The sequence below is a fragment of the Canis lupus genome, chromosome 21, assembly GCF_011100685.1.
Source record: "Canis lupus familiaris isolate Mischka breed German Shepherd chromosome 21, alternate assembly UU_Cfam_GSD_1.0, whole genome shotgun sequence".
NCBI classification, from domain to species: Eukaryota; Metazoa; Chordata; class Mammalia; order Carnivora; family Canidae; genus Canis; species Canis lupus.
Window position 1 is genome coordinate 22,247,825 of NC_049242.1, and position 143,792 is coordinate 22,391,616.

The following is a 143,792-nucleotide window of genomic DNA, read 5'->3' on the forward strand; positions in this document are numbered from 1 at the left end:
TCAACCACACCAGAGATGGGGTTGGGGTGTTATGCTAAGTGTAATGAGAAGTCAGCAGGTGTTTGGTTGATACTTAACCCAAAAGGTATTTACAAAGTTTAGAACTGCTTTTTAGCAGCAACTGAATGGAGATATAATTCATCAACCACAAAATTCATCTACTTAAAGTGTAAAACTAAATTGCTTTCATAATTTCACATATATTCAGATTAGGCAAGCATCCCCACAATCAATTTTACAACATTTGCATCACATGGAGAGAGAGAGAGAGAGAGAGAGAGAGAGAAATACCTCCATACCCATTAGCAGTCATTCCTTCCCAGCCCTAACCCCAAGCCCTAGGCAACCACTAATCTACTTTCCATATGGATTTGCCTATTCTGGACATTTCACATAAATGAAATTTTACATCTTTTTCTTTCGTTTAGCATAATGTTTTCTGTTTGGTGTTGGGATTTTTTTTTTTTTATCTTTCTTAGTGTGAAAGTTTTTACTTATTTTCCTATGTATTCGATTAATAAGAAAGGAATGGTGAAGACTCTGGGCATAATTGTGAATTTGTCTATTTCTCCTTGTAATTCTGTTTTCTCTAATACGGTTGGAAATTCTGTTATTAGGTGCATATGCTTTTAGGATTATGTCCTCTAGATGAATTGACCCATTCATCATGAACTGGTGTCCTTTATCTCTGACAGTATTTTTTGCTCTGAAATCTACTTCATCTGATATTACTATAGTCGATTCAACTTTTTTGGTATTCTTTCTTTCCTTGTATATATTTTTCAATCCATTTACTTTTAACCTATTTTTTACTTTACTTTTAAAATGTGTTTCTTGGAGGTGACATAGTTGGACATCTTGATTTTATATTTAATGATTTATGCCTTTTAATTGGGCATAAATTATTTACATGTATTATTTATCTGGTTAGGTTTAAACCTATCATCTTGCTATTTGACCTCTCTCTTCCTTGTTCCCATGTACACTCACTCAGCTTCCCTTAATAAAATCCTACAAAACCAGTGTATTGTCAAAATCAGCTTTATTTTTATTTTATTTTATTTTTTTATTTTTTTTTAGCTTTATTTTTAAAACTTATTTTCAGTGGGTACAGAATTATAGTTGAGAGTTATTTTCAGTACGTTAAAGGTGCTGTTCACTCTCTTCTTGCTTAAATTGTTTCCTGAAAAAAAAGTTATTATCCTTATTTTTGTTCCATTGTATTGTAATGTGTCTTTTCCCTCTGGTGCTTTTAAGATTTTCTCTTTATCACTGGTTTTGAGCAATTGACTGTGAAGTTTCTTGATATACTCTGTCATGTTTCTTGTACTTGGAGTTCTTTGAGCTTCTTGCATAAATGGATTTATAGTTTTTATCAAATCTGGGGAAATGTTGGCCACTGTTTTCAGGTGTTTTTTTGTTTTTTTGTTTTTTGTTTTTTTTTTTTGATCTTCCTTTTATTTCTCCAGGATACCAAATTATGCATGTTAGATCACTTGAAGTTGTCTCACTGTTACCTGATGCTCTGCTCATTTTTAAAATGTTTCTTCATACTGTTTCATTTTGAATTATTTCTATTACTATCATTAAGTATATCATCCTTCTTCTGAAATGCCTAATCTGCTGATAATCCCATTCGTTATGTATATATAGTGATATATATGATGACACATATATCAGATATTGTAATTTTCATCTCTAGAAGTCTGATTTGGATTTTTTTTTATATCTTCTATAGCTCCATTTAACATTTGAACACATATATGCAGTTATAATAACTTTTTAAATGTCCTCGTCTGCTAGTTTTTACATCTGTGGTGATCCTGGGCTGTCTTAATTGCTTGATTTTTCTCATTGTAGGTTGTATTTTCCTGCTTCTTTGCATTTCTGATCATTTTTACTTGATGCTAGTAATAGTGAATATTACCTTGTGGAGTGCTGGATATTTATAAATATTTCACAAACTTTGTTCTGAGATGCAGTTATATTAGAAACAGTTCGATCTTTGGGGTTATTTCTTTTAAGATGTGTGGGGCAGGATTAGAGCAGCATTTAGCCCAGGGCTTATTATTCCTAACTACTGAGGTGAGACTTTTCTGAGTGCTCTACCTGAAGCCTTGTGAAATACAAAGTTTTTCAGACTGGCTGGTCAACATTATTCCTGTCCCTGTCCTGCATATTTGATCTACCTCTTAGTTCAGTCTTCTTGACTCAAGGAGTCCATCAGGCTCTGCCTGGGTTCTCCTCCCTTGCTGCGACCTGGAAACTCTCTTGTGTTTGTTTCCCACCTTTCAAGAATCTAGACTATCTTTGATGCTTAATGTCTTGAAAACCGTTGTTTCATGTATTTTGATTGTTGTTGTTTCAGGCAGAAAAGAAAAATCCAGTCTCTGTTACTCCATATTGGTCAGAAATAAGAAGAACATGGCCTCAGGGGTTTATACTGAGGCATGTTTACAGATTGGAATGATCCAGGAGAGAGAAACAGAAAGGGAGAGAAGATGCTGCTGCAGAGAAAAGGGATAATTTCAGGAGAGAAATCCTTAAGATAAGAAGGAGGGATGTATCTAGGTCCCTGGTAGTGTGTACCTTATTAAGGAACGGGAATACTTTCTGCATTTTTACTACAGGAGAGTCAGGTATGCAGGTCCAGATGTAAATTAATCAGTCGGAAGAGTGGTTAAAAGAAGTGTCTTATTGGGATTTCAGGGTCCCAGCAGACCCTGAAATGAGGGTGTCCATCAGTCACTAAAGAGAGGATCCCAGGGAACACTTACAGGGGTGGAGAAGCAAGGCAGGGAGAGGAAGACAGCAGATAAAGGCAACATGATCAAGCAAGTTTCCACTATGGGTAATTGGGGCTTAATGTGAGTGGAGAAAGTGCCTCTGAGTGATCCTGAATTAAGAGAGCTGGCTTATTTCTACATCCATTCCTATCGATCTTTGGCTGACTGAGAGGCACGAGTTCTCCAGCACTCCAGTGCCTGCATGGGGCAGAGCAGGCCCCATGGCCAGAGAAAGCCCTAAGGCAGAGAGGCTCAGTGCTGGTAGGGGGAGTTGGCCAGTCTGCCCTGAAATGAAAAGACTCAAAGGGGCAATGAGTGGGGGCACGGACAGCATTCTCAGCACGTACTACACAGATGGTCACTAGGATTCCAACAATTAGCCCACAGAATGCAAGACAAGGTCATCATGTGGAGATGGAGATTTGAGGGGAGGGGAAATGTCATTCTTGGTCCCGGTGTCCTGAGACTGCATGGGTCCCATGTGCTACAGCTGTTGATCAACCTTTTGTTTTAATACTGGCACACGTGTGCATACACATGCACTATTTTCCCCACAGCATTCCCACGGTGCTGAGTCCAGGGCTGGGAATGGCGCACAGCATAGATGTGGTGGCAGCAAGAAGTAGTGAAAAGAGCACTAAACCTGGGAGCCATCACGATCCCTGGTTCTGTCAATTATTGAGCTGTGCAATGTCAGAAAATTGGTTTCCTAGCTGGTAAAATGCTGTTAACTTACCTCTCAGGACTACTTTGAGAATGTGAAGAGAAACAGAGAACCTGAGACCACTCTATAAACTTCAGAGCACTGAGCATATGGAGGAATTATTACCACCAGATGCCACCTGGTACTTGTAAGCTGCCCCAGAGTCACTAAAGATAAGCTTCCCAATAAAACCCACTGAAGGTCACAAGAAAATCTCTGGGAGGTCAAATAAAGACTTGATACTGAAAATGTGGTCTGCGGTTCAGCAGCACTGGCATTGCCTGAAATCTTGTTTAAAATGCAGAACTCAGATTCCGGCTAGAACTGAATCCAATCTACTGAATGGGAATCTGCATTTCAACTTCAGGTGGTGGTTCAAATGCACACTGAAGCAGCAGATTCTCTGGTCCTGTCATTGAGGTCAAGCCCTGCTTCTTTTCCCTCACTTAGCCCTCTGGTTTTTAGGGCAGCTCAGCTGCCTCCACCTTAAGATTTTGGACTCTGGTCTGCGTCTGCTCTAGGGAGAGACTGAGCCCTCCTCTTACTCCTTTAGCAAGGCTCTGTATTCTTGTAGCTGAGATGGAAAATTATAACTATGCTCATGATAATGATCCTGAAGAAACTGGAGTGGGTAGGATCATGTTCAGAAAAGTCTGATAATGCATTTCTGAAATTTACCGTCTAAAATGGTTAAAATTAACAACAACAACAATAATGTCCTGTTGCTTAATTTATTTGAACTGTGGCAATCCGGAAAAGTCGTCAGTACAAAATGACTCATTCCCTGAGGGTTCTGAATAAGATTCTAAAATCACCACCCATGGTTTTCCTGCACTTTGAAGTGACAGAACAAATGACAACAGAGATGGGCACTGTCCTCTGGGTCCAGAGTGGCTGATACACAAACATTTCACAACAATAACATCCTCATCCCAAAACAACCTGCAATAGGGATGTTATTTCTGGATTTGCTTGTGCATTTTAGTTAATGAGCATTTGTGCACCTGCGAGCAGAACCCCAGAGCCAGTCTGGGAGTTTTCTACACAGCCAATCAACAAACTTGTTGGTGCCTCCTTCACACCAGGTACTTTTTCCTAAGGCCACAAAGATAAATCCAACTCTCAGAGCAAAACTTTCCTGGAGCAAAAATTAGGAGCTATAGAGATGTAGAACAGCCATAAAGGAGATACAGATGAGGAGGCAAAGAGGGAGAGAGTCAGGGGGAGCATCCCAGGTGACCCTGGAATTGCAGAGTGAGAAGGGGTCTGGTCAATAATCAGTGCATTGCGTGTGAGGAGGGAACAGCCTATGCAAGGCAGAGTGTGCAAGGACTTGTCAGGGCTCTTCTTCCAGCAGGACAACAATCTAATGCTAAGGAAGAAAAACAATATAAATAGCCCTTTAGGGATCCCTGGGTGGCGCAGCGGTTTGGCGCCTGCCTTTGGCCCAGGGAGTGATCCTGGAGTCCCGGGATCGAGTCCCACATCGGGCTCTCAGTGCATGGAGCCTGCTTCTCCCTCTGCCTATGTCTCTGCCTCTCTCTCTCTCTCTCTCTGTGTGACTATCAGAGATAAATAAAAATTAAAAAAAGAAAATAGGGATCCCTGGGTGGCGCAGCGGTTTGGCGCCTGCCTTTGGCCCGGAGCGCGATCCTGGAGACCCGGGATCGAATCCCATGTCGGGCTCCCGGTGCATGGAGCCTGCTTCTCCCTCTGCCTGTGTCTCTGCCTCTCTCTCTCTCTCTGTGTGACTATCGTAGATAAATAAAAATAAAATAATAATAATAATAAAAATTAAAAAAAATAGCCCTTTAAGTCATCTTAACAGCCTCCAGCTGACTGCTCTGAATTTACTGCCATCTAGTCACCAGGCACCCCATCTTAGGGTGCTCTGCTTTGTTCATTCTTTTACCCCCCTGCCCATGAATAAGGCCAACCTTCCTCCAGCCTCAGCTCTGGGGTGTTTTGTTAAGGCCTCCACCCCAAGCCAAAACCTGACCTTTCCTCTTCTCAGCATGGAGTGGGATGCCATGGACAGGTAGTAACACAGCAGGAAGCATGAATCAGGAGGGAGTTGACCATCATTTGGGACAACCTGAAGCTGAAGTACTTGTAGGAAATCCAGCCAGGGATGTTTCAAGGCAGTGGGCTTAGGCTCAGGGAAGAAGTAACAATTGCAGATAGGAATTTGGGACTTATTAGAAAATTGAGGCAGATGTAGCTACCCGCCTACCCACTTCTGTCCCTGCATATTTTCTTTCTTTTCTGTTATAATGGATGAACCCAACACCTTCCCAAATCTCTACTTCAAGGGATTCTAGAAGAGTACACCGGCAATTGGGCTCTCTTCTGCATTATAAACTTTTCCCTCTCCACTGGATCAATCTCATCAGAATCTCATTTCCTTAAATTAAAACACAACAAACCTCTTGACCCCATTTGCCTTTCCAGCAACTGCTCCGTATCACTGCTCTTTACAGGAACTCATTGAATTATCTGTATTCTCAGTCTCTAATTCCCTCTTCACATCCTATTCTAGCTTTTGTCCCCAGCTCCACCAAAACTGTTCTTTCCTAGGTCACCTATGACTTCACATGGCTCACTCCACTAGTCCTCATCTTACTTCATTTAGCAGCTTTATCTGTTTCTAAGATAAACACATTATCTGTTTCCAAAATACTAGAACCTCAATTTCCAGCTTTACCTCCAGTCCTTTTGGCCACTCCTTCTCAGTCTCTTTTTCTGGTTCTATTTCATCTTCCTGACCTCGGTGTGCTGGACCACCCAGGGATCAGCCCTTGGAGCTCTTTTGTTTTCTACCTACCTACTTGACATCTAATAGGTGTCTTGAATTTAATTTATCCCCAATTGAACCCCTGATATTCTCCTTCTCCTTCAAGATTAGATCCTCCCACAATCTTTCCTAGCTCAGTAAATGGCTAGACTACTCTTCCAAGTGGCACAGAACAAAACCATAGTGTTGAGAGTGCTGTCAGCAAAACAGCAGAGTAGATAGCTCCAAGCTCCAATCCTATCTACAGCAACTGAAACACAAGCATAAACTACCAGAACCAATCTTGTTAGAACTCTGGAAAATAGTCAAAGTTTTATATAGCAATAACCAAATGCTAAATCAAGAAAAAGGCAACTTTTGGAAGTATAGGGTAGTTAGTAAGGGCTGGGGGAAGCAGGAAGGGGAATTATTATATAATGACTACAAAGTTTCATTTTGGGATGATGAAAAAGTTCTGAAAATGGGCTGTGGTAATGGTTGCAAAACAACATGATGTACACACCACCACTGAACTGTATGTTTAAAAATGGTGAAAATGGCAAGTTTTATGCATACTTTACCACACACAAAAAAAGACAAACAAAACAATAGGAAAGCTTTGTAGCATTTCTACTAGTCTTGACCCTATCCTCTCCCTAGTTTAGCAATGATCTTAAAAATGCCCATGTTGCCAGAGTGGGGCCCTGGTCCCTGCTTTTGAAGGAACAGAGCAGACTTTATTTGCAAATTATTGTGTACATTTATTCTAACCTGCCTCAGGACTGCTTGAGGGACTGAAGCAAGACAGTCATTTCTGTTTCACCTAACCCAGAATTCAGCCATGCTGGAAATGCAGAATACATTGTTTGAAAACACTGTAAGGCTGACAATCTGCAGACAGCTAAGGCAAAAGATTATGGTTGAGACACAAAAGACCATCCAAGGCCTGGAAGGAAAAGCCAAGGAGAGTTTCTTTAAGAAATTAAGGCATTCAAAAGCACTTGTATATAAGAATTTAGAAAGCCACATATAGGCTTAGAAAAGAAATGACAAGACCTCAAGGTTTCACCTCAGGCTGGTCCCTAGGCTCAGTGGACATCTGGATAAGTGTTGAGGAGGGACCACAGCATAAGGCCAATCTGCAAAGACCAAGAGGTGTGAGTGTGTGTGTGTGTGTGTGTTTGCTTAGCCCTGGGGTTCAAGGAGATCTCTGTCAAACCACCAACTCAATACATGCTGAGGAACAGAGACTTCAGTGACCACACAAGAAAAGAATACATTCTCTGGGGGGTAAATAGAAGATGTCAGTAAACAAATGAACCACTACAGCCTTTAGCAATAAAAAAAAAATAAATAAAAATAAAAAATAAAAACCCTGGGGGAAAGGGGAAATCTGATTTTAGTTACCACACCATAATACTCAAATGTACACTTTTCAACCAAAAAAAGAAAAAAAAATCACAAAGTATACACATAAACAGAAAACCTATTCAAAGGAAATTGACATAGTCCCCAAGAAAGCCCAGAGTTGGACTTGCTACACAAAGACTTTAAAGTAACTGTCTTATATGTGCTCAAATAGCCAAAGGATAACATGGATGAAGAACTAAAGGAAATACAGAAAGTGATTTGAGAACAAAATGAGAATATCAATAAAAGAAATTATAAAAGGAACCAAATGGAAATTCTGGATGTGAAATGTACGATACTGAAATGAAAACTTCATGGAAAACAGTACAGGTGTTTCTCAAAAAAATTAAGAACTACCCATGTGATCCAAAAATCCTACTTCTGGATACATATACACTGGAAATGAAATCAGTATCTCAGAGAGCTATCTGCACTCCCATGTTCACTGCAGCATTATTCACAATAGCCAAGATATAGAAACAACCTAAGTGTCCCATCAATGGATGATTGAATAAAGAAAATATGGTGTGTGTGTGTGTGTGTGTGTGTGTGTTAGAGAAGACAAACAGTGCAGAATCTCATTTATATATGAAATTTTAAAAGTCAAACTCACAGAAAAGAGTAGAATGGTGATTGCCAGGGGCTGGAGAAATGAGGAGATGCTGGTAAATAAATTTTAAAAAACTTTATTAGAGGGGTTCACAGAAAATTTGAGCATGAAGAAGGCAGAATCAGTGAACTTGAAGACAGGACAACTGAAATTATACAGGAACAGAAAGGAAAAAGGGGGAAGAGAAATAAACAGAACTTATTGGGGCCTGTGGGACACTATCAAAAGGGTCAATATATGTATTATGGGAATACCAGGAGGAAAAGAGAGAAGGGGGCAGAAAGAATATTTGAAGAAACAATAACTGAAAACTCTCCAAGTTAGATGAAAGATATGAGTCTACACATTCAAGAAGTTCAATGAACTCCAAGTAGGATAAACTTAAAGACAGAGCCACACTAAGACACATTATAGTCAAACTGTCAAAAGACAAAATCTATAAAGAGGGCAGCAACTCTCAGGTACAAGGCCTCCTCAATAATATAAACAGCCAATTTCTCACTAGAAACCATGAAGCCTAGAAGGCAATGAGATGACATATTTAAAGTGCCAAAAGGAGGGAGGGGGGAAACCCTGTCAATCAAGAATTCAATATCCAGCAATCTGTCACTCAAAAACTAGGGAAAAATTAAGACATTTCCAGATAAACAAAAGCTCAAGGAGTTCAATACCACTGTATCTTCCCATAACGAAATACTACAAAGAATCCTTCAAAGGTGCCTGGGTGGTTCAGTTGGTTAAGCATCTGACTTTTGATCTCAGCTGAGGTCTTGATCTCAGGGTTCTGAGTTCAAGCCTCATGTTGAGCTCCATGCTCAACATAGAGGCTACTTTAAAAAATAAGTAAATAAAATGAGTCCTTCAGATCAAAACAAAAGGCCACCTGACAATAAGTTGAAGTCATATGAAGAAATAAAGACCTCCAGTAAATGTACCTACATTGGAAAATATAAGAGCCAATAATATTATTGTAGTTTTGGTTTGTAACTTCACTTTTTATTTCCTACATAATTGAAAAGACAAATGCATAAAAGTAATTATAAACCTGTTATTGGACACAGAGTGTATAGAGATGTAATTTATGATGACAACAACATAAAGGGGGGATAAAGCTATATGGGGCAAAGTTTTCTATGCTATTGAAGTTAAATGGTATCAATTCAAACTAGATATCAATTCAGGATGCTAAAAGTAATCCCCATGGTAATCACAAAGGAAATATCTATATATCTAAAATATGTACACAAAGGAAATGAGAAGGAAATAAAAACATTTCAATACAAAAAAAAGCCAATTAAACACAAAAGAGGGCCATAATAGAGGAAAGGAGGAATTTTAAAAAGTATTAGACATGGAAACAAATATCAAATGGCTTCCTTATTACTAATTACATTAAAAGTAAATGGATTAAACTCTCCAATCAAAAGCTGAGACTGGCAGAATGGATTAGAAAATGATCCAATATGCTATCTGTAAGATTCATTTTAGATGCAAAGACATAAATAGGTTGTAAGTTAAAGGATGGAAGTATATATTCCATGCAAATGGTAACCAAAAACGAGCCGAGGTGACTATACTGATATCAGACAGAATAGACTTTAAGTCAAAAACTGTTACAAGACACAAAGGACTATATAATGATAAAAGGGTTCATTAAGAAATAACAATTAAGAAATAACAATTATAAATATACTTGAATCAGAGCTCTAAAATATGAGTCAAATATTAATAGAACTGAAGAGAGAAGTAGACAGTGCACAATAATGGAGACTTTTGGAGACTTTAGTACACCACTTTCAATCATAGATAGAACATCCACAATGGAATGAAGATGAAAAACTGGACATTGCACAAATAAGTGGAAATTAATCAAACTCTTAAACAATGATTGAAGAAATTATAAAAGAAATTAGAAAATACCTTGAGATGAGTGAAAAAAAAAAAAAAACCCCACAACATACCAAAACTTATAGACTACAACAAAAGTGGTACTCAGAAATTTACAGCTGTAAATGCCTACATCAAAAAATGAAGGAAGATGTCAAGTCAATAACTTAACTTTGCACCTTGAGGAACTAGAAAAAGGAAAAAGAAGAAAAGCAAAACTAAGCCCAAAGCTAGTAAAAGGAAGAAAATAATAAAATAATGGAGATAAATGAAATGGAGACTAGAAAAACAAGAGGTAATCAAATGAAACCAAGTCAGTTGTTAGGAAAGATCCTCAAATTGACAACCTTTTAGGTAGTGATGAAGAAAAAAGAAAGACAATGCAAATAACTAAAATTAGAAATGCAAATGGGGACATTACTGCTGTCTTTGTGGAAATATGAGAATTAAAAGAATATTTTGATCATACACCAACAAATAAGATTACTTAAATGAAATGGGACAAATTCTTAGAAACACACAAGTTACCTAAACTGACTTAAGAAGAAATAGAAAAATCTCAACAGATCTATATAACAAGAAATTGAATCAATCATCAAAAACTTCTCAACAAAGAAGAGTCAAGGATTAGATGGCTTCACTGGTAAGTTCTATCAAACATTTAAAGAATTAAAACCAATCTTTCTCAAACTCTTCCAAAACATAAGAGGGAACACTTCTTAACTCATTTTATGAGGCATTACCCTAATACAAAAGGCAGCTAAAACATCACAAGAAAATTACAGACCAATATTCCTCATGAATATAGATACAAGAATCCTTAACAAATACTAGCAAACTGAATGCAATAGCACATTAAAAGATTATTTACCATAACCAAGTGGAACTTATAAAAGGAATGAGTGGTTCAACATAAGAAAGTCAATCAATTTACATATTTATAGGACAAAGGGAAACACCCAATCTCAACTGATGCATAAAAAGCATTTCATAAAATCCAACACTCTTTCATAATAAACACTCAGAAAAGTAGGAATAGCTTCCAGTTCTTTCTCTGACTTTATATCCTACTACTTCCTTCTTTCCCATTCACTCTGACCCTATCTCACTATTTTCTTTACTGTTCTTTGAATATCCCAGGCACGGATCTCAGGGCCTTTGTACTTGCTGTCCCTTCCACCTTGAACACATCAGCCTGACGGACTCCCTCACATCCTGCAGGTTTTCTCTAATTCACCTTCTCAGAAATTCCTTGTCTATTCCATCTAAGATTTAACACCCACAGACCCTAGAATTTCATATTCTCCTTTCCCACTTTTCTTAATTACCATAGGATACTATTTAATTTATATTTATTTAGAATGTAAGATACATAGCACAGGTTGTTTTATTTTTCCACTGTTTTATTCACTGCTATATCCCTATTGGCTAGAACAGTGCCTGGGTCATAATAACTGCTCAATATTTATTCAATGATTTAATCCATATATGGATTAGAGGTCAAAGTGATAGTATAGATGATAAACCCTGGTGAACTAGATCTAGCATGCAAGGAAATAGCAGTTAATCCTGCGGAGAACCAAATAGGATGCTACTGACTTGAATATGAGAGTGGATCCTATCAAGATTATCAATGATCTCACTAAACTCTTTCTAACAAACTTGAATATGAAGCCTTGATATTCAAGCGCATAAATGAAAAAAATCCAGAAAGCTCAGCACCTCTTACTTTAGGCTGAAAGAATTTAGAATGACTCCTTAGGCTACTGCATTCCCAGAAGCACACTGTGAGAAATTGCAAATAATTCACAGTAGATAAACAGTGGTAAGTGCTAAGTAAACATGTGTTTCTCCCCAAATGCTAGAGGAACCCAGCAGTGTGGTGGAATAAGCTCTCCTTGGACACATCTGGGCATTCTTGGTGAAGAATGTGGTTTTCAAGTTGAGCTTTGAGGAACGAGTGAGACTTTCAAATACAGAGCATAAACTGTATGTGTGGCGGGGGAGACAGGCAGTAGGTCAGGGTAGTGAAATGGGTTATGAATCTAGAAATGTAGATTGAAGTTTTGGCTAAGACCCGTGAATGCCAGACTCATACTACAGTATTAGGGAAGCAGAGATGTTTGAGAAAAGGACATAAGGAGATGAGACTGGCATCAAAAAAAGGTCAAATATATTTTTCTGTTCTCATGAACTAACATAACTCCAAGTATTTTGTACACGTTATTAATTCATTTTGCCAGGTTCAATGGCTTGAAACTTTTCAGTGATTTCTCATTGTTCTAATAAAACCTCAAACTGTTATCTATAACCTGCAAGATCCATCTCTATGTTCTGCTCCCATCACGATTGCTGCCTTCATTTGCTGTTTCTGCCATACTGGCCTTTCAAAGTTCCTCTCTCCCCAAGCCCCTTCTACCAAAAGGCTTTCATCTATCCTTCTGCTTGGACAGCTGCCCTCCATTCTTTTTGCCTAATCGAATCCTCTTCCTTCAGATTATTTTAAGAATTCCATTCTGAGCAAAATTCCTCAACCTCCGTATTTATATACTATCATGACACTACTTATCTTTCCATCATAGCACTTAGCGATGAATATATTTAGTTATGATCATTCATTAATTTATCTCCTTTATTAGGCTGAAGTTCCGTGAGGGTAGGGGCTTCTTTCCCTAGCCATTATTATATCCCCAACATCTGCACACAGAAAAGTGCCTAGTAACTATCTGTTGGAAGGAAAAGAAAAAGGATATTTAAAAGTGGGGAGCAGATTACACAGCAGCATAAATCATCCTATCTTGTGCTATCCAAAGCCTCTTAGACTTCGTTCAAACTCACATGGCTTGTCAGGATTCAAACCTAGGCTTGTTTTGTTTTGTTTTTAAAGTAAGTGCCATATTTTCAGTTGCAGTCTGTGTGAACAAGGAAGAGGTAAGAAAGGAGAGCAAGACTTCTCACAAGTACAAATCTGACCCTATGGTGTTTCGATCCTTTTTTCAATATATAGGTCATCAAACCTCAGTTAAAAGTTTATAAACCTGTAAACAGAGGCAGCAGACTATTTTCTCACTCTTTTCTTGGAAAGGCCTTGCTTATATGGTGCTTTTTCAGTCTACTTCCTCTTATCTGGGATTTGTGACACGTAATTGAACTCAAAAAACAAACTTGTGTGTGAGCACCTCTGTGTGAAGGCACCTAAGACTGACAAAGAGATCATGTTATAGGCCAATATCAAGTTCCCCTGTCTTTCCAAAGGCCAATTCTCTGTGTGTGGTGGCACACACACACTCCTAAATAGCAACTTGGGGAATTGCGTGATGCCTACTAGCATATTATCTGTGAGCTCTGGTACTTCATTTGTCTCTGGGCCTTCAGTTTTCTATTTATAAAGTGGGAGTATGTATAAATACTAGACTTAAAAAAATAGAGCACCTAACTTTGTGCCTGGGGCATTTTTACATACACTGTTTCATCCAGTCTTCACAATGATCCCATGGGGGTCACTTTGTGCTATGGGGAATAGGACTTGCTCAAGTTCATATGATCCAGTAACAGGAGTCTGGGAGTCAAATCCAGATCACTTGGCCACTATTTCTTTTGTACTGTCTCCTATCCTAGCAAGTCACTGAGAGAACCGCACAAAGACATGTATTTAAAAGTGTTTTCAATTATAAAGCTCTATATGGCTTTGGTTTTAAGAATGTTAAGCAATTTGTTATATTAGAGATGAAGAAGATTAAGATTTTAACAGTGATGAATTAATTACCAGAGAGAACAGGTTACTTTTCTCTTAAGAGCAGTATTATTGCCTGTACTTCAAAAGTTCTCAATTTAAATAATTAAATAGAAAATCAATCAATTTAAAAATGGGCAAAGGGTAGTTCTCCAAAGATAAATGAATGGCCAATAAGCACATGAGAAGATTCTTATCATTAGCCATCAGGAAATGTAAATCAGAACAATGAGGTACCACTTCACACACCAAGATGGCTATAATTTAAAAAATAATAATAATACAAACACAAAAAATAACAGCAAGCACTGGTGAAGATGTAGAAAAACTGGAACTCTCCTATACTGCTCTAAAATGTACAATCACTGTAGAAAGGAGTTTAGTAGTTTCTCAAATCATTAAAAATAGTTACTGTAGGACACAGAATTATACTCCCTAGATACCTACCAAAGAGAACTGAAAACATATTTAAAAACTACACAAATGTTCACAGCTGCATTATTCATAATAGCTAAAAAGCAGAAACAACCCAATGACCATCAACCAATGAATGGATAAAAGGTGGTCTATTAAAGCAATGGAATATTACTGAAGGACTGAACGGTGCTACAACCTTGAAAATACTATGCTAAATGAAAGAAGCCAGTCACGGAAGACCACATACTGTATGATTCCATTTATATGAAATGTCCTAAATAGGCAAATCCATAGAGACAGGAAGTAGTTTAGTGGTTGCCTAAGGCTGGGGTGGTGGGGTGAGTTTCAAGGGTAACAACTAAAGGGTATAGGGCTTCTTTTTAGGGTTATGAAAATGTTCTACAATTGGCTGTAGTGATGGCTGCCTAACTCTGTAAATATAGTGAAAACCACTGAACTGTACACTTTAAATGAGTGGATTGTATGGCATGTGAATTAATTTCAATAAAACCTTTTTTTAAAAAGTTCTCTAAGTTCACCATAAACTGCATTCTGCAATACAAAGCATTTATCAAAGTTTACTTTAAACCAAATGGATTTTTCTTATCACTGCCTAAAACAGTTAGGACTCTAATAATTCTGTAGCATTTGCAGTATAACCTCTGAATATCTTTCACAAGGACTGACTTAAAATTACATTTAATTTATGGACTTAAACGTACGAAATACAAATAGAGCTGATGCTAAGACTTTCAGTAAAAGGATACCTGGAGATCCATATATGGCATCACCATCCATCCACTTAATCAAAAAACCTAAGAGTCACTCCTGTTTCCTCCTTCCTTCAGCCCTGTATCCATTCCATCAGCAGGAAGCTCTCTGTTTGTAAACTCCATAAGGGTAGAATTTTCTGTTTATTTACTGTGGAATCCCTGGTGCTTAGAACAGTACCTGACACGTACAAGATGTTTAATGTTTGTTGAATAAACAAAAGAATTCATGCTCTCCTTGAAATCAATACCTTTGAAAGAAAAATAAATGTTAAATCCCTCACTTGGTAATTTGTTAATATATACACACTAATTTTTAAAAGTGTAGATGGTGGAAGTTTCATCTGCCATTCCAGTTGCTGAAAACAGATTAAGGCTAAATTCTCAAAGGGACACAGGTATGCCATGCTGCCAGAATATGTAGAAGTAGAACATAATAACTTTATTCAAGTATGTTCTTGTTACCTGACCCATGAATGTTTAAAGATATTTTATTTTATAAAAACTTACATCTGTAAGTAATGGACTGACCATAACAGAGGGCTTAACCTTGAATATGTGGTTAGGCTTAGGGGCCTACAGACCCCTAAGATTATACGCAAAATCTAACATGTGTATTGGCATTTGTGTCTTCCGGGGGAGAGTTCATAGTGTAATGAGATTCTCAAAGAAGCCTAGGACTGGAGAGGTTAAAAAGTTACTTAACTAGAAACAATCACAAAGTCTTTTAAACATGAATTTGTACAATAAAATAAAACCCAACAGCCCCATCTATGGGTAAGTCGTTATCGTTCAGGAGAAATGATGGCGACTACCAGAGGTCAGTGCATCTTATGAATGCTTGTGTTTAAATTTTCAGTGTCACTCTAGTGGGAACTTAATAACTATAGTATCACAGTTTTTTTTCTAGATATAGATGCAAAAATTAGGAGACTGTTGATGAAATCTACTTACAGTACTTCAGCACCAAAAAATTGGGCAGTTATGCTGATATATGTATGTACAGGTCAACATTTGTCAGTCTTAAAATGCTTATTTATAGTGAAATCTATATAAAACCGTTAAAAACTTTTCTATTTACATTTTTTTAAAAAATGAAAAGAATTGCTTCCTTTGCCACAACTTGTCAAAACTGACCGTTACCCTCCCACCCTCTTACCCCTCACTCTACTTGTGACAGACAGTGATCACAAGACCCAAACATATTGCTTAAAACAAACTGTGTCCTAAAAAGGCAGAATGCTTAAAAACATTACATTTAGAACTGTAAATGAATTTTTTATACATTTCAAAGGGGGTTAAACAAAAGCATGTAAAAGTTATTTTCAAAGTCTCAGTCCAACACGAATGTGCAATTTCAATGTTAAGATAGCATCATATGAATAATTTTTCCTAAACATAGCTGAACATTTCCTTTGGGCCAGAAAATGTTTCTTTTCCTCTCCTTCACAATGAAACATTTTCTCTTAAGTTTTCTTAAAGGAGTGGGGAGGGGTGGGAGGTGGAAAGGGCAGGCAATCCTGGTTTACAGGAAATCTGTCAGAAAGAATATGGCCTGCTTTGAAATGTTTACATTTAAATAAATAGAAGGCAAGTGTGCTGCCTGGAGCACAAAGAAACAACAACACAATAAATTAGCATACAATTGGTGAGAATGTACAAGCCACCCAAAAAGCACTTCCCACTGGTTAGGGATCTGATTTCCACCATCTAACAAGGATTCTTTAATGCCAGTATTTTTCTAGTTATTTTATAAACTATAAACTGAGCAAATGTAAAATGTTAACCAATTCAACACTTCCAAGGATTTTCAAAAAACATAAAAGGTTTTTTAAAAAACTGTTCCTGACACACCTTTTCAAAATACAAACTATTCACATTCTCCTTCTCTGATGGTGTTTTGCTCAGTAGAAACCAGTTGAGGAACATTCACAGGAAAAGTCTCTTTCCACTGCATGACAAACTTTTCCATCAGGTGTGGTCCAACAGAGAAAGAATGTCAGGTCTTCTGTCACTTGTAGATGTGCATCTTTTCCTTTTTCTTTTTTTTTTTTCTTTTCCTTTTTTTTAAAAAAAGTACATTCCCCTGTGAGTTTTATCTTGTTTTAAAATGCTGCTCCTGCAGCAATTCTTGTTGAAACACTGCTATCTTGGGGTCCACAGCCTAAGCCTGGGCAAAGTGCTCTCATTAGACATCAAAAATCAAGGGCTTCCCTGGACACTTGGTAACCAAGTAGGTTTTAAAGTGCACTCCTATTTCCAAAACACTTAGGACCGTTCAGCAGAACTCTGAGAGGGGCTGGGTTCGGTTCCATCCTCTGTGCTACTGTCAATGTCTTGCTCCATTGCGGTCTCATCGTCATCCAACTGCTGGCTAGTGAAGTTGTTTAGCTCAAGAAGCCCACTGGGCTCTACAACCACGTTGGAACTGGAGTGACAAGGAATAGCATACTGGGGAATGGCCTGGAAGAGAAGACACGGAAAAGGGCTTTATGGTAAGAAAAAGAAACACGAAAGGATTCCCCCAACACTAAGGAAGGAAACAAGAAAACTGACATTTATCGGACAACTACTACACGCCAGGCACTGTGCTAGGTGCTTTAACACATAATGTTCTACTAAATCCCCATAACACTCTTAAGAAAAGTATTATTCCCATTTTACAAATGAGGAAACTAAGAGAGTGACTTAATCAAGGTCACACAACTGGTCAAAGTTAAAGTGCCAGGATTCAAGTCCAAGTTCTACAACTTAAAATGATCTTTCCACTTTCTGATGGCACCTCTTCTAATAGAGGAGGCTGAAGTCTGTGCCTAATTCAAGAGAGAGAGAGACTTTAAAGGACATTTTCCTTTGATCATTAAGCAAATTTTAAAGGTAAATGTAGTCAGACTTCACCCATTATTATCTGTAAAATAAATGGTTAATTTGCTGACACCACAATATATTTTGAACCTTTCAGTAACCTTCAGTAACCATTTGGTAGCTCAAAGGGGAAGTTATTTATTTGGGTCAATACTAATACTCTTTCTTGAGTAGACAAAAGGCAAAACTGTCTTTTAAATAATAAAAATACCAGTAGGCAAACACATATTATGGCCATATTGCCTTGTCAGGTTCTTCTTTCTCATCTTTATCAGATACCTTTTAAAAAGGTCTATCAGTTCACATCATACCCCTGCTTCAAGTTCTACAACTGTTTCTTATTGTACTTGCTATAAAATCAAACTCCTTACCATGACTCCAAGTTTATGTCAAACTCACTTATACCTTGGACCTTTGCAGTTGTTCTTCCCCTCTTCCTGTAATACTTTTTCTCCATAGCTCTGCATGGTTGGTTCCATCCTATCACTTGCATCTTAGCTCAAAAACTTAGGGTAAAAGGCTTTGAGAAGCCTTCCTTCTATGAGTATGAAACTGGATCACTGGGTAGATCCCATCCCTACTACTATTATATTGTTACTTCTTGGTTGCATTTATCATGTTTGTTATTTTTCTTCTTACCCTTAGAATGTAAGCTCCATGAGAGTATATACTACAGCACAGATCTTGAATATCTTTTTTCATTACTTGATGCATAGAGCTCTGAACAGGGCCTGTCACGCATCAGATGCTCAATAAACATTTGCATCAATTTTCAAATGAATGAACCTATCTTTAGCATTAAAAGTCCCAGAGCAAAGTTGAATATCAGGAAATATACCTGACCAAAACAATCTTCTACTAGGGGGAGGATATAAATATAATTTTAATACTACCAAGAAAATGTTGCAAGATGCCAGGACACTGAATCTAGGGTAGTGGAGTTTTCTGTTATTTGTTTTCCTCTCACTCTTCCATATAGTTCATCACCGTGAAGAAACCTTAGGTGGAGTCAGGAGACTTGGATTTTAGTTCAGCTCTGGCTCAGACTTGTTGTGGACCTCTGAATAAGTCACTTTACCTCACTGAGCTTTCATCTCGCATAAAATTAGAGAAGATATACTCTAAAAGATCCACAAGGTTCTAAAATTCTATGAGTTCCACATATATAGACTCCTTCAGAATAGAAGATCTATTTGTCTTATTTACTCTGGTCTCTGCATCTAGCACAGTGCCTAGAACACAGAGGTAATTCATACATGTGGTATGAATGAATGAATGAATGAATGAACAAACGAATGAAATGCAGATTGTCTACCTCCAAAGAACAATGCTTTTCATTCAAAGCATTTATTATTAAACATGCTGAATTCTTATAAAATATTTTTCAAGGAATCAAAGCACTTCTGCAGGTTTCTTTCATTCATCCTCATACTATTTTACTGAATCTGTTATATCAGTACTTCCAAGTACTTCCAGTCAAAGGTAACTGTAACTAGTAAGATCTGAAAATATCCTAACAACATATTCATGATGATAATAGTAACAGGAGCTATGTTTATTGAGTGTTCTTCTGTGTCAAACACTTAACTGACTGCATTCCATACAGTTTCCCACAAAATCCTTAAAACCACCCTTTGAGGCATTTCATTCTATGAAATGGAGATACAGAGGTGAACTCTGTTGCGTCAAACCACAATGCTGGGAAGGAGATGTACAGGTGAAACTTAAATCCGGGTGTTTCTGGACCTGGTTAGGAACTGAGCTTTTGTTAAAAGCTCAGTTCCTAACCATCACAAAGCCCTTCCCTCTGACATGGCCACCTAGCATATGGAATACACTGAAAGTTAGTTCTGAGTTCTGTAGAGAGCCTACTCGTTAGATACTACCCTTGATATATGAAGCAAAGTACTTTTCAGCCCTGTACATAAAGTGCAGAAAATAATTTCCAAATAAGTTATCCCAAATTATTGGTATTTAATTTTACCAATTTAAACCCTCAGGAGCCACAGAAAATTTTAGTAAAATGGTAGTAGCTACCATTTATTGGGCAATCATTAAGAGCCAGGTACTGTGCTAGGTGCTTCATCTCAATTTTGTGTAATCCTCCCATCAATCACATAAAGTAGGCATTCCTTATTCCCATTTTTACTGATGAGGAAACTAAGGCATAGTGAGGTTAAACAGCCCTGCCCAAAGTCACACAGTGAACAGCAAAGCTAGGAACCCATTCCTTTTCCACTTCTTTAGGGGGTAAAAAAAAACACAAATCCCTCTGTCAAGAATTACCTAATTTGCTAACAATTGTTTTTACAGAGAGGAACAAATCATTTAATAATCCAATGGTCAGTTTTATTTGCCTTTAAACATTTTTTCCACACTTATTTATATCGTACTTGGATGAATATTGGTTAATTTGCATTCTCTCATAGCCTGGCATCATGGTAAAGGGAAAGTTTACCACAGAAACTTCCAAGTCACACAACAATGAATCTATGGTAAATCTTAGATTATCCACATTTCAGTGAATCCAAATTCTCCATTAACTAACAAGAGCTAACAAGAGCTGATAATGTTCCAAGCCATCTATCAGCTTAGCCACACACACACACACACACACACACACACACACACACACACAAATGACAAGTGTCAAGAAAAAAACCCGATACATCGCAAGGAGAAAGAGAAGTAAAACACAACTTCTAAAGGCTGGTCTGGACTCCATAATTCTGTAGTCTTGATCTATTATTATGCATGATGACAGATGAGTTTTAGAATGAAGGGAATGTGAGGCATAGAAGATCTACTGCCAATGAATAATTCATTATGTTCACTAGCCTGTACTTACCAAGGCAGGACAGTAACCATAAACAAGATTTTTCAACAATGATTGAAATAAAAAGCAAAGCTTTATGGTTAATCCCAAATTAAATATAAAATTAAATTATGTAGAAACATTTTCTTTTTTTTCTTTTTTCTTTTTTTTTAAGATTTTATTTATTTATTCATGAGAGACACAGAGAGAGGCAGAGACATAGGCAGAGGGAGAGGCAGGCAGGGAGCCCGATGTGGGTGGGACTCGATTCCAGGACTCCAGGATCACGCCCTGGGCTGAAGGCAGACGCTCAACCGCTGAGCCACCCAGGCGTCCCTAGAACATTTTCTTAAAACATGTTTTTCCAGACACTGTAGTTAATTAAGGTTAAAGTGTCCTGAAAACCATAAATCTGGATCAAGATAAAGAACTGTGTTTTTCCAAAGAAAGGGTCCCTGAAATTAACTTGAAATAAAAGTACAATCCAGTTATATCCCAGGAGTTTTTGAGAAAGACCAGGGAGTTTGACCCCAACAAGTTGCTGATTTTCTGGGTTGACTTACTGAGTTAACATTGGCAAGCATGTCTTGCATCTATAAATCAAGCTGGTTTTTGGGCTCAGGGCCCTTAATTGCCTCTAAGGGGTGCTGTGTGATATCATCCACCAATTTTCTAAGATTCTCTTCCAGAAAATATAAATGTGTATATTTGTAATAGGTGTAAACCAAATCTGTCAAATGTCATCTCAAAAATAATTGCTGTATTTTGTCATCTTGGCTTGACTCTTCCTATGACATCCCCAATCATGCGAAACCCACAACCCCCAAGATGCCCAATGCGTTTCATGTTCCTTCCAATTCTTACCTGGATGATAATTTCTGCTGGGCTCTCTTCAGCTTTCTTTTGGCCTACATTCTGAATACGCATGAACTGGCCTGTCGTAGGCACTCCTGGTGCATCGATTTTCCTTGTCGTTAAGGGAGGGCCAACAGCAGATGGACTTGAACAGGACTCTCTACATTTCTGTTGCTGGGGAGTGGAATTCGCCATCCCTGCCACCACCACATGGGCGGAGGGTAATGATCCTGCTTCACCAGTGAGCATACTAGTGGCAAGAGCCTTCTTTGGGGGATCCACTACCATATGCTCTACATTTGTATCAATCTGAGCTTCCATCAAAGACATTTTCAAAATGTCTGACACTGCTGTCTTCTCAGAGGCCTGAATGGGAGATATGCTTGTAACTGGTGATGTCAGCTTAGGCACAGAACTGCCACCAGTTATCTTTGTAACTGTGGGAGGCTGGCGCCCCTCAAAAGTTATCTTTGTAACAGAGGATCCTTGGGTTATAATTGGCTGCTCCACCTGAAAACAAATTGGGGTTGTGTGTGTTACAGCTACATCTCTGAGAAAATCTATCAAACACCCCAGATAATATGGCAAAAGAAACATTCGTGCTGTATACTAGGAAGACATTCTGAATGAAGCTTGGTGTTTTAAAGAGGGCTGGATGGGAAAGTATCTGGTTATTTTTAAGAAACCTAGGGAAAAAGGAGGGGTAAAAAGAACCTTTGTCTAGCCAGCCAAGGTTCGTAGCAGTAAAGGGAAAAAAAGTCACAGCAGCCTTGTTTTCCTTTGGGATGTATATCCCCACACAGTATACCTTCAACCCATTCTCAAATTATTCATATCATCTTCAGTTTTTAAAAATAAAAAGGATTTTCAATTTTTTGCTTCAAAATACATCTATACAAATATATTCTCTATATATGTATTTATAATATACACATACACACATATACATCACTCCAAAGCCACTGGTTTTCCCTAATATTTTTCTTTTGGATATCCAGATAATTCCTCTGCAATCTAGAAGATAAATCTAGAAGGCAAATTTATTAACTAGATGATGTAACTACGAAGGAAGATGTTCAATGAAGCTTTTTAAAAGACTGTAATTTACTTAGCATTACTGCCACAATATGAGAGTTTACAAGCATGGAAAAAATATTTTATATCTAAAAATTACAAATAACTTAGGGATCTTGCTTCTATGCACTGCTGATCAATGCTGAAGTGATTTTATTAAAAACTGCCTGGAAAATCAAGTTCTGAGTGCTATGCTTTTTTTTTCTTCCTATGTTAATGCGTGCATTTCTTCCCTAATGCCACCTTCTGATGGGGTAAAGTAATACCAGCATAAATGAGGCTTTTGAGTTTCCTCTTGCCAGGAGAAAGCACTGCTAATCACGATCAGGTCGTGATGTTCTCATTTTTTCCGTGAACAGAGAAGTTTAACTTTGCATGCTACCAATATTCCGTTACCTGGCTTGCCGGCTGTTTCTCTGATGAGGCTGGGAGCGGCATTTGGCTCTGGGGGGTTTGGGGTTGCACGTAGATTTTTGGTTGGTTCGGAGCCTGCTGCAGTTTAGGGAGCTGCTGCGTGGTTTTCACTGCGAGCACCTGTACTACAGTTTGCGGGGGCTGTGCCATTAAGGTAGGAAGCTGCCTGTCTTTGGCCACCATGGGATGCTGTGTGTGCTGTACATCTGGCTTGGGCTGTGCTTGTTCTTGCTGGAGAGGGGTGAGTTTTTGATGCCTGATGGAAAGCTGGGGCATTTGCGGGAGTTTGTGCTGGAGCTGGTCTGCCTGCAGGTGGATGGTCTGCTTCTGTTTAGTCTGGAAGCACTGCAGAGTTTTCACTTGCAGCTGAGTCTGTTCCAGCTGGGGCTGGCTAAGTTTCTGCTGCTTAGCTGACTGTGACTGAGTCAGGGCAGATCGGTAAAACAGACCTGTCTGAGGGTCTAAAGTGTCCATCTCTTCAACCTCGCCCTCCTCAGTTCCAAGTTCCTCGCTGTGTTTGGTAAAAGCAGTGTGACTGCTTAATGCCTAAGTAAAAAAGGCACAAAGTAAGAATGAAATAAGAAAAAACACCTACATTGCTACATTTTCCTCAAACTGGAAAAGACCTGGTTATGAGATTTATTCAAAATTTTTCAGAAGGAAGAGACTAAAAAGACCAAGAAATCTCAAGTTTTCTAAACCTAAAGGGTCCCTTAGATTGAGACTCTTATAATTTCAATTCTTGGAGATTAAGTACTAGAAAAACTAATCTACTCACTGCTATAAGAAAAGTCCTAGAGGGCCCAGAATTTATAGGTAGGAGGAATAAGGCTGCGCTGCAAGCACAGCCCAACACAGGAAAAGAAGAGGCTCTCTGGCTCAGGACACAGCTCTCTCACCTGGTCATCAGAGATGTTCACCTGTCCAAAGAAAAGAATGCTGCAACCCAGGAATGAGGTGTCCAGGGAAAAGCCAATGTTCAGAGAAGGCCACTCTGGCCATGTCTATCTATGTCCAATGCTGCCCAGAAGGGAAGAGCTGGTATCTGAGGGATAAACTCATCCGGATCCCCACAGAGGGCCTCTCTACTAGAGTGGAAATGATTATCAGGCTTCACCAAGGCCTGTGTGAATAACCCTCTGTACTAGTTTTCCTCGCCCCTTTGGTCATAATTCTGGGCCCACTGTGCAACAGTATCCCAGAGACTTGGCTGCCAGGAGGGAAGGAGACTAGGGGAGGGTACAAGAACACTCCTGTCCCTGGGAAGGGAGACTGTTACAGTGTTGGGAGGAGGCATCGATCTTGAGTGACATGGTTAGGGCCATGGTTTGACTTCTCTGGGTGTCTTGAGAAAGCTCAATCTCAGGACCTGCCAGCATCCAAGCTGAGATATAATTCCTAGCTAAACCTCTGGCCACCTAGCTTCCCTCAGTGACATAAAATAAACCCCAACCCCATCCTTCCCGCTTCCTTGTCATGATATTCCCTCATTCTAAACTTTAAAACTTGGAGATTCAACTGAAACCCTCCTCATCTCATAATGACCTTGCACATATAGGTTTTTAATTCAACAATTTCTTTATTGCCATTCAGGTTAGTTTGCTTACCATCAGGATTAACTGTACCAGTCAAACGATGGTGATTTATGTGAAAACTAATGATAAGTCATGCTTTCATCTGGCACCTATGATATCACTTTGTATAGAGGCAGGATGCTTTGGATTTAAATCCTGGTTCTGCCACCCAGAATAATTTACTTAACTTCCGTGTGCATGAGTTTCCTCATTTGTAAGAGGGATAATATACCCACCTTGTAGATCATAGGGAGAATTAAACAAATTAATGTAAAGCTCAAAGCACAGTATCTGACACAAAAATCAGCTTATCAACATATTCTTTTCTTTTCCTCATTGCCCCTGGTACCAGATATTCTGGTTTGTATTAACTCATTCTCCTTTCTCACTGAGTCTCTTCCTTCTTAATTGGACATATATAGTAAAAGAAGTCAGATATTTATACCTACTTATAATATTTCCCATGAGAATGCATTATAAAAGCAAAAAGCCCAGCAACAAACAGCTAACAAGCCAACTTCTATTTCATTTAAAAATCTCACCTCAGTAACAAATACTTCTGTAGCAACAAAATATATAGAAACAGTGACCAATTCTGAAGTCACAGATTGATCTAGATAGCCCCATCCTTTTGAAATGTTCCAAGTTTACAGAAGATCCAAGAATACTGTTTCTTAATTACTTTTTAGTGTTAAGACTCAATTCATTTCCTCTACTCAGTCCTCACATATGAAAGAACTACATAAACAGCTCTTCAATTCAGTTATTTCCTCTCTTAGATGAAACTAAACCTTATTTAGGGAAGGAGGCAGTTACAGAAGGTAGGGAGAAAAAGAAGAGATACAACCTGCTGCATAATGTGGGTGATTGCTCCAGGGGAAGATGCCGGGATGGACTTCACCACCACTGAAGTCTGTGTTGCAGTCTGTGACTGAGCCACATGCTGGAGCAGGGTCCGCTGGGGCTGGGAGGGCTGTTGGGGCTGGGAGCGATGGCTGACTGAAAATAGAGGAGGTGATGATATTTCTCCAGAAATCACCACAGCATCTGTAACCAGTAGTCATTTTAAACAAATGTCTGTGAGATTGCATCACAGAGAGAAAATGTGGTACTGTGAACTAGGAGGCAGAAGACCAGAGTCTGCCCATCTATAAGCTGTGTGACTCTGAGAAAGTCACTTATCTTCTCTGAGACTCTGTATTCTCATCTGTAAAACGGGAATAACAGAGCTATTATAAGGATGAGATGAGAAATGTGGAAGCACCATGAAATGGTGCTTAATTTCTTCAATGACCTTTATCCCATTAAGGTAACAAAACAATAACGAATTTCAGTAATCAAATCCCAGACTAAAATCTTTAAGGATACTAAGATAATACTTTAATTTCTTGGTTCCAGTTCCAAATGCAATACAAAACCCAGAAGCATTCATTCTTTTACATGAAGTGACACTGTCTTGCAGCCTTATAGCTCCTAAAGATGTAAGAGGTCAAGATGATACTGCACAAAAAACTGGATCAAGAGTTTTTTGTTTTTTGTTTTTTGTTTTTTTTGGATCAAGAGTTATACCTGGATTTTGTCCCACTCTGCCACCAACCAGTTAGGGGAATTTAAAGAGGTCATTTAAATTCTATTAGTCTCTAAACTGAGAGGTTTTATTTTTGTTTGCTTGATTTTTTTTAAATGAGATAATAAAAAATTTTTTTCTAGAAGAGGATCAAATGAAGTAACAGACTGAAAATGGTCCTTAAATTGCTAACTCTTATAAAGTAAACAAAAGAACAGAAAAATCCGAAATTTAGCTCATCTGACATAAATGGGTAAGAATATAGTGTAACAGGAAAACCACCCCAATTTCTTATTCTTTTGCTACAAAAGTCCAAAGGAATGCACTAGATATTTATATTGATGCATATATGTAAAATTATACATCTACATTGATGCCAAAGTCTCTTTTACCAGCCTCAACTTTAACTTTTTAAACAGTAAAACATTCACCACTTCTTATTCTACAGTCTTAAAAATGCTTATGGTTACTGGGAAACGAGCTTACTGAATCAAGAACAGAGTAAAACTACTCTGTAAAATTAGCTAAGGATTTCGAGAATATAAAAATTATCTTAATAATTCATGATTCTAATGCTCAAATATCTTGATCTTCAATTTCAAGTAGTTCCATATTCAGAAAAATCATAGTGAAATGTCCATGGATAAGATGATCACTACAGAAATCAATGTCAGAGTACCACTTAGGTATTATAAGTACAGACCTACAACTATCCAGTGAAATATAAATAAGCTTTATTTATTTTTATAACTCATCCTGTCTATATTCACACAGTTTTTCTATTGTTCTTTTACATATGCCTACATGTGATATAAGATACTGCCTATAATCTATAGGCAATATCACTGGTATAAATGTACTGCAGTATCTCACTGCATTTCATAGTATGTTTTATATGCATATTTTAAGTAAGAGTTAAATAAAATCTTTCATATGTGTTCAACCAAACTGAAAAAAAGGGAGTCAGTGTTTATATTAAAACTACTGAAATAATTTATAAGGTGACTGAGTAGGAGAAAAAACAAATCATACTAATATTAAAATTAAACAAGCAAATTAATGAAGTTTTTTACTGACAGAAGCATCATCAGAAATGAATATTTGAAAAATAAACAATAAAGATAATTTTTCGTGAAATTATCAGATTATATGGAACATTTCTGCTGCCCTACTAATTTTCGTAATTAGGACATTAACCTTTTTATTAAGAAATGGATTTAATAGAAAATCAACTAAAATCATTTAAGAATAATTCTCATTCAAGATACTATAAATCTCTTCTTAGTAATTACCCAGTGTGCAGGAAAGTCAGAGAAAACTAACACCTACTGCAGGATAATACAAGAGATCAGGGCCAGAAAGCTGGGTTTGAAGTCAAAGAAAATGCTTAATGTGGCTGAGGATATGATGGGGAGGAGATTATGGAAGGAGGTCACAGAGTGAATATTTAGAAAACAGTTGGAAGTGACCTCAACTGGGCCATTATTAACAGCATAAAAGTCACTTATTTCTTTAACAGCTCTTATTTTTTCCAATGTCAAACTGCTCATTTCTGAGAAAGAATCCCACTATCTTGCAAAAGGAGTCTCCTTTTCACTGACTGGAGCTTACCTTTCCTCTACCAGATCAGAGTAGAGCGCATCCATTTAAGTGGTTCCCCCCCAAAACAACAATTTTTTACCTTCAGTTATACTACAAATGGATGCACACCACTTACCTAGAAGGGGAAAAGCAACCTCTGTCCCCTCATCAGTCCGCTCTGAAAAGGATAAGTAAGGGAAGAAATCATAGGTCTTTTCCTCTATTTACCATTTGATAATGTAGTCTATCCCCAGAGGTTAATAGTGATTTCCCCAATATACTGCTCTCTGCTTTATTTAGCTTTCTGCTAAATATCTCTAAAGAAAGATACTACATGGCTTTCCATAGTCTTTAACTGGATTTTCCCTTCTGGTAATTTTAACCCATTAATCTAAAATATTTCCTAAAATGATACCAAATACTTTCGGGATCCCTGGGTGGTGCAGCGGTTTGGTGCCTGCCTTTGGCCCAGGGCGCGATCCTAGAGACCCGGGATCGAATCCCACATCGGGCTCCTGGGGCATGGAGCCTGCTTCTCCCTCTGCCTGTGTCTCTGCCTCTCTCTCTCTCTCTCTCTGTGACTATCATAAATAAATAAAAATAAAAAAAAAAAAACACAAATACTTCCTTTTCTGCTTTGGTATTTATATCCTTTAAATATATGTAATTTTATGTTCTCTTTTAATCACTGCTTAAGAAAACTTAAAACAGGTGTTCTTGACATACTGCCTCATAAGTAAGTCATCTCTCCTAACCCACATTAATATTAATATTAACTCACATTACTATCCTCTGAACTATTTCAAATCTCAAGGTAATGAAGTGTCCAAGCCAGAAAGCAGTATTCCAGGTGTGGTCTCATCAGAATATGAGAGAAAGAATATTATCCTTCCTGCTCCACTTTTCTATCTATGCCATCCAAAATCTCATTAAAGTTTCGCTGCCAGGCCATTTTAAACAAATAATTTGCTTTCCACCAGAACTCCTAAGTATTTACATGGATTTCAAGTTTTCCACATTTTTTTTCTTTGCATTAAAAAAGGTATTGGGTTTTATACCTACCTTCTCCCTTGACCCACCTCCCCTCCCCTAAAACTAAAAAAAATTCGATGCATCAAAATATTTATTCTTATATAAAAGGTATTTTATCCTCTCTCTACAACTGTCACTCTATATTCACAGACATCATTTATGGCCAACTTGCAATTTTTATTACTTGCAGTTTGCAACAACTCATTTATTTTTTTTCCCCCTTGTCATTAAAGACAGGGTATAAGTCCCAAGGACAATGTGAATTTGCTCTCAGAGCAAACTGGAAAAGATTTACAAATATAAAAACTATATTCTCCCCCAAATAATCATCCCATCAAATCCAAAAAGGTAGCTCTCCTACCTTAATACTACTTTTTAAAAGGACACCTACCAGTAGTGATGTATTCAGCAACTAGTTCTGACTCTACCACAGCAATGGATGGACTCTCAGGAGAATGTCTCTTTTCCTGGGTCATCTGAATAGGCACTGCCATTTGACTCAAGTCAATAGTGGGTTGTCTTGGTTTAGATTCCAATTTTTCCTTTACTGCATAAAAAAGTCAGGGGAAAAGTTAATTTTTATTACAAACAAGTATCAAAACCAGAGTTGTCCATGGGAATAATGAGCCAGACCTCTGGGGTGCCACACTGGCAGTGACTAAGGAGATAGTGAATTGAAAAGAAAAAAGCAGACTGCTATGTATGGTTGTAGGGTACACAACTTGTGCAACCATACCTAGCAGCCTAGCAAGGACTCATATGCAATCAGACTAAAATTACTCCCCCTACTATGACTAGGCCAAACAATCTGTTTCCCTTGTACACACTCCTCTTAGAACATTTCCTTTAGCCTTCTTGAAGGTAGTCCCTGGTATTCTTGAGTTCACCAACCTGAAAACAAAGGGTGAATAAGCAGTATGTATACACCATGAGTTGCTCTAGGGCATACCTACCCAGAATAGCACAATACAATGACCAGTTTAATTTGATCTATTAAAAATTCAAGATAATCTCCAAAGAAATGCTACCAAGTCTTCAACAACTCTTAAAGAATAAAAATTTTCAGTGTTAGAAAAAAATGACCTCTATTCCTATAAAAATGTTTTATGGAATGGTCTGGAAACAAGAATGGATTCCATGGATTAAATTTACTTCTCTCATCACTTTCTATAATAGCTACTCATTCAGTTTTTACCTTCTATAAGACATTAATGGAAATGGCTCAGTATGTCAAAGACAAGGAGCTAAGGAAGTGCCGAAGGCCAAAAATAACACCAATATAAAGATTATCCAAAGATATTAAATGCCAGTATTCTTTGGCTAGTGTAAAGTGGATGTTACAATACATAGTTACCAGTAATTAAGTCTACTGAATGATCATGCAGATCATTCCCCCACAGCATATAATGTGATAAAATCAGACTAATCATTTAAACAAAGAAAGCAAAACGAAAGCAAAACAAAACCAAAATAATACCATAGTCATCCCACAAGTAGAGAGGACACTGAATTGGGAATCATAAGATATGGAGTCTCACTCTGCCACTAGCCAATTAGGTAACCTCTCTGGATCTCAGTTTACTTATGCATAAAATGAAAGGGTTGGATGAGATCATTGCTAAGGTCCCTTAAATAACCTAACAATCTCTGACTTACTGTAACAAGAAAGTTACACAGGTTTTGCCTAGTTTCCTGAAGATATTTATTAGTAACCAGAAATACTGATAGGATCTTGTTAAATGAGGATGGCTTTGCATGGAAGCTCAAGTGGTTAAATTATACAATGAAATATAAAGATAAAACAAATTAAAGTGCTAGAAAGGGCCATTAATGGTGTTATGTCCACAAAACTGCCCCACCAATATCAAGGAGGATGGTAGGGGCCCTTCAATCTACCTTCTACTACTCTTACATAGAACTGGCAGCTATACTACATCCTTGTGCTTAGAAATGATGGAAACTACTCCCTTCTTGTGGCAAGAAGCTATAGGATTTCCATTTTAAGCAGGAGACAAGAAAAGAAAGAGCTCTGCCATTTTTTTCTTCCTGACTAATCTATCCTTCAGTACTCCTGGGCACATCTTATGCAACTGACAAGTAGACAGACTGCAGCAATGATTATAGACCAGTCCAGAGGGGGGAAATGTGCTCAAATAATAACAAAGAAAATATAACAGTGGTAGTATTTTAGCACAACCCATCTCTAGAGAAAACATGCTTCATTCAGTTGAGCATGTGAATTCATACCTGTTGTCTGTTGGAGTTCTAACAGAGCTTTGATTGTTGAAGTAGCTGATTGTGATTCACTGGATACATCCTGATAAATTATGGTGGGGCTAGTCTCCATTGCAATCTCATGTTCTGACCAATCCTGACGCCGGGAAGCAATTACATGAACTACAGGCTGGGAATCTGTTTTATATTAGTTAAAAAAAAAAAACCCTATAAACAAAGTTTCTCTTAAAAAAAAACAATTTGTTTTTTTTTTTAATCTTTGTATTTACTGTAAACTTCATGCTTTATCTCCCCAAGAAGACTGTAAGCCCCCAGAGGGCATAATATGTCTGTATTCACTTACTCATTCACTCATACACTGATTCAACAAACTAGGCATCTATCTGCAGGAGTCTATATTTGGCACTGAGACTATAAAGGAACTTACAGAATTATAAGAGGATGCTCAAGAAGCACACAATCTGGTTGGGGAGACAGACATGTAAAAAGACAAATTACAATTCAATGTGATAATTGCTATAATAAATAGGTGTGCACTTGTGTAAGTAGATGCATGTTTGTGTATAGTTAAGAACAAAATGCTGTAGGAGTCTTATTTTCCCCAATGCACCTGAAAATGTGTTCTGTATTACAACCTGAGCATCCAGTCAACATTTACTGATGGCTGAATTACTGAAAAGAAATCCTGCCCACCGCCAACAAGAATGAGCAGATGACCTAGAAGCAAGCTGATACAATAGGACACGTATAACATTTGGAGTTCAAAATCTTAGGTGACAGCCACAGCTCCATCAATTACTTGCAATTTGAGTCTCTGGGTTTTAGTGCCATTATTTCTAAAATGACAATGATAAAATTAACTCTGTCTCACAGGATTTCTGAGGATATAATGAAATAATATATGTAAAAGAGCTCCATAAACTATGAAGGACAGTAGAAATGTTATTGTTGTTGTAGCCTAAAAGTTCTTGATTCTGACACTTTTTGTTAGTTTTGAAATAAATCATAGCCCTAACTCAAGGCTTATTATATTTATGCTATAAAGGGAGGCATATAAATACTAAATATGCATCAAATCAAGCAACAAATTAGTTTCCCTTCTACAGAAAAAGCAGGTTGGATTAGATGATTGTTAAGTTCCTAAACTCCTTTGCAGAATACCACACAGGACAAAAATTATGTCAGATATGAAAGCACAATCCCCACTCCAAAGTTTAAATTACAATGGAGGAGACATAAAATAAACATACAAATAGCTTTGTATTCCTAAGTAAAATCAAATGACTAGTGCAACAACAAGACAAATATATAGAAAGACTGCTTTGATTTGGATTAGTCAGTGAAAGCATTACAGAAGAATGAAAAGAATTCCTGTAGCCCCCCCAAAACAAGAATATATTCAACACAAATTCACCCTTCTTTGAAACTTATGCTTTTGAAAACCACAAAGTTGTCCAAAAAAAGTTGGAGCAGGCAAAATGACTCTTAAAACAAAAACAAAAATAAACCAGCCTTCCTAAAGAAAAGAAAATCAATATACAATAGATCTGGAATTTTTAATTACCATTAATAAACTGTATTCTCCATTCCCCAAACACCCGATAGAATATATGCCACACCAGGATGTATAATTTCCATTAAACTTCTCCCCAAAGTCTAGAAGACTGTGGGACACTATCCTGTAATATCAAATGTCATGTGAGGCATATTACAGTTTTTCTTTATTCATAAGTAGACGAACAGAACTTACACTTAAGAGAACTAATTTTATTAGGAAATCATTCTTTTTATAAAACCTAAGTTCTCACATTTAAGAAATTCTCATGGTGGGACACGTGGGTGGCTCAGCAGTTGAGCGCCTGCCTTTGGCTCAGGGCATGACCCCAGAGTCCCAAGATGGAGTCCCACATCGGGATCCTTGCATGAAGCCTGCTTCTTCCTCTGCCTGTGTCTCTGCCTCTCTCCCTCTCTCTCATGAATAAATAAAATCTTTAAATAAAAAAAGAAAGAAATTCTCGTGGTGATATAAGTATCCCACTAGGTAGGTGAGAGGACCCACAGGCAAAGGATGACTGCAACCCAATTCTGTAACAGTCATTGAATATCCAGAAAAGGCAAGGATTGCATTTGCAGAGAGAGAAGGTAGAAAGAGACTAAAAAAGGAAAACAAATTTCCAAATGGGAGCACCTATCAGAGACATCAGCCCAAAGAACATTATCCTGTAGGGACTGGAGAGATTCTTTACTCTTTTTGCCCATACTCAGAGAGTAGCTGATGATCACACAGTTATCACCACAGCAACCCCAACAGCTACGACAAAAAATGAGAGTATGAACCTAGATGTGAAAATTAATCCTTTAGTGATTTTCCTCTTTACTTTGGCTTATGCTTAGACTAGTTAAATCTATTGCTTATTAACTCTGATGCTGAGGACAGAGTGCAAAGATCGAGATATCAGGAGCCTGATCTCATAGTACCATTTGATTATAAAGTATATATCTCTATCCCCTTAGATTTCCCTATCTGTCTCAAGGATGGTGGCCTGCTGACCCTCAGATATATCTTTCCCCATAGGTCACTTAAATATTTACTGGACATGTACTAATATTAGGTACCAGAAATACACATGGTACTATTATATGCAAAGGCAGATCAGGTACCTCTATGAAGAATGTCTCCTGTGACTTTATCATAAAGAAGTTTATATCCCACTTTCATAGAACAGTAAGACCTCTCAGCTAGCAGGACTCTAAAAGTCATTTAATGCTATTACCAGTTCTATGCTAAAATCTTCACAATATCCCTACCAATCCAGAAACTGCAGGATCAGAGAACTCACTACTTTCTAAGACAGTTTCTTCCCATTTCTGCAGTTACGACAATTAGAAAATTTTGTTATATAGAATGTAAACAGGGCTTCCTGTGACTTTTATCCAATGGTTCTAGTCTGTGTCCACATATGCACAAAAACCAACTCTTTTCCCTCTTCCGTATCACAGTCAAGAAAACTGACAGCTCCCACATCCTCAACCCAATCCTCAGCTTCTCTTCTCCATAATAAATGTCCTGTTTCTACCAACTCTTTCTCATATAAAATGATTTCCAGATGCCTTATACACCTTAACCACCCCCTCTAAACTAAACCCAAGATGTCTATGTCTCTTCTTTGATATAGTATGTACCTTCCCTCTGAAATACTATCATAAAGCCCAAGGCTTATACGGTATTTAACTGCCTAGACAGCATCACTCAAAGTGTTTCAGAGAACATTGGTTCCTCAAGATGTTCTGCAAAAGAAGGATTCTATGGTCAAAAAAATTGGGGAGCACTTTACATTATATATTCCACTCTTCAACTTTCACAGTATGCATTAACACATAATAGCTCTGAAAAGTTCTGCAGTAAGTATGTTTTGCTTAACCTGGATTTATTGCCCACCCTCACCATGATCTCCCAAGATCATAAAGCTTCTGGAAAAATCATTCTAAAAACCAATTTGTGGCCTCCTAAAGTCTTTTTAGGATGCATTTTTGTATTTGCTTCATTTCTTGTTCCATTTTAAATCCCTACCCTTGGTTTTATCTCCTTGCTCTTGTCCATTTCACTTCACATAATCATGTATTCTATCTAATCCACCTTAACTTTCTGGAAACAAAATATAAATAAAGAAATCTGTAATATTTCTCTTTTTTAAAGATCGAAGGGGCACTGGCTCTGGAGCATCTGACTCTTGATCTCAGGGTTGTGAGTCTGAGCCCCATGTTGGGCGTAGAGATTACTTAAAAATAAAATCTTAGGGACGCCTGGGTGGCTCAGCAGTTAAGCACCTGCCTTCAGCCCAGGACGTGATCCTGGAGACCCGGGATTGGGTCCCACAATGGGCTTCCTGCATGGAGCCTGCTTCTCCCTCTGCCTCTGCCTATGTCTCTGCCTCTCTCTCTCTCTCTCTCTCTGTGTCTCTCATGAATAAATAAACAAAATCTTATAAAAAAAATAAAATAAAATCTTAAAAAAAAATCACAGGGGTTATTTTTAATTCCTCTTGTAAGTTTTTTGTAAGTTTGAAATTACATTACAAGAAAAAGTTACTAAAGATAGGGGAGGGGCAAAAACTACAGAGGCAATATAAAGGAGAAATGAGCTACGTAGAGTTTACATTCCCTATAGGTATGACCCTCATATAATTCAGAAACCAGCATGATCTTAAACTGACCAAAATCTTATCCTTTTCTCTTTAAATCATAGCATATATATTCCCAGTCTTTGTGAGAATGTAATAAGAAGGTATACAAAGATATGGGGTGGGAGATGCAGATTATAAAAACTGGCTTTATAATCTAGATATACCTATTCTGAATTGTTAACTTTCTCCGTATTACAGAATACTTTTAAAAGAAATATGTAATGATACAAGATAAATAAAAATAGATGAAGCCATGTATAATAACAGATTGAAAAGGAGAAAACCTTAAACTCAATCACTTCCGAAAATAGCCAAACTTTTGTCCCATTCTTAGAATGAAAACCTAAGACCGCCTAATGAAATGGCATGTTTGGGAAGTAAGATTGGCTTATAGTTCCCTTAGGAAAAGACTAGCAATTTTAAAAGATAACCCCAGATGGTGGATATAAGAACATCTACCTCTTTTAGCATAAACTCATAAGCTGAGTTGTTTACCTGTTCTCTATAAAAATATATCTCAAGAGAAAAAAAGGAGTGTGTATTATTCAAGGAACCAGAGACTTATAAAAATAAAAGAGGAAAATGCAGCTGACGTGTTGAAGAATGGAATCTTTAAATAACAAATCATTAATAAAGCTCAAATGAAATAGAGAATCAGCATCACTTCACTGTAACTAGTACAAAGACGGATTCATAATCAATACAGAATGATAAACTGAATCTTCTCAGCAAACTGATCCAGAAAATATTACTATCACTGATACTATACTGAAGAAAACTATCCACTCTCTAAAATGAGTGTCATATTGTTTGTTAAAATCAACATTTTTATTTAGTTTTAATTGATGAGTTTCCAAAGACCACTTCAAATGCTATCTCTTTCATGAAAAGTTTTCTTATCATAACTCTCCTCACTGGAGTGGGAATTTCTAGCCTTTGGCATTTTTCTTCGTTACTAATAAACTTATTATACTCATACTGAAGATGTACGTTTATTTTTTAATTCTCTATTCTAGATTTTAACAAGAACTGTATTTTATTCAACATTTACAGGGCCTAGCATAATCCTTAGTACATTGTATAAACTAACAAATAACTACCAAATTGAATTAATGGAATAATCAGCAATTTGAACCATGTAAGCAACCTGAACTTCCCACTAATCTGGGAAGACTCTGCTAAACAATTAAAATAATAAAAGTGCACAAGATGAAGAATCAGCATTAGAAAAGTGAAGGTGTTCAGAATGTACTCTAGAGAGAATAATGGGAACGTGAGGAGAGAGGATGGAATCAGTGAGGAATGATCAGGGGAGATAAACAGCTTTGCTTATTAGATGCATCGGAGCATATAAGCAAGCATAGGAATAAATATACCTACCAGGTGACAATAAGTATGGTCAAGGTAATTGATAGGAGTACGAGATTTGTAGGTCTCAAAGCTTACGATTAAGAATTTATTTCAATAGACTTCCTAGGTGAACATAATTAAAACAGCATGGAAGAAAAAGAGCTTTTCTTTATGGAGTCCGGCTTCAATAGCTCCTTCCTTATAATTAGGACAACCATACAAAATAATCTAAATTGGGATACCTTTGAGAGTGAAGAGGAATGTTATTAATAATTATGCTAGAACAGATATAAACCAGGACTTGTCGTCCTCTGCAAACTGCAATGTATGGTCATTCTACTTACAGCCCATGTATGGCCCACCTCTGGCCACCCTGATTCTTTCTCAAGGTTCAACGGTAACCATTCAAAAGATACATTCACTTTCTTGCATACTTCTCCTACTTACCCAAAAGGAAACAAGAAGAATCACAGCACTCTTCAAGTCTGTTAACACCTACCTGTCAAAATCAGCATCTAAAGGTTACCGATTATTTGATGAGCATATGCCATGCCAGAAAGAATGGTAAAGTCTTACCAAAAACAAAACTTAAGTTCACTGATTACATATCAGAAAATAAAATCAAAAGAACTGACAAATCAAAGCATATATGTTTGTTTGAAACCCCTATATTCAACTATTTTGGAACTAGGGCACTATGTCAGTAGTAAACACATCAATCAGAAGTAAAGTGGATCTTACCTTGGGAACTTTGGGAGGACTCTGTAGAAGAAGAACTACTATCTGTATAACTCTGTGGGTCTTCTTTTCCCTCTTGAATAGATGAATTACCAGCTTCTGCCACTCTAGATGCTTGCTGTAATGTTTCTGTGACCAGCTGCCTTGTTTGTTCACTAACAACTGTGGCTTGAAATGTCACTGGTTTGGGTTTAATAAGAACCTAGAAGAAAAGCATAAATATACCCAGTTTAAATTTTAGAGCACTTTTAAAAATGCTAAACTTCTCATCATGAACTAACATTTTCCTGACAAGGGAAGTAGCATTCTGCACATTTATTATGCTCTGGGTACTACATTGTTCATCAAAGACTAATTCGATATATGAACAAATTAGAGTCAAGCCACATACAACACTTTAAGTGGTACATGTCAGACTGCAACAGCCATAATTTTGACAAAAGGCTCTGCCCCTGTTTTTTCTTGCCTATAATGACCTCAGAAGTCATTTTACAATCTGTAGGCTCTACAGTAGAAGGACAGCCACACAGTAAAGATTGCAGAATGAAAGATACAAGGAGCCTGGATTCCCAATGCCACAATAACAGTCCAGAATTTCCTCCCTCTAAACATTTACTAACATAATAAAATAATTAACATACTATTATTAACATAATAAAAAATAAAATCCTAATTTGTGAAAGCCACTCTTCTTCAGATTTCTTTTCATTAGCAACCAAATGAAATTACTAATTGAGATACCTGCACAAAGTAAACATGGTTGGGACCTAAGTCATCTTTGACAAAATTGCCAGAGAAACACTGACTTAGACAACTATTATTAGAAGCAGTATCGAGGGCAGCCTGGGTGGCTCAGCGGTTTAGTGCCACCTGCGGCCCAGGGTGTGATCCTGGTGACCCGGGATCGAGTCCCACATCAGACTCCCTGCATAGAGCCTAACTGCCTGTGTCTCTGCCTCTCTCTCTGCCTGTGTCTCTGCCTCTCTCTCTTTGTGTCTCTCATGAATAAATAAATAAAATCTTTTAAAAAAAATAAAGTGTTTTCAAAGGCCATATTAGCTTATTAAAAATACTTTTCTCTGAGAGATTCTGAGTAACTACCACTCTCCCTCAACCACCTACTTCTCAAATAATATATCCCTTCAGCAAATTTTATTCCAAGGGGGTTCTTTTCCTCGGAATCTTTGCTTATGACATGGCATAAATATTTAGATATCAAACAAAACAAAACAGTACAAGAGATAAATACAGGTTTTGAAAACAGATGATTATGCACATTTGGCCATTATTCTTAACAATATGATTTTTTTAAAGATTACTGTTCTCATTCAAATTTCTAACGTGGAATTTTAGGCATTTACAATATATTGGGGTGGCTCAGCGGTTTTAGCGCCTGCCTGGGTGGCTCAGCGGTTTAGCGCCTGCCTTTGGCCCATGGCATGATCCTGGAGTCCCAGGATCGAATTCCACATCGGGCTCCTTGCACAGAGCCTGCTTCTCCCTCTGCTTCTCTCTGTGTCTCTCATGAATAAATAAATAAAATCTTTTAAAAAATAAAATAAAATAAATCAGAGCCAAGAAAAATCACCATATCTTAGAGCATACCTGTGTTTTCCCTTGCTGTCCATAAACAATTTTTGTCGGGATGATTTTAGCTGCTGGTTGAACTGTAGAACCTATTCCTTTTGGCTGAGTTACAATCATTTTGGTGATGGGTCTTGTAGCAGTGATAATAGCTGGCTTTGCTCCTGTTGGCACCGTCTGAATAGTTTTTTCTCCCTAAATTAAAGTCAGTGAATATATGAGATTTATATGTTTAAATGCTACAAATTATGCTTTTACTGAAAAATCACAGCAAGGTTTTACTAGGATAATGGGGAAAGGACTGTAAATTAAATAGCAAAGTACAATTTTTCCAGGGTGATCAAAAATCCTAGACTTCGTTGAGAGAGTTCTAAAAGTCATCTGCCCAACTTTCAGTCCAAAGGAGGCATTAGTTATTTCCTGACAAGTGAATTTTAAAAATTATCTCACATAAGATACTTACACACATCCCACTCATAGAATACATATGAAAATAGTCAGGAAATTATAAAAGAATACATAATAAAATGCTAACAATAGCTATCTCTAAGAGTTGGGATTATATGTCTCCTCTAACATTACCTTTATTTTCTAATTTACCCAAAATAGACATTTATGTAAAAGAAAAATTACTGTGCATCATACAGATAGCTAAATGCATAGAAACAAATAAGCTAAGCTCTTCAAATATGAAATTATAAAGACACACAGCAGAATGTTTATGTAAAAAAGCATAGGCAAGAGATGAAATCAGTAGTTACTAACATTCTGAGGCTATATGGGAAGACACAAAAAAACAAACCTAGGGCATTTCCCACATTTTATTATTAGTATATTACTAATATCACTTTAGTTTATTAGCTAGATAGCTTAAGCTCATTAACTTTTCACCATTTTTTTATACTTCTGTCTGCTTTATTCCTAAGTATCACCTTCTGGTTATTCATGGAGCCAATACTTGAGCTTACTTAAATTCAAGGACAGTGATTTTAATAAATTATTAATTTTTAAAAGTTAAAATCTATAAAACTGAAAAGAAAAATTTTCACCTTATTAATTTTTAACTTTTAGTCATCATCATCTAAATGTATGGCCATCTAAACTTAGCAGACAGTAAAAACAAAATATCCTGGTGAGCTCTATGAATTTAGAGCTAAATAGGATAACAAAAATCTGCTGTAAGGGAGATTATCTAAGGGAGATTTGAAGTATCTGTCAATCATGTTATTACTTATTTTAATACAAATACACTCTTCACAGTAGCAGCTTTGGAAGGAGCTCTAATTCATTTGCCAAGAGTCACTAGTTTGCAAGTGGGCATGCCTCTCTATCAAATAGCTTCATGGGCCCTGTCCAACTATAATGACCCATTCAAAGCCTATCAAAACCAACTAGCAGGCTATTTTTTGAAGAAGCTCTTCTGTTGCATGCGTGTAAACATGCCCAGGTAAGCAAGCTGTTGAGTACAGGCATATATATGTATATGTGTAGTCTTACGCTCTAATCTGCTTGTTTTACTATCATTTCCTGTGTTAAACTGTTGCTATTAGATATACCTAGAGGTTAGAATTCACACATGACCCTTCAATGTATGTGACCACAGGACTTCGGGTGCATGGCACCCTTTTTACATATCAAATTCTATGAAACTGTAAACCAGACTATAAGAGGGTTCTCAAAATCTGAATTCTAATCCAGGCTTTACTTTTGGCTTACCAAGTGAACTCAGGCTATGTTCTCCCACATGATGAAAAGATCTAATTCCAACATTATAGATTGTGACACCTAGGAAGCTACTAGAGATCTACTACATTGAAGTATAGCATTTTTCTTTTCTAGCAAAGTGGGGACATTACCAAGCCTAAAACTACCAAGAATAGTAACAGTAAGAGAAAAACTATTTATTGAGGACTTCCTATGTGCCAGGCACCATTCTAAGCACTTTCAAAACAGCTATCAGTTACTGGACAAATTTACTGGTGAAGATCATCATCCCCAACTTATAAATGAGGAAACTAAGGATGTCAGAAGTTGAATAAATTTGCCAAGGTCAAACAACTACGATGTTAAGAGACAAAGCCCAAGTTTATCTAACTCCAACCTCTGCATAACTGCCTTCACAACTATAAATGGTTATTATTTCTTTTTACAAGCCTAAAGAGGTAAAAATGAGAGTAAATCCCTGTCATTTAATTTTCTTCATCCCAAATATTTCTTTTTGCCCAGACTGGGCTTGTGTCTACTGGCCAGAAGCAGGAATAAAACTGTCTTCTATAAAACTATAAAAGGTCCCCCTGTAGTTAAGCCAGTGGACTCTTCCATTTGGACCAAACTAAGCATCTACATCAAGGTCATAAGCAACCTCGCTATGAGCAACATGTTTTAGAAATTACTATGAAAAATGGCATCAGCTGGTGGTGTTTTAACAGTTATTACATCACAGTAGTGGTAAACCAAGCCATACAGGCCATTGTGGGGTTCTGAAGTCCTTAGGCAAATATTTGTATAGCTGGTCTTTAAAATTCTCAGTGGATTTGCTGAGTCTGCAGTACAAGCTCTTACTTACTCCAGCATTTAGCAATGTTGTGACAACGTTTTTGCCCGGGAGGCCTTGAATGGTCGTTCCTTTTCCTGTAGTCTTTTGCACAACAATCACATTGGGCTTGGAAGTCATTGGGATTGTAGTGATTTTGGTAGTTGTTCCTTAGAGAAGGGGGAAGAAAAGGAGGCCTGAGTTAAGGACTAGTGATATTTGGTTATTTCTGTTTATGCTGTACATAATTAATACACGTAGTCAATGTCATCCCGAGATGACATTAAGGTTGTCATGAGGATGAAAATGAAGGCTGGGAACAGTAAGTAGAAGTTGTCCTAGAATGAGAGAATATTAAGAATTGACTTTTATAGTAGTTAACTTTTTGGAATTTGCACACCAAAATCAGAATCTAAAAATATCACTATCAGTATCTCTGTCAATATTCCTCTCTGGACTAGTTAACTGGAACAAATCTAAATCTACATTCCATGATAAATGCTTCCCCAAACCCAGTATTGTATTTATTTGACTAGTGTGATGGGAAAACTCTTCAAAAAAGGACATTAGGGCAGCTCCGGTGGCTCAGCGGTTTAGTGCCGCGTTCAGCCCAGGGCGTGATCCTGGAGACTCGGGATCGAGTCCCACATCAGGCTCCCTGCGTGGAGCCTGCTTCTCCCTCTGCCTGGTCTCTGCCTCTTTCTCTCTGTGTCTCTCATAAATAAATAAATAAAATCTTTAAAAACATTTTTTAAAAAGGTAAATAACTTATTAACATTCATGTAACATTAGACTTGAGAGAAAATTTATGAAAATAAGCCATTTATGTTTATGTGATTTAAAAAAACTACACATAGACCAAGGCACATATTAAATACATGCACTTGTAACCTGCAGCTCTCTGAAGAGTCTGAGGATAAAAGTCCAATTTATATACTTATATAAATAAATTTATATTTTCAGCAATTAAGATCTATTTAGTAGATCTCTACCTACTGATCCAGATATATTATCGTACTCTCTTCCCCACATCCTTCCACAATCTGCTTCTCTTATACCTATCAAACATGTACCCTATATTCTTCTGATTGTCACAATTAGAAATCCTGGTGCAAATCTTGCCTTGTTTTTGATCTCTATAACACCCAACAAAATGAAAGCCCCTTGAGCTCAAAATTCTTATCTTTTTGTATCCCTAATTCCTCAGTGCTTAGCACAAACCATATAGCAATTATTCAGCAATAGTTGCTAATGAATATGTGAACAAACTCAGTTTATCACCAACGTATGTCTTTCTTCAAAATGTTATCAATGTCAACTCAACACACCAACCATCATCTCTTTTGGCTTTCACATTTTCTCCTTATTTCAAGTTTCTCTATCATACAAATAGATCTCATGCTTCTGTTATATCAAACATCCTTAAACAAATTTTTTTAATTACGTCAAGAATCCAGAACATGTGAAATTGGTCAAAAACCTTCCCAGGGCAATTGGCTGACTCAGCTGGTAGAGCATGGGACTCTTGGGGTTGTAAATTCAAGCCCTATGCTGGATGTAGAGATTACTTTAAAACGAAACAAAACAAAAAAACCTTCCTAATCCCTATTTTATCTAGTTCTAACTTTCCCTCTTAAGTTTCAAAATCCTATATGACTTGACCCTTAATCTACCATTTTGATCTTACTTGTTCCTATTCTATAATATATATCACCACATACTCTAGTCTAACAAGTAACTTCTTCACTGGGGCTTCCTATTACTTGTCACACAGAGCCCAAATTCCTCTTCGGTTTCCAGGTTCTGCCAGACTTTAATTTTCAGGATTATCAATATATACCTCTCCTTCAATGTGTTGGGTTTCCACATTGGTTGTTGAGCATACGAGTCCTAATGCTACTTCTGTGCCTGTGATTTCCTCTGCCTATGAAAACAGGCAAGTTAATACTTTTCTTCCATAGGGCTTGTGTATTATTTATCAAATGACTAAACACAGAACAGGTACTCATTTAAAAATATGACTGATTAATATGTTCCCAAGAAGAAAAATTAAACAAAATTTTATTCTTTTCTACTAGAAAAACAGCATTCCTTGCTAAAGTTTTAGAAATAAAGTTGCACTAAGAATAGAATATTCTGGTCAATTTTTGGCAATCTTATTACTTTATATATCTTTATATTTGCCATCAACTAATGTCTTGTCAGTCCAAGGTAACAGTCAGGTTACATAAAAACACATTTTTACCCACACACCAGCTTCACAAAGTTTTTCCCTTTCTTTATAGTTTTTGAATAGTAAGCTGTTAAGAGCCACAAAAACCACACTGCTCATCATTCATATGTATCAACTTCAACTCTTAATTAACTCCAATCCCCCACATCCACATATGACTAATTATGATGACTCCTTCAACAATACAGCCTCACCAAACATTTGGTTAATTAAAAGTGTTTTCAGAAAGTAAGCATTAAAAATTACCTCAAGGAAATGGTAACCAAGGTTTAACCAAAGTAGAAGGACCACTTTTTTGGAAAAAACTTGCTTAACATAAAGTGAATTATATTTGTATCTAAATCACTGTCTAATCCTTTCCATTACGGGGATCTGCCAATTTATGAAACATCTGCAAATCAAGTTCACCAGCTTAACAAAATGCAGGATCAGGGATGGGGAGAAAATAGAATAAAACAGGAATAACACAAGGAAAAGTGAGTACAGTGTCATATTAAAATGGAATAGTTTATGACTATTATCAAGTTATAAAAGTCTGAAATTCCAATGAGCATGTTTCTATATTTCAGTTGATAACTATGTTGTATTGATGAAACAAGTGTTACTCATTTAAAAAAAAAAATCTTCCTCTGGGGGTGCCTAGGTGGTTCAGTCATTTGAGCATAAGACTATTGGTTTCTGCTCAGGTCATAATGGTTTCAGCTCAGGTCCTTCTCCCTCTGCCCCTCCCCCTTCTTGTGGGCATGTCCACTCTCTGTCTCTCCAAAATAAATAAATGAGGGCTGCCTGTGTGGCTCAGCCAGTTAAACTTCTGCCTTTGGCTCAGGTCATTGACCCCAGGGCCCTGGGACTAAGCCCTGCATCAGACTCTCTGCTCAGGGGGGAGCCTTTCTCCCTCTCCCTCTGCCTTTCCCCGTTTATGCTGTCAAATAAATTCTTAAAAATAAATACATTAAAATATATATAATTAAATATATAAAAATATGTGTACATATATATAAATATATAAGTATAAAAATATAAAATATAAAAATAAATAAAATGAATATTAAAAAAAATAAAAATGTAAGGTCTTCCTCTACACTTTCACAGTAGTCAGTCTATAGTTCTCATGCTACAATAGAATGTATAGAAGTTCATTTATTTAGCCTTCTTTTTTAAGATTTTATTTATTTATTCACAAGAGACAGGGAGACCAAGAGAGGCAGAGACACAGAGGGAGGAGCAGGCTCCTGCAGGAAGCCTGACATGGGACTCGATCCTGGGTCTCCAGGATCACGCCCTGGGCTGAAGGTGGCGCTAAACCGCTGAGCCACCTGGGCTGCCCTGTTTGGCATTCTTTAGGACAGAGAATGCACCCATGTACATCCATATGTATCATAGCACCCAGCTGAAAATCTGGCTCATAGGATATCAGAGATCATACTGTGTATACAATCTTCAATTATAAAGAGTTAAAACACAATGGATGGAAATTAACTATCACATTTGGATCATGGCCTATGATACTGGATGCATTCCAGGGATTTCTATTTAAGATTCCTGTAAAAATTGAGCATTTATGGTAGGATGGCTTATAGAAACTAATTTATTGGCCCAGATTGTACTATTCAGAGATTTTTTTTTATATCACCCTAAAAATTTGGTCTCTTGGGTAATGTTTTATGTTCCTTTGCTCAAAGAATGAGCAAATGAATGAATGAATGGAAAAGACAGATAAACACTAGTGCCTTACCTGAACACTGCACTAAGAATCAAGAAAATCGGGAAGCCTGGGTGGCTCAGTGGTTGAGCACCTGCCTTTGGCCCAGGGCATGATCCTGGAGTCCCAGGATCGAGTCCCACATGGAGCTCCCTGCATGGAGCCTGTTCTCTCTCTATGTCTCTGCTTCTCTCTCTTTGTGTCTCTCATGAATAAATAAATACAATCTTAAAAAAAAAATCAAAATCAAATCTTGCCACTGTCACATGTTCTCATAATGCCCTTAGAGTGAAGATACTAAGTTCATCTCTGAAGGATCCAATCTTCTGCACATAATAGGCATGGTTCCTTAACCAACCCTCAATAAAGATCACAAAAACCTTACGTATCTGATATGTTTCTCTCTATATACACATATAAGTAAATATCTGATGCTAAAGAGTTAAATAACTGTAAAAATGGTCATAATCCCATTTAGTTGCTTACCCTTTTTTAAAAAAAGATTTTATTTATTCATGAGAGACATAGAAAGAGAGGCAGAGATATAGGCAGAGGGAGAAGCAGGCTCCTCGCAGGGAGCCTGATGCGAGACTCGATCCCCTGTCCCATGCCCTGAGCCAAAAGGCAGATGCCCCACCGCTGAGTCACCCAGACATCCCTAGTTGCTTATTCTAACAGGAAGAAAAACTTGACCTTTCTAGAAAGCACTTTAGAAGCATGACCTTGCTTTCTAGAGGAAAGGAAGTAAGAACTTCACATAATCATTTATGTATAATGATGTTCATTCCAAGATTATTTATAATGACAAAAAAAATTGGAAGCAGCCTAAAACATTCAACAATGAGAAAATGGCTAAATTATGGTGCACTATATAAGGAAATATTGTATAACCATTAAATGAGGGCAGAGGAGGTAATAAGATATGTTTATAAGAATAGGAAAATAATATTATTCTAAGAAAAAAGGGTAAAAGATGATTATACTGATCTCAATGCAATTTTAAAAATACACACATTTATAACCAAAAAAATGAATAGAAAAAAGAATAACAAACATATACCCTTAAATTTTAACATGTATCTCTGGATGGTAAAAATTGTATGTTTTTATATTTTCTTTGTACCTTTTTGTAATTTCCAAATTACCCACAATGAGGGGAAAAGTATCGTTTTTCTTTTTAAATCCTATTCTTACAACTAGATGTCTGGATATCTTTTAGGAAAAGCATTTCATTTTTGTTCAAGGGATAGGGCAGTAGGTTAGGCACACTCTAGAACCTAGCATCTATTATGGATTATCCAAATTCATCCAACCTGGCCTACCAGTACACTATGAATAGATAAACAGGGACCGAAAACTGCTAATAAACTAACCTGTAATCCCACTATCATGAAATAACAAAAACATTATAAAATAAGAGAACTGTCTTTATACAGAATATTGACATGTAACATAAGGATCAGTTTAGAGCAATCAGAAATGATAGATTCCTTAAAATAAAAGTGTCAGTGAAGCAAAGGTAGACACAAAACAAGCTCCATGCAACAAATAGCATTGCTTCAACTTTGTGCCAAGTACATCCTACAGTGCCAGAAAACTTTAAGAATTCTTCTCATGTATACTCAATATACTTGAAATATGTAACTATGCAGCTAACCATGAGTTGTTTTTATTTACATACAAAGGTAGATAAAATACATGTATAGGGTATATACCTCACTACCTCTCTGCTTGTAAAGAAAATGTGCTTGCTTACTGTACTGTTCTAATCTGGTACAAAACAGCTAAATCATAAAGAAGGTCTGAAAACAGTAGCCTCATGACATCTAGACATTCCTTCAAGTTGTAAGGTTACTATGAATTCATATATAAATAAAGAAAAACCATTACGGTGATAAAAACCACATACCAATGAAGAATGGTCACTTTTTGAAAAATGTTTGAGAATGTGCTCTATACTATTAAGATACTGTCAGTAATAAATCATAATTTAAGTTTTCACTGTGTTATTTTAAAAATCCTCTTAAGCTGGGATACAAGGATTCCTCCCCTACTAAGTTCACCCTCATCAGTTTGGTAAACATTGGATTTTCTCACTTATACTTAAAAATAGAGCCAATATTCGCAGCTTTAAATACCAGTACTATGCCCTCTTTTGTTTTGACTCCCCAAGTTATCAGCAACATATAGTGCCAGAAACTTTAATCCCTTTTCTTTCTTTTCTTTCCTTTCTTTCTCTCTTTCTTATTTTTATAGATTTTATTTATTTATTCATGAGAGACACAGAGAGAGAGAGAGGCAGACACAGGCAGAGGGAGAAGCAGGCTCCATGCAGGGAGCCCGATGTGGGACCTGATCACGCTCTGGGCTGAAGGTGGCGCTAAACCGCTGAGCCACCCAGGGATCCCCTAATCCCTTCACTTTAAAATGTTAGAACAACTCACCTGCAGCATACAAATTATGGCTAGTCTACAAAAAACAGCAGACACTTAAAGTCCACAGGCCTTACCTGATGAGAGATTATTTACAACATTTTAATTAAAAATTAATAATGAGGGATGCCTGAGTGGCTCAGCAGTTGAGTATCTGCCTTCTGCTTAGGGTGTGATCCTAGAGTCCCAAGATCGAGTCCCACATCAGGCTCCCTGCATGGAGCCTGCTTCTTCCTCTGCCTAGGTCTCTGCCTGTCTCTGTGTCTGTTGTGAATAAATAAATAAAATCTTAAAAAAAAAAAAAAAAAAAACTAACAATGAAAAGATATACTATGTTAACATTCCACTTTGGGGTCCACAGTCCAAATACTGCAGGAATTAATGAGCAGATAAAAATCAAGTAAAGTTCCAAAATACCAATAAATATTAGCTTTCACTACTGTAATATTTATTTATTTATTTATTTATTTATTTATTTATTTATTTATTTATTGGTTTTATTTATTCATTCATGAGAGACCCAGAGAGAGACAGAGAGAGGCAGAGACACAGGCAGAGGGAGAAGCAGGCTCCATGCAGGAAGCCCGATGTGGGACTCGATCCCGGGTCTCCAGGATCACGCCCTGGGCTGAAGGCGGCACTAAACTGCTGAGCCATCCAGCTGCCCTACAAAATATTTCTTTAAAGTAAGTAATCCATAATGGTGAAAAGAAAATAAAGATATTCAAATATTTTTATTTTTAATAAGCTAAAGTGACATTAGTAATTGAAATGATGAGATATGGTCCCTCAAACAGATTTAGATGAATAAATCCAAGTTCTTTCTTCCTCTAATTTGTGTGATCTTGGATAAGTCAATTTCATCTCTCTAAACTCAAATCTATCTGTATCTGTCAATTGGGGGTGATACCAACTATTCAGATTTAACAGTTCTGAAAGGACTAACAGGAGAATACCTTGTAAATGAAAAATCTCTATACAAATATAAATCATAGTATTTCCATTCTGATGAAAAACAACCTAATGTTCTATTTTAAAACTATCAAAAGTTTAATGTGTGAAAATTTAATACTAGAAATTTAAAAAGCTAGACTTAATCACTAAACATTAGGACTAAAAAAAAAAAGCTCCGGATTTCTAAGCAGAAAACTGAGATCAAACAGAATCCTTTGAAAGTGAAATGTTTTGCCCTCTTACTGGTTATCTATAGCTTTAACATATTTCAGATATACCTACCAGAAACTATATTACTGCTAATTATCTTGCCCCCCAAGGTAGCTAATGACTTGGGTACTACGGTAATGATGCTACCACTGGTAGTTTTCACATAGGTTGCAGCTCCAGGGGTTGCAGCCATCCGACCTATGGATGGGCTCACTGTTGGCCGGGTATAGGTTGCCTGTGTGCCTATAAAAAGGGAAAAGCCAAAAGAAAAACTTGTCATTACTTATAGAAGAATGACAATTTATACAGTATAGCTATAATTCAATATAATATGCATTGCTTTAACTTGAAAATGGAATTTCAGGGTGTCAAGACATTAAGTGACAATTTACAGCCAGTTTTCAATGTACATAGCACGAACTACAGCCAAGTCAATTTGAATTAATTTTACACATAAAATTTTGTGATGTGTTGCATCAAATTACTAACCCCAAGAAAAAGTATAACTGTTCCTTTCTTCCACTACCCTTCTTCCACTAGTTCTATGCCAAAAGAAACTTAAATTTAATCATCTTTCCTGCCAGAGCATTTTAGATATTTCTGTTATAGATTTTAAGGTCTCTGCATCTGTTTTTTGCTGTCTCAAGGCCAAACCCAATGTCAGCACTCAGCAAATAAAGTAATATTGTTTGCTTAAAATATTATAAACTTTTGCTATTTTGTACTCTGCTACTCTCTAAATATAATTCCATCTTTTAAGAGTTATTCCATCATTTTACTAGAGATTAAAGTTGAAGTTGCCAAGAGTTGCCAGGAATATTTCTTTTAGCCTAAAAAGTTCACTATTTACGTATTTCTTCAACTCTAACTGACCCGTCAGAATATTTTTCTTCATGTGTCTCAAAGGATTTTACACTCTTCCCCACTATTCCAAGGACTTTCTTCTTTTCCCACAGCAATCAAAAACTAACCAGATGAGCCTGTCGTAGTTTCCTACAAATCTGGTAACTCAGAAACACTATTTCTACACTAAGAACTACTAGCCTGGGGAAGAATGAAGATGACTAAGATAACACCTTCTTCAACAGGAACACATTTTTTCATGATAATTAGAATAGTGTGATAATTGTTTTCAACAACCCCCTCCCTGCAAAAATGCTTTTAGCAAGGTATTTAAAAATTGTTAAACACAATCACAACCCAAAAAAAGGAGGAGGGGAAGAACATTAGGTAGAATTAATTTAAATTGGTTACCAACATATATCTGAATCCTAGTGCAAACCTAGTACAACAAAGTAATAAACATGCTACAAACATAATGTGAATCAGCTGAATTTTAACAAAAAATTTTCCACTTAAACTTTTATTTTAAAAATAGAAACACTTTTTCTAACATAGATACACAGGGACAGACACATTATTATTTTTCACTACCTTTCCCTAAGATAAAAAATCATATATAAATAACACTACACTCTTTGTATTAAATGGAAAAAAAAGTTTTGGGGGTGAGGGGAGTATGATAAATGTAATGCAAGAATAACTATTTTTGAAGTATAGGCTTTGCAGAGACAGCAAGTAGAATCCTGGTTGTCAGGGACTAGGAGAAGGTAGTAATGCAGAGTTAATGTTTAATGTATAGAATTTCAGTTTGGGAGGATGAAAAGGTTCTGAAGCCAAATGGTGATGATGGTTACAAAATAACATGAATGCACTGTCAATGAACTATACACTTAAAATGGTAAATTTCATGTTCTATTTTATCACAATTAAAACGAAAAAAAGAGAGCACAGGTCTTAGAGTCAAACAGATTGGGGTTCAAATCCCAGATCTTCTTTTTATTAGCTGCATGACTTTGGCAAGTTGCTTAACAGAAGTCTCTGTTTTGCAGCTAAAAGTGGAGATATTATATTAAACCCTAAGGGAGATTAAAGTGTAATGTCTGAAGAGACCTTTACATCCTAGCCAATAAATGATAGCTTTATAAACCTGAGACAGGTATCATTTTACACTATTTAGATTCTATCTCTAAATGCTAGCCCTTCTCAAAAACTCTGGTTAAGAGCTATACAAATTTAAAATAATAGTAATGGCTAATTCTAGTATTTATTAGTAATAATAGCTATTGAGCAGTCTGCTAGGGGCTTTACATACCTGCTTTCCTCTAATACTTACAATAACTTTATGGTACAGGTATTGCTATCCCATTTAAATAGACAAGGGACAAGATTTACAGGGATTAGTAACCTGCTCAAGGACACAAACAGTGACACTATTTAAAATGTTCTACACTGTCACTTCCTTGGGGATAGCCTGGCTGTTCTCATTTCTGGGCAAAATGGCATCCTGTGCTTCTTTCGGTCTGAGTAATGCTTACTACACTGCGGTGTAGTACAGACTTTTAGCCTTTTAAGAGTGCAGTCTTTTTGGGCTGGGAAAGTGTTTTCAGTCTCTCAACAAATCCTGACTAAACACCTACTTCCAGACCAGCTCTACGTATATACAGTGAATAAAACAGAGACAGTCCTTTTATCATGCAGCTAATGGTCTAATAAGGTGAACTACATTAAGTCAACAAACAAGGAGTGAAGTAATTAGAAACTGTAGTATGTGCTATAAAGGAAAAGAAGACCATGACAATAATAAGAGAAAGCTAATTTTAGTTGGGGGTAAACAGGAGAGACAAGAAAGGCTCTTAAAGAACTGTCTCATTAATCTCTGTATCTCCAGTGTCAAGCACAATGTTCTTACAAAGAAATTACTCAATGAAAAATGATGAATGAATGGACTGATGCTCAAGAAAACTTACCAGTAGGAGTGGTTACTAGTTTAGTTGTCATAATTGCACCATTACTACTAACCACCATAATAGGGGAATTGCTACTGGTGGGCAGAGTTGCTGTCACTGGTTTGGGTAAGATTTTACTTGGTTGAACTTGTTGTGTGATGATTTTAACACCTTTGAAAGAAGAGAGAGAAATCTCAGTACAGATTAATTTAAAAAACATGTTCTTCATACCAACCGAAGAGGGCAGTAGTTATACATATTTACTCAATCTTGCCTAAGAAACTTTTTACTTAATGAAATGCAATTTTTATTCCTCAAATTCCTCTTTCCTAATTTCTTTCATTCAAGAATATAATTAAGGATATTACAGAAACTATTAAGCATTTATTTAAAAAATATTTTTTGTCTCTGATCACAACATATAAGAGCTTTCAAACCAAATTAGTGATGTGATTTTCTTCACATTTTTTAAAATTTTTATTTAAATGTTATAATTGTTCATTGACTTTCCAAATGTAAATTACCAATTTAAAAGAAATCTTTCCAAAAAATAAAATAAAAAATAAAATGAATCTCTCATGCTAACTACAAATTTAAGTACTAACAATTGTTAACTGAGGAAGGAAATTTTTGCTAATACTTTTCCACCACTAACTTCATTGAAATAATCCATGGGATAGAGTATATTGTCATAAACTAAAAATTATATTAATTTTTTCTATAGTGATTTAGGTGACACATTAGGAAATAAATAAATCTATTTATTTAACAACCTTAAATAACTTTAAATTTCTTACAGCCAACCAAGAAGTTAAATTATGATCTTCACCAAGGCAGAACTGGGCAAATTATTATCTCTATAACTCAGTTTTCTCATCCATAAAATAAAGATGCTATCAGTATATATGTTCTTGGGTTGTTATAAAGATTAAATAAATCAAAATTGTAAAGTGTCTAAAATATAGCAAGAATTCAACAAAATACTATTATTGCAGAGATAAAGAAACTCTGGTTATAATAAATCATAACCAGTAAAGTTGTAGAAAAAAATCTTTTTCTAGTATTACAATACTTAAAACATATAAAAAGAAGTACCCCCAAATAACCACGACAGAAAAAACTGAATGAAATCAGGAAATTACTTTGTTCAGTCCTATACAAATAAGTTGAAAATTTCGATCTAATAAATAATTTTCTAGAAAAATATTAGTTATCAAAACAGACTTTAGAAAAGACAAGAATTGCCTTAAAATAAATTTTAAAAAACTCCTCCCCCTTCACCAATAAATAGCAGGTCCAGATAGTTTCACAGAACAATTCTAAAGTCTTGTAAAAAGATAAGTTCAATGTATATAAAACCATTCTTCTTTAAAGTTCTCATCACCAGAAAAAAAAATTGTAACTGTGTGGTGATAAATGTAAACTAAACTTGTTTGGGTGATTATTTTTAATATATACATATATCAAATCATTACGTTGTACATCTAAAACTAATACAATGTTATATGTCAACTGTATCTCAATTAAAAATAAAAATCATTCCAGAGATCAATTTCTGACAAGAGAGCATGAGGAACTTTGCTAATCTGCTAACCCAAATGGAACTAATAAAATGATAACTAATGAAAAGTTCTGGAAATAGTCCCAAGGACAAATGAAGAAATACCTATTCAAGAAAATGTAGAAAAATTCAGTAAGAAAGGAGAGATCTGTGATATTTAAGCCAAAACTTGTCCCTCCTTACCCACTATGAGTGAAGGCAAAGACTCCTCTCCAGACTGCTGTAGTCAAAAACACAAGGTTTCCTCTTATTCCAGCTCCTTGTTGGAGGGCTTTCTTCTGAGGAGCAGCAGGGCTTGAGCTTACCTCATCCTACCCCTAGAATATATTGCTAAGTCCCAGGCAAGTAATGTCAAGAAATGGGTATTCCCGTCTTCTGCCAAGCCCCCAACTTGTGAAACAAAGGGTATACTTTGGGCACAATGCTATCAAAAAACTGGAGTCCTGGTCACCACTGCCCTGGTTTGTGAGGTGGTGGCTCTACCACTAGCAGTAGCAAGCCAAGAGGCTATCAGGCTGCTGCCCACCCTCCCACACCCGCCTTTATTGAGTGTTCAGCTTCTAGGGCAGGGGTGTTCTTCAGAGAGAAGCTTGCCACTGACCTTATACCCAGACCTCCAGAGCTGTGTAAGAGTAGAAACAGGTAATAAAACAGATAGTTTGTACTCTCTTCCCAAAGGAACTGACTTCATTTTTAATGGAGCATGGAGAAATCCAAGTTCTCAAGAATAGTAGAGGATGAAAGGCAAATGGAAGAAGATTTATGGATTTAATGAAAAGACATTCAAGACAATGGCCAGATGGCTCACAGGAGAGAACTGAGTACAAGGAAGCTGAGAGGAATCCTCCTGTGGTGGGAACAAATATACCTCTGAAACATTCCTTCAAAGAAGACAAAATTTGGACTAGTTTGTAGAGCAACTTATATATAACAATATATAATGTCTAATATCTAAAATATCAAGGGGCGCCTGACTGGCTTAGTTGGTAGAGCATGTGACTATCAATCTTAGGATTGTGAGTTTAAGCACCATGTTGGGCATGGAGCCTACCTTAAAAAAAAATAAGTAAACTAAGTAAAATATTAATACAGATATCTAAAATGTCCAATTCCAATAAAATACATGGAGGTGTGCAAAAAACAACAACAACAGGAAAATATGACCCATAGACGGGAAAAAAATGCAGGCAAGAGAAATTCCCTATTAGAGCAAATACATGTCAGATTTAACAACAAAATACTTCAAAGTAGCCATTATAAATATGTTCACAGAAGTACAGGAAAGCATGATTACAGAAGTAAAAGAGGTTATGACAATAAAGTTGCATCAAGTAGAGAACATTAAATAAAGCAGTAGTAATTAAAAAAAAAAAAAAAAAGAGCCAAAGGGAAAATCTGGAGTTAAAAAGTAAAATAAATGCAATAAAAAAAATTCACTAGAAGAGCTCAAGAGTAGATTTGAGCTGGCAGGAAAAAACAAAACAACAAATGTGAAAATAGAGCAACTGAGAGTATGCAAGCTGGAAAATGTTAAGAGAAAAAGGAATGAAGGAAAATGAACAGAACCTCAGAGAAATTTGGAACACTACTTAAGTGCCCAAACACATACGTAACAGAACGACCAAAAGAAAAGAACAGCATGAAAAGAGAAGAAATAGTCAAAAGAAACTGCTGAAAATGTCCTAAATTTATTGAAAAGCAGTAACTTCTACATCTAGGAAGCTCTATAAACTCCAAACAGAATAAATGCAAAGAGGGCACTTGGGTGGCTCAGTGGTTGAGCGACTGCCTTTGGCTCCAGGGTCCTGGGATCCATTCCTGCATCAGGCTCCCCAGAGGGAGCCTGTTTCTCCCTCTGCCTATGTCTCTGCCTCTCTCTGTCTCTCATGAATTAAATAAATAAAATCTTAAAAAAAAAAAAAAAGAAGAAACACAAAGAGATCTACTGATACATCATACTAAAAATGCTAAAAGTCAAAAGCAATGGAAAAAATCTTGAAAGTAACAAGAAAAAAACCAATTTATCACTTATATAAAGGAACTGCAGTAAGGTTAATAACTGACTTCTCAGCAGAAACTGTGGAGTTTAACAGGCATTAAGATAGCTATTCCAAGTGTTCAAAGGAAAAATCTGTCAACCAAGACTCCAATATCCAGCAATGCTATCTTTTAGAAATGCAGGCAAAATAAAGACTTTATCAGATTAAAAAGAAAGGAATTAAAAAAAAGAAAAAGAAAAAGAAAGGAATTTGTTGCTAGTAACAATGTGTTGCCTTACAATAGATGCTAAAGGAAATTCTATGAAAAGAAGGAACAAGGGAGAAAACAATGATGTTCACTCTTGAAAGTTATACTCAATATTTTTCTAGAGGCTCTACTGAGAAAATTAGGCAAGAAAAATATATACATGGCATCCAGACTATAACAGCAGAAATCATCTCTATTTGCAGATGACATGATCTTTTTTTTTAAATATAGAAAATCCTAAGAAATTCACCTAAAACTATCAGAACTAAAAAATGAGTTCAGCAAAGGTACAGGCTATCAAATCAACACAAAAATCAGTTGCAAAAAAATTTTTACAAATAAGTTGTAATTGTATAAATTAGCAACAATCCAAAAAATGAAATTAATAATTTCATTTACAGTAGCTTCAAAAAAATACTTAGGGGACGCCTGGGTGGCTCAGCAGTAGAGCGTCTGCTTTCAGCTCAGGTTGTAATCCTGGGTCTGAGGATCAAGTCCCACATCAGGTTCCCTGTGAGGAGCCTGCTTCTCTCTCTATGTCTCTGCCCCTTTCTCTGTGTCTCTCCTGAATAAATAAATACAATTTTTTAAAAAATGATACCAAGAAATGTATCAAACAGTTTTTAAAAATACTTAGGAATAAATTTAACAAAAGAAGTGTAACATTTGGGATCCCTGGGTGGCGCAGCGGTTTGGCGCCTGCCTTTGGCCCAGGGAGTGATCCTGGAGACCCGGGATCAAATCCCACGTCGGGCTCCCAGTGCATGGAGCCTGCTTCTCCCTCTGCCTGTGTCTCTGCCTCTCTCTCTCTCTGTGTGACTATCATAAAATAAAATAAAATAAAAAAAAGTGTAACATTTATACTCTAGAAACCACACAACACTGTTGAAACAAATTAAAGATCTAAATAAATGGGAAAATATCTCATATTCATGGATCAAAAGATTTAACATTATTAAAATGGCAATACCCCTAAACTGACCTACAGATTCAATGCAATTCCTATTGGAATCTCAGTTGACTTCTTTACAGAAATTAATAAGCTGATTCCAAAATTCATATGAAAATGAAAGGGACTCAAATAGTCAAAACAATCTTTAAAAAATAGAACAAGATAATAGTAATTACACTTCCTGGTTTCAAAACATACTACAAATCAATGGTAACCAAAACAATGTGGCATTGGCATATGGACAGACATACAAATTAATTGAATAGAACTCAGAATACAGAAACAAATCCACACATGCAGTCAACTGATTTTCAACAAGGTGCCAAGACCATTCAATGGGGGGGAATAGTAGTCTTTTCAACAAATCACACCGGAACAAATGGATAGCCATATGCAAAAGAATTAAATGGGAAGTTTACTTCACATCATAACAAAATTAACTCAAAATAGATAAAAGACCTAAATTTTTAAGAGGTAAAACTATCAAACACTTAAAAAAACACATAGAGATAAATCTTTATGATTAGGGATTTGGTAAAAAATATTCTTAAATATGATATCAAAAGCACAAGCAACATCAGAAAAAAATAAATTGGACATCACCAAAATTAAAAACTTTTGTAACGGGACATCATCAAGAAAGTGAAAAGACAACCAAAAGAATAGCAGGAAATATGTGCATATCATGTATTTAATAAGGGTTTAATATCTAAAACATAGAAACTAAAAAAAAATTTTACAACTCAGTGATAAAAAGACATCCAATTTAAAAGTAGACAAAGGATATAAATAAATATTTCTCCAAGGAGGATATAAAAAGGGCCAATAAGCACAGGAAAAGATGCTTGACATCCTTAGTTATCAGAGAAATGCAAATCAAAACCATAATGAAATACCATTTCACACAAATGAGGAGGGCTAGAATCAAAAAGTCAGAGAGTAACAAACGTTAGAAAGAATGCAGAGAAATTAGAACCCCATACACTAATGGAGATGTAAAATGGTACCATCATTTTGGAAAACAGTCTAGTAGTTTCTCAAACAATTATACATAGTTACCATACAACTGAGCAATTCCACTCCAAAGTATATATACAAGAGAACTGAATACCTAAAACTTACACATGAATGCTTTCCACAAAATATACTCATAAAAGCCAACAGGTAGAAAAAACCCAAATGTAGATCAATGAACAAATGTATGAACGAAATGTGAAATATTATTTGGCCATAAAAAGGAATGAAGTACTAATACATGTATGAATTTTGAAAACATTGTTAAGTGAAAGAAACCAGTCACAAAAGACCACATATTATATGAGACCATTCATATGAAAATCCAGAATATAGAAATCCAGAGACAAAAAGTAGATCAGTGGTTGCCTAGGGCTAGAGAGGCTGTCACAGGGTATAGAGAATGAGAATTAAAGGTCTCAGGGTTACTTTTCGAAGTGGTGAAATGTTCTAAAATCAACTGTGGTTGAAGGTCACACATATCTGTGAATATACGAAACTCTACTGTACTATATACACTTTGTATGGGTTATGTGAATGGTATGTAAATTATATCTCAATAAAGCTTTTTTAAAAAAAAATTCCAAGTATCTTAAAAGAAGAAAACATTACAATTCTTTATTGAAAGCACATATAATATTAAACTAAAGCTTGACAAAGACTGTACACAAAAAATTACAAATCAATTTCTCAAGACTTTCAATTCATTATCAATACCTCATACTGGGATAAACTGCAAAATATTTAAATGTAAAAAATGTGAATTGTGACTAAAAATCTAGAAGCATTAAAGACTACACTGATAAATTCAACTATATAGCGATAAAAAATCAACATAAGTCCCTGTAAATAAAGTCAACAACAAACAAACTGGGAAGAAAATCTCTGCAAATCATGAGATTTGCACAAAGGGCTTGCCAATTATCCTGATATAAAAAAATTCTCGGGATGCCTGGGTGTCTCAGTGGTTGAACGTCTGCCTTCCGCTCAGGTCATGATCCCTGGGTTTCTGGGATCAAGTCCCGCATCAGGCTCACCACAAGGAGCCTACTTCTCCCTCTGCTTATGTCTCTGCATTTCTCTCTGTATCTCTCATGAGTAAACAAATAAAATCTTTTTTAAAAAATTAAATAAATAAAATAAAATTCTCAGAAACTGATGAGAAAAATATCACAGTAGAAATATGGACGATGAATAAAACTGAACACAAAAAATGAAATACAAGGATTCTGAAACATATAATAGTTGTTCAAACTCATTTCATATGAAATGAAATGAAATGAAAATAAAACATGGAGAAAAGACAAAAATTAACCACTGGGACTTCATGAAGATAAAAAGCTTTTGCACAGCAACGGAAACAGTTGACAAAACCAAAAGCAACCTACAGAATGGGAGAAGATATCTGCAAATGACGCATCAGATAAAGGGCTAGTATCCTAAATCTATAAAGAATTTATCAAATTGAAACCCAAAGAACAAATAATCCAATCAAGAAATGGGCGGAAGACATGAAGAGACATTTCTCCAAAGACATACAAATGGCCAACAGACACATGAAAAAATGCTCCACATCACTTAGCATCAGGGAAATACTATCAAAACCACAATGAGATACTACCTCACACTACCTCAGAATGGCTAAAATGAACAAGTCAGGAAATGACAGATGTTGGCAAGGATGTGGAGAAAAGGGAACCCTCTAGCGCTGTTGGTAGGAATGCAAACTGGTACAGCCACTATGGAAACCAGTATGGAGGTTCCTCAAAAAGTTGAAAATAGAGCTACCCTATGACCCAGCAATTGCACTACTAGGGATTAACCCAAAGACACAAATGTAGTGATTCAAAGGGACACCTGTACCCCAATATTTATAGCAGCAATGTCCACAATAGCCAAACTATGGAAAGAGCCCAGATGTTCACTGAGAGATAAATGGATAAAGATGTGGTGTATGTGTGTGTGTGTGTATAGATATATATACAGATACAGATATAGAGATATGGAATACTACTCAGCCATCAAGAATAAAATGAAGTCTTGCCATTTGCAATGATGTGGATGGAACTAGAGGGTATTATGCCAAATGAAATTAAGTCAATCACAGAAAGACAGTTATCATATGATCTCACTCATCTGTGAATTTAAGAAACAAAACAGAGGAACATAGGGGAAAAGAGGAAAATTAAACAAGACAAAATCAGAGAGGGAGGGCAGCCCTGGTGGCTCAGTGGTTTAGCGCTGCCTTCAGCCCAGGGCGTGATCCTGGAGACCCGGGATCGAATTCCATGTCGGGCTCCCTGCATGGAGTCTGTGTCTCCCTCTGCCTCTCTCTCTCTCTCTTTCTCCGTGTGTGTCTCTCATAAATAAATAAAATATTTTTTAAAAAATCAGAGAGGGAGAGAAACTATAAGAGACTCTTAATCATAGGAAACAAACTGAGGGTTGCTGGAGGGGAAAGAGGTAGGGGAATGAGATAACAATGTGATGGACATTAAGGAGGGCATGTGATGTAATGAGCACTGGGTATTATATGCAACTGATGATTCAGTGACCTCTACCTCCGAAACCAATAATATAGTATATGTTAATTAATTGAATTTAAATTTTTTTAATTAAAAAACATTTTTTTTAATTTATTTATTCATGAGAGACAGAGAGAGAGAGGCAGAGACACAGGCAGAGGGAGAAGCAGGCTCCATGCAGGAAGCCTGATGCCAGACTTGATCCCCGGACACCAGGATCCCGCCCTGGGCCAAAGGCAGGCACTAAACTGCTGAGCCACCCAGGCTGCCCGAATTTAAATGCTTTCTAAAAAAGAAAAACTGATAAACAAGACTGAATCAAAATCTACTGTGAGAGAAAAACCTAGAGCTATTATTGGGATTTTATTAATAACATACTCCTCCTATAACTATGATGGCTAGAGTTCTTAAAGTAGTCATGAAACGAGACTCTACAACTGAGGAACTTAAGATGTATGGGAATAATAAGGTTAGAAAACTGAGGTTTTCAGTCAATCTAGAAAAGCTTTTATAAGTATTTTCACACAGAGTAAAAGAGAATCCAAGGATGCCTGGGTGGCTCAGCAGTTGAGCGTCTTCTTCCCTGAGTTCCTCAAGTCCCACATCAGGCTCCTACATAGAGCCTGCTTATTATTGTTATTGTTATTATTGTTATTTATTATTCATGAGTCTCTCATGACTAAATAAAACCTTAAAAAAAGAATTCAAACAACACAATGAATATATAATATCATACAGGTTTTAATAGTCATATTAGATTTTGTATAATTAACCATACCTTGCTCACTAGAAATTTTTTAGTATCTCCCACCCCTGCTGTTCAAGAGATGATTAAAAATTCATTTTTGGGATAAGACAAGCATTACCCTAATAACAAAACTGTAAAGATATCAGAAAAAAAAAAACTACTATAGGCCAATATTTCTAATGAACACAGATGCAAAAATCTTCAACGACATACTAGCAAACTGAATCCAATAACATATTAACAAAATCATTCACCACCATCCAAGCAGGATTTGCTCCTGGTTTGCAAGGGTGATTCAACAGTTGTAAATCAACGTGATACATCACATGAATAAGAGAAAGAAGAACCATATAATCATTTCAGTAGATGCAGAAAAAGCATTTAAGTACAACAATCATTCATGATAAAAGCCTTCAACAAAGTACATTTAGAGGGAACATACCTCAATATAATAAAGGCCATCTATGAAAAACCCACAGAAAAGATCATTCTCAATGGGGAAAATCTGAGAGCTTTCCCACTAAGCTCAGGAACAAGACAAGGATGTCTACCCTCACCACTTTTATCACTGGAAGTCCTAGCCACAGCAATCAGAGAACAAAAAGAAAAAAAGGCATCTAAATTGGTAAGGAAGAAGTCAAACTTTAACTATTGGCAGATGACATGACACTATATAGTAAACCTGGAAGACTAAAAAAAAAAACCTGCTAGAACTAATAAATAAAGTCAGTAAATTCACAAGATACAAAATCAATGTACAGAAATCTGTTGCATTTCTATACACCAATAATGAACCTGCAAAAAAGAAATTAAGAAAACAATCCCATTTATAGTTGCCCCCAAAGCAATGAGGAATAAAACCAAAGAGGTAAAAGAGCTGTATTTTGAAAGCTGTACTCTGAATACAGTAAAACGCTAATCAAAGAAATTGAAGATGACACAAAGAAATGGGAAGATATTCTATGTTCATGGATTGAAAGAAAAAATATTGTTAAAACGTCTATACTACCCAAAGTATTCTACACAATTAATGCAATCTCTAGCAAAATACCACTAGCATTTTCCACAGTGTTAGAACTCTTAAAATTGGTATGGAATCAAAAGGCCCCAAATAGCCAAAGCAATCTTGAAAAAGAAAAGCAAAGCTGGAGGCATTACAATTCCAGACTTCAAGTTATTTTTTTTAAAGATTTATTTATTTATTTATGATAGACACAGAGAGAGAGAGAGAGAGAGGCAGAGACACAGGCAGAGGGAGAAGCAGGCCCCATGCCGGGAGCCCGACGCGGGACTCGATCCCGGGACTCCAGGATCACGCCCTGGGCCAAAGGCAAGCACCAAACCGCTGAGCTACCCAGGGATCCCCCAGACTTCAAGTTATATCACAAAGCTATAGTTATCAAAGCAGTATGGAACTGGCATAAAAACAGACACATAAATCAATGGAACAGAACAAAAAAATCCAAAAATAAACTCACAATTAGTTGGTTAATTAACCTTTGACAATACAGGAAAGAATATCCTATGGGAAAAACTCTCTTGAAAAAATGGTATTGGGAAAACTGGACATTAACATGCAAAAGAATGAAACTGGACTACTTTGGGGCAACTGGGTGGCTCAATTGGTTTACCATCTACCTTCAGCTCAGGTCATGATTCCAGAGTTCTGAGACGGAGCCCCATGTCAGGCCCCCTGCTCAGTGGGGAACCTGCTTCTCCCTCTGTCCCTCTGCTTATGCTCTGTCTCTCACTGGCTCTATCTCAAATAAATAAAATCTTAAAAAAAAAAAAAGAGAGAGACGGCAGCCCAGGTAGCTCAGCGGTTTAGTGCCGCCTTTGGCCCAGGGCCTGATTCTGGAGATCCAGGATCGAGTCCCATGTCGAGCTCCCTGCATGGAGCCTGCTCCTCCCTCTGCCTGTGTCTCTGCGTCTCTCTCTCTGTCTCTCATGAATGAATGAATAAAATCTTTAAAAAAAGAAAAAAAAAGAGGGAGGGAGAGAGAGAGGGAGAGGGAGAGAAGGAGAGAAACTGGATCATTTTCTATACATAAAAATAAATTCAAATGGATTACAAACCTAAATGTGAGACCTGAAACTATAAAAATCCTAGAAGGGAAAACAGTAACTTTTCTGACATTGCCTCTAGCAACTTTTTTCCAGACATGTCTTCTGAGGCAAAGGAAACAATAAGCAAAAATAAACTTGGGAATTACGTCAAAAGAAAAAGCTTCTAAATAGTGAAGGAAACATCAATAAAACTGAAAGGCAACCTACGGAATGGGAGAAGATATTTGCAAATGACATATCTGATAAAGGGTTAATATCCAAATTATATAAAGAACTTATAAAACTCAACACCCAAAAAACAAATAATCCAATTTAAAAAATGGGCAGAAGACATGAACAAATACTCCTCCAAAGATGACATCCAGATGGCCAACAGGCATATGAAAAGATGCTCATCATCACCTATCCTCAAGGAAATGCAAATCTAAACTACAATGAGATATCACCTCACACCTGTCAGAATGGCTAACATCAAAACCACAAGAAACAACAGGTGTTGGCAAGAATGTGAAGAAAAAGGAAGCCTCATGCACTGTTGGTGGCAATGCAAACTGGTGCAACCACCATGGAAGACAGTATGGAGGTTACAAGGATTCTCAAAAAGTTAAAAACAGAACTACCCTATGATGCAACAATCTCGACTGATTTGAAGTGATAAAGGTACCCCTGGTGTTTACTGCAGCATTATTTTCAATAGCTAAACTATGGAAGCAGCCAAGGTGTCTATAGATAGATGAATGAATAAGGAAGATGTGATACACACACACACACATACACACGAATATTATTTGGCCATAATGAAAGATGAAATCTTGTCATTTAGAACAACATGAAGGGAGCTAGAGAATATAATGCTAAACAAAGTCAGTTGGAGAAAGACAAATACTGTAGGTTCACTGAAATGTGGAAATTTAAGAAACAAAACAAATAAGCAAAGGGAAAAAGAGAGAGAGAGAGAGAGAGAGAGAGAGAGAGAGAAACTAAGAAACAGACTCTTAAGGATGCCTGGGTGGCTCCCAGTTGGGTGCCTGCCTTTGGCTCAGGTCATGAAACCAGAATCCGGGATTGAGTCCCACATTGGGCTCTCTTCAAAGAGCCTGCTTCTCCCTCTGCCTATGTCTCTGCTTCTCTCTTTCAGTCTGTGTCTCTCATGAATAAATAAATAAATCTTTAAATTAAAAAAAAAAGAAAAAAAGAAAAAGAAACAGACTCTTAACTACAGAGAACAAACTGATGGTTACCAGAGGGGAGGGGGATGGGGAGATGGGTTAAACAGGTAATGGTGATTAAGGAGTGTACTTGTGATGAGCTACCCAGTGATACAAGGGAATTATAGAATCACTGTATTATACACCTGAAACTAATATAACACTGTATGTTAAGTAACAAGTTAAAATAAAAACTGCAAAAATGGGGCAGCCCGGGTGGCTCAGCAGTTTAGCGCCGCCTTGAGCCCAGGGCGTGATCCTGGAGACCCGGGATCAAGTCCCACGTCGGGCTCCCTGCATGGAGCCTGCTTCTCCCTCTGCCTGTGTCTCTGCCTCTCTCTCTGTGTCTCTCATGAATAAATAAAATCTTAAAAAAAAAAAAAACTGCAAGAAAGAAAGAAATCCTGGCATTTCCAGTAACATGGATGGACCTTGAGGGCTTTCTGTTAAGTGAAATAGGTAAGACAGACAAAGACACATACTGTATAATCTCACTTACATGTAGAATCTAAAAAAACAAATAAAAAAAGGATTCACAGATACAAAGAATATTGGTAGCTGTGAGAGGCCGAGGGTGGAGGACTGGCCAAAATGGGTAAAGGTGGTCAAAAGGTATAACATTCCAGCTACAAAACAAATAAATCTTGAGAACGTAACACACCAGTATGGTGACTATAGTTAACAATACTATATCAGAAAGTGGCTTACAGAATAAATCTTAAATATTCTCATTATAAAAAAAAAAAAGTGTGACTATGTGTGATACTGGATGTTAACTAAGCTTACTGTAATCATTTTGAAATATATAAATAAATCATTATGTTGTACATCTATAAGTAATACAATGTTATATGTCAATCGTTTCTCAAAAACTAAATAAAATGTTTCTATCAAAAAACAAAACCAAACAAAGCTGAAAATGTCACCATCTTCCAAATGCTTCTTTTATCACCAATAAAAGTTCATATTCATTGAAGGAAGAAAAAATCCATTTTTATTTCTTAAAGATATTAAGTATATTAAGAGTCTTTTAAATTACCTTGTGTTTGAAACCCCATCCTACCTGCTTTTCTATTCAATACTTTTATGAATAGCTTCCACTGAGTGTCCTGCTTCCTCAGAAGCTGAAGATGACTTTTTTTAAAGATTATGTTTATTTATTTATTTGACAGAGAGAAGGTGAGAGAGAGAGCAAGTGCATAAAGCAGAAGGAACTGCAGAGAGAGAGAAAGAAGCAGGCTGCCCGCTGAGCAGGAAGCCCAAAGTGGGGCTTGGTCCCAGGACCACAGGATCATGACCTGATGATGGCAGACACTGAACCAACTGAGCCACTCAGATGTTTTCAATAAACTTCTAAATTGTTATTCCACAAACTCCATCATTGTATACAGTGTCCTATAATCTTAGCACCTCTGCCCATACAGTTTTATGCCAAGTTCATAATATAGCATTCTAACACAAAACTCTCCAGAATAATTTTTCAACCACCTACTTTCTATAACCCCAATCTGTCCAGAGTATAATTCTAAAACCTGTGTTTGCTTCCTTAGCTTCCTTATCTCCCTGGAGGATTCACTAAAAATAACTGCTCCTGCTGAGCAAATTGCTTTTTTCTCTCATTTCTATTCCAAAATTCCAGTTCTTTCTATATACGTATGTCCAACAGGAGGCTCTCAAAATATATTTTGGAATTGAAACTCTGTTGCTTGAGGAAACTGTATATCCATATATACTCACAGTCTTCAGAGAAGTAGTGAATGGGAAAGAATTACATCTTGTAAACATTTTCCAGTTACCTGACTCCTGTTTGATTTGAATAGTAGGCTTGATACCAGGTGGCAAAGGAGATTGCTGAGGCTGTTGCTGATGAGATACTGGAGCAGGCTGAGCCACCTGTTGCTGGGTCTGTTGCTGCACTTGATGTAACTGCTGTTTAGGAGACTGTTGATGCTGCTTAGGAAACTGTGCAAGAATCTGAGTTGGGGCACCCACTAAACTTTTAGGAGAAGGAAGTCTGGTTGATGCCATTTTGATCGCTGATGTAGATACTCCTGCAGAAGAGTAAGAGGAAAAGAATTTATTTAATAGTAAAGCATACTTTAACGCTACTTCTTATAGATGATGATAAAGACTAGGTAAATCAATAGAACCAATGATTGAGCACCTGTTAAATGTCATATATAATATGTGGTGTTTTTTTAAAAAAATAATATGTGGTATTTTATATATCTGATATACAGTCCTCAAACTTTGCAAAGGAGGCATGATTGCTTTCATACTCAAAAAAATTGATTTTCCCTTGGAAAACAGAGGGAAGAGATAAAATATCAGGAAGGATACGTCTCTCAATGAATTTCCTGTTAGGAATTATAGGTTTAATGTGAATAATGTAAGAACAAAGCACACTAAATTTTGAATCTTATTTGTAATCCATTTTTTAAAATATTACTTTTCAGGTTCCAAGAAGTCAATTTAAACAAGGCATGAGAAAATATTTCACATTGAAACATTCATCTTTTGAACTATTCAGCATGGCAAAATAATTTTTTTAGATTTCATTTCTAATGATCTATAACTTAAAGTCATTTCTTGAGAACACTAACTGGGTCATTAAGTAATCCGTGGAAAATTACAAGTGGGCATACTCAATACATCTACAGCAAAACAATTCTGATGACATAAGGTATTAAGACATTGCTTCTCAGGGCAATGCTAATACTAGCACTAGGTAAGGAGTACCAGTAACTTCCACTAAAGATGAATGAATTTGAGAGAAATTCTTCCCTCTCCCAGATATTTTATTGGTAATTTTCTTATAATTCTTCAACAACACAAACTATTTATCTGTAAATGATTTAATTTTCCTAACAACCTGAAATGTAACTCATCAACTTTTTGAGCCACTGCCAAAATGAGACTTATAAATTAATAGCCTGTTAAATTCTTAGGCTATTTCACACCTTCTACTTCCACACCCCCATTATGACAATTACATTGTACTATAGAAAAAATTTTATTTTATTATTTTTTAACGAAAAAATTTTAAGTATCACATTCCTACATAAAATGTTTCTGGAGAATTATAAACACGGAAAAGAAACTTTAAGAATTCATCTGATGCCCAGGGCCTCAGTGCCTTCACCTGTTGAATTCTCCATGCCCTAAAGATTCTCTCACCTCACCCAACCCTACCCCTCTGCAAATACTCGTATTTTAGTGACATGTGTGTGTTATACTGCTAAGTTGTGCTGAACTAGATTATCTCAGGAGCCCCGTTATGCACCAACATTTTATGACTCAATGAGTATAAAGTTTTTTACAAGGGAAAGATATTATTTTTAAACTATTTAAAAGTTTTCACCTTTATACTGAATTTATAATGAACTCCTGTATTAACTGAGATAAATTGTGCACATGGGAAATTCCCTCTGTTCTCCATGTAGGTTTTTATAGTAAAAGTATCTGATGTAAAAGCAGTCAGGTAACTTTAGAATCAGAACTAGGTTCAAGTCATGCCTTCAACACATAAACACATTAACAGTGGTATGATCTGACTGAAGTACTTAACCTGAGTATTTGTTCATTTAGTAAAAATTTCCTGAGCATATACTTTATGCTAGATCCTTGGGAACCTATACTGTATCCATGAAACAGTCCCTACCTTCAGAAGGGTTTCAAGAGAAGATAATCAAATAATTGTCCAAATCTATTATTACAAATAGTAATGAAGGCTATTTTTGTTTTAACCAGTAAAAGGTCCTCTTCCTTTTGCCCTTTGTTTCCCCAACAATTCAGCACTAAAGCTGTCAGCTGGTACAAAGCAAGATAAGCAACTAGGCAGCTAAGCAGAAGAGTGGCTTAGCATGAAATGTCAGAGCCCACTGCAGAAACTGGGCTAGCACAGGAATCAGAGTAAGATGAGGAGGGGTGTCCATGGTGGAGAAACTCAGGGGACAGCATGCATATAGAGTTAGAGCCCAAGTAAGAGTTCCATGACCATAAGCCACCTAACAGAGTCTCAAAACTTGAGCAGAGTATCCACTGGAAGAAATGGCTAAGGTAGTATCAGAATCCAAACTAAGTGAGAAGACCTTCTTGGTGGGAGGGCAGCCTGCCATGGGTGTCAAAGCTAAGAAGGGTGAGACTAGCATCCATGCAATAGGGTGATGTGAGGAGGGTGTCAGAAACTGGTGGGGTGATGGAGGAGTCTGCAGGATGTCAGAGCCTGAGTGAAGAAGGCATCTGCATGAAGGTGGCGGCAACAGCAACAACGACAGATTAGTTGCATTGTAGGGAACTGATAAGTAACTATATGAAAGATAATGGAATTTAGGTTTTTCACTGTCAATGAAGGAAAAGGAGAAAATTAGAGTTGTTTAATTGAAATTAGATATATCAGTAGGAACCCACAGTTTTTGACATACAGAATACAAATATAAATATGAGTGTGTATAGATGTACATGTGTGTGCATGCATATATATACACACAAATGTAACATAGCAGTAGCATATCTAGCACCCAGATTCTAGCTAATTCTTACTTTCCACTAAAAGGAATCAGGGTTCGTCTGAAAAATGACTGATCCCAGGGCTAGACTAGGAAAACTACAAGATGAGAGCTTGGTAAATATAAAAGACTTTTTACTCCTCTTTTGTTCTATCTTTAAAAGAAAATTGTTTAAAGCAAAAATAGCAATGCAATGTGGGGTTACAACATATAGAATTAAAAAGCAAGACAACCATAGTACAGGATGAGAGAGAGAAAATAGCAGTGTACTTATTCTAAGATTCTAACACAATATGGGAAGTGGTATTATTACTTCAAGACAGACTACTATAAATTAAAAATGTATAATGTAAGCTCTAGAGCTGAGTTCTAGGGCACCTTACTCCTAACCTCCATAGGTGGCAACTACTGGAGATATTTTTCATTGTCATGACAGAGCCTATGGCTACCAGTATCTAGTAGGCAGAGATCAGAACTGCTGTTAAACATCCTATAATGTGCAGGTTAGCCTCTCATGGCACAGAATTATTCTGGCCCAAAACATCCATAACATGGAGGCTGAGACCCAACTCTAGAGCAACTAGTTATAAAGTATTAAAAAGGGCAGCCCGGTGGCGCAGCAGTTTAGCGCCACCTGCAGCCTAGGGCGTGATCCTGGAGACCCTGGATCAAGTCCCACGTCAGGCTCTCTGCATGGTGCCTGCTTCTCCCTCTGCCTGTGTCTCTGCCTCTCTCTCTCTCTCTCTGTGTCTTTATGAATAAATAAATAATCTAGCCATGCAACCAAAGAGATGCATTTTAAACACAAAGGGCAGGCAGGTTAAAAGTAAAATGATGAAACAAGATATATAGTGCAAACAGTATAAGAAAGTTGGATGGCTACATTAGTATCAGAAAAGAAGATATTAAAACTAGAAGTATTACCAGAGAAAAAGAGCAATGCTTTACAAAAAGGAGGTGATTTCATCAAGAAGATACAAAAGTCAACCATACTTCAATAATAACAATTTTCTTAAAAAAGACAATAATCCTGAGGCACTCGGATGGTTAAGCATCTGCCTTTGGTTCAGGTCATGATCCCAGTGTCCTGGGATTGAGTCCCACTTCTGGCTCCCTGCTCTGTGGGGAACCTACTTTTCTCTCTCTTCCCTACTTGTGCTCTCTGTCTCTCTCTTTCAAATATACAAAATCTTAAAAAAAAAAAAAAAAAAAAAGACAACAATCCTAAATCTGCATGCACCTAATAACAGAGATCAAAAGACATGAGACAAAACTGACAGTGTTGAAAAGAAAAATGCACAAGGCCACAATTATAGTTGAAGATTCTATCAACCTATTTAATCTCACTGGCATGTATAAGACCAAATAAAAAGTCAATTGTTCTAAAACCATTTATTAAATAATCTAATATAGTATATATTCTTGGTTGCCTGATTAATTTTCTTTCTCCTCTGCCTTTTGTCCTTTCTAACAAAAACCCAGAAGGAAAAAAAAAAAAAAAAAAAAATAAAAAATAAAAAAAAAAAAAAAAAAAAAAAAAAAAAAAACCCAGAAGGGGTTTTCTCCCCTCAGAAGGATCCACCTTCCTGGATACTGCCATTTATTTTATGGAGGGACTGGCCTGGGGCCAGCCCCAGAGAGCAATTTCTAATTGATCAAAGGCAGTCATGATGGTTCCATTCCTCTTACCAGGAACTATTTTTAGGCTAAGGTGTGTGACACAGTTGTGGCCAACAGACATAAGGGAAATCTCCTAGGGACTTCTGGGAAAGGTTTTCTCTTTCCTGAGAGACTCACAAAAAGGGACTGTCTCTTTTTCCTGTCCCCACTGTCATATCTGGATGTGATGTATGAAATTGTTGTACTCATCCTGCAGTCATGGTGTGAGCTACTGAGAAAAGAGCTGACACACCAAGGAAAGCAGAGAAGAAAGGTAAAAAGAAACTTGATGGCTCCAGTGAGCTACTATATAACTTAACTGGAATTTCTCTGCTTCTGGACTTTCAGTTTTAGTAGATAATAAATTTTCTTATTAAAAACCAATAGCTCTGTCAGATTTATGTAAAGTCATTCAATTGCTTATTGAATTTTGCAATTCAATTTACAGATTAATAACCCAGGGCTCTGTAACAATTAAACATCTGAATGCCAAAAGAATAAATAGGCTACAATGAATACCACTGAAGGCAAACAGAATAGGCCATATTTGGAGAAATTTAAAATACAGTTCTGGCTACACTGGTAATTCTGAAAAAAAAACATGAACTACTTGGGAGTTTTAACACAAGCCCCAAAGAAAGAATGAAGCCTAAAACACATTAAAACAAACAAACAAACTAACAAACAAAACAGTCATATAACTGAAGGGAAAGAAGATAGGTAATTATAAGAATATTACCTGTGTTTTGTCTTGTATTCATAGAGATTAAAAGAAACAAACAGATATTAAACAACTGTCTGGTTAAACAGTATGCCATTCAAAATTTTTTTTAATCCTAGAAATTATACTCCCTCCACCCAATTTCTATAAATCAGAGGAACAAAGATTTGATGGTGGGGACAAACTAGTAAGATATTCTAAGATGATAAAGTTCAGGGAGCTAAAATATATATTTAGCAACCTCTATAAAAAATTCCAACGTGGGCAGCCTGGGTGGCTTAGCGGTTTGGCGCCACCTTCAGCCCAGGGCATGATCCTGGAGAGCTGGGATGGAGTCCCAGGCTCCCTGCATGGAGCCTGCTTCTCCCTCTGTGTTTCTGCCTCTCTCTTTCTCTGTGTCTCTCATGAATAAATAAATAAAATCTTAAAAAAAAAAAAAAAAAAAGAAATTCCAACACCCTGACTTGGTAATCCTGTTCCTGAAAGCTGGTTCTAAGAAAAGAGAGGGTTCAATTAAACTCACAAAGATGTTTGCTATAGATAAATCTATAATATCAAAATCGTAAATACTCTAAATACACAATACTAAGAGAATAATTTAATAAACTGCAATAGTAATAAAAATATTAAATAGCATTGAAAATAATTAGGGTAATTTAGAAAAATAGAAGAATGTTATATGAAAAAAGTATAATACTAAATGCAATATGGGTTTTTTTTATTCCAAAGAAATAAAAAACTTATTCACATGGGTAAAAAGAAATTAATACATAAAATGGAAAGTGCTAATTGTGATACAGTGGTAGGATTACTGATGGGTTTTTGTTCTCCATAATTATTTAATCTCTTAATACTTTCATGTTTTAAAAAATTTAGATGCTAAATAAGGACCACACTTGAATTGACAGGGTTGGGGGATTTCATAAGCAAAGGATTTCATGAAACAGAAGTGGAAAATGAGAACTGCATTCAGGGAGAGCCTACAGAAAATCAATACACTGAAGAGAACAGGAGTAGTGGATATAATTGAAAGTAGTATGTTACTCAGATGAAGTGGGGTCAAGGAGGGAAGATAAAGGTCAGTGGAAGACATTTCACTGTAGTATTGGGTAAATAATTCATGAAGTCCACAAAAGAATATTAGAAGAATGAGATGAAAGAAAATTTCTCTCACCAAAATATGAGAAAAGACAATGGCAAAAGGATTTATCTGAGAAATAGGTAGAATAAAAAATACAAACATCATGGTAATCAACCTGTGTAATGAACAACAGCGTATTATTTGGCTTATGAGGAACAAGAAGAGTTGCACAGATTTAAGAGGTAATAAAGGCTATACAATATATAAGGGAAATCGGGGAAGAATCAAATACAAAGCAGTCATCTAATAAACTATTTCCCTCTATACATATAAAACACATTTCAACTATCACTTTTTTTGTACTCCTAGCACCAGACTTACAAACACCTAATTAAAAATTATCTCTTCCAGGGCAGCCCAGGTTGGCTCAGCGGTTTAGCGCTGCCTTCAGCCCAGGGTCTGATCCTGGAGACCCGGGATTGAGTACGATGTCAGGCTCCCTGTGTGGAGCCTGCTTCTCCCTCTGCCTGTGTCTCTGCCTCTCTCTCCCTGTGTCTCTCATGAATAAATAAAATCTTAAAAAAAAAAATTATCTCTTCCTAACACTAAAGTGCACAATATATATGTGTAGGTTACCTTTTATCAAACAAAGAAAATATATAATATTTACACATGTGTGCTTACATATTTTAAAAAATGGAAGGATAAATAGAAAACTAATTAAAGGAAAAAAAATGGTTACCAATCAGGGAAAAACTAAAGAGGGTATAAGAATTGCAAATCAAAGATAGACTTCACAGAACACATTTTGTTTTGTTGATTTGACTTTGGAAAATGAACTTTTATTATACATTATGCAATTATAAATTATACATTAAGTAAAAATTTTTGAAATTGCAATCAGTAGAAACAAAACAGAATTACGCAAAGTAACCTAACTGCATACCAAATTAGAGCTTAACTACAGGGAAAGAAGTTATTTCAGGTGACTTTAAAATACAATAGTTTTGGGACGCCTGAATGGCCCCACAGTTGAGCATCTGCCTTAGGCTCAGGGCATGATCCCAGGATGCAGGATCAAGTCCCACATCGAGCTCCCTATGGGGAGCCTGCTTCTCCCTCTGCCTGTGTCTCTGCCTCTCTCTCTCTCTGTATCTCTCATGAATAAATAAATAAATCTTAAAAAAAAAACAGTAGTTTGACTATTTTCCTTAGTGAGAATACCTTAAGAACTATAATAAACTCTTAAATTCTATTCAATAATCATATTGTTAGTCATATTAGTTTTGTTATTCTGAAACTATTATGTTATAAGATAAATCAAATACATAACTTTATTAATTGTTAGAAACCAGGATTTTCAGTATAAGGAGAACAAAGATACATTATACAAACAGAAAAACAAAGAAGTAAAACGCCAAATTCTAAATTGGAATTGATAATATCAGTATGAACTGATGATGTATTTCTTCCTTAAAAAAAAAAAAAGGACTATAGTTCTGTCCACAGAAAAGATTTAGAAACAATGACTAATCCAGTAATAATGACAATCCCCAGAGTACCCAGAAATTGTGATATTTAAGCACCATTTCTCACTAAGATGTCAGAGCTCCTTAAAAAAATGTCTAACTCCAAAAAAAAAAAAAAAAAAAAAAAAAATCTAACTCCAAATCTGGGGCAGAAAATCTGTAAGACGAATCCAGAACATTCTGTCGTATCACAAGATAAGGACTATCAAGGATTAATGTGGTTTTGTCAAAAGAATTTAGGAGCCAACTTCAAGAGACCCCCAGTGGAATGTATGGGAAAATTTGAGCACCAAGAGAGTATCTGCAATAGATTAACAGATACCAAAAATCTTAATAATATGGAGAATAAAAATTTCACTGGTCACTGAACCAACTCATTATCTAAAAACATATAAATAGAAACACTCAGGCATTTATCCTGCTTTTTCTATATGAACTATACCTCAGAGTAACTAATGGTAATAAGGGAAAGTTCTTCTTTAAGAATTCCACCTAATAAATAAAGAAAATAAAGATAAAATTTATTTTGCAACTACTAACAAAATAATGACCTAGGCAAAGACTACCAACAGCTATTAAAACAGTTGGTAGGGCAGCCTTGGGTGGCTCAGCGGTTTAGCACTGCCTTCAGCCCAGGGCATGATCCTGGAGACCCAGGATCGAGTCCCATGTTGGGCTCCCTGCATGGAGTCTGCTTCTTCCTCTGCCTCTCTTTCCCTCCTCTTTATCTCTCTGTTTCTCAGGAATAAATAAATAAAATCTTTATTAAAAAAAAAAAAAAGTTGGTAATACTTGTACCTACTGATCAATGTTAGTATCATTAAAGTGACAAATCAGTCATTATGTGCCTCCTAAGGTGTGCAACAGGAAGTACACAATACTACCTACAAAATGTTCAATCCCAGGGCACTGGGTAGCTCAGCTGGTTAAGTGTCTGACTTTGGATGAGGTCATGATCTCAGGGTCCTGGAATTGAGCTCCATCCAGGGGGCAGTGGGTTTGTCCCTCTCCCTCTCTCTCTCTCTGCCCCTCCCCCCTGCTTATGCTTTCTCTCTCTCTAGTAAGTAAAATTTTTTTGAAAAGTTCAATCCCCTATCTCCAAAAACAGTCAGACTTAAATCTGATCAAGCTTCCTGATTTAACTACCAGTTTTATGGAACTACATGGAATAGGAGAACTTGTTAAACCACACTATCAGTATAAAAATCAGTAAAATCTAGATTATAAGAAACTCATGAAAAATGACGGATTTCTTCAACAAATAAATTGCCAAGGGAAAAAAAAGGAAGAGAGACTTAAGTAAAAAGACATAACTATATCAATGTGTGGACTTTGGATCCCAATTAAAAGAATTTTTTTATGGCATTTTTTTTTATGGCAGAAGAATTTTTTTTATGGTTTTTTAAGGAAACTTGGATAGGATCTGTGTATTTTATTACATCAAGAAAGTATTGCTAAAAATTCTAATGATAGTGGCATTGTGAGTTATGATCTTTTTTCTAAGGATACATAATAAGGTATTTATAGATGAAATTATATAGTATTTGGGATCTGCTACCAAACATTATAGGTTAAAGGTGTGTGGATGGAAATAGTATGTATAGATGAAATAAGACTGACCATATATTGCCCATATCTTAAGCTGGGCAATGGGCACATAAGGTTTTATTTTACTGGTCTCTCTACTTATATATGATTGGAATCTTCCATAATAAAAAATGTATTAAATCATCCTTTAAACTTTGAGATGACAAAGTCAAAATAACTATTCTAATCAGAATTTTAAGAATTCCCATATTTGAAATATTAAGAGGTTCTTTTTCCTTCCCACAGGATGAGCCAACTATACACAATCCCCCCTGCCCTAACTCTATACCTTTGGAACCATCTCTACACCTATTAACATGGAATCACCTACCAAGTTACTGGTATTAAGACTCTTTCCCGGGACGCGTGGGTGGCTCAGCAGTTGAGCATCTGCCTTCAGGCGTGATCCTGGGATCTGGGATCAAGTCCCGCTTCGAGCTCCCTGTGAGGAGCATGCATCTCCCTCTGCCTATGTCTCTGTCTCTCTCTCTCTCTGTTGTCTCTCATTAATAAATAAATAAATCTTAAAAAAAAAAAGACTCTTTCCCCTCTATCACCAGCTACCCCTACAAGAATAACCAGAGACAGATACATTAACTCTAAAACAGCCTGTCTCTAGTCCCCAACAGAGGCAGACACTGAATGTCCCTGTTCCCCAGCTAGCCACACAAAAGCTGCTACAGAAGCCCTACAGTCCGAATGAAAACTCTGGTCTGTAGATTACCACTTCCACTAACATTTACCTTTTTTTAAAAGGAATTGCCTTAATTTTTTAGCACTAATAATAGCTACATAAAATATCTCAAAGACTCAAAAGAATCCTATTGTTTCCCCGAGTATCTGCATTACAAGGTTTTTTTTTTTTTAAGATTTTTATTTATTTATTCATGAGACAGCGAGAGAGAGAGGGAGAGAGAGAGAGAGAAAGAGAGGCAGAGACACAGGCAGAAGGAGAAGCAGGCTCCATGCAGGGAGCCTGACATGGGACTCAATCCCGGGTCTCCAGGATCAGGCCCTGGGCTGAAGGCGGCACTAAACCACTGAGCCACCCAGGCTACCCACGAGTTTATTTTTATAGTTCTCATGCTCTATTGAATTCCAGTGAATTTTCAAGAAACCCCTGAGATATCTTGTTCAGTTCCACTATAACAACTTGAAGCTCAAAAAGATACAGGATGCTAAGAAGCAAAGGAAAAAATAGGGAAGTCCAAAATTACCAGAGTTTCAGAAGATACCTAGAAAAAATAGTGTGAAAAAGAGAAGAATGGAATATTCATTTTGCCTAAAGATATTTCATTAGTAGCCAAGAGAATACCCTTTTATCTCAAATAATATCTTCCTTTGGAAGAACAGTAATAATCTTTCTAATAGTTCAATAAAACTTCAACAAACTGTATGATGAGTACTGGAAGGGAAAAATGATTATCAGTGGATAACAGTTCTGATACAGGGGTCACTCAGGTAAGAAGAGAGGTAGTCCTTCCTTCTCCCACCTTCAAATTTTAAAATGGTGAATTTGGATCATGTTTGCAATCAACATTTTCAACAGACTTTCTGTATAAAAATTATTTCTATTTTTAATAACACTAAAGTAAACTATACTTTACTGCTGTGCAAATAGAAAGTTTAGAATGTTTTTTAAAAATTAAAGTAACAAATAAAAGAAAATTTCAAGCCTGCTATTTTCCTATCATTCATTGAGACATTAAATAGGTATAAGAGCCAGGAAATAATGACAGATGCTTTTACATTCTAGCATTAGGGCTATAGAGTAAAGGAATACTGACTGCATCGCATCTACGTAGCCTCCTCCTTGCCTACATAGTTATAGAGAACATACTAAACATTATTAAACCAAATTATGAAAAATACGTGGTTTTCCTATTCTTGTGCTTGTATTCACTACTAGTTCATAAACTAGGATATTTTCAAGTCCCACTCTATCTTAAGTTATGTACTATTCAAATAAAATTCAATGAAAACTAATACTAAGTCCTGTTCTAGGTTGTCTCTATGCTCCCTTTGATAGACTCCAACCATGCGTATGATTTCTGTTCAGTACATGCTTCTCTCACATCCTCATCTTAAGACTCACCGACACTAAGAAGAAGATTGCTGACAGTGTGCTATTTGCCCTTCATAGGGAGGAACACAAGGATATGAAAGAAACCTGAACTGATTTGAGGCTTACATGGAATTGAGATTTCCACGTTTCCTTTCTTCTGCTATTATTAAGCAGCAATTGTCCTTCAGTTCAGACTTAGTTCCTCTTAACATCTCCCTTCATCCACCGATACAGAAAAACTTAGGGAAACTGAAGAAAAGGCAAATGACATGTCCTTGAAATCTTCCTCTTTCTCCTCCCACTTATCACTGGGTACCTTATTCTGAAGAGGCTGTATATGTAATGTTCCTCCTGAAGAACCTTGAGTAAAATATGGTTGACTCTTAACAACACAGAACTGCAGGGGCCCACTGATACACAGATGTTTACAATAAATACAGTACAGTATGAGAAATGTATTTTCTCTTTCTTATAATTTTAATAACATTTTCCTTCTCTAGCTTACTTGATTGTACGAATACAGTATATGATGGATAGAGCATACAAAATGTATCAAATGTTATTGGTAAGACTTCCAGTCAAAAGTAGGTTATTAGCAGTTAAGTTCTGAGGGAGTCAAAAGTTGTATGTGGATTTTCAACTGTGCCAGGGATCATTGCCCCTAAACCCTACGTTGCTCAAAGGTCCATTTTAATTTCAAGTTCCTCATTTAAGAACTTCAGGGGGGTGCCTGAGAGGCTCAGTCAATAGAGCATGTGACTCTTGATCTCAGGGTTATATGTTCAAGCCCCACATTGGTGTAAAAATTACTTAAAAATAATAAAAAATCTTTTAAAATAAATAAATAAAATCTTCATTATATTCAAGATATTTACCTATGCCTTTGAAATTTGCTGTGAGAAGAGTTAACATACATTTTGTGAATACTAATTGCCTAAGTGACTAGGTACTATGCAATTGGAAAAAAAATCTTGGAGTAAGCATGTAAATTAATATAAGAAAATTGAGTAACCTATTTTCTTGACATTCTCAAACTGGCGGAAGGAAAGTGGTAATTTCTGGTATAAAAGCAGGGATCTTCATACCCAAAGCAGAAAAATACACGCACATGGGTTTTTTTGTTTGTTTGTTTTTGTTTTTTCAAAATTCCCATATACCACACATACAGAATTACATAATGGATCACTACTCACCTTGTGCTACTGTTGACATGACCACAGATGGTGTGGAAGATACCACAGCTGTTACTGCAACTGTATTAGGAATAGGTGATGGTGTAGAACTGCTGCTGCCACTGCTGCTACTACTGACCAGGGAGGACTGTGAAGCAGTTATAACCACTGGTGGCTTCTGGGTTGTGGAAGCAATGACTGATGTTGGTACAAGCTTAGTGACTGCTGCATAGTTATGGGATTTGGAGAGAATGTTGGGCACGAAGGTTGAACTTGGTGATGTGGTCACTATAATAACCTAAAGAAGGAAAAGTAAGTTATTTTCATGTACCCACTATACTACTAATAGCTACATATATAAAATAGTCTACATAATAGACTCATATATAATCCAAAATAGCTTATGAAATATGAAGAAACAATTCATCAAAAGAAAACCATAACTAAAAATATATGTAAGCTTTCCCTTACTAATAATTATCAAAATGTACTTAAAAGAAACAACTTTTACCAACCAAACATTTTTAAAAACAACATTCAATGCTGTATAAGATGCAGTGAAATAAACATTTCAATATACTGCTTAGGGAGTATAATGAACACAATATTTATAGAAAGTAATTTGGATAATCATTCTTTTGTAAATATTTGTTGAGCATCTACTATGTGCCAGGCATGGTTCTAGATGCTGGGGATAGTGGAATGAACAAAGTAGACAAAGTTCATACTTTCATGGAGCTAAATTCTATTGGTGGGGAAGGAAATAATAAATTAGAAAAGTAAATATATGTCATACAGAGATAAATTGAAGAGACAATAAAGCAGGGTAGGAAATAAAGAATATTGGGAGTACTATGTTATTTTCTATACAGTGTTTAATGAAAATCTCTCTGGTAAGGTTTAACAGTTGAGCAGAAACTAGAAGCAGGGGTGTGAACCATGCTGCCACCTTGAGGAAGTGCATCTAATGCTACAGAAAGAAGCAAAAAAAAAAAAAGGCCCTGAGGCAGAAGCAAGCTTGGTATCTTCAATAAACTTCAAGGACCTAATGAATGGGATTGGAATTTATGACATAGAAAGTGGCAAGGAGCCAGAATCAAGGAAGTAATGGGGGACTAGATGATGTAAGATCACGTTGGTGGTACTGTATACCCTGGATATGATAAAAACGGCACTTTATCTCTGTGGTCTTCCTTCTGAAAACCCCAAATCTTAGTCTAACCATGAAAAAAAAACATCAGACAAATTCCAATAGTGGTGCATTCTACAAAACATTTGACCAATATTCTTTAAAACTGCCAAACACAAGAGAAGTCTTGAGAAACTTCAGCAGCCAAGAACTTAAGAAGACATAACAAGTGTAACGGGTATCCTGGAACAGAGAAAGACATTAGGTAAAGAAATCTAAATAAACCACAAATTTTAGTTGACCTTAATGCATCAATGAGTTCATTAATTATAACAAAGTACCATAGTAATATAACTGGTTAAGAATGGCAGAAACTGAGTATAGGGTATATGAGAATTCTCTGTACTGTCTTCTCAATTTTTCTTTAAATCTAAAACTGTTCTAAAAAATATTTCCTAAAAAGCATTACTCTATCTGCTAGATGAAAAGTACAGTAGGGCAGAGGTAGTAGAAACAGACACACTAGGATGCTCCTGGATTAAAGCAAGCAGAGATGATCATGAGTAAAGTGTTTGTACAGCAGAAGTGGTGAAAAGTAAACAGGTTCTGAATATACTTAAAGGTAAAACCAACAGGATTTATTCATAGCTTGATACAGGGAATGGAGGGGGAAAAAGAAGCAAGAAAGAGACTTCAAAGTTAACCTGTAAGAAAGTGTAGAAGGCAAGGAGACAAACCATTTCAGATGAGAATAGAACAGGACGGAGAAAAGGACCTAAAGTTGGAATCAGCTTGATGTTTTTAAAATCAGAAAGAAAGCCGGTGTAGCAAAAAGCATACAGAGCAAGGAGAGGCCAGATCAAATTTATAAGCCAGAGTAAAGGATTTAAATTTTATACTAAGTACAGTAGGGAGCCATAGGAAGATTTTAAGTGGGGAAACAACAAAACTTGATTTATATTTTAAAAGATCATTCTAGCTTCTATGTAGTGAGTTGCAAGAATGGAAGCAGTGAGACTAGTAAAGAAACTACTGCAGTAGAGCAGGCAAGAAATGATACAGCCTGCTTGGACTGGGGTGTTAGTAGTGGAAATAAAGAGAAGTAATCCCATGCAGATTCTTTTAAGACATAGAGTCAACAGGACTTGTTGATGTAGGGAAATAATAGGCCTAAGAAAAATACCATAATCAAGATGAACTAGAGTTAATGTGTATTGGCTAATTAAAATCTCCCCCAAATCTTATGACACAGACACTATTATTATCCCCATTTTACAGGTAAGAACACAAAAATCATTTACAAACCTACAGTACCACAGTTTAATTCTGGATGAGTATAATGGTGGTATGGTGATACCCAAAACAGAGCAGAATGTCTTTTTCTTCTTTCACCAAAATTACCTCTACCTACGTAGGGCAGAAAATTGTTTGTTTTGAAAAATCCAAAAAAATTAAGGGAGAAATTCTCTTTCGTTTTCACATTAGTCCTAAAGGCCTGATAATTTAATCAGCCAGTCAAAATTTACTGAGTATGTCCGCACTCAGTACCAACATCTCAAAGAAATTTGGGCTATATCATTTTATTATATATTTGCAGTGTCGTGGAGAATTGTAAAATTTAACTACATATCCGCTACTTTAAGCAGTTTGTTAATTATTTGACAAGTCAAGAGACAGATCTAAGTCTTGGCCAGCAAACACCTTCATAGAGTTGACCAGCATACTTCTAGATAGATTCAATCAGCAAATACCTATACAGCATTATTACAAAAAAAATCATAAGCCATCATATAAACTGAGAAGCAGTAGGCCAATAAGGTAACAAGACCAGAAGCTAAAAGTCCACTGAACCTGAGCTTAATTCTGCTTCAGCCACTGACAAATGGCAAGCCCTGGACATGTTAAAATCTCTGGACTCCAATTTTCATCTGTAAAATAGGGATAATAATACCTACCTTGCAAATCATTACAAGGATTGAATGAGATAATGATGTGAAGCATCTAACATAGTGCTAGGCACATAGCAGGTGGTCAATACTTGGAAGTCAACAAACAGTAGTCATTAGTTTACTATTACTTAATGTTAAAAAGATATCAGTAAAGGTGTTATAGATCAATTCAATCTGGAAATATAGTTAATATATTCTATTTTTGTTTCATTAAAGAATGTTACATATATTTTTCCCAAATTCTGATACCTCTGAGAATCCAACTTATAGCTACTACCACAGTCAAACCAATTATAGTGGTAATGGTAATTAGGTTTCACATTTGCCAATTCTGAACTCATAGTAATAGCTTCCTGGAGCAGTGTTTAAAAGGGCTCTGTGGCAGATAAGGATTCACCAAGACTTGGCAGGAAAGCATGCCACAGTTAATTAACAATGTCTGCCATGGGCAAGGGAAGGGGAAGCATTCACACTTGTGTCAAATATTTCAAATGTTAAAACTAGAGTATCCATGTAGACTTCTAAAATTAAGACAAAATTTCAACAAAATAAATCTAGAAGTCTCTAAGAGGATGTTTTAGGCTACAGATACAAATGATAAAATATATTTTCTTTTTTTTTTTTTTTTTGATAAAATATATTTTCAGATTTCAGTCTGTACGTTTGATATCTGATCTGGAAAGGGGTTATCCAAAGTTAGAGATCCACCTTAAAGAAAATTTACTTGTACTTTAAAGTTAATGAATTACAATAGGGGAAATAAAGGGATTTTGAAACCAAGTGAACCAAACAGTGTTTATTCAGGCCATAATTCAAATTACTGACCTTCTAGCACTCACAAAAACTCCTTAAGAGTGCTGGGACTTGCACCCTAAGGATAAAATGAAAAATATCAATCAAGCACATGAAAGCATTAAGCTATATTTTGTTGCTTTGTTCATATAAGTGCTGTACCAATGTTAAACTTAAAATGAAGGCACCACATTAACATAGGTGGAAATTTGTCTACCCTGAAATATATGACCTATTTGAATTTATATCAAGTCCACAAATCCATAATTATATTCAGTGTAAAAAGTCACTTTGCCTAAAATTAATTCCTAAGTTGACTTAAATAGGATTTGTGAGAAATCCAAGGTGAATGCAATAATGAAAACAGCCTTACAGAGATTTCAAAGAAATGCAATTACCCAGAAGGAAAACAAAAAAACAAATAAAAATCCCAAAGAAAATCTATTAGTGCTACCATACTCAGTTTGTCCAAGAATTAACAAAACCAATGTCACTGGGTATACATGAAATAAAATAGTATAGATTTGCCTCTGGAACACAGTAGATACTCAGTAAATATTTGTGGAATGAATGAGTCTTATTTTTAATTTAATTTGCTTTAAATGTTTTTTTTTTTTTTTTTTTAGGTATAGTAGGATAAATCTAATGTTCTGAGCTTGACATCTCCTGGTATGGTTCATATAACCTAGGAGATAAATACATCCTCTTATAAGCATTATATGTCTGACAATCTCAACTATCCATTCTCAATTGGCAATTCCGAAAAAACAAAAACAAAAATAAATATACGATAAAGTCACTGAAACAAACAAAAAAAAATCGCCAACTTCACTCACAGGTGAACCTTCTATCTTTTACAAATATTTTTATATATGCCTACCAAAGAAGATTTGAAAGTTAATAATGTTAGGTGGCATTTACTAAGTATTCATCATACCCACTATGTTAAGTACTTTTCATGAATCATCTCATATAATTATCCTGATAACTCTAGGAAGTATTTTATAAGGAAACTGAGGCTCAAGAGAGGTGGCAGAGCCAGAAGTGGAATCAGATCTATTTATTCATTTTTTTCATTCGTTCATTCATTCAACAAACATTAATTAACACCTTCTATTATGTCATGAACTATTCTAAATACTAGGAAATACAGGGATGAATAAAATAAAGTCTCTACCCTCAGCAACATATACTCTATAGGAGAAAAAGGAAATGAATAAATATTTAAATATGATATTAACCAGTAATAAGGATAATAAAAATAAAATGAGTAAGGGAACAGAGAGACATAGATGGGAGATAGGTACTCTTTTAGCTATAACTTTGCTACACTAGTTCTCAAATACCAAATAAAAGAGTAGATGAGAAAGGGGAAGATAGAAAAATTACATGTAAAATAAGTCCCAGTAAAAAAAATAGGCAGTTAAAAATTATAATAGACTTATAAACTCATAGAGTATAGCAGGCTGATAACATTTAATATAGGGCTAGTCCAGAAAGCAATTAACTATATTATAACATATGAAAAGTGATACTCAAAAGGATTACCTTGGAGTCATCAAATACAAATGCAAAAACCACGTTCCATGTACCATTTAAAAAGTCAGCAAAAATCATCAATTTCTATATATTAAGGGGTATAAGATTCAGTTAACTGAAGAATTCATTTTGGAAGAAGCTCATTCTAAACAGCACAAATAAATAAAACACTGCCTTATATAAAATACTGGCAAGGAAAGGGAGCTAACATTTTTTTGAGTATATACTTACTGCTGTACTTTGAAATACCCAGTCTCATTTAATCCTTTAACTTTTTAAGACTGGCATTAGTCTCATCTCACAGATGGGAAAACAGATTTGGAAAAACTAATTTATGTCAAGGTCATACTGGAAAAGTGGGGGCTCCAACCCAGGCCTCTCCGACTACAAAAATTCTTGCCTGATTTTAATACTATACCATCAATGCTTCATCCTAAAACTGAAAATAGAATTATTTTCCACAGATCAGATCATTACCACTTATAGTTTACTAAGAAAATAATTTTTCATGAATTATAATAATGACATCTTTCCAAAACTCAAGAAGGTTTTTAAATGAAAGTTATTGTGTATCTAAGGGTTCAAAGGTGGGAAAGATGACCTGCTGAAGTGATGCCTGGGTGGCTCAGCAGTTGAACGTGTCTTTGGCTCAGGCCGCGATCCCGGAGTGCCAGGATTGAGTCCCACATCAGGCTCCCTGTGTGGAGCCTGCTTCTCCCTCTGCCTGAGTCTCTGCCTCTCTCTGTCTGTGTCTCTCATGAATAAATAAATAAAGTATGTTTTTTCAAAAATTTAAAAAGATGACCTGCTGAAGATAAGAATGTACCTCCATTCCTTCCCTCAAATCCCTCTAAAATGTTATGAAGAGATTTTTTTAAAGGGGAAGAGGCATATAAACTCATATGGTCAAAATGAAAAGAAGGCAACAGCTGTGAAGTTTTGTAAACTAGAAAATAGACAAGTAGTAACCAATTAAGCATAACCTCAAAAGTGGAAACCAGAGAACCCCAGGAAGACTCAGGAATTGAGAGCACAAGCTATGTCTTAAGTAGAAATAAAAGTGGCACTAGAGAGAAGAACATCAGTTGACAATCTATTTAAGCAGCGTTTAGATCCACAGCTACCCTCCCCCATCCTAAAGGAAGAGTAGGAATTTATTCTCTTTGAGGGAAAGATGGAGTCCAAGGGAATGTGATAACACTGGGCTGAGAGAGCTGAGCATTATTACTACAAACGGGTTAAGAGAAGTCTACATACTGAATGGTGAGACTATCCAGCCTATTCCATATACTCCTCAAATACTGACAGACTGCTAACTACTTGAGACAGGAAACTAAAAATTCTTCTCTGAGTAAATCTGACCAGTCCATGAGAAAGCCCTAATAAGAGTGATAACTGGTAGAGGTAAAGAGGCAGTGGGTTTTTCTCAACCAAACAGCCCAGCTAGGTCAAGCTACAATGAAAGTCACTAGCCAACATGTCCCACCTATATATACAGCTTTGTCAGCTTTTAGTGCCCACATTCATATAGAAGCAGATAGGTAGTGTTTAAGAAAACTTGGAAATGAAACAGAGATCAAAACAGATAAAAGGAACTTAAAAGTAAGAGAGAAAACATGAAAGAATAAAAAAAAGTCAAGAATATCATCAGAATATAGTGATTTTATGAAAAGAACAGGATGCCGTTTTTTAAAAAACAGTAACTTTCAGAGATCAAGAAAGAGTTACTAGAAATTTAAAGTATGATAGCAAAAATGACAAATCCAGAAAAGTAGTGAAGGTAACACTAAAGAACAAAGAAAATAATACTTACAGAGCATTTACTATGTGCTAGGCTCTAGTCTAAGTTTTATATTTATTACCTCATTTACATATACCCCTAAACCTTATAGATTGTTTTCCCTGTTTTTCAAATGAGAAAATTCAATTCCAGAATTTAGTTTTCCCAGTCACAAAACTAGTAAGTGGTAAAAACTGGGATTCAAATGCAGAAGTCTAGTTCCAAAACTCCAGGCTTTTAACTACTACATCATAGCAGAAAGAAAAAGCAAATGGAAATGGAAAAAATAGGAGTAAGAAATGGGAGTAAGAAAAGATAAGAAAGCAAAAGGATTAATCCAGGCAGTTCAACATCCTAGTTGATCCAAAACGAGAGAACAGAGAAAAACTTAGGAAACAACTGAAGAAATTTCCCAGAACTGAAGGACATGAGTGTCTAGAGTGAAAGGGGCCACTGAATGTGCAACCCAGTGTATAAAATAAAGACCCACACCAAGAAAAACTATCTTGAAATTTCTGAACTCTGAAAGTTGTTACCAAGAGTTTTCAAAGAGAAAAAGAAGAAATTAAAATGGCATTGGGCTTCTCAAAAGGAATATTGAAGCCAACAGTTAATGGACCAGTATCTTTAAAATTCTCAGGGAAAATTAACCTCCAACCTAAAAAATACTTTATCTAGCCAAACCATCAAGAAAGTGGGAGAGTAAAATAAAGATATTTTCAGTCCACCACATGAAGTTTCAAAAAATTTACCTTCTATCCACCCATACACCAAGAAGCTACCAGGGATGTTCCAGCAAATGTGTAAATAAACGAAGGAGGAATATCAGAAGGACGATGAAGGGAGATCCCAGAGATACAGGTGTGCAACAAGCCTGGGGTGTGATCGGCATCCAGATTAGTGGGAAAAGTTAGGGTTCTAATAACATAAAACTGACAGAATACTGATGATTTGAACACACTGAGAAGAATTTAGGAAAGAACTAATGATAGCATACAAAGAATAAAAAAAGGCAACAATAATTATTTAATCGTACCTGTCCTTTCTTCTGTAAAATACTCACTTCTGACAACTTTGTTACTCTGGCAAAGTAAAAACTCAGTTCCTAAAGGTAAAGTTATCCATTTACAGGTTAAAAAAAAATCTTGTATTTTAATTTTTTTTCCAAATGGCATTATAATAATAAAATAGAACAAAAGTCTTAAAAGTATAAGATCTGCTTGCTGTGTGACATTAGGCAAGTCATTTGGCATTTCTGAGCCTTATCTGTAAAAAGTGAATTAGTAATACTTATCCCAAAGCTTTCTGTGCAGAATTAAAGCAAGAGACCTGAACATTCCCAGCATAATGCCAAGCACATAGTAAGTACTCAGTCCATGTTTGTTAAATGTGAATCATATTGACTGAAAGAGATGGAAATAGCGATTGGCAGACAGAGACTCCCTCCTGCACATACCTTCTGTGTTGTTGTGTTTGTTGTCTGTGTTGATGGTTTGGTGAAAGTTATTTTCACAGGAGACATGTGGGGTGGTAAGGAGTTGGCAATGCTCTGCATGATGTTGCTCATCTTGGGACTGCCACTCACAGGCACAGTGATAGTCTTTGAGACCGGAACGACAGCCTTTGGAACTTCCTTTAGGACAACGGGGGAGGAGCTAGAAGAATTTGTTCGCCTTCGTTTTCTGGGTTTTTCATCTTCATCCGAACAGCTAACACCTGAAAGGCAAGGACAACTTTGTTGTATTTATCACAATCTAACCCTGCATTTTAGACTTCATTTTAAATCTTTGTGTCACCAGTCATCCTTGACCTGTCCCTTTGCCTCATGCCCAAACAGTAAGTCCTATCAATTCTCCCTCAGAAGTTTTCTCTGAATGCCTTTCCTCCTTTAATCCTGTAGCTATGTCAGGCCTTCTTATCTCCTGCCTGTATTTTAGTAACATCCTAAAAGGTGTCCATGCTTCCAATCAGTCTACTTTACCACCTCCATTTTACTGCCAGTTACAGAATCTCATATCTAATTGTGTCAATGCCTCCTTGCCTTAAGTCCTTAAGTAGTTTTTATCTCCCTAAAGGCGAGGCACTTAAATCATTACATCATTTGAGGTTCTACAGCTTTCCAAGAACACAATATAGTTGACCTACAAACACAGGTTAGAAGTACACAGGTACACTAATATGTGCATATTTTTTGATAAACATAGTACATTACTTTAAATGTTTCTCTTTCCTCTTCCTTATGACTTTTTGAATGACACTTTCTTTTCTCTAGCTTACTTTATTCTAAGAATACAGTATATAATACATATACAAAATATGTGTTAGTCGACCGTTTATGTTATCAGCAAGACTTCTGGTCCACTATAGACTATTAGTAGTTAAATTTTTGAGAAGTCAAGTTATATATGCAGATTTTCAACAGCACAGGGAGTCAGAGCCCTAAGCCCCACATTGCTCATGGGTTAACTATACCCTGTTCCACCCAACCTTGTGCACCTCTATAATGCTAGTATACTGTACTGCTCACCATTCCCTAAAGCCACCTTACTACATTCTATCCATCCAGAGTCTCCATATGCTATTGTTCTTTGGGGAATACTGCCTACCATCAACGAACTCTTCATCATCCTGCAAGTCATCTTAGTGAAGCTCTCTCTTACTCTGCTAAGCAAAACTAATCCACATCTCCTCTGAGCTTAAGCACTTTGTATATTCCCTTCTGTATCACTTACCCCATGGCAATGTGGCTGTTGGTCTGCACATCTTCCATTATTATGGCTCCCAGAGGGCAATGACTAAGACTTATCGGTTTGTTTCCCTGGTATAGTGCCTTGCACATATGAAGCTAGATTAATGAATGATTATATCCCAAACTAGTGTTGCCTGTCTGACTCCTGAGAATAAAGCAGTAAATTTCCTATTGTTTCAAACTACATATTATGTGAAAAGGTTTCCTCGGGTTTGGGATTCACTTTCAATGTTTTAAAAATGATCAAAAAATAGATCACGAGGCGCCTGGTTGGCTCAGTCAGAAGAGCACACAACTCTTGGTCTCAGGGTCATGAGTTCAAGCCCCATGTTGGGTGTAGAGATTACTAAAAACAATAATAATAAACTTAAAAAAAAAGAGAACTAAAAAAATAAATCTCTTACTCCTACAGAAATCAGATATAAACTTAATAGTTCCAGATAGATCCCAATCTTTATGAACTAAAGCCTCAACTGTTTTTGTAGACTGTTTTTTTCTTAAATCAGATGAAGAACATAAAACCTTACAACATACATAGGAAATCTCTATAGAGCAGACAAAAAAAAATACACAGCATGACTTATGGAATTGTTAATAAAATATAACTCCTTATACCTTCAATTATTAGACTAATTTAAATAAGGCTGACAATGACCTAATATCACTCCTAAAACAGCAAGCTCTACCTCTAAATGTTACAAAGAAATCAAGTCTATAACTATACTGAGAAAAAATGAAAATCAAATACTAATAATCTCCAGCTGATAACAAAGGCAGAATAGTATTGATATAACAGAAACTAAAACCAAAAAATGACCTGGACATGAAACTGCTTCACAGAATAGACTCAAGGAGCTAATAACCGCAAAGAAACTTCATAGGCTTACAGTCAACTAGAAATACAAAAGATGGACTCTCTAGAATGTATCACTGAATCTAACAGTCGGATGATATGCTATATAAATAATTTTAAAAAAACATTACAAAGGTTACAATTATAGAAGTAAACACTAAATAAATCACATAAGCACATTTCTTCAGTTTCCATTTACATTTCTATTCCATGACAATCAAAACAAGCGAATACTTGAAGAATAGCACTGTTCAAGGAAGATTTCCCAAGGAGAACAAAAAAGAAGTAATTTCTCAACCCCCAGAACTGATTAAAAAGCAATATATACCTAGTCACGGGTAAAGAAAGGAATTTACAACCTTCAAAAACTAACCACTGCTAATAGCCAGTGGACCGATGATTTAATCCAGGAAGGCAGATCTAATCAGAGCCTATGCTGCAGCATTTAGCCAAGAGGCCCTGATAACACTGAGAATATCACTTACTTTTGACATAAACAGTACTTCCACTTGGCAAGACAACTACATTGGAGGCAGGACTGGCAGGTCTTGGAGACTTAACCGTTGCTATGCTGCCACTTGGAACAGGGGTAGAGGTTGGGGTTGACGTGGTACTTGTGTAGGAATAGCAAACCACTACTGAAGGAACGATAAAAAAGTTTGCTGTTAACTTTCACCAAAACTGTCCACGCATATACAGAAAAATAATTTTCTTATTGCAGGCCAATTTTAACATTTTCATGTGATCAGAAGTTAGAGGCCATTACTATGTATTAGGTCCATTAAGTTAAAAGGTATTAATAACCCTTCCTGAAAATCATCACTTCACTGGGTTTTCCTCAAGTATTTAATAGCTGATCTACAGGTAACATTGCCAATGGAGAAGAGCACAGTTACAAAAAAATCAAGTTTAAAACTATACTGAGAAAAAATTTAAAAATTAAAAAATAAGTAAAACTATACTGAGAAAAATAAAAAATTTTCATTCATGGCAGGAGTTAGACAAAAGGTACATATTTGTAGTCTCTTTTAATAGTGATAGCAGAACCAATGATGGAGTGATGCATAATTTTTCCCTAACCATGGCAATTTCCAACTTGGCTACTAGGGGGGAACCACAGCAAGGTAACTTTATCATAAAACAACTTACGAATCACTTGTCATTCAAGCAGTGCAACAATCTACTAACGTAATGACACATCATATGTCAATTTCTTGAGTAACAGCAAGAAGCAAGAATAGTTCACAAGGCACCATTTACTGAGTACCGTGCACTATGCTAAATGCTTTCTATATATTATCACTAATTCTTACAATACCACATCCTCATTTTAAAGATGAGGAACCTAATGTTCACAGAAGCTAAGAGCTGCTGGAGGTCACATAGCTAAGAAATGGCTAACTAGGACTCAGGAACACAGATCTGACTATTAGAAATCCTATACTCTTCACTCCACCAGAGAGTTGGTGGATAGAAAAGGTGAAAGCAGGAAGAGAAGAAAGATATCTCTCCTACAACAAAGAAAACAGGAACTCGGTGGAGGCCAAGTTTGTACATTGGTACCTGTACCAATAGCTCAAAATATAGCTTCCTTCAGCCTAAAACAGAGCCTGGCATGCATGAAGTGTCTCATTCTACCCCAAGACCCATAGCTAGTCAAGAAACAATTCCCCAAAGTAATCTGAAAATTGCCTTATCTTCAGGGTTATTTTCAAGCAACACTAAACCAAGCTACTAGCATCAATCCAAATATGCGCTTTCAAGTTTAATACCACTCTTAGTGACCTCAAGAGAATTCAAGAATTTTTAAAGCATGTGTCAATTACTAGATTAAATAAGAAGAAAGTCTTCTCTTCTGCCAGGTAGTCTAACAGATTCAGAACATTGACTAGAACAGAAAAATACAATATACCATTGATTCCAGAAGATAAAAACAGAGCTTTATTGTCTAAGTAATCAGTTAGGCATCTTTCTCCAGCAGCTAAATTCTATCATTTATCTTCCATGTCACCCATTAAGGCCTTTTATCCACTTCTAACAAGATATACTCATACAAAAGATTCATTCCAAGAAGGCTTTTTGCAATTTTGTGATGAATAGAATTCACACTTTGAACAAAAGGGAGATTTAGTTTTGCCTGAGACTAAAAACTTGGCAGTTTCTAATGTCAGAATAAGAGTTGCTCACTGTGGTTTGCAACCTTCATACACTGGGATTAAAAACAATGAAAAACAGAACACCTTGTCTTGAAGAATCTGAGAAAAGTCATCTCTATACACAGAAGTAGTTTTCTACTCACCTTCCTTACTTCCTGTTTCTGCAGGCACCGGAAGAGATGCATTGTGCTGGATAGCTGCATTGGCAACAGCGTTAGCTGTTACAGTGAAGGCAGTTTGGGGAACCAACCGGGGCATCAGTGGAACCAAGCGACGACCTTCAATGGACCATTCTGAAGAGCTATTAGGTCCAGACATACTAAACAAAAAAGAAAATGCTGCTACAAGGGTTCTCAATCACTAAGAATGAATCAACTATTTTCTCAAGCAAATATAACTTTTTAAATTATAAAAAGTATCCTGAGTGAGTAGGAGAGGCTTTATTTTAAGCAAGCAAAATCAAAATTATGATTATCAGAATTCAAGGGATTTCACACACACTTAAGTTCTTACACATTTTATTTTATAATCTGAATCTTATCATTAACACAATTGAAACTATGAAAAATTTTCCTATGCCTTCTAAATATTGACATTTTCATTAGTTTAAATCTGGCATTGCTAATAAAAACTAGTACATCTACTAACTTTTAGAACTTAATTTTGTAATTCAACTAAAAAGGTAAAAAGTACTTGTAACTTTTAAAATTAGATTCTCCTTAAAAAAAAAATAAACAAATAAATAAAAAAAATAAAATTAGATTCTCCTTAATAACTAAGGATAAAATTCACTGAACCTTTGCAAAAATGATCTAACTGCCTGCATGGCCAGAGGTTCTAAGGCTTTCAAACAAGGGAAACTGAGGCAGTAAACGAGGGAGACTAAGTACGGAGGGATAGAAGAGGGTCTTTTATATCACTGCATGTGTCACTGACAGTGTGTTATATTAGTATCTTTCATGTTAAAAAACAGACTGATTTGAAGTCACTGGAAGAAACCTGCCACAACTTTAATTTTACTTATACCACTCTTCACTCTAAGAAGTGAGGCCATTGAATTATCCCCCCCTAAGCAGACACTATTCTGTTTCTCTATTCAACTTCTTGGGCAAATTTTATCACAGGAATCCAACTGAAATATGGTTGAAATATGAAAAGACAATTGTGTCCCTTCTCTTGATTTGGTTCCACAAATGGCAGTATCACTTTTCCTAATGATAAGTGTCAAAGCTTAAAATTTACCCAGAACCAATTAGTCAATCTCATTACTAAATCAGAAATATTTCTGCTTCTTTTCCAAACCAAAGATTCTACAACCCAATCTAGAGCTTAAGACTCTTAATGTCCACTGACTCTTTATAGTTAGTGTACACAAAACCCCTCGTTAGTGGAAAATGGAATAACGATAATGATGATGACGGTTGTTAACATCAACTAAGCACTTTTTCTAGGTCAGGCACTGTTTTAAACATTTTCTATGTATTAATTCATAATTCAATAATCCTATGAAATCGGTAATATTATCTCCATTTTGTGGATGGAGAAACTGAGTCACTGAGAGGTTAAATAAATTCCCTAAGGTCACACAGCCACTGTGTGACCATACATGTTTCCTTCAACATGTATACATCATACTACTGATATTATTTGCCACATTACAAGTAGGAAGTATAAAATTTTTCAAAAGAGTTTTATGTCTAACATTTGCCTTTGATTTATACTAATTGGACACTTGTCTAACGATTATCAACTTTAGCTGAACGGAACAAATAAATTACTTTACAATGTGAGAAGGATTTACGTTCAGTTCAAAAAGTAATTTCTAAAAGTTGATGAATCTAGTTAGGTTACTACAAGAAATCTGCAAACTGTTTAACCAGTCCTACCTAAGACAAGGGAAAGAGTAGTTCCTAAAACCCCAATTAACTCTACAAATTTCTTATTACATAATCTCCAATTTGACACTAGTTCTGGAACAGAGAATGGTATAAACAAGAAAAGAGAAACAGAATTAGGCTACGGCTAATTGTTGAAGAAAAAAATTCTAAAAGCTATTTAGTGTTTTCTTGGCTTACGCCTATTTTGCTATCATTTTATTAGAATATCACCAGTAAATTTGCTATGTGAGAGTTTACACATAAGTAGAGTGATGTCTACACTTACCTGGTGCATTGTTTAAATGGTGGCAGAAATTATGGAAGATTAATAATTTTAAACACATGAATATTTGCTATTGATAAGACAGAATTTGCAGTGCAAAAGACACAACTGCAACTTTCAAAAAGATCTGTAAATCTTCCAAATTTCTACTCATGCAAACATGCTCAAACTTTTTTTAAGTGAGTGAGAAATTATGTTAGAATTAGATCAAAAATTCCTTTTTGCTTAGTAATGAGGATGTAAATATGCATTAGTTGCACAAATCATCTAAACTGAATTTTACAGATTTTTGTAAACATCTTAGTCCAGGGCTTCCCTGGAATATCTAAGTTTCAATGTATTTAGATTAAATATGGCAAGGGAGGGTAGAAACCTTGCTCCAGCCCCTTTCCTGAGAAACCTAACATGATCCTAATGAAACAACCTTGGCCCTCACATCCTTTGGTATGCAGCGCAGCGGCAAAAAATTTTTACCCTCGTATAGAAACTCACACAGTAAACTATGAATGTTTGGCTTATGGGGAAGGAATTAAGACAACAGTAATTCCAGATAGCCACTTTCTTTGAAGGCTAGAGACAATGCTGGCAAGAGTGGCACAATTAAAAACTCTGAAGTCCCTTGATATTTCAGGTTTTAATATTATAATATTCTGAGATGTTCTGAAACTGGATTCAAGTATCAAACTTAATAAATGGTCTGGTGCCGAATAATAAACACGTGTTATGCTTCAAGCCATAAGCAAGGCTTTTCTTTGATCCCAGACACCCAGCTCCTTTTGTTTCCACCTCCTTTGTGCTCAATCTTCTCGGCTTTCTCTTCACCTTTCAACCACATTCCTTCTGGCCTAAGCTGCTATTTTGAGTGGGGGAGGGAAGGGAAAGGAGAAAGGGAATGCAGTCAGTTCAGATGCATTCCTACTTGGCTCCAGTCGCTTTTTTCAGGCTCAGAGTATGAAGCCCTCCTATAATCTTTGGATCTAGGTTCTGTTGCTATTTCTGAGGGAAAGAGGGCGGAGGAGATGTAGAGAATACAGGATTATGCCTTCCTCATCATTCCACACTCACCGAACCCTGGGCTCAACAAGTAAAATACGACACCTAGTCAAACTAAAACCACAGCATAAAATATTAAAACAGGAGTATAGGAAGACCTAAGAAGCTTTTAAAATTATATGCTGAAGTAAACTCTTCAGAAAATTAAATTCATGTAGTAAGGAAATCAGAAAGGAGAGAAAAAAAGGAAACACAGGCAGATAAAAGCCAACTCTCAATTATCCATGCTAATAGAGAGAGGAGGGAAAGGGAGAGGTCAAACAGATTAAAGAAATCCACATATTATCCAAAAATACTTTGGCAAATGCTTTTAAATTCTTCCACCAAACCATTTCCAGGACAACTAACAAGTAAATAGTAAAATGACTAATTAAAATTTTCACCTCCTCTCCCTTCCCACCCTCTGACTAGAGGTACTCCCAAGCAGCAAAATGGCTAAAGGGTGGGCAGTATTAGGAGGGGGAGGAGGGGAAGAGAAGGAAAAGCAGAGGGCACGGTTAATTTGTAAATGGGAATATGTGCCCCTGAATAATTGAGAGCTTCAATTTTGAAATAATACAAGAAAAAGCCTGAAATAATAATAACCTATTTGCATACCTGTAACTTGGTCTTTCACCCAAATATAAGGATAAATTCATTCTTTAAAGGGGAAAAAAGGAAAAGGAGACTAAATAAGTGTTATCCTTTAAGTATGAAACTGATGCATCAACTTACAACTAATTGCCCCACAATATTTTTCCAATGCTTTTAAGGTACTTTGTCTCTAAGTGCCTCTGAATGTAAGCTATTGTTTACTACTTTATTATCTAGCACATAAGTTTCTTATTACCTTCTCAAATTAGAATATAGGTTATTATTTTTAGAGCATCCCAATTCAAAAGTTTAGAGCAAATTAAAGAAGGAACACATTAACATTTGAATGTTTCAACCATGTAGGCCTGACAACTAAATACTTAATGTCTGTAGTGGAAAAATTCCAAACTCCTACAGTGCATACATACCTATCACTGAAAAATCTCAAAATTCAAATGTCTAAACTTTCAAACTACGCAGTTAAAAAGGTAGCACCCCATTTTATAAGTTAAATAAAATGAGGAACAGTGAAGCACAACTTGAAGCTAATGTCTACAGGGTCAATTCAAATGCTGCCAATTGGTTTAAATGCACTATTTATCACATTATGGAAATGCATTAAATTTTTTTCCTTTAGTTTTATTTCACATTAAAACATAAAAATAAAAAACAAATGAGTTATACTGTAATGTATATTATTTTTATGATACGTTCCTGTCATCTTTCATTAACATTTAAGGACAATTTCTGTTCCTTTCTATTCTTTTTTGTTGTTGTTGTTCCTTTCTATTCTTTAGGAGGCACTCTCTCCATACATCCTCTACTAATGTTTTATCCCTGCCCTTAGTCCTTCACCACCCTCCACCCCATCTGTCAAATAGTTATAATGATCTAAAAACAATTTGATAAGAATCCTTCATAATTTTATTTTATTGGCTTTTTAAAAGCAAATTAAGATATATTCATATTTCTTAAAAGCAGAACATATATTATCTTTTACTGAATCTCAAAAAACATGAAATATTAGTCATAAAAAATTTATAATGCCTATTTATAAAGCAATATACATACCAAATACCATTACAAAGAACCTCTAAGGGGCTGTCAAATTAGTGGAGCCTACTACTTTATCACTGAACTTTAAAAAGTGAATCATCTGCTAAATTGTGGTGGCCTTTTATGCAGAGATTACATTGTAACGGGATTTGACCTGAGTACTTAAAGCTTGCCTAACCAAATGCAAAAACATAACCAACTGAATAAACAGTTAACACCTCTATGGTCAGGATCCCTGAGTATAGAAATATTACTCCTAAGATAAAAGTCTCAGGAATCTGCTATACAACAGGAAGACTGTTTCAAAACTACGTTATACTATGTCATAAAAAATCAGGGGTTGTATGACTAATGGCTTACTTATGTGCAATTGTTGTTAACCGTTCATCGTTTACTGCTCTCCGAACTTCAGCACGGTGGCGCTCTGTTGAGATGCTATGAAAAAAAATAGCCATTATAGAACTCTGCCAAGCAGGCAGCTCTTTTCTATACTTTTACTAAATGTTTAAGTCAACATTCTGCTTGGGGAGGAGGGGGGACAAGACTGATTTGTGAAAAGAAATAGACAGGTGCCTAACATATATCTTCAGATGCTTTAAACCAAAATCATAGAAAAGAGTTCATACTGATTTTGTGTAACTGCAGAGAGAATTAGTTGCAAATTAAAAATCACAGGAAGACAAATCAGCTTGATATCAAGCCACTACTTCCAAAACTCAGAAATGTCAGACCATGTTCAAGATTAGCAGAGGTTCCTGTTATCTAAATATGCAAACAACCACTGAATGACTCTTAATCATGACTACTAAGAGGATTTTGGCATTTGGAAGAAAGTCTTCTAAAGTCTTTTCTAAAGCTTAAGAGTCTATAATTTTATGTTCAGTGAATATAATAAAGAAACAAAAGTGGCAAGATAATCTATTTCCTGTGGCTATACGCTATGAAATTTGACACTGGGACATTACTCTCTTATACTTAACACCTCCGCTTTCAGCTGTATGTCTTCTACATTACACTATGTTACCATTACAGTAAAAATGTGCTTACATTGCTCCTATTTAAATACATGTAAAGTTAATACTAAACAAGTGAAAAAAGGCTATACTCATTCCACTCATAAATACTCAAAATGAATACCACTCTTCAAATTGTAATCTTTACTGCTTATGCTAAATCAGTATTATCAACTAAAATACTTAAGGGGCTGGAAAGCAGATTTATGAGGAAATAGAAACAACAAACAAGGGACGCCTGGGTGGCTCAGTGGTTGAGTGTCTGCCTTCTGTTCAAGGCATGATCCTGAAGTCCCAGGATTGAGTCCCACATCCGGCTCCCTGCATGGAGCCTGCTTCTCCCTCTGCCTGTGTCTCTGCCTCTCTCTCTCTGTCTCTCATGAATAAATTAAATTAAAAAAAAAAAAAGAAAAAGAAAGAAACAACAAACAAAAAATATATGTTATTAAATATGAAGACAATAAGAGTAAGAATTTGACTTAATAATATCCCCATATTAATGTCAACCAAATATAGGAAAAGATTCTTCCCTATTTTCATTTAAAAAAAGAATAGGACAAAATGGTTTTAAATGTAGAAAGGAAACCTCAGTTAAATCAGAACATTTTCTGAGAAAGCTCAAGATGTTAGAATGGATCAAGACAAGGTATCAAAGAATCCCATTCACTAGAATTTTTTTAACAGATTCAATTGCCACTCTGGCAGGAAGCTAAGGGGATATATTATTCTCAAGGCTATGACTATATAAAAACCTCCCATTTCTAAGACAACAACTTCCTAGCATCTCCTTCTTCCCTCCCAACAAATGCCACTGGGCCACTCCAGGTCTTTAGATCTTGTTGCTACTAGCTCTTCTTTCCTTCAAAAATACCTCCCCTTCTCAGGTGACCCAAACCTAAAATAACCTGCATTAAACGCTTTGACTACAGAATAAATGATAAATTATATAACTTTCTGTAACAAAGCACACAACTGGGATAGGATATCTAAGTACCAACAACGTGAACACCTCTGTCTTCAATTTGAGAATGAAAAGTACTAACACCCCTCAAAATGAATTTCTAGAGTCACATCTCACAAACTTTTATGATAATTTACCTAAGAACTTTTGAGAGTTCTCCAAGAAGATCTTTCTTTTCCTTGGTGAGATCTCCCTGTGCCCGAAGTGCACTGATAACTCCAGCATATGCCTCCAATTCTAGAAGAAGAAAATTATTTTATCAAGATAGGCCTTCAATATTTTAATACTGTCGCTACATATAGTGAAAGTTCAGGGCAAAAAAACCTAGAAATCAATAAATATACAAAATTTTAAAATTTCCTCTCAAAAATGTTATCTAAGAGCACTGATTGAAATGTGGCTTTTATAATTGGATATCTTGTTTTTTATTGCCTCCCAGGAGTCATATATATAAAATTGTTTAAGTAGAAAAATCAATGGCAAATATTTTGTCTCATACCTTATCACTGAAGAATGTTTAACTCAGATGCTACCAACAACTGGAAACAGGCTCCCAGTGATACAAGGCCAATAAGAGAAATTTTTAGCTTTACTGACCGGTATCTACACTGACCAATCCTTGAGATAATTCTTTAGCCCTGCCTAGCACTCAAACTACCTTCTACCTCCCTCCTTGGGTTGAAAATACCACAAGTACTGTACAACAGAAAAACTCCTAGAATAAGAGTCAAATAACCAGATTCAGTACCACCACTTAATAGTTGTGTGACCTTGGGCAAGTCCTTTCTTATCCCTGAACCTTAATTTCTTTATCTAGGAGAGACATTCCAGATTTAAGATCATCTGCATCTACTATTGAAATGACCAAGAGAAGTTAGGGAACATGACCTGCTCTCATAGCAAGCCAGATATAATATACTGAACCCCTGTACCAGACAGTTTCACTATCTTTCCACAGCAACAATCATTATGAAATGAAACAGTTTCCAACACTGGTTAAAATAAAAACCAGGGACGCCTGGATGGCTCAGTGGTTGAGCATCTGTCTTTGGCTCAGGGGATAATATTGGAGTCCCAGGATCAAGTCCCACATTGGGCTTCCTGCATGGAGCCTGCTTCTCTCTCTGCCTGTGTCTCTGCCTCTCTCTCTCTCTGTCTCTCATGAATAAATAAATAAAATCTTTAAAAATATATATACATATAAAACCAAAAAGTCCTCACTGGCTCCCAATGAACCATGCCTGCACTCCTTGGGAATTGTGTGGTTTTTTGTTTTTTTTTTTTTGGTATTACTTTTATACAGTCCCTTCCCACACTAACTCTGGGCTTGGCATGTGACTTGCCTTGGCCAGTGGAACATCAGCATACATGATACAAACAGAAGTTCACTAACATTTGCACACAGGGCCATGCTCTCTTGGAACCTTGAGATTACCAAGCTGTGAAGAAGCTCAGGATGAAAAGCCACATGGAGAGAGGCCCATCAGAGCTGAGCCTCAACTAGCTAAACTACCAGCTTAGTGGTACAGCCACATGAGAGAGTTCAGGCAAAACCAGCAACCACAGAATCAAAAGAAAAAATAGTTGTCTTAAGCCATTAACACTATGAGACAGGTATATCCAAGCAAAATACAATGATAGGAAATAAGTGTCCAAACTAGTTACCTTCTTAGTCAATTCAAGTTGATACTAGTATTTGGCATTTCCCAATGTCTGACATACAAATAATGAAGGCAGGCATATCTGCATCCTAGGTACACCAATAATAAACTAGTAGCCTCATTCAGTTCATGTTATTCACAATTCTAAGAGTCAAAAAAAAAAAGTGAGCTGACTATTAAGCAGAAATGTCTAATCCAACTGAATTATCCCATGTGTAAACATGCTGCATATTCAATGTATCCTGAAGACCATGTAGATGTTTCATGGGGTCTCTCTGGAAGGACAAAGCTTTCCTGCTCTGAGTAATAAAGGAAATACCTAGTACCAGAAAACACATATATTTTAGCTTTTATCAGGACCCAAAGTAGAGTTCAGAAAGACACTGGGGGTAACCAACTAAGAAATCACTATACTAAAAATTAATGCCTCATTTACAGAATATTTTATTTAACAAATCAGTACTGAGTCCTATACTATATGTACCAGATAGTATGCTAAATCCTGCCTTCATGGAGTTAACTCTGAATAAAGCTACAGTGAAACAAGTCATCTAACAATGATGATACAGTTTATAATATAGTGGTAAAAGCATAGAGGAGAAACACATCATCCAGTCTAGAAGTATAAGCTTTAATCAGAAAGTGTGCTCTAAGCAAGCAGGAGAAAAAATGCAAATATGCAAAAGGAAAAGAGTAAAAGAGCAAATAACTTCTCAAATAGACATCAACTTTCCAGTAACAGTCAGTGACTAGAGTTTTACTTTTGGGAAAGTATTTGGATAGTCACTAACTCAAACCAAACTCAGCTGCACTTTACTACTACTACAAGGTACCATGCAGAATATCACATGAACAAAACAAAGTCCCTATTCTCAAGGTAGTTAAAATCCAAGAGACACATACACAGGAATCAAGAAGGATGAAAATGGAAAAGTTGTTTGGGGCCAAAAGAAGCCTAATTCCAGGCTAAAAAGTTGTATTTATAGGACTCAGTGGTTGACTGCAGAAACAGCACAAGGAAAGGAATCAGGTTTTGTAGTGTGCGAGATATTTAGGAGAAGGGCAATACCATAAAAATAAATGGAGAGGTCAGATAGAGAAAGCTGTATGAAGAAAAAGAAAAAGTTCACTTTTGGCCTATGCAATTTATGGTGATCAAGATACTACTTCAAAAAGAGGGAAATTAACCAAAGAAATGTGGCAAAGGTTTTTGACATTTCAAGTCTCATTCCAAGTCTAATTAAGAGGTCATGGACAAAAGTAAGCAGTGGTAACCTCACACAAAATGGACTCAGACCACAGTTACCAATATCATACAACCCCAGGCACTTCCCACCTTCTCCAGAAATTCACTTGTTGTAAAGAACCTTTACTGGCTGGCTGCCCAACCTCCTTCACATTTGATTTCCATTTTGTAGGGTATCCTCAGATCCTGACAAACTTAATTCAAACTTAATTGAATTTCTGGTATTTCTGGTACCATTCTCTTATAGTGTTTAATGACACATAAATAACAATTTAATAAGAGATACAAGCAAACACCACAGAAAACAAAAAGATTTGCCAAGCCACTATACAAAGTCCTCAACCCATCCATTAAAAAAAAAAAAAAAAAAAAAAAAATCAGCACTTCATTTATACTATAGTACATGAAGCATGAAGTCGCATGCTGGAGTTGTAGCTCCGGAATGGTTTTTAAAAAATAAGTTAGGGGAAAGGCAGGATAGAAGGAGGAAAGCATTTATCTATCACTGGTATGTTCATTATATTGTTAAAAAAAGAGTCTTTATACTCATGTAAAATGTAAATGTTTAGCATTTTTGTTAAATGATTTATAACTATTTTTAAAAGAACAAATTTAATTCTTAAAATATTTTAAATTAATCCTTAAAGACAGTACTTTCTCTAAACTTTGGACCTAAAACCAGTGTTTGAAGGCAATTCAAAAGTTTCATTGTTATGATAATGAGCCAACGGGTGGGGAGGAAGTCCTTCTGCAAATCACTATCAAGGCTCACCTCCCAAAGTGAAGGGTCATAGAAGATGACATTACCCTGTAGGAAGGCTGTTTTCTTTTGTATAGAAACAGCTCTCTAGCAACATTATCCACACAGCTCTGACTAAAGTGAAGGATAAATTTAGACTTAAAGGTTACCAATTTTATATTTAAAGGTAATCTCTTGACTCAAGGTCCCAAAAGCCCAGAAATTCTAATCCAATCTACTGTAGCTGCGATCTGTTCATTTGCAATTATTTTAGCTATGAAGTAAATAACAGTCCAACTTTAAAAATGGTAGCTAGAAAGCTATAGCAATTTCATGTAAGTGTGTAGAAAATCATCCTTGAATTAGTACTAAAAGTTTGGATATAAGATTAAAGGAAAAAAATAATAATGGAGGGATTGTCCAAAAAAGCTCTCTAAACATCCTACAATACAATGGTAAGAAATAGTTTAAAATAAAATCCTCCTAGTGGCCTGAGGGGAAATAAAAAGGGTAAATGTTACTAGCAGACAGGACCAACGCAGCTACAGCAGCTACACTTCAGATTTACAGAAAAGAATTCCCAACCAGGATTTCCTTTGAAGATTCACCTGCAAATAAATAAATGTCTGAAAGTAACTGCTCTAAAAACACTATACCCTCTGATGTCAAGTACTGCAGTAGACCCTTTTTATATACAATTAATCCACATAACAAACTTATGAGGCAGATATTATTATGCATCTTTTACAAAAGTGACAATAGATTTAAGAAGATTAAATACACTGTCCTTGATCTTGTGGGTCATGAGTGACAAGACCAAGACCCCAGGTCCCTCTGAATTCAACGCCCACACTTTCCCCTCCAAAATCATAAATATTCCAATAATTCATATCGACTTCCAAAACATTTAGTGTTCTTTTTCAAACTATTTTTTCCTTTACTGAGCACCCTCTATGTGCTAGCCTGGAACTATAGTGATAAAGAAGACAGCAAGGTCCTTCTTGGATCTTATAGTCTAAAGTATTAGATCTCAACCAAAGTTCCTCATTTGAACCACAGAATATAAAACATGACTTCAGTAACTCTCTCAATTTTCCCAAGAATAGACAAAACTATTCCCATCCTATATGCATAAAAAGAAGTTAGTTCATTACATACAATGGATTAGGCCTAGCATTAGTGCTTAATTCTCTCCCTTAAAGTACAAGTTGAGAAAGGTTGCTCTAAAGGAAAAGAAGCTCAAAATAATTAATTATAAACATAAAGCGTGTTTTATTACTGATAGTAAATACAATTCAGGAAAGTCAACATAGTTAATATTTACTTAGAATTCAGAAACAGTATTTAATTCATACATACATTCATGAAGGCTAAAAGTATGTTAAAGTGAGACTGGAATCATATTTCCTGGGTTACAATCCTGACTCCATGAACTACTATCAGCAGCACCTTGGGTTCTAAGCTTCAGTTTTGTCATCTGTAAAACGGAAAACACACAAAAAACCCCTACCTTTCCCATTTGAGTGACGATTAAATAAGATATTGAATGAAAAGAACTCAGAATAGCCCAATACCCCTCAAGAACTCTTAGCTACTATTTTTATAACTATGGTCCATGCACCTACTAAGTACAAAGCACTATGCAAGGCACTAGGGAAATAACAAGGAGTACGATAGGAAGTACACCTCTAAATAATTTCTAGTGCAGCATGAGATATAACATCCAGGCAAACAGCCATGACAAAAACAAAAATGGAAAAGTTATCACAGAAAGGCATAAAACATAAAAAATGCAAACCGTACCCAATTTTCTAAGAATCCTTTTGCATTCATCCCTGCTGAGATCCAAAAGGGTTGGCCACACAACAGGCATTGCTGCTTCTTTTTGGTAGCCCCAAAGAGCTTGTCTTCCCTACCAAAACAAAATGAAACAAAAATCAAATTACCAAAGTACATTAAAAATGCCACTTACCTGGAGATCTACACACTAAGAAGTAAAACCAGTAAAAATATCTCACAATTCTATTTCACCACCTCACTTTTCAACTTCTGACAAAGGAAGAACTAAACAACCATTCCAGAACTTATTATTCCAGCACAGGATAGTGGAAAGGGCACAGGCTTTAGAGTTAGACACCTCCAGTTTCTAGTTTCAGCTTTCAACTCACTGGCTGGGTGATCCTGGAAAAGTGGCCTATCTGAGCAAAAATTTTCCACACCTGTAAAACAGAGGTATTATCATCCAATCTGTTATAAGGCTTATAGAAAAGTATTTGAAGTTCTTATAGTGGCTGGCAGGTTGTTTAAAAAATAGGTGCTATTCCCTGTGTGACCTGCGCCAAGGTACTTCATTTGCGTCAGCTCTCTCACTTAGAAGTTACAAGAGGTAAAATATATAAAGTTCCTAGCGCGTTAGATGGACTAATGGAACCTAACAAAAAACTTTCTTCTCAAGTCTTAAAACAATGAACGATGAATTTACACCCTGTAGTCACTAAACAATCATTTACCAAAAGTTTAGATGTCAGGAACTTACTTCGTACTGGGAATTGGTCTAGAGGATGAAAAGACAACAGCGCTGGGCGCTTGCACAATACCTGCTTAGCACACAGTAGATCCACCGTAAATATTTGTTAAGTAGATGAATGAAGACAGAGAAGAGTGAGTAAAGTGAATGAGTGAGTGAGCGAGTGAATGAATGAATGAATGAATGAATGAACGAACGAACGAATGAGGGAGCTCACTGTCTAGTCGAGGAGTCAGGCAGCGAACCGTAATCACTGCTATATCCCGCGGCAGGCACTGGAGCTGCTAACTCGGAGCCCGGAGCTGATCCCCCCCTCCTCCGACTTCCCATAGTCCTCTCAGCTACCGACCAACCCAGAGCTCGGAGAACTGGACTGCGCGCCCCGGCCAGCAGGATGACATAAAGAGAAGGGGTGGGGAGGAGGAGGAAGGGGCAGAGCCAAAGGAATCCGCTCCCTCCACAGCCAGTCCCCGCCTCCCGACAGGATCTCGGAGGCGGCCGGCGACCGCCCGAAGCGAGCACCACGTCACGGCATCCCGACGCGTCCCCGCCAGCGCACCCCACCGCGGGGCCGCGGCGCCCCGGGAATCCGGGCGGCAGCAGCGGGAGCCCGCTCCGGAGCCGGGAGCTCGGGTAATCCTGCCCCCGCTCAAGTGTCAAGGAGGCAAGCCCGCCCCGCCCCCTCCCCAAACACGCACTCTCCAGCAGCACCACAACAAGAGCAGCCCGCCCACCCTCCTCACCCGCGCCCCTCGGCGCCGACCCCGATGTCAAGCCCCCTACCCAAGCCCGGCAGGGCCAGCAGCCGGTGTCGGGGGCCCCGGCCGGCATCAGCGCCCCACTCCCCCCTCAGCCGAGAGGGCAACGGAGAGAAAGTAGGCGCGCGGACAGCCAGGCAGAGGACCGAGACTCGCCGGGAGGCTCCCGGAGCCGGACCCCCAGGATCCCAGCGCCAGGCCTTCCAGAGTCCCCCTCAGCACACCTCAGGGAGCCCCACGATCCCGTTAGGAGACAACGGAGGATGGGGCTGGGCGTCCCAACCCGGGGGACCAAATGCTTAGCCCGGCGGTCCTCCAGCCTGGCTAACCTGCCAGCGCTTCCCAGCGCCTTGTCTGAGAGTCACCCACCTGCCCGGCCTTTCGGGGCTCATCTAAAAGGCTCCTCCGCCAAGACTAGGGAACACCAGGAATTGGGTTTGTTTGCGGTGCCTCAGAAGGGGCAAGATGGCGACAGGCATCAGGGCGCAGGCGCAGCCGCGCGCTGCCAGTCGGGAGGTGTAGTTCGCCTTTCCCGCCTTTCGGAGAACAGACTCCAGAAGGCCTCCATTCTCCCGGTCCCCCTTTTCCTCCGCGTTTTGAAAGGAAAGAGGAGATATCGCGGGAGGTGCTGGGAGTTGTGGTCCGAACCCAAGCTCCCTCCTCTTTCGCTCTCGGTGTGCTGTCGCAGGCGCAAGGAAGGCCGGGATTGTAGTTTCCTAGGCTTCTCCTCCATACCCTCCTCTCAGGCTTTGCGCGCCTCTCCTCCGTCTGCCGTCTCCCAACCAATCGGCTGCGCTCTCTGCTACGTGTGGCGTCACACGTAGAGGCCAAAATGGCGTCGGTAGCTGGAGCTGACGCTTTGCGGCGACCTTTACCCTGAGAGGAGGTTAGGGACGGTAGAAAAGCAGCTTTGTCCCTGAAGTGCAGTTGAGGATTAGGATCGGATTCCTCAGAGTCATGGGAGCAATTGTCAGCGGCCTCCAGCCTCCACCAGGCGCAACTCAAGGAGAGAGAATCCACACTGCAGGAACCGACTTAGCGGACGTCGCAATTGGCGAACCCAGTCTGAGGGTAGCGGAGATGCCAGTGGAGAAGGCGAACCCGAGCGTTCTCCGCTTCGGGTTTCTCCACGTGTGAAGTGGGGATGATAGTGGTATCTCGTGCTTTAGCTGCCAAAGGCCAGAGGAGAAGGTATTTATTAGAGGCCCTGCGACGTGGTAGGTTCCCCCTTCAGCCTTTGTTCTTACTGAATCACAGAACAAATGTGTGAAGAAGGTATTGCCCCTGTTTTACATACGAGAAAAGGGGCCATAAAATCGAAGCCAGCGTTCGGTATTGTGGAAGAATCAATCCAAGTTTTGTGATTGCCCTTCCTCTTAAATTGTGTACTTTTGGAAATATCGGATCTGGTTTTAAAAAAAAAAAAAAAACAACGCCCAAGTAAAGGAGGGTTTTTACTATGCTTTCTGATAACAAAATTTTCATGTAAAATGGGGTTAATACTACCCTATAGTGATGTTGTGATACACAACGTAGAAAAACGTTATTTGTAAATTGTGGACCACTGTGCAAACGTCTGAGACTGGTCATATTCTTGAATGGAGCTATAGATTAGAAAGAGAAAATAAATAACAGCATGTAAGTTTATTACCATTTGCCCATTAGCTTAAAAAATACTCTGTTGAGGTCCTAGAAAATTGTTACTGTTGAAACCCAAGCCTGCACCTTCGGAAAGTCATGAAGTGGGACAGTTAACCCCAGGCCCTTGTCTCCCTCTTTGATCTTAACAATGCATTCTCTTAATCTATTTCCCACTAAATTTAGGTGCCACCTGTTTTCAGGTCAATTAGTTAACTTTTGGAAAGATGGTAAAAGAAAATTTAACAGAAGATTTTGTAGTTTAACGTACATTTTTTTATTTGAGCTTCACAGCATCTCAGTGAAGTAGGTATGATTTAGATATATTCCCCACCCCTCTCCCTGCCAACTCACACACACTATGAACGTGGAAAACACAAATTGAAGAACTCACCCAGTTTCACAAAGCTAGGAATTGAAGGGAGCTGGACTTTATAACCCCAGGTCTTGTAGCTTCCAAGTGTCTTCCTCTACAACAGATGTCAAGGTGACAGGCAATGGAGTAGAAATGGAAAGACAAGCTGCTTATAAAACTGACCCTGAACATAAAAGGTAGTATGTAAGTCAAGAATTATAGCTTACTCTGCTTACCTGGAGCCAAGTATTATAAGCATCTCACATATTAATTCATTCAGTCCTTAAAATTTTATGAGGTAGAAACTTATTATGTCTAATTAAAAATGAGAAAACCAAGGCATGGGAAGGAGGTTAAATAGCTTGCCTAGAGTCACACATTATAAATAAATGGTAAAGCCAGGACTTAAACCTAAGCAGCTTGATGCTCTAGACCAGTGGTTCTCAAACTTTCATATTCATTAGGAACTGAGGATCTTGTTAAAAATGCAAATTTTGATTGAGTACATCGGAGTCGGACCTAAAATTCTGTATTTCTAAAAAGCTCTCGGGCAGCCTGGGTAGCTCAGTGGTTTAGCGCCTTCAGCCCAGGGCGTGATCCTGAAGACCCGGGATTGAGTCCCATGTCAGGCTCCCTGCGTAGAGCCTGCTTCTCCCTCTGCCTGTGTCTCTGCCTCTCTCTCTCTCTCTGTATCTCTCATGAATAAATAAATAAATCTTTAAAAAAACAAAACAAAAACTTTACTCTCAAGAACTTCTCCTACCCTTGACCTTCCCTCTAGCATAAGACTCCTGCCTCTACTTCTACACATTTTATGACAGAATTCAGAACATTTAGGTTTTGGTCATTTGTTCAAAAATCTTCCTGACTAGACAAAGCTCTTTAAGGAGAGGTCTTTACACTCCAGTGACTAGTACATAAAAATAATAGTTAACACTCATCGAGGGCTTTCTCTATTCCAGGTGCTGCTTTATACATTACTGTGCTTAATCTCCACAATAGCTTTATGAGATATACTATTCCCATTTTATGGATGGAGAAACTGAGGCACAGAGAGATTAGGTAGTTTACCTAAGGTAACAAGCTACTGAGTATCAGTGCCATGATTTTAGGTAAGGCACTTTGAGTCCAGGAAACGTGTGATAAATGAGAGCCATCTTCCACTTTCAAAAAAGAAAACCTAAGACTTACTGTCCTACTAGACATAAGTATAACTGCCTATACTCTGGAAAAATGTATTGGAGTATGATATTTGTCTCAAACTTTATTCCTCTATTGACCAACCAGGTTAAGCAGGTTTCTGGAAACAGACTTCTTCAAGATGCTTACCATCCACCATTCTAATTTTGTGGTGCTGTGTTGTAGAAGGTGAATTTCACAATTATCATGAAAACATCTGTTAAATTCCCTATAATATTGTACAGGTAGGAAAGTCAAGATGGATAATACCTTAGATATTCATTTTCAACATGAAAAAACAGATCTAAAGACGTCAAATGAATTAACTGGAATCATACGGGAACTTCACGACAGGACTGGGACTGGCAACCAGCCCTTTTGATTTACAGGCTGCTCTTTCCACTGTACCACACTGCCCTTAGATTCTTACCTTCGGAAAGTTGTATTACCACAATGGTATAGCCAAGGTATGTACTAAAAATGAGAATAGCAAAACCAAAAAAGTAAATTAGTAATATAAGTAGAATATAAAATAATAGATCAAGATAAGTAGATTTGGGGGACAGAAAAGAAAGAAGGAAAATAAACGGGGGGAGGGGGACTGGCAATTACATATCAAGATTTCATAGAAGATCCAAAATGCTTTGAACAATCTGGAATAGCTTCAGAAAGGAGATGAAATATCTGGACACTGCCTTGTCAACTGTGATAACTCCTTTCCCTCACTACCCATTAAATTCTGTAGTTTCTTGCTTCCTGAATAGCCAGCCCCATTGTTTCAGTGGGCTGATGATGAGGCCTTGTCACCTGTGTGGAGCTGACCTTTTCCCCAACCCTCTTCCTCCAATAGAACTTTTCTACACTCCTTGCCTCGTACATCTACCGTACTTCCACTGCTGTGAGGGTGAGCTTTCTAAAATACAAAGCTCACAATGCCAGTAACCTGCATAAAACTTTTCAGTGGTTCCCAGTTGCCAACAGAATAAAGTTCCGACTTTTTTACAAGCAAACTCATGACAACACAAAGAAATTTCCTTCCCATATCTAATATTTTCCCAGAGCACTGCCAGCACTTCTTTATCTTGCCTAAAATCCGATATTGTTCTAAAGTAAACTGCTTCACTTGAAGCCCTTTCTAATGAAGTTCTGTCTCCATCTTCTGTATCTTGAACCAGAAGTAAAGGCTGACATTCTCTTCACCTTGTTAACTACAACTTCCAGACCAGCTGCCTCTGCATTGAGGCTTTTACTATCAAGCTATGCAAACTCCATTCCAACTTCATTCCATCTCTCTGGGGATGATGGGATCTTAGAAGCTTTTTAACTGCCTGCTATCATTAGTTTATGTTGTATCCCCTCTGCCTTTGTCCTCAACAAAAAGGTAAAACAAAACAAAACGTTCCCCCAGCACTGCCCTTCTACCACCCATTTCTTTGATCATATCCTGTACTTTGTTCTCCAGAACTGTTCCACCTCTGAAATCAGTAACCAAGGTATTCCACCTTCTAAACAAGACCTCCTTTTATTCCAGTATTTTTTTTACTCCTTTATCCTCACCAAACCTGTTCTTCAACTTCAGTGAAATCTGTAGTTTATAGTCTACCGGTCCCAGGTTTATTCCCCTCCTCCAGCTTTACTCTCTTCCCTTTCTAAGTTGGGCCCTGTGATCATTTATTTCAAACTCAGTCTCATTGGCAGTTCAGCCATCTCTGTCCTTCCATAAAGACCCTAAAACAGCCCTCAACCTTGGATCAGTTCCTCTCCTACATCCCTTCCCATGTTGATATAGCTATTAGTTAAGTATTGGTGCATAATAAATTATCCCAAACCTTGGCTTAAAACAATAATAACGGTTTGTTTTGTCTTTTTTTTTTTTTTTTTTTTTTTTTCATTTCATACAGGTTTTGCAGTTTCTAATTGGAATCAAGTTAGCTGGGTGCTTCTGGTTAGGAATCTAAGTGGTTGCAGGCATGATGTCAGCTGGGGCAGCTGTCATCTGAAGACCAACTAGGGCTAAAGGATTGGCTTACCAGGTAGTTCCTTCACATGATTGGCACCTTAGCAAGGGAAGAGGTCTGTTTCTTAGTGGACCTCTCTATAATGCTGCTTGAGCATCCTCACAACATGGTAGGTGGCTCCCTTAAAGAGAGTGAGGGGTTAGAGCAGTTGTGCCTGCCCATTTGTGTGTGGACAAAAATTAGGTTTTAGGGATTTGTACAAAGCAGCAAATCTAGAACAACTTGATGGAAGTAAGCTGAAATAATACTAAGTAGCATTTATAAAAAGAGCACCTTGTGTGCATTACCTCATTTAAACCTCCCAACATTCCCATGAGATAGTAATCATTATCCATTTCATAGCTGAGGAAACCAGGACCTTGAGAGAAAAGTAATTTGTACAATGTCAGCTATCACTACAAGACTTACCAAGAACACACAAATATTACAGAGTTCTGGTTATCTGTGGTTGCATAACAAACCATTCTGTAACTTAAACAATTTATTTCACTCCCAAATCTTCATTTTGATAAGGCTTAGTGGAGACAGTTCATCTCCACTCCTTTGGCATCTACTGGGGCAGCTTGACACCTAAGATCTAGAATCACTTGAGGTCTCATTCATATGACCAGCAATAGATGTAGCCTGGAATCTTTGTTGGGATTATCAGAAGAACCATCTGTATGTGGCATCTGCATGTGGCCTAGGCTTCCTTGCAACATGTGGCCAAATTCCAAGAGCAAGTGACTGAAAAGAAAGTGACAAAAGAAAACAATGGAAATTTTTATGATAAAAAATTTTATTTTTGACTTTATAGAAGTCAAAATTGAATGATTCTGTGGAAGTCACATCATTATTTCTGCCATACTCTTGGAACAGTCAAGCCTACCCAGGCTCAAGGGGAAGGTAAATAGATTCCATTTCCTAATGGAAGAGTGGTAGAGTTTCGAAAGAACACCTAGAACCAGAAATACTGTTGTGGCCATTTTTTAAAAACCTCATCTGCCATAGTCAGCCCTCTGTTCACAACAGTTTATATCCTCACATGCAAAACACACTCATTCCTCCCCTGCCCACTCCAGGCCCCAAAGTCTCTTCATATTGCCACAGCAGCATTGGGTTGTTAAGAGGCTAAGTGGTTGCAGTCCTACTGTGAGATTCCTTTTATATATAAAGTTCAAAAGCAACTTTATTTTATGAAACAACTAAGTTTTATGAACTAAGCAACTAAGTTTTCTAAAAGAAGTCTGAATAGTAAATAACTTTAGAGGAGCAACTACTTGGATAGAACATGTAGGAACCACGGAACTATGAATGTTCTATATCCTGATCTGGGGAGAGGCTATATGAATAAATATGCCTAGGTAAAAGTTTTTCAAGATTACATATCCTTCATGTAGTTTATACCTCAGTAAAATTAAAATTACTATAATGGTAATATGTGTCATTACACATCTGTCAAAACCTGTAGAATGTACACTACCAGGAGTGAACACTTAGGTAACCTATGAACTTTGGTTGGTAATGACACCTCAGTGTAGGTTCATCAATTGTAACAAAGGTACTACTCTGTGTGGGATGTTGATAGGGAAATTATGGCGGGGGAGGGTGAGTGGAGGGGCCAGGGTAGGGCTGAAGGTGTGTTAGGACTTTTTACACAGTTTCACTGTGAACCTAAAAGTGCTCTCAAAAATAAAGTTTATTACTTAATAAAAACATAAGTAAAAAAGATTTTTTAAAAAAGATTTTATTTGATAGCACAAGCAGGGGGAGCAAGAGAAGGAGAGAAGGGAACCCGATTCAGGGCTCGATCCCAGGACCCTGGGATCATGACCTGAGCCAGAGGCAGACGCTTAACCAACTAAGCCACCCAGACACCCCCGGAAAAAAACAACTAAAAGTGTGTGTCGAATGAAAGAATGGATAGATAAAATGTTTAAGGGACAGTGAAAACGTTTGGTTCACTTTACTTAAAACTAAGTCTTAGAGTAGTTCTGGCTATAGGTATTATTGAATCTAGAGTATCTCCAGCCCTCAGCTTTCTCTTCTATTGTGTTGGCTTCATTCTCAGGTTCCATGTGTTGAATCTTAGTGGTTCCAGGCTTTTATCCTCCCTGCTTGTAGCCTCAGCAGAAAATCACATGCCATCTCTTCCAACAATCTTAAAAGTCTTGGTCTGTTGCTGTTGATTCCATCCTGGTCACATGCCCACCCTTAAAATATGGCCAGGGAAATGTAATGCCCTGACTTGCCAGGCGTTATCCACATGTTAATCTCTGGAAAGAAGAAGCTGGGTGATAGTTATTTCAAAGTACATGAAGTAGGGTGGGGGTGGGCTTGGTTTCCCTTAGGAAAAATAGGGTACTACACAGCAAAATCACAGATGCTTACTAAAATAAGGCAGAGCACTGTGTGAGTCATAAAAGTGTTCATACCCTTTGATACAAGATTACCATTTGTGGGAATAATCCAAAATATGAGAAAAGTTATATTTACAGAGATTTTAATTGCAATGCTATCAAAAAATTGACAACCTAATTATCTTACAATAGAAGAGTACTTGTATATCCCACTTATCTACTCAGTATGTGGTCATTTAAAATGAAAATTACAGGGATCCCTGGGTGGCGCAGCGGTTTGGCGCCTGCCTTTGACCCAGGGCGCGATCCTGGAGACCCGGGATCGAATCCCACGTCAGGCTCCCAGTGCATGGAGCCTGCTTCTCCCTCTGCCTGTGTCTCTGCCTCTCTCTCTCTCTCTCTCTCTCTGTGACTATCATAAATAAATAAAAATTTTAAAAAAAGATTAAAAAAAATAAAATGAAAATTACAAATAGTTAATATCAAGAAATATGCTTATGATAAGTGGAAAAAGCATGTACTTACATGTATATACATATACTTATGTAAAAAGACACATGTAAATACGAAAAAAATGGAAGAAAACATGCCAAACAATAACTTATTAGAGTGTAGTACTATGGTTGATTCTTTTTCCTTTATTTTTCAAGTTTCCTCTTAGGTCATTTATGTCATTGTTAGGATTTAATAACGGATTTTGTAAAATTTCTTAGCCTCTTAATAGGAATACCCCATTCTCCTAAATACTATGGAGTAGAACCAAAATAAAGAAACTGCTACCTCAGTTTACTAATGATTCTGATTAAGGTCATAGACCCTTAGAGTAGAAACCTCAGAGATACTCAGTTTAATGCCCCATTTTACAGAAGAGATACCAGACCCAGACAAAGTAACTTACATAAAGTCACATAGGAACCAAGGACAGGTCTCGTGATTTTCAAGCCAACATTTCCTACACTGATTGAACCAATCAGTAAAGATACAGATTTTTGTGAGATTGTCTGTTTTCCTGAAAACAGATCCTCAAGTTCAAGTTGATATCTGGCCTTACATTATTAATTCAAAGTAAAGGAGCAATTACCACTTTTTGGGAAAGTTATGTTCTTTAAAAGGATGTTAGAAACTAATATCAGGGCCTTTTAGGTCCTTGCCTTGCGGATCCTTGCACATCTTTTTTTGGAAGCAACTCAGTCAACGAATAACTGAGGAAGTCCAGATCTGACTAAATTAAATGGACCAATGTCCATACTTTTGGGTATCAACCTCTTCATTTATTCATTGAATGAGTGTTGGGCCCCATGCCAGGCCTTGGAGATAGGAAGATATGAAGATGAGTAAGATAACATGGTTATCATCCTAGAGCTCACAGTTGAATGGGGAGGTTGGACACCTGCAGATAGATCTGTATATCATAGAAGAACACGAAAAGACAGAATGTTCATAAAGGTGTTTAGGAAGTGCTGTAGGGTCAGGGAGAAAAATATTTTATGTTTTCATCACAGAAGGCTTCATAGCAGAGGTAGCATTTGGGTTGGGCCTCTTGAGTGGGCAGGATTTTACCAGGCAGAGAAGAAGGAGAGAGTATCAAGAGTACCACAGCAGAGGAAATAAGAAGCAAAGATTGGAAGCTTAAAGGGACACACAGAATGGCAACATCAAGGAGTAAAATGAAGGATGCTGGACTCTTAGTGGTCCTCAACTGGAAGTACTTAGCCTAATTTAGGGAGCTCTATCAAATTTCCGAAGATTGTAATATATACCTTTGGCTAAAAAACCTTAGATGGCTCCTGAGACCTTGTGAATACCCTCAAGGTTTTTTGGTCTGTGATTACCACAGTAATGAGAGAGCACCAGACTGAGTAACACAAGTTACTGCCATTTAATCCTTATTCGAACCCAAGTGGCAAAAATACTGTCTGTGCTCTGGATGGTGTTTGACACTGATTAATGACTTGATCATTTGAAAACCAAAGGGAATTGCAAATGAAAATAGAAATAAAGACATAATATCACATATTGAATTTTCTCTAGTACGTATTTTTGAAAAAAGAATTTCAGGTTCACCCAAATGCTAAGGCGCCTCAGGTGAGGAGCTGTTGATAATCAGTAATTATCCAAGGTGAGATCCAAGATATTTCATAAAGATGGAAATAATAAGCCTGTCGGAAATGGAAATCAGCTATCATGGAGGAGGGGGCTATAAATCCAAACATAATATCCAACTTGTCTTCACCTCAGAGAGTTTCCAGCTGTTTATGACGTTTTGCGGTGATTTGCCAGAGATGAAATGCATTTTTTTAAAACTATACTCCAGCCAGATGAGCAAAAGGCTTGGGAACCATATTCTCTTTCAAGAAGTGTTGAAGTCTGTGAAGTCTGCAGAGAAATGGTACAAGGTGTCCACTTTCTTGTCAGTTCCAATGAAGATCTTTTCCTTGCAACCCTAGGATTGATCATTATTTTCTAAGGGAGCTCGTGGAAGAGCAGATGAAGTCTCTCAGGTTGAAAGGATACTTGCTGAGACGCTATGAGCTTTAAACTTGTCACGTCAAGGCCAGTAGTTCAAATCCAAGCCTTGCTAAAGGCAAAGGTAATAAAGGAACGCTGCTTATGGAAAGCCTGGGGAATGTATTTGTTGAGAAATTGTGGGAAAGAAATGGTCCAAATAATACTGCTGTAGGATGTGCCCACACACACACACACACACACACACACACACACACACACCTAAGCTGGAGCATACAAGGCCGTCTCCAATCATCTTACCAGACTGATTGGAGACTTTCAAGAACAGAGATTGAGTTCCGAATCTCTAGTACTATTGAGTGAACTAACTACTGGATGACATGTGGAACCTGAAAAGACAGTGGTATGGGCATGTGGAAGTGTCTTTCCACAGTCACTCCAGATGGCCTAAGCTTCTTCAGACAAACCTTGCACCTTCATGTCCTGCTCTGAGACTGTTCTCCCATCCTTCCTTTGGAATGCTTTTATGCCATCCCTTCTTGCACCCTCTGGCCTTTTGAAGCCTATTAAAATCTTCTTTCTTTACAGTCCATCTCAAATGTCTTTTGAAAATAATTCAGCCACAGATCAGAGCAAGGAATGTTCTTGGAAGTCAAATAAATCTGGGTTTGAATCCCACTTCTACCTCTTTCAAGTTCTTGAGCAAGTTACCTCAGTTCTTTGTACCTCAGTTTTTTCCAGATGAGTTTTGGAAAAGGTTAATGTAATAACATAAGTACAGTCTTAGCTCAGTGAGCAGCACAGGATAGGTAATCAGAGACTATTAGCCCTCTCCCCTCCTTACCCTTCTCCCATGAAACCCAGGTCTGTGCTATTTTTTTAGGATTTTATTTATTCATGAGAGACAGACAGGCAGAGACATAGGCAGAGGGAGAAGCAGGCTCCCTGCAGGGGGCCTGATGCAGCATTCAAACCCAGGACTCTGGAATCACAACCTGAGCCAAAGGCAGACACTCCACCACTGAGCCACCCAGGTGCCCTCAGGTCTGTGCTTAAAATATGTTGTTTCCCAGGGCACCTGGGTGGCTTAGTCGGTTGGGCAGCTGACACTTGGTTTTGGCCCAGGTCATGATCTTAGGGTCATGGGATCCAGCCCATGTCAGGCGCACTGAGTGTGGAGTCTGTTTATCCTTCTCCCTCCCCCTTTACCCCCTTTTCTCTCTCTAAAATAAATAAATAACATCTTTTAAAAAAATGTTGCTTCCCTCTGCCTATACATTCTGTAACACTTCTTTCCCCCTTCCCACCACCAGTTATATACTCAGATATAATTGCTCCCTCCTCTGTTCCATAGTGCTTTGCTCATGTCTCTTTTCTAGCACTTATTATAGGTTGACTTGTGCTATAACTTGTGTTTCCCTCCCACTTTGGCTGAAAACACCTCAGCAATATTTCCAGCAATTAGCAGAGGGACTAGTTTAGGGCAGACATTCCATAAATGGTTGTCTAATTGAAACAACATTTAACCCAGCTTTCCAGGAGGCAAAGTGAGCATGTAACATGTCTTCTCCCAACAAGTGCTGAATGGTCTAAGTAGCAAGGAGGAAATTCCCCTGCAATTAAGTGGTTCAAAGTTGATTGCTGTCTGTCTTCCACTTCCAGATGTCTTTGTTTCTCCCACTTCCAACCCAGCCAGGCCAGAAGAGCATTCCCCTAAGGGTAACCCAATATATCTTTGTTGGCTGATTTGATTAGAGTGTGAAATACTTCCTTTGGAGAAAATCCACAGGAGTGAAGTTTTTCTCTGTTTTTGCAAGGGACAAAAGTGAGGGAGAGAGAGGGGAATTGAAGCCAAAGGAAAATCTCTTATACCCCTGGAGATGAAGAACACACAGCCAACACAACAGATAATGTCCTGGGTTAGACTTTCAGAGCCTGAGCCATAAGTGACTCCATACCCTTGCATTAATCTTAGGGAACGAATGAAAGAAGCAAGAACAAAAAACAACAGAAATCTCTTCCCCAGAAACTATTCTATGCAATGATATTTGTATCAATGAAGAACCAGAAGCAACCTAAAAATTCAACAAAGTTTACTGAACTTCTAAGTGCAGGGGCATTAGAGTTACGGAGATACTGGTAAAGCTACACTTCTAAACTTAATCTATTCTTCTCTCCAATCAATTATTTTCATCTTTGGGAAAAGCGCAGTATTTAGTCAGCATTCAGCTAAGGAAGTAGAATTGCTATGAGTTGTGGGATAAGGGATTTATTATAGAAATTAGGATTTATACAATTGTGGGAGGGCCTGAAAGGGGGGCAGTTAGGGGAGTCAACAACCAGTCAATTCCTAAATCAGGCACACCCAGCTGGCAGGGTGGCTGTGAAGGGGAAGCTGACAGAGAAGTCTACAGGAGAGAGCTGTGGTCCACAGCCAGGGTCTGGTGGTGAGCTTAGAGTTTCTATTGACAAGCAGAGTTAGCAGTTAGGAAGAGTTGGGTGTGGAGTGGAGGATAGTGAAGACAAGCTGGAACTCCACATCTGTCCATGACTTCAGTGATCAATGGCTGCTGATTTATTTCTGCTTCCCAGATCTCAACTATCTTTTTAAACCAACTGTAACCTAAAGCCATGCAGTTTGCCGTGTAACCAAGCCGGCACATGTAAATTTCCCCATCATCATAAAGTCATTTCTGTCTTCTCCCAATTTCTACAATGGAAAAATAATGGGCTTTTAAGTCTGACAGGCCTGAGTTTTTCTTTCTTCTTTCTTTCTTTCTTTCTTTCTTTCTTTCTTTCTTTCTTTCTTTCTTTCTTTCTTTCTTTCTTTCTTTCTTTCTTCTTTCTTTTCTTCTTTTCTTTCTTTCTTTCTTTCTTTCTTTCTTTCTTTCTTTCTTTCTTTCTTTCTTTCTTTCTTTCTTTCTTTCTTTCTTATTTTACTCATGAGAGACACACAGAGAGAGAGGCAGAGAGAGGCAGAGACAAAGGCAGAGGGAGAAGCAGGCTCCATGCAGGGAGCCCGACATGGGACTTGATTCCAGGTCCCCAGGATCACACCCTTGGTTGAAGGCAGCGCTAAACCGCTGAGCCACCCAGGCTGCCCCAGGCCTGGGTTCTAATCCTGACTCTGCCCTCTCCCCTAAATGTATGACATCAGGTAACTTACCATTTCCAGACCTTAATGGATCAGGAATCCTTCTCCTGTGTTACTGTAGAGCCCCCTGTGCTTATCTCAGTTGTAGCAACTACTTTGTTTTCTTGTCATTATCTACTTATGTGTCTGTCCATTTCCTGCACCAGACTTAAGCACAGGGATTATATCTGATTCTGCTCTATAGTTAGGGTGTCTAATGGTGCCTGACACAGAATAAGATACTCAATAAATGCTGGTTGAGGATGAATCCTTGAAATGGAGAAGAGAAACTCACCAGACTATCAAACTAACAACAGTGGAGCCCAATACTAAGATATTAAGGCAGTGAGACACTCCTCTGTCCCTATCACATTCAGTGACCTCTATAAACAGGCTCCAGACACCCTGACTTCATCCATAGCTTCTATCTTAAATCAGTCCACTTACCAACCTGTTTTAATCATCCTGAATCTTGGCTCTTGGGCTTGTCTTATGTTTATCACCTACTACCACCTCTTGGACCTATCACTTTAAATGTTCAGGCCCCTGGCTTTCTGTCTTTTTGAATTTTTAATTTCCCCTTTGATTAAACTACTTTCCTTTTCTGGGCATATTTCCCACCATCCTACCTGAGGTTCTCAGGTCAGAGACCATGAAAGTTCCTGATCTTGGGGAGTTCTCCAGCTGGTGAAAAACAGACAAGGAAACCGGCAATTCTAGGACAGGGTGGTAAGAGGTCTGCTGAGTTATGTTCAGGGTACTGTGGGAGCATAGAAAGAATGAAGAGCACCTAATCTTACAAAGAGAAGGAAGTATACATTGATCCGAGTCTTGAGAAATTGCTTAAGAGATTCCCAGGTAGAGAAAGGGAGGGACATGTATTGAAGACAGAACCCAGCAATGCAGAGGTGTGAAGAAAGGAGAGACAGGGTCTGGGAGGCTACAGGTGCACTGATATGGTAGGAAAAGCATGTAAGCACAATTGAGAAGTGGAGGGAGAGGAACCAACATTGTAAAATTGGGAGATTTCACATGAAATTCTAGATTTCCAGTGTCTATTAAAAAAATCAGAAGAGGGCAGCCCGGGTGGCTCAGTGGTTTCGGCCCAGGGCCTGATCCTGGAGGCCTGGGATCAAGTTCCATGTCAGGCTCCCTGCATGGAGCCTGCTTCTCCCTCTGCCTGTGTCTCTGCCTCTCTCTCTGCCTCTCTCTCTGTGTGTGTCTCTCATGAATAAATAAATAAAATCTGGGATCCCTGGGTGGCGCAGCGGTTTGGCGCCTGCCTTTGGCCCAGGGCGCGATCCTGGAGACCTGGGATCGAATCCCACATCAGGCTCCCAGTGCATGGAGCCTGCTTCTCCCTCTGCCTGTGTCTCTGCCTCTCTCTCTCTCTCTCTCTCTCTCTCTCTCTCTCTGTGACTATCATAAATAAAAAAAAAAAAAATTAAAAAAAAAAATAAATAAATAAAATCTTAAAAAAAAAAAATCAGAAGATCTGGCCATACTGGGCTCTCACTCTCATATGAGCTGAGAGTTGTTCATCCTTATTAGATGCCATGCATGCTTTGTTTTATTTCGTTGTTGTTTTTTAAAGAGTGGATATTTTAGGGACCTGATTAGCTTAGTCGGTAGAACATGTAACTCTTGGTCTCAGGGTTATAGGTTCAAGCCCCACACTGGGTATAGAGATTGCTTAAAAAATAAATCATTTTTTAAAAGTTTACTTTTTAAAAAGTAACTCTAGGCCCAATGTGGAGGTTGAACCCACAACCCGGAGATCAAGAATTGCATGTGCTACCAACTGAGCCAGCCAAGGACCCCACCATATGTGCTTTGTAACTGGCTTGTCTCCACCACACTATTTGGTTATCATACTTGCACTCTTGGCTCTGTGAAAAGTGGGGGAAGTGGAGTTTAGACACAAGAGCCAGGCATTCCAAAAATTGGGATTAGCATGTTTCTTGTGGAAGTGAAGTAACAAATGTATCTGAGGACTGCAACTTTCACTTAAACTCAGTCCTCTTCACTGATTTATTAGTTACCTACAAGGTTTGCTACATAGAATGATGACTTCATGGGGCCCTTGTACTTTTCATAAAACCTTGCCCTGTTTCACAGACCATCAAGAAGGAATGTGCCAATAGTGTTGGTCTTAAAGAGGGTGTTGTAGGAGACATGTACATATCTGGCTAGAGCTTGTCAAAGAGACGCCAGTGCTGACTCTCAGAGCCTCAAATAGGTGATGAATCAAGTAGAAAGAAATTGAGGGGACTCAGAAAAAAGTTTGTCTATGGTCCAAAAGCAGCTAATGGCAGGAGTTCTCTGCAGCCAGTGACAACATGGAGGAAATGCAGTGCAACTCTCCCTTCCAGGTCCAGAGCCAAAAGACTAAGGTGCTTCCAATAATCATGCAGAACTGGCCCAGCTTCTTAGAGGGTTACTTTAGAACTCCCCCCCACCCCCACCCCCACCCTGCCTTGGTCCTCACATTCTACGTAACTGCACGGCACTCCCATGTAGGTACAGCCTCTAGCCTTCTGAGAACCTGGAACTCCTGCTCTGAGTTCTGAGCTCCTTGCAGCTGGCTGAGTGAGAAGAGACTGCCTTAGGCTCCTTTGGGGCCTCTTGTTTTCAGTGATGATTTTCTGTAGCTCGGCTCTGGCAGTCTTACCTTGTCTCCCTGTGTAACTGATCCCCATCCTCTGGCTCTGTCAGCACCTCTGCTGTGTACACCATGACATGTGTGAGTTTCAAGCCAGGCAGGAACCCTCAGAGTGAGGTGTGAGTTTCTTTGCAAGCCATTGAAGCTGCCTTTTTGTACTATGCCAGACATTTGGGCTCTGCTAGTTGGCAAGCAGTGCCTTCATGAGGTGGTCAGGGAGAAGGGATTCCCAGAGTCTTCAAATTGAACTCTCCATTCCCATCTTTTCCCACATAAATTCTGCTCGTACCTGCTGCATTAATTAATATATATTGAAGCATAATGCTAAATATGTTATACTTCTGATAAAAAGCTTTCATTGGCGCCTCATTTCCCATCAAATTCAAACCAAGTCACCTGCCCTGGCATTTTGGACCTTTCCCAGGAAGACCTCAAATGCTTTTTCTGGGCCTCTCTCCCACTAGAAACTCCAAATACTCCAGTCAGAATGATACTTGCCATTCTCTGCAGACATGGAGTTGTCTTGCCTTGGTTCTTCTCTTCCTTCCTCCCTGATCATTTCCACCTGTCCAAAGCCTACCCATTCTACAGATCTCGTCTCAAGGCCACCTTCCATGTTCCTAATGGCTCCAGTCGCATGTCACCTCTTCTTGCTTGAAGTTCCTGCCACCCATTGTGCTTTTCTTGTTAAACTCCAGGCATAGTCTCTTCATTTTAATTATATGCCTCAGCCTTCTTGCTAGACTGAGATTAGATGTGAGGGATCATGTATGTTCCTCTATATCACCATGTCCTAGGCAGGGCCTAGTACATGTGATATGCTCAGAAGTACTTCTTTGAATTGTGTTCCTCCTTCCCACCATATTTTTTTTTTTTTTTTTTGTAGATTCAAAAAAGAGCTTCCTGATACCTCTCATGGAATCCTAGACCTTTCAGCAAAGGAATAGATCTTAGCTGTCATTTTGTCCAGCCCTGCATTTGGTGATAGGAATCTCTTCTTGATATCCTTGCCAGAGGCTAGTGCCAAGCAATTTTCCATTGGTGCAGTTGAAAAAGTAATTAGGTCCATTCAGGTGGAACTAAATACCTAGGGCAAGAGAGGAATTTCATGTACAGAAGCACCAGTTGTGTCTCATTGGGGAGCCAGGCTGTCCATTTCAACAGATGTTCTCAAGCCCCAATGGCAAGAAAGGTCCAGTCCACTGGTAACAAGGGGACCCAGGTCGAGCCAACTCATGAGTCTGTACCCTTCTCACTTGCAATCACCCTGCCCTACATCCTGTGGCTGCCCCTACTCATTCTAATGAGGGCCATCATATTTTAAATGCCATACATTATGGAGTCAAGTTTCTGAGAATTTCTTTCCAGAAACTGGAAGGCTATGTACTGTGGAGGAAAAGCATGGCCTTTGGAGCCAGCCAGACCAGATTCTGTTTTCATTGTCTTGTTTGTTTGTTTGTTTAGGATTTGATTTATTTATTCAGGAGACAGAGAGAGAGAGAGAGAGAGAGGGAGAGAGGCAGAGACACAGGAGAGGGAGAAGCAGGCTCCATGCAGGGAGCCTGATGTGAGACTGGATCCCTGGTCTCCAGGATCAGGCCCCAGGCTGAAGGCGGCGCTAAACCACTAAACCACCGGGGCTGCCCCATTGTCTTGTTTAATATGACCTAATTAAGAACTCTGGCTCTGGAGTTATAACCAGGTTCAAATACTATTCTGCCATTTCCTATCTCTGTGACTTGAGATAAATTACCCAACTTCTCTATGAGTTCACTTTCTTATATGTAAAATAGGGACAATAACACCATTCACATTGATTTTGGTGACAATTAAGTGGCAAAGTACATGGGTATCAGCTAGAATGTCTTCAGCTGCAAATAACAAATAAGAATTCAAAATGTTGAAATAATAAGGAAAATTTATTATCTCATGTAACAAGAAGTCCAGAAGTAGGGAAGCTTCAGGATTGGTTCATTCAGTAAGTATCTAAATTTATTCTATCTTTATACTCTTCTAACCAACCTTAGTTTGTAGGCTCTCCTAAGTTAGATTTCCTTATAGTCATAAGATGACTGCCACAGTTCCAGGCATCACATCCAGACACTATAATATGCAACAGAGAGGGTCATCTCTTTTGTATTTATTAAAAGTAGGGCAGCCCAGGTGGCTCAGCGGTTTAGTGCCGCCTTCAGCCCAGGGTGTGATGCTGGAGACCCGGGATCCAGTCCCACGTCGGGCTCCCTGAATGAGGCCTGCTTCTCCCTCTGTCTGTGTCTCTGCCTCTCTTTCTCTCTGTGTCTCTCATGAATAAATAAATAAAATTAAAAAAAAAAAAAAAAAAGCAGGCTCCATGCCCAAGGTGGAGGCCAGTGCAGAGCTTGAACTCACATTCTGAGATCAAGATCTGAGCAGAGATCAAGAGTTGGTCATTTAACTGAGCCACTCAGGCACCCCTTTTTCATGTTTTTTTAAGAGTGAGAAAACATTTCCCTTGTCTCTCCCCTCAAAGTCTTTACATATGCTACTTTCTCACTGGTGGCCCTCCCATATCTTTGGCTGGAGCTGAGTCGCAAGCCCAGCTCCATAAGCCTGCTGGAGCTGGTAATCACAGACAAGAGGGAATAGATCACAACGATTGGCTTGCACAGTCACATTGGAGATAGAGACCCTTTTCATGAAGGATGGATATCTGAACAAAATTAGGATTCTGTGAGCAGAAAGATGGGATGGTTGCTGGGTGGGTAACCAACAGTCTACTGCAACTTGGAATCTGGCACATGGTAAGCATTAAATATATGTTAGCTATTGTTATTAATTCTTACTGTGTGAACTTACTCAAATCATGTATCTCCTAGAGCCTCAATTCCTCATCTGTAAAATGGGAATAGGATTATCTCATTTGTTGGCCAGTTATACAATTAAATGAGGTGACATATGTAAAGCCTTAGGTGCTTAGTAATAGATGACTATTTATTATAATTGTATATAATTATTGCCAGAGTACTGGGCAGCAGTCTGAGGTCTCCAACAAAGAGCAGAGATTCCTAGGGTTAACCTCAGTCCGAAAAGGCCAAAAGCATGAGTACTAGAAGCAGTTAATATTTAATGTTCCATACTTGTGGTTATGAATATCAATCTGTGATCCTAAACTGTCACAGATTCGGAATGGTTGCCCCCGTCCAATAATTCCTTGGTTTCAAGAAACCTAGTAATCAACGATTCCTGCTAAAGTGCCCACTCTCTTGGTGCTCTTGCCCTTAGAGGGCACTAAGGCAATCCTGCCTTCCCTACTACAAGGATTTGATGGCCTAGAACCAACAATTCATCCAAAAGTAGATGTCACTTCTTGGCCTTTGAGTCCTCAACTTAGGATGGGAGATTGATGGTCAGGAACCATCTATAGTCTCCTTTGCATCTCCACACCACCTAGGACTATAGCTTTGTCGGATCCAGGTTCCCATCCCAGCTCTACCACTTACTAGCAGTGTGACCTTAGGCAAATCTCTTTATCTCTCTTGGAATATCATTTTCCTCACCTATAAAATAGAGATGATAATATATCTGTTTCATAGAGTTTTGGTAAGGGTTTAATTAGATGATAGCTATGTACAATGGTAAATGGTGGCTGTGTTCCTGTAGTTACTCAACAACTATTTGCCAATTGATTATAGAAGGTGAATTTGTGCACACAGCACTTCAAGACACTGTTAATTAACATAGATCCAAAGCTTACACTTTTACAAATTAAGTTTTCCCAGTAGAGGTAGAAATTAGCCGTATCCTAATTTTTACACATGATAATACTGAAGTTCAGAGAATAAGAACTTGGTCCAAATCACACAGCAAATTAGTGACAGAGCAGAGATTTAAACCCATGTATCTCTGGTTCCAAAGCCCCATACTCTTCCACTGGCTCATCTTTCTCTCTTAATCCACACATTTAATCTCCTCTCTGAAGTCAGAGACCCTCACTGATCACACTTCCCACATCCCTCCCAGCTGGTCTCTGTAGCCTCCGAGCTTCTAGAGCACTTGCCTGAACCTCTCATTGGTTCATACTTAGGAGTACATCCAGCTAGCCAGCCATATACTTGAGCTCACTCTTGACTCTTCCCTCTCCCTCACTCGTCATATCTAATAGGTTAATAAGGTCTGTCAACTCTACCTTTTAAATTACCCTAAAATTGTTACAGGGTTCTCTCTTCCTACTATCACCATCCTGTTTTAGAACCTCCCCCCTCGCCCCGCCCAAACATCTCTTGGAGTAATGCAGCAGCCTCCTGACTAGTTTCTGTGTCCCAAGGTCACCCTCCAGAATGACATTTCTGATAGAGAAAGCTGACCATGTCACTTATGCACTTAAACTCTTTCAGAACAGGTGGCCCTGCTCTCCTATGCACCCTCATCTTTCATCACATTCCCTTCAGATTCAGATTCTGACCACTAGTCACCTGGAATGACCTGCCATTCCTGGACAGACCACACTGTCTATCCTTTCCAAGCCTTTGCACTTGTTACTTCCTCTGCCAGGATCAATGCCAGCCCTACTCCCATCCCTGCCTGAAAACCCCTCCTCATCCTTCAGGATGGGGTTCAGGAAAACATCTCTTTCTCTACCTCCTGTCCACAGCTCAAGTGATCCTGAAGCATCTGGTACTTATTTCTTCCATTGCATTTCGATCATTGCTGGATTGTAACTGTCTTTTACTTTATTTTTACCACTAGACTATAAGACCATGAATAGAGGGCAGGGTCCTGCAACTTGTTCATTACTCTATCTTCAGAGGAGTAGGGTGTTAAAGTGTTATCATTAAACTGAAGTCTTATCAATGAAGGGGAGTTCTGCAATTTCCAATGAAGTTGTCATGGGTGTTGTATGGACCTCAATGGCACCACAGAATCATTCACCCACCCTCCCTCTGCACCCCCAGAATCCTAATCACAACAAAATAACATGATGACTTAACTTCCTTGGGAGACTTTCAGCAAGTGGAGCATTTCAATAAACAAACAATAAAAGTGTGGGACAAATGGGAGAGGGAACTGTAGGCCCCCAAGAGGAAGACTGGAATTGGACTTGGCTAGAGGCTATGAATGCTTCTAAGATTGTCAGATTTATGATTGAGAATTTTGTGTTTCCACATAGACTTTCCCTGCCTTTAGCATACTAACAGACACAGAGTCAAAGTGATTTGGAGGATGTAGGATCCCTAGATTCATTTGATTTGGAATGAGCTTTGAGTTTTTATATTCTATCTTCAAACATAGGGGTGCTGAATGGGCTTAGTGGAGTATAGGTGCCTTTATGCACAAGTGTGTTCTGTGCTCTCCCTTTCTTTCTTACCGCCCCCCCTCCACTTCACATACATACTTCTGTATGTAAGGATTTTTTAAAAAAACTTGATATACTTACATGCTTTTTCAAGAAATTAGATAGATAGAAAAAAAGACCCGTAAGCTTCTTTTCTATTTCTCTGGATCTCAAGGATTTAGGTATTCAGATTCTCCTATTTGTCTACATCCAACCAAATGTCTCCATTCCAAGTCCCAGGGTCCCACTCCTCCCCATTCATGCCTTAACTTTCATCTAAGAAACCTGGGAACTTGTGAATTCTAACATAATTCTACAGCCACAGTTTCTAAGGTTGGATGTGATTTTCAGTTATATTAGTCCTGAAGCCATAATACATAAAAAATTACCTTAGAGCCGTAGTAGAAGCTCTTAGGTTCTCAGAATGTGCATAGAAGTTCTTAGGCTCTCAGAATATGTATAGAACTGAAACTTTAGAAATCTGAGCTTGTAATTTTCTTCCAATAAGCCCTCCACTGCAGTCAGAAGCAGTCAACCCATCTCAAAATCCTTGTAGTCACAGTTCTTACCATAAAAGTCCATTTCAGCAACAACTTGATCTCCCAAAGACTTGCTTTAAAAAATATATTTATTTATTTATTTATTCATGAGAGACACACAGAGAGAAAGAGGCAGAGACACAGGCAGAGGGAGAAGCAAGCCCCATGCAGGGAGACCGACGTGGGACTCGATCCTGGGTCTCCAGGATCACACCCTGGGCCAAAGGCGGTGCTAAACTGCTGAGCCACCCAGGCTGCCCAAGACTTGCTTTTTGATAGGCATTTCATCCCAGGAATTCACAGGTATAGCTTCTAAGTAACTCTTTTGCCATTGCATGCCATGGATTACTAATTATTGGAAGAGGCAGTCCACCAGGGATCCCAAATGTCCCTATACATCCTTGTTGAGTGTGCCAAACTGTAAGACCTAACATGTAAGTCCCTGAGTCATTTCCATAACTAGTCTCAAAGGCAATTAAGTAGGTCCAGGTGGTCAAAACATGACCACTGTACAACTATTAACTCCCCAGAAGAAGAAGACTGGCTTGTTGGCTGCTTGCTATAAAAGGTTCTGAGCCCTTGGCAGAGGGTTCCTCAGCTATGGTGCAACTGCATTGCATGGGCGGCTGCCATCTGGGCCCAATGCATTGTCCCATGGGACTTGAGGGCAAGGAGCCCAGTTGTACCATGCTGTTGCCCCTGCTATTGGCAGTGCTGTGAAATAAACTGTGTTTCTCCAATCTGCTGAATCTTGTTTCCTTACTTTCAGCACCTATACAGTGTGGCAAGCCAACATAGAGTCCTGTTACTCCTTGCCATCTTCCATGAGGTAGGGGCTTTTCTGTGGCACAGTATCCTGTTTTTTACTGGCAATGAGGTCATTGCTGAATTCAAGCCCATTCAAATCACATAACAATTCCAGAGTTCTCTCTTTGAGGGTCAATTTTCCACAACCACCTTCCATATCAACCACTATATCAGCCAGTGTTCCATGAAATAAAAAACAAATCATTCAAGATCTGTGCTGCCCAGGGTGGTAGCCATGAGCTATTTGTGGCTATTTCCGTTAAATTATTAAAATTAAATGAATTAAAAAGTCAGTTCCTCAGTCACACTAGCCACATTTTAAGAGCTTAGAAGCTATATATGGTTAGTAGATCACTGTATTTGACAGTACATCAGTATATTTCTGTCATCACAGAACATGCTATAGAACAGTACTACTCTAGATTATCTGAAACCTAAAAGGATTTAAAGCAGGCACTTGTTTACAGAGATGTTGGGCACATGGGAATAGTCTAAGGAAGGAACGGCTTAGAAGAATTAGAAGAGAAAAAAGGATCTTAAAAAGGTGCTGCCACCCTGGGTAAAGGCTGGCGAATAGTAGGTACTGATCTGTTAGGGGTGCTGCTGCTGCTGCTGCTGCTGCTGCTGGACACACCATAAAAAAGCAGAACTAAACAATGGCTTCTTCTCTCCACACCCCTTCAGTCTCCTGCCAACACCTTCCATCTGGCAAGAGCATCTAAAAAAAATGTAATTTGCAAGTGTCCATATGTCTTATAATACTATGGAAAGCAAAAAGGGTGGGAATGTATCTTAAGACAGACAAATAACTGCAGAGAAGGGATTTTTTTTTTAATCAATAATGATATTATTAAGGGTGGCAGGATTCCTGCCTTGTAGCTTACATCCATTCTTATTTCTAGCAACTTCCCCCTACTCTGTATGTCCCAGCCATATGGACCTACTTTTTTTTTTTTCAAAGATTTTATTCATTTATTCATGAGAGACAGAGAGAGAGAGGCAGAGACACAGGCAGAGGAAGAAGCAGGCTCCATGCAGGGAGCCTGACGTGGTACTCAATCCTGGGTCTCCAGGATCAGGCCCTGGGCTGAAGGCGGCGCTAAACCGCTGAGCCACCTGGGCTGCCCCTGGAACTACTTTCAATTCTGTTCTGACACCTTATGCTCTTGCTCCTCCTCCACTCTTGCAGATACTATTCCCTCTGCCTGGAACATGCCTTTCCTTACTCTTCACATAGTTGGCTATTCTCATCCTTCAAATATCAGGTCAGATGTTACCTCCTCAGAGAGACTTTCCATGACTTTGCCAATCTGCCTAAAATAGCTTAATCTTTCTGACATTCCCTTTCAAGCCACCCTGTTTATTATATAGTCCTTGTTTCTATTGAAAATTATCTTCTATATTTATTATCTGTCTTGTTTCACTAGAATGTAAGCTCAAGGAAGGCAGGGTCCTTGTTTGTGTTGTCTGGTGCTGCGTTCTCAGCATTTAGAACAGGTTCTGGCATATAAAAGAAATTCAGTAAATGTATGTTGTCTGAATGATTAGTTTCTAGTCATTTTTCAGGTCTGAAATCTTTCCTATCTCTTCAACTAGGTGAGACATTTCTGCTATGTGTTCCCATAGAACCCATTCTTCTCCCATTGTGACACTTAAAACAAGAATAATTACTTATACCTGATCCCTTGCTAGGCTATAAATTCAGTGAAAGTAGGAACCATGTCTTTCTTGTTCACAGTTGCACCCCCAATGCTTAGTACAGTGCCTGGGATAAAGTTGGAAACAAGAAATTACTTGATGGATTTGGCCATCATATTATTCTATCAAAGAGTTTGGGAGATGATTTAGTAATAAGTGTATTGAAACTAAGCAAAAGAAAACAGCAAGGCAATCATTAACTCTATGAAAAACCAAAATATTAACAAAAATGGAGATATAATCACAAAGCTCTACATGGCTTGGTTGTGAATAATATTTACACAGTCATAATCAGGACAACAGGGCATATTGGATATTTTAGACTTCATGAGTTGTTGACATCTTTCTGAACTGGTTAGTAAATAATAATTATCCCAAGCTCCCTGAGAACCCCACTGCTATAGCTCCAATTGTCCTAACTCCCTGTCTTAGAACTCCCTGAACCTTCCCAGGATCCAGCAACTAGAGACAATACCTGGCATAGCCAGGGCCTCCAGAAACCTGCTGGGAGGCCAGCATCTCTTTGGGTCAGTCAGTGCTTGTGCCAATAAGTAGTCTCCAGCTCCTCCTGGGCACTCTCTTTGTTTTCCCAGAAGGTTTACCTCAGCCCTACTTGCTATACCTCCCTGGGCCCAGGGAGCCAGCCCCATGTGGGAGCCATCCGGAGTCATCAGACTGCCAGCCAATGGCTGGCCTGCCCCACCTCCTACACATCATCCCCTGTCCCCAAGTGTTCTGCCTTCCTCCAACAGGCTCAGACCTCACTAGGAGAGACAACAGTCCTGGAGGAAAGCTGGCATCTCAGAGGGCAAGTATTTTTAATGATATTTCTGGTCATGATATGTAAATACCATATGATTTAACCAAAAATTGTGATACGATTATATCAGAAGATAGGATAGAGAAATGGTGTTAGAGAAATCTTCCATTGCTCAAAGTGAGCAGGTAATGTCTGAACTTAAAAATCACAAAGCAGCAGTATAGGTATATTATTTGGAGAATGGAAGTAAATACAAAAATCTGGAAGAAGTAAAACTGGCTAGTTGACTCTGAGGTGCAGGGCTTGGTGGGGGGACACATGGGACAGGAATCTACAGTCTTTTATTATAAACATTAGAGAAAATTTGACTTTTGAACCATGTACATATTACTTTTTTTTTTTTTTTTTTTTAACTTCTAGGAGACTGTTGCAGGAATCCTGATCAGCAGTTATGGCCAATGGTGATGGCAATGAGATATGTGGATCCAACATTATGATTACATTGTGAGTTGACATAACTTGGTAACTGCTGGTGCAGTAAGTGAGATAAGGGAATCACATAGATTAGGGCATATAGTTAGGGTTAGGGAATGACTGTTTCTTGGTGAGCACTTGGATGAATGCCAAAGGTCCTTCAAGGCACCACATACTGCAAGAGTGACTAACTCTGCTTGGAGGAATTGGAACTAGTTCAGAGAAAAAGGGGGTATTTAAGCTAGGTCTTGCAGATAGTATAAAAGCTTCCAGTTCCATAAAGGGTGAGTTGTGTGGTGAGAAGGCATGTTGTATTCTCTGGCAAGGGTGATGGAGGATGATAGGAAGTACAAAGGCACAAAAGCATGGGAGAATAATTTGGCGGGGGGCAGGGGAGTGAGTCATCCCATGTGGCTGCAGTATGGGAGGCATGTTGAGGGGGAGAAAATAGTGGGAAATAAAGCAGGACCAACAGTCTGTGAAAAGCGCAAGAACCTATAATGCAATCCAACTGGTCCTTTCCCTTGAGCTGGTGGCAGAGTAAAAGGCACAAACCTTATGAACAATAATTTGGAAATACATGTCAGAAGCCATTAAAATGATTCTAACCTCTGTTCTAGGGATCCTGATTCCTAGAGATTGTTCCTAAGGGACTACTTTTTATAAAGGATCAAGTGAGTGATATTCGTTAAGATATTTATTGCATCATTATTGGAAATAGTGAAAAATTTGGAAAACAACCAATGTTTCCATCAAAGGAGAATATTTAAGTAAGAGATGGTACATTTACCCAATCAATAATATGCAGACCAGTATGTCTGTCAGAATTTAGATGGGCTAGCTCAGGAGGCCTGCTGGGCCCGGGAGAGGTAAGCAAGGTCCAATGTGGGCAAGAGAGAAAGGGTAGAAGCAGAATGGACCCTCAGTCAGCCCCAGCAAGGGCACGGGAAGGGGAGCTACCATTCATTGGGCATTTCCTTTTTGGTATCTCATTACACCCTCACAGCAATCCTATGAGGTGATACTAAATACCATCCCCATTTTATAGACAAGGACCTGAGGCTCAAAGAGATGCAGTGATCTGCTCAGTCCATCTGGCTTTGAGGTAAAGGGCTGAGATTCCAATCTATGTGATGAGAAAGCAGTCAATGTTTTTCGTCTACACCATGATGTCAGTTGTCAGTGACGACAACATTATCTATGGGGCATCGCTTTTGCATGCCCTGGCCATCTTTCTCCCATCTTGGGGAAACCAGATTAAGTCTGTGTGGACACCAGGGGTTGGCAATAAGTAGCAAAATGGAAAAAGCTGTGTGATACAATGTTGAGCATAAAAATAGAATAGGTAATTGTATCAGTGATGAAAGCAGCCAAGAGAAAAAATTTCCACTACTGACACCAGCAGGAAAGGGCAAGGAGAAATGGAAATGGATAACGTGTGAGTGGGTGCTCTTACCTCTTTCTCTTATTTTTGGGGTTTCTGTTCTTATCGTCATATTATTTGCACAATAAAACCCAATTTACAGTGAAAACTGGAAAGACTGGGAAAATATGAGCCTCTGGGGTGGGCCCATGGCCATGCCTTAAAGTCCAGCTGCAGCTCCAAGCCTTCCAAGCCATTCTGACAACAGCACTTCTAAAAGAAGAAGCTGGCTTCTTCTGGACCAAGGAGGAAAGGAGAGCAACTTAGCATGTGACTCACGGGAGGAAAGGAGAGCAACTTAGCATGTGACTCACGGGAGGAAAGGAGAGCAACTTAGCATGTGACTCACGCCAAGGGGCTTTGGGTCTTTGCCGTCATGCTCCAGATGTTGGTGTCATTGCTACATCCCAGGTGGAACTTTCCCTGGAGCTGAGGGAGGGTGGCTGTGACCAGAGCTCTCCGGCCCCAGCCTCTTTGTCTCTGATGGTTGTTGCGGTTCCATGTTCCTTTGCTGTGGGCTTTCCTGCTGGGGGTTAGCTTCAAACTTGCTGGAGGAAGGGTTAGTAAGAGATTCTTTCTGATTGAGGGACAGAGGCCAAGGTGGCCCCAGCCACCAAAAGGAACAGTGAGATAGTAACATCCATGACTGGGTCTCAGAGCTAGGGCCCAATGATTCTGCTTTTGTTCATGCTCACACCCCATACTTCACTTGATTTCACTGAGACTTCTAGACCACCATTCCTTTCACATATCATGCATTTGCCTGTGCTCTTCCCTCAGTCTGGAGTGCCCTTTCTTATGCTTTTTGACAGAGCTGCCCATCCTTTCATACCACTTCCTTGATGAAACTCCCCAGTTTCCTTTTGGGGAATGAATCATTCCATCCTCTGGGTCCCACAGCACTTGATTTGTATCTTTCCTATGGCCATTGTATTTTTCTGTAGCATGTTATAGTTAATCATATCCATTCTGTTTCTCCCACTAAATGGTGAGCCTCTCAAGGTGCCAAGGAACCTGTCTTATCTAACTCTGACTCCTCATACAGCATGGCCGACCTCTGGCACATGGTAGGTGTTCAATCTATGTGTGGAATGACATTAAATTACTATGGTTGAGTTCTTCTGCTTTCTATGTCATGGACTCTCTGGGAAGGCTGCTGAGATGGTAGACAGATGACCAACTTGTTTTATAACCATTTCTTTCCTGTGCATTTTGAAAGGGGCAGGAAGAGGAAGAGAGTTAAAGCTATCTGTGGATCCATATTCCAGAGATTTCAGCCAGGGATTCTAAAGTAATAATACATATAAAAACTAACACAGGGATCCCTGGGTGGCTCAGCGGTTTAGCACCTGCCTTTGGCCCAGGGAGTGATCCTGGAGTCCCGGGATCGAGTCCCACGTCGGGCTCCTGGCATGGAGCCTGCTTCTCATTCCTCCTTTGTCTCTGCCTCTCTCTCTCTCTATCATAAATAAATAAATCTTAAAAATAAATAAATAAATAAATAAATAAATAAATAAATAAATAAATAAGCTAACACATGTAGAGATGCTTACTTACACTTTCACACCCATTAACTCTGCTGGGTCTCACCAGGACTCTAGGAAGTAGGCTGGGTGGCAGCATTTGGCTTGTCCCTATGTTATAGCCCAGAAAATCAAGGCTCAGAAAAATGAAGTGATTTGGTCAAGATTCCACCAACTCAAAGTAGAGCTAGGATCTGTTGATTCCAACCCCATGCTCTTGATACCATAGAGGTGACAAGGACACAGGCTCTCCTCCTCTAGATAAACACTGGCAGAAGGAAACCCGTGGCTTAAACCTTGATAAGATATATTAGCAGTTGTTACCCTCAGGCATAGTTATCTAGGGCTTAACTCTTCAAAGGTAAGGGCCATGCCTATTCTTTTTCTTTCCCACAAAAGCCCACACGTTTCTTTCCCACAAAACCCCACACGTTTGCTGGATCTTAGTTTCCATGTCTGTAAAATGAGGAGGCTAAGCTAGAAGTTTAAATGGGGTCACATTCCCGCCAGTACCCAGCACAGAGCCTGGCCCACAGTGTCCACCACCTTCCCTGTGGACGACTCCCAGCTCCGACACTAGAGGCCTCCAGGCCTCCAGCTGACATGATGGAGTGTGTACCCTGCACATTGCAGCCTCTTCCCAGGCTGGCTGCAGAGACTGAGCCTCCTCCAGACAGCAGGGCTGCTCTGCTCACACGGATCAAGTTGGGAGCCTCATTAGTCATGTCAGATGACATAGTTAACACTTGGGGCCGGCACGGCCAGTTCATCAAAAGCTCCTATGTGCCTGGCTCCATCAGGGCAGCTGAGGAACTACTGTATGTGGAACAGGCAGCACATCAGAGGAGCAGCGCCAGAGTGCTTCCAGATTGGTTTTGATTAATTGCATAGACATGTCTTTAATTGGTGCCAGGGTAGCAGCCAGAGAACTTATGGGAAAGCAGGATGTTATGCTTTCATTCCCTGAAGTCCCATAAAGCAGTGAAAGATGAGGAACAGAATCACTGCTCGTTGAAAATTTATTGACCGTGCAGACCCAGAAAACACAAATAACTATCTGAATCGAAATCTAACCTCATTTTCCCAACTCACTGGAAGCCATGCATGTTCCTCTCTGCACCCCTGCCTGCCCGCCGAGATGTATGACTGAGCAAAAGGTGTGATTTCTAAGAAACGAGTGCTTTAGTACAGAGACAGCACACTCAGCTTTCCCAGATGGGCGCAGAGGTATCTGGGAAAGCCCCTCCCCTCAGAAATGTCTCTGCCTCCAGCCCATCACCGTCCTATGAATTGGTATTAGAGGCTGATTGGCTTTGGGTGAAACATTCATTTATACCTTCCTTCTTTTCCTGGAGATTTGAGACACATAGTATTTACTAAATACAAAACACTGTTCTGGTGTCAGGAAGAACAGAGAAGGGAGTAAAGTACAGAAGCTTCTGTCAAGGGAATGGTTATCTAGAAGAAAAGAGAGGACAGGTCCACAGACGAACTAATGCATGGGGAATACATCACACAGAAGGTGAAGTCTTGGGATTTGGCATCGAGAGGACTTGGGTTCAACTCCTAGCTTTGATTCTCATTACTGAGCCACCTCAGAACTCATTCTGATTCTCTGAGTTTTAACTACAAAATGAGAGTAGTAACAATTACTGTACATGCCGGTCTTGAGGCTTATAGGAACAAAGTTGCAAATCCACAGCATATCGCCTGGCACTGATCAATAAGTGGTTGCTTTTTCTGAGTAAGTGTCACCAGGGTGGTTCTGATAGAGTGCTATGTGAGAGCTCATATATTCGAGGAACAAATAAATGTTTACTGATCACAGACTCTGTGCGAGGCTCCATTTAGATAGGAAACTCTGCCCTTGATGCAACTGAGGTCCCTGGGAGAGTGGCAATGCTATAGTATGGAAGGAATGGCAAATCATTACAAGTATGCTGACCAGAAGTATACTCAGTGACAATGGGGAAGAAAGGGGACAGTGACTTTGACCTGAGGAAATCAGGATAGATTTGCCTAAGCAGGTGATGCTTGAGCAAGTCCTAAAAGATAAGATTTTCAGTTGTAGATAAAGCAAGAGAAAGTATTTCATACACAATGCCAATTTCTGTCTTTTTGTTCCTAGAGCAAGCAAAGGTTATCCCCTTGGATCTTGGAATCAGCTGCTTTCTTTGTATAGAAAGTTCTTCCCTCAGATATTCCCAAAGCTGCCTCCTTCTTGACCTGATATTTTCTTATTTGTTCCTTTGTTTATTGTATGTCTCCCCCACTAGAATGACAGGTCCTTGAGAACATGAGATCTTGGCTGTCTTTTTCTCCACTCTATTACAACATCTAGAACATTGCCTGGCATAGTGTAGGTGTTGAATATATGTTGGTTGCATAAATAAACAAAAGGAAACACAGGAGTGCACACTGCAATCAAGGAACTATAAGCACAGTGGGTGGTGCACAGTGGGCACTGAAGTTTTCTCTCATAAAGTTGAACAATGAATTATGCCTGAAGCATACCCCAGAAGGAATTGAGGGAGGAGGTAACAGAATAGGTGGCCTCTGAGCTGCACCTTAAAGGGCAGAGAAGGGTGACAAAGGGATGGGAATATCGGGAAAAGGATCAGCAGGATTAAATAAGATAATTTACAAATCCTTTCCAACATTGAGCTTTTAAAGATTTCTTGCAAACATATCATCTCTTGCCACCTTTCCTGGTCCCCTCACCCACATCCCTACTTTCCACTCCACCCTGTCTGGAAACTGTAAGGGCATCTGACACGCCATTTCCTGCCAATGTAAATCATAGGCTGATGTGTGATGCTCATTCTTGGTTTTTACCATCCCCCAGGTGGAGATAGTCCCATTACTCAGGGTGGAGGCCCCAAGCAAAGCCAGCCTTTCCACAGGGTGGCAAATAAGGGGGAACTGTTTACCCACTAGCACCTTCCTGGCCCTGCTCCCAGATAATTTTATGTCCCCTGGTCCTGGATCTGCTCCTTAGTTGGATGCACCTCAGTTCACTTGCTGGAGCACTGATGTGTGACTGTTTAACTGCTGCTGCTTCCTGTCCCAGGGATCCTGGGCTTCAGGGAGCATGGGAAAGAGACAAGAAAGAGAGCTTTATATGAGGTAAGCTTTGACAGTAATAATAACAGCCAAAAACTAACTTACACTTACACAGTGCTTAACAATTTACAAAGCCCTAGAGAACTCCTATTCATCCTTCAAGACCCTGTACAAATGTTACCTCTTTTCACCAAACTTCAACTCTCCCAGGCAGAGCTAATCCTTCCCTCCACACTTTATAAAACCTCTATTATACCCCTAACTACCTTGTAATAAATTTATTTGTGTACATGTCTCATTTCCTCCATTAAACCATCAGCTCCTCAGGGGCAGATCTCTTCTCTCCTAGTAAAACCCATTTCTTTCTGTCTTAAAAAGTAATTTTCATTATACATATTTTTCTAATTATAAAATTAATACTTATAGTTAATGATAAAAAATTGTTATATAAAAGTAAAATGAAGAAAATTTAAGGATACCTGGGTAGCCTAGTTGGTTGGGTGTCCAATCTTGATCTTGGCTCAAGTCTTGATATCAGGGTTGTAAGTTCCAGCCCCACATTGGGCTCCACACTGGGTTTGGAATCTACTTTAAAGAGTTACCAGGGCTTTTATCTGGGTGATAAAATTATAGATGACTTTAAATTTTCTTTTCTTTTTTAAAGTAGGCTCCACAACCAGCATGGAGCCCAGTGTGGGGCTTGAGCTCATGATCCTGAGGTCAAGATGCGTTGAGATCAAGAGTTAGACACCCAACCATCTGAGCCACCCAGGCACTCCAGCACTGATAATATTTTGAGTATATCTTGAGCCCTTTTTTTAGCATATAGAAAGTAAAAATGGGTCTATATAATGTATGTAGTTTTACAGTTTTATTATATCACCTATTCTAATGTGAACATCTTTAAACATCATTGATGATTCTTTAAAAACAACATTTTAAATGACTAAATTATTTCCTTTAATGAATGTAGTACAACTTACCTGACAATTTCCCCATTGTGGGACATTTGGGTTAGTTATTTCTTTTTACTATTTTGCAAATAAAATGAATCACTGTATATGTAAATCTTCGTCTGCATCTTTGACTATTTCCCTAAGAAAAATGCCTAGAAAGGGAATTTCTAGGTTAACTGGTTTAAACTCTTTAAAGGTTCTTGCTGCTTGCCTGCCAAATTGCTCTGAGAAGGTGATACCATTTACAATCCCACCAATACAGGAGTGGGCCCATGTCCCAGTGCCCTGACCTGCATTAGGTATTATCCCATCGGTATCTTTACCAAGTCCAGTGGTCTTACAATGCTCCTAAGGTGAATAATTTTTCTTAAACACAGCAGAAATTATACGGCCAATTCAGAGTTGTCTTCTTCCAAGATATCAAGCTGAGAGGGCATATTTATTGCAACAGTGCTTCAGCTACTTTAAACATTTCTGTAATTTGATTTGAAAATTGCCTGCAAAGCAGATAACTTGTGCTTTTGCATCCAAATTGCAGTACAGGGATCCCTGGGTGGCACAGCGGTTTGGCGCCTGCCTTTGGCCCAGGGCGCGATCCTGGAGACCCGGGATCGAATCCCACGTCGGGCTCCCAGGGCATGGAGCCTGCTTCTCTCTCTGCCTAAGTCTCTGCCTCTCTCTCTATCATAAATAAAAATTAAAAAAATAAAATAAAAAAATAAATTGCAGTACAGTTCTGTCTTTGGAGAATGACTTTTTTCACTTTTGGCAATAGTCATAAGTCATTTGGAACTCATGGTAAATGAAATGAGGAGCTGCAGCTGGAGTTGCGGTCGGAAATGAAGTCTAATTTTATAGTAATGATAGAGGTCTTTTCATGACTTGCATAGGGGAGTCCCACCAGAGTTCTGGGCAGTGGTGGCACTGTCAGCACAAGTGCCTGAACCTCCCAGTGTGACTGTTCCAAAGTGGCTGTGCACACAGCAGAGGCATGAGTTTAGCATGTGTAATGATGGAACCACTTCTCATGACTTCATGGTTACTCTGTGTACAGCCCCAGGATTAGGTGCCAACTTTTATGTTAGAACTGATCCCTTTCCACCTTTTCTCTTCATCAAGCCTGCTTGGGCCTGACATGTCTCCAAGACCAAGAGCTTAGGGCCAGTTTAGTACAGGAGGGAGCAGATGGTGTGGTAATGGAAAGAGCCCTCAGAAGGCAGTCAGAAAGAACTGGGTCTGAGGCCTAGCTCTGCCTGTTACCAGCTGTGTGTTAGGTATCACTTGTAAAAGATCTGACTTCATAGGACTGTTAGGAGAAATGTATTGGGCACTTTCCCTCTGTGTCAAGGACTGTGTTTTATATGTGTGCAGCATATCTTTTTGTTGGCCATCCAGAAGCCATTTTTCCTATGCTACCTCCCATCACCTCTCCATTGTTGTTAGGGGTGGTCATGTGTCCTGTTCTGGCAAATGAGATTTAGGTAGAACTCTGCTAGGAGTTATTGGGGGAGCTTCTGCTTTCCTGATGAAACAGGACTGCTGAATCTGCACTATCTTGAACTTGGGGATGAGGCTGAGCATTACAGTCATATTGTAATCAAGATGGAAAGGACAAAGGAGCCCCTCTGAAATTCTTGGTATTGTTAGAAAATTACCTATTGGTTTAAGTCATTGCTCACCATCGTTACTTGCAGCTAGAAATATTCCAATGCATATCCATAAAAAGTGTCCATACATAATAGATGCTCAATAAAGGGTTTCTATTTATACTCTTTTAAAAAAATATTTTTAGCATTTATGGCTACTTATTGTCCACGTGTCCATGGCTCCTGCTCTCACGGACAGACCTGCTAAGGTTCAAGTTTCTCTTCATCTGGCTCCTGGTGACAATGCCCCCCACTCTGTCCCTTTGCCTGACGGGAAGGCAGGCTTTCCTGCTCTTCCTAAGTTCTGGAATGCCTCTCTGTCTCCCATCCCATTATCTGTGTAACCAATCCATCTCTTTAAGGCCCCTCTATTATACGTACTTGAAGTATCTTCTTTTTCTTTAGACCTGAACCAATCTCCATCAATCTACCACACCTTTGCAGGGCACCTACTCAGGGCCTCCGTGTAAGATGCACAGGGAAAGAGGTTCATGGAATGCTGGTCTCTGCTGAGACATCACGGAAACCCAGCAGAACTTACAGGTGAGTCTTGCCATGACCTGGGCTGCCTTCTGCTTCCAGTGGCAAGCAAAAAACAATGTGCAGGATCCTTGTATGTCCCCTTCACTGTGTACTGCACAAGGAAGGTTGAGGATACATCTGGATGGTGGGGGAAATGCGTTTTGGCTTACACACCCTCCCAGCCAAATGCTCCTACCAGTGGCTCTCAGGTTTAAAAGAGTCCAGCTTCCACAGCTTGCTTTCTACTTCCTCCTCTTCTCTCCCAAACAGCCTTACCTAGGTAGCAGGAGGAATCTTATCTAGAGGTTTGCTTCAGCAAAATGCCATGGGTGAATTGCCCATAAAAGCTAACAATGGAGGTACCAGGCTACCTTTTAGATGACTAGATGTCTTGCATGGGATTTGTGGACAGACTGAACACAAAACCTGTTTCCCCACTTAAACAGTTTTTATGGCTTTGGCAATTTAGACAATGGTTCTGAGCTTTACTTTTCATATTTTTCCATTGGAAACAATAAATGTCTTCCTCACAGAATTATTGCTTTTGATCTGGCAACTTCCAGAAACATGACCAACTCTGCTAATACAGATAGGTTTCCCATCCCACCTTCTGCTACAGACACATAGAGATGCTGGGTGAATGATAACAGAAATGTTTTATTTTTACTACCAAATTTGAAAAATGTAAAGAGAAATTCCCAAATGCCAGAAATGAAAAAGAAATGAAAACTCAAAGCCAGAACAGGGATACAGGGGATGTGCCTTAGCAGCACACAGGGATTTCACACTTAGCTATAGATCCTGAGAGCTGCAGGCTAAGGTTCCACTACACACCAAATAGGAGATGGGGCTTCAGTCCCAGCCAGGTGAGGAAGCTGGAACAGAGCCCCCTGCAAAAAGCCCTGACATTGGAAGCTCCACCTTCATCTGTGAAAAGGAGACTGGGAAAACCGTACCCCAGCTTTAGAGAAGCTGCAAGGAAGCTTGATGTCTGAGGAGGACTTAGGTGGGGAAAAATAACACTCGTGAGAAATAAAAACTCTAATCTTTGCCAAGTGCATTTGGGGGTCTAAATTTACTTTGCCCATTTGGACAGGCATCTACTGAGATAAATTAACATAAAAATTGGCCCAGATCATTAAAATTCTTAGGTTAGGGCTGAAGTAAGACCTATTAAAATTCTTAGGTTAGGGCTAAAGTTGTATTCAAAACAGCCCTGTAAGGATGCTTAACAATCCAGGGCTTGAGGAAGCCACTAGGAAAAACAACCAAGGAAGATGGTCACAAAATGTAACAAGCCACATGTGGAAAGAAATGATAAAAATGGAACGTCAAAACACACAACAAACTAGATAGAAAAAGGGTAAAAACAGAACCATCTCAAAGAGGCTATGAATTCAGATGATTAAAATAGAGATAAGGGAAGGAATAGAGGCATTAAAAAAACAAAACAAAACAAAAAAACAGAATAGTATGAGAGAAAGAGTGGGGGAGATTTCAAAGAGATCCACATAGAACTTCCAGAAATGAAAAACAGCCCCTGAACTTAAAAACTCAAAGGGTGAGTTAAACTACGTATCAGATCTAGCTGAAGAGGGAATCAGAAGAGAGATTTGAGGAAATCACCCAAAATGGAGTACAACTAGAAAGGGATAGAAGACCTGAATAAGAGTTTAAGAGATATGAAGGATAAAAAGAGAAAATAAAACATGTATCTAATAGGAATTCCAGAAAGATTTAATGGAGGGAATGGTAGAAAGTCATTATTAAAAATATTGTGGCTGTATTAGTAAGGGCTCTCCAGAGAAAAAGAACCAATATATGTGTGTGTAGATATGTATATGTGTATGTGTATATGCATATGCACACACACACATACACAAATTCATTATAAGGAATTGGCTTACACAGCTACAGCCTGCTGACAAGTCCCAAGATTTGCAGTTGGCAAGCTGGAGACCCATGAGACCTCATTGTATAGTTCTAGTCTGAGTTTGAAGGCCCGAGAACCAGGAGAGCCAGTGGTGTAAGTTCCAGTCTGGAAGCTAGCAGGCTTGAGACCCAAGAGAAGCTGATGTTTCAGTTTGAATCTAGAGGCCAGAAAGGGCCAATGTCTCAACACAAACAGCTAGGCAGGAAGAGTTCTTTCTTACCTATTGGGAGAGTCAGCCTTTTTGTTCTAGTCAGACCTGATCAGATAAGAGCCACCCACTTGAGGGGGGGGGGGGAGGTGGGGGAGGTGGGGGGGGGCGATCTGCTATGTTTCATCCCCAATCACTATCACAGACACACCCAAGATAAAGTTTGACCAAATATCTGGGTTCCCCCTAACCCATTCATACCCCAGTGAAATGTAAAACCACAAGAAAAAAAATAAAAGCTTTCAGTGAACAGGGACAGATTACCAAAAGGAGGTGTTAACTACAATGACAGCAGCCTTCTCATCAGCAACAATGGAAACCAAAAGACAGGAGTATAATATTTTCAAAGTGTGGAAAGAAAATAAATCTCAACATAGAATTCTATACAGAGTTCAATTCATAAGTGAGAGCCAGATTTTCAGACATTTTCAGACAAGCAAAGCCAATGAGTTTACCTCACACAAACTCTTGCTGAAAAGAGCACTAGTGGATATACTTTAGGAAGAAAATTCAGTCCAGAAAGAAGTTACAAGGACCACGATACAAGTGAGGTCAGGGCCACAGCCAGCTCCCATCAACCCAGAGAGCCGACTGCTAAAATTTCAGCAATTTTGAGAATTGGTTGTTAAACATGGTCATTATTAAGCATTCAGTTATATAAACTTACAATTAAATGAATTATTTTTTTAAAAAAAGGTTTAAAAAAACCCTCACAACCTATCACTTCTTAATTATTTTACTACAGTGTTGCTATTATCTATGCTCTTGAGGTAATTCATATCCATATCTGTGTAGTAGAAGCACTACAGAAGGGTGTGTTACTGTGCATTTCTTTCCATCTCCATATTTCAGTGATGTCACATCGGCAATTTGAGCACTTACACTCCACAGATCAACAGGCGCTACAAATCAGGGCTCCCTTTACCCCCTATGACATAAGAGCTGGTTGTTCAATATCTATCAGCACACTACTGAATATAAGAAATATTCCTATATCTACTCCTATATATATCCAAGAGAAATGAAAACATATGCCCACAAAAGTTGTAAACAAAAGTTCATAGGAGCATTATACATAATAGCCAAAGGGTGGAAACAAATGTCCATCAACTAATGATTAGTAAGTAAAATGTGGTTTATCCATACAATGGAATAGTATTCAGGCATCAAAAAGAATGAAGTACTGATACATGCCACAACATAGATGAATCTTGAAAACATCATGCTACATGAAAGATGCCAGACATGAAAAGCCATATATTCTATGATTCAATTTATACGAAATTTCTAGAATAGGCAAACCCATAGACACAGAAAGTAGTTTAGTGCTTGCCTAGGGCTGGGGGGGATAGGAGGGGATGGGGAATGACTGGTAATAGATATGGGATTTCTTTTGGGGATGGTGAAAATGTTCTAAAATCAGATAGTCATGATGGCTGCACAGTTTTGTAAATATACTAAAAATGACAGAATTGTACACTTAAAGAGGGTGAATTTCATTGTGAATTACAAATATATATTTTAAAGATTTATTTTTAAAACCTTTATCTTTTACTTTTTTTTTGAAGATTTTTAAATTTTCATTTATTTATTTAAAAGAGAGAGAGATGGGGGCACCTGGATGGCTCAACTGGTTAAGCATCTGCCTTTGGCTCAAGTCATGATCTCAGGGTCCTGAGTCAAGCTCCACATTGGGTTCCCTGTTCAGCAGGGGAGTCTGCTTCTCCCTCTCAAATAAATAAATAAAATCTTTTAAAAAGAGTGGGGGGATGGGCAGCCCTGGTGGCACAGCGGTTTAGCGCTGCCTGCAGCCCAGGGCATGATCCTGGAGACCCAGGATCGAGTCCCACGTCTGGCTCCCTGAATGGAGCCTGCTTCTCCCTCTGCCTGTGTCTCTGCCTCTCTCTCTCTCTCTCTCTGTGTCTCTCATGAATAAATAAAATCTAAAAAAAAAAAAGAAAAAAAAAAGAGTGGGGGGAGAAAGAGAGAGA

At 38.0% G+C, this 143,792-nt stretch overlaps 1 protein-coding gene across 13 annotated transcripts; it reads right to left on the reverse strand.

Moving 5' to 3' along the window:
• Positions 1-15,510: 15,510 nt before the first annotated feature.
• Positions 15,511-105,868, reverse strand: EMSY (EMSY transcriptional repressor, BRCA2 interacting). Of its 13 annotated transcripts, none has more exons than XM_038568558.1 (22): positions 105,518-105,859; positions 103,667-103,775; positions 98,355-98,454; positions 96,604-96,678; positions 95,212-95,253; positions 91,545-91,720; positions 89,731-89,883; positions 87,100-87,359; positions 78,476-78,752; positions 65,929-66,183; positions 51,832-51,981; positions 49,094-49,264; positions 41,524-41,660; positions 38,979-39,152; positions 37,377-37,575; positions 31,114-31,278; positions 29,258-29,413; positions 27,971-28,012; positions 25,534-25,733; positions 23,095-23,658; positions 21,634-22,134; positions 15,511-17,552 (listed from the first exon to the last, which is right to left on the reverse strand). In XM_038568558.1, the coding sequence occupies exons 2-22, from the start codon at positions 103,734-103,736 to the stop codon at positions 17,358-17,360; spliced, it is 4,062 nt and encodes a 1,353-aa protein (XP_038424486.1). In that variant the 5' UTR covers positions 103,737-103,775; positions 105,518-105,859; the 3' UTR covers positions 15,511-17,357. The 13 variants fall into 13 exon arrangements, with proteins under 13 accessions (XP_038424486.1, XP_038424498.1, XP_038424487.1 ...); XM_038568559.1 differs by having other exon boundaries at positions 17,142-17,552; positions 89,731-89,880; XM_038568562.1 differs by having other exon boundaries at positions 17,142-17,552; positions 25,534-25,685; positions 105,518-105,853.
• Positions 105,869-143,792: the final 37,924 nt, after the last annotated feature.

Excerpts from the sequence above, each read along its gene's own strand:
- EMSY (XM_038568558.1), bottom strand. The coding sequence starts at position 103,736 with ATGCCTGTTGTGTGGCCAACCCTTTTGGATCTCAGCAGGGATGAATGC. Across the intron at positions 41,661-49,093 it reads TAGCAGTAATATAGTTTCTG|GAACAACTACCAAAATCACT; the intron begins GTAGGTATATCT and ends CCCTTCTCTAAG. Across the intron at positions 37,576-38,978 it reads GACAGCAAGGGAAAACACAG|GTTCTTATTAAACCCAAACC; the intron begins GTATGCTCTAAG and ends CTTTTCTTCTAG.